Source organism: Pseudophryne corroboree, chromosome 12, assembly GCF_028390025.1.
Source record: "Pseudophryne corroboree isolate aPseCor3 chromosome 12, aPseCor3.hap2, whole genome shotgun sequence".
NCBI classification, from domain to species: domain Eukaryota; kingdom Metazoa; phylum Chordata; class Amphibia; order Anura; family Myobatrachidae; genus Pseudophryne; species Pseudophryne corroboree.
The window spans coordinates 84,059,235-84,203,413 of NC_086455.1; the positions used below are offsets into that span (position 1 = coordinate 84,059,235).

Consider the following 144,179-nt stretch of genomic DNA (forward strand, 5'->3'; position numbering starts at 1 on the left):
TCCCCAGAGGAAAGAGCCAGAAGGCTAAATTCTGGGCTCTGCTTGTATTGTAGTGGCAAGGGACATATTGCACGTAATTGCCCAAATAAGCAGGGAAACGCTCTGACCAAGTGAATTTTGAGGGGGTTCACTTGGGTCTGCAATTGATCTCCTCTAACAATTCCTTGTTAATTCCTGTAAAAATTTCCTGTGGTAGTCTCAGTTAGTTGGTGTTGGCCTTCGTTGACAACGGAGCTGCAGGAAATTTTATGGATCTTGTTCGGGCTCAGGCTTTGGGCATTCCGCAGATACCTTTGAATAAACGTATCACTATGCACGGTTTGGACGGTGGTCCACTTTCTAATGGGGTAATTACTCATCGCACTCCTCCAGTACAACTGACAGTGGGGGCCCTACATTCGGAGAAAATCGAGTTCTATCTTACCCATTGTCCAGCTGTTCCAGTCGTTTTAGGTCACCCCTGGCTTGCCTTTCATAATCCCACCAAAGATTGGCGGTCTGGGGAGATTTGCCGATGGGATTCCTTTTGTGTTAAGGAATGTATTTCCCGTCCAGTCCGGATCGCGGCTGTCACCCCAGTGCTTATTCCTTTGGTATATCAGGACTTTGCCGATGTTTTTTCTAAAGGTAATGCGGATATTCTGCCTCCTCATCGGTCCTATGACTGCGCCATTGACCTAGTTCCCGGTGCCTCTCTGCCCAAAGGGAGACTATATGCCCTGTCTGACCCGGAAACTACGGCAATGGATGATTATGTACAGGAGAGCCTGAAAAAGGGCTTTATTAGGCCCTCGAAATCCCCATTGAGTGCAGGATTCTTTTTTGTTGAGAAAAAAGATGGGTCGCTCAGACCATCTAGGGTATTCAATCATCCGCAAATTCGCTGCAATTTTTTACCTGAAAATTTTTTGCGCCAATCGGGCGAAAATTGCCGCGAAAATGCTCCGTTTTTCGACCTATTTAATTCCAAACAGGTTTCACGTGAAAATTCTTGCAGTGAAAAGTGCAGGTGAAAATGGGGAAATCAGCCTGTACCCCAAAAAATGCTAAACTAACATAGGAAAACAGAAGAGAAGATCACATTAGAGCATTTTTGGGGACTTAAATTGTGTGAAATGGCTGTTATATGCATTTTTTTAAAAATGCAAAAAAATTATAGAAAGCAAGTTTTTTTGATCAAAATAAATGCTCTCATTAAATTTGGGGTACATGAAAATTGGTATAAGTATATATTTGGGTCATTTTAGGGTACTTTAAAAAAAAAAGTGGAAACAGACCGATTACTCCCATCTGCAAGCCTAAAAACACCTGTCCCACTCATAAAGCACCCCAATATACCTGTCCCATACCTTGAACCCCAATTTCCATCACTTTGTACTTTTTCACCCCAAAAATGACGTCATTATTGGCCAATTAAAAATAATTAAAAACCTCAACGTGCCTAATTAGTCATTAAGGGGGGTGTCCCAGGAGTTCTGTACCATATCCAAACATTTTTACCTTAAAATAGTGACTTTTCCCAACTTTTCACCTGCTTCAGAGTAGGTGAAGTAAAATTAGTGAAAAAATGATCACCGATAAATTGTCCAGGAAAATTGAATAGGCTGTAATTGCGTTTCGCGGGAAAAGTCCGGTTTTTCGCGCGAAAACCGGACTTTTCACGCAAAAAGTCCGTTATCGCTGCTAATTGAATATACCCCCCTGTATTGATTATCGGGCGTTGAATAAGATTTCTGTAAAAAACACCTACCCCTTGCCACTGATTTCGGTACTGTTTGATCAGCTCCGTACTGCCGTCATTTTCTCCAAAATCGATCTTAGAGGGGCTTACAACCTCATCCGAATAAGATCTGGGGATGAGTGGAAGACGTCTTTCAGCACACAGTCGGGACATTATGAATACCTGGTAATGCCATTTGGTCTGTCTAATGCTCCTGCTGCATTTCAGGATCTCATTAACGATGTCCTTCGCGACTTTCTAGGAAAGTTCGTAGTCGTTTATTTAGACGACATTTTGATTTACTCAGAGTCCTCTGAACAACATATTATCCATGTGCGACTGGTCCTTCAGAGGTTACGGGAGAATCATTTGTACGCCAAACTGGAGAAATGTGATTTCCACATCACAGAAGTGTCCTTCTTGGGGTATATTATTTCTCCAAAGGGGTTTTACATGGAACCAAAGAAACTCCAGGCAATCCTAAATTGGACACAACCCACAAACTTAAAGGCAATCCAGCGCTTCTTAGGGTTTGCAAATTATTATAGGCGTTTTATTCATACCTTCTCGGATTTAGTTGCTCCTATTGTGGCGTTGACTAAAAAAGGAGCGGACCCTTCCAATTGGTCGCCTCAAGCCAAGTCTGCCTTTTTGGCCTTAAAACAGGCTTTTGTCTCAGCTCCAGTACTTAGACACCCTAACCCAGATCTCCCCTTTATTGTCGAGGTGGATGCCTCAGAAGTTGGAGTGGGAGCCATCCTTTCTCAGGAAGACCCGGAGTCTCTGGAATTACACCCATGTGCCTTCATGTCCAGAAAATTCTCCTCCGCAGAATCCAACTATGATGTTGGTAATCGAGAATTGCTGGCAGTTAAATGGGCCTTCGAGGAGTGGAGGCACTGGCTGGAAGGAGCAAGGCATACCATTACTGTGTTCACTGACTACAAGAACCTGCAGTATATTGAGTCAGCTAAACGGCTAAATGCTCGACAGGCACGTTGGGCGCTGTTTTTTACTCGATTCAGGTTTATCATCACCTTCAGGCCCGGTTCCAAGAATACGAAGGCTGATGCCCTGTCACGTTGTTTTCTTCCGGTTCACAATAACCACCCGGCTACAACCCCCATTATCTCATCATCCGTCATCCGGGCTGGCCTCACACAGGACTTATTTACACAGCTAGTCCAGCTTCAGCAGCAGGCTCCCAGTGTCACTCCTGCGGATCGTCTCTTCGTCCCTGAATTTCTGAGAGGCACTGTTCTAGCTGAATTTCATGATAATAAGGTTTCTGGTCATCCGGGTATTACTAAAACCTTGGAGTTAGTCTCTCGCTCAGTGTGGTGGCCTAATCTTTCTAAGGACGTAAGGGAATTTGTCCTTACTTGTCAGGTTTGTGCTCAGCACAAGATATCCCGATCGTTGCCGGTTGGGCAACTCATGCCTCTAGCCATCCCTCTCAGGCCATGGTCACATATTTCCATGGATTTTGTGGTCGACCTTCCTCTTTCAGCTGGATTCCGGGTCATTTGGGTGGTAGTAGACCGTTTTAGTAAGATGGCCCACTTCATTGCTCTTCCCCGATTACCTTCCGCTCAAGTTTTGGCAGTTTTGTTTCTCCACCATGCCTTCAGGCTTCATGGTTTACCCGTGGATATTGTCTCTGACCGGGGACCACAATTCATTGCCCGTTTCTGGAAACGTTTTTGTGCCTCATTAAATATGAAACTTTCTTTAACATCTGGATGCCATCCACAGTCTAACGGACAAACTGAACGGGTTAATCAGTCATTAAAACAGTATTTACGGCTGTATTCGGCCAAACTTCAGAATGATTGATCTGAATGTCTTCCTTTGGCTGAGTTTGCCTATAATAACTCTTGCCATTCTTCCACCAAGGAGTCTCCTTTCTTTTCGGTCCTGGGCTTTCATCCTAGAGCCAATTCCTTTTATCCTCATTTTCCAGTCTCTTCGTTGACCTTAACTTCCCGTCTCAGAATGATTTGGAAAAAGGTGCACCTTGCCCTTAAGAAGGCTGCCTTCCGAGAGAATTTTTTTTCGGATAGGTTCCGACGCCCGTGCACTTTTAAGGTGGGAGATAAGGTGTGGTTGTCAACCCGTAACATCAAGCTCCGACAACCCTCGGCTAGATTGGGACCCAAATTTATTGGACCATTTCTTATTGTTAAAAAAGTCAATCCTGTGGCTTTTCGGCTACGGTTGCCTAAATCACTCAAAATTGGCAACACTTTTCACTGCTCTCTTCTTAAGCAATATATTTTTTCCAGGAGATTCCCTCGGAAGACTTCCCAGGGTAGACATCCGGTGGATGTTCAGGGGCAACAGGAGTTCCTGGTGGAGAAGGTTTTAGATTCCAAAATTTCTCGGGGCCGGCTTTATTTTTTGGTTCACTGGAAAGACTATGGCCCGGAGGAAAGGTCTTGGGTCCTGGATAAGGATTTACATGCCCCTAAATTTAAGAGATTATTCTTTCAGGAATTTCCTCAGAAGCCCGGCTTTAGGGGTTCTTTAACCCCTCCTCAAGAGGGGTGTACTGTTAGGCGCGGCGGTCCGCGACGCCGCTCCGACTGTTGCCGAGCGACGGTCACGGCCGCCGCACCTTCCTCTTCACCCGCCCGGCGCCTAGCAACGCCAGGACGCCGTGCGTGCTGTAGCCGCCGGGTCCCTGGCAACGCTAGGACGCCGGGCGTCCACAGCCGCTGGGTCCATAGCAACAGGGACGCCTCTGGCGGCCCGCGTTCCCCGTTGCCAGATACTAATTTCTCCTGATGAGTTGCTCGTGCAGCAGGGCAGCTGCACGGCAACTATCAATTAGGGTCTGGGGGCTGGTCTTGCTGGCTATCCTGTCATTGGTCAGCAGGTCCTTTTTATTGGAATCAAACACATTGCTGCCTCGCCGGTGATAGCTTCCTGTATGCTGTTCCTGCCCTGCAGAGTTCATTGTCCAGCGTGCTGTTATCTGGTCGATCCTGCTCCCTGTGGTCCAGAGTCCTTGAGTTCAGAAGCCGGTCCTGCGAATCTTTCCAGTCCTCTACTCGAGTGTACCTGTTACAGTCATCTCGGGGTTCTCGCTCGTTGGGGTTCTCTCCCAGATTCGTGAGTAGCGGCTCCTGCCGCGTCTTGCGGCCTAGGTCGCTGAGTCCTTGTGTTTATTTTGTTATTGGTGTTTTGCGGAGGTTTCCGCTCTCGCTGTCCTCCCCGGTACACGACGGTGCCGTGTAGGGTGTGGACAGTGGAACCTTTGTTGTTATCCTGGCGGCTGTGTCGCACATACTTTATTTAAGTTCTGTAGCACCCCTAACTGGGTACTTCCTTCTCTAGTTAGAGGTTTCCCTTGTCATCACCCCGTCTCAGTCCACGCCTTGTCTCCAATTAAGACCGGGGGGCATCGGAGTTGGGCAGACATAATCCGCCCTTCAAACGCGGCTGCCGTGGGCCCAAGAAATCATAGTCACGCAGGCGTAGGCTGACAACGAGGGTGAGACAACGGAGTTAGGGATCCTTGGGGGTGCTGCCGAGCTCCATATCTATTGCAGCTTTGCGTTCCTGTACTTGGGGCTCATCCGCCTAGTTCCAGGAGTGCCAAGTACAGTGAACGTAACACTGGCAAGGTCAATTTGAAAAATCGGCATGGGGGAACGTCTTGAAACTTCAGCTTGTATCCCTGGGACACTATTTGCAACACCCAGGGATCCAAGCCAGACAGAATCCAACCTTGGCTGAACAGTTTGAGACGTGCCCCCACCCGAGCAGCCTCCCGCAAAGGAGCCCCAGCGTCATGCTGAAGATTTGGCAGAAGTAGGGGGGTAGACTTCTGCTCCTGGGAACCTGAAGCTGCTGTGGACTTCTTTCCCTTTCCCCTTCCCCTACCTGCAAAGAAGGGGGAACCTCTCGCTTTTTTGTATTTATTGGGCCAAAAGGACTGCATATGTGGGTTATATGTCTTTTTTGCCGGTGCAGGCACAGAGGGCAAAAATGTCGACTTTCCTGCGGTAGCCGCCGAGACTAACGCATCCAGTCCATCGCCAAATAAGGCCTCACCTTTATATGGGAGAGCCTCCATATTTCTTTTGGGATCTGCATCCGCGTTCCACTGCGAATCCACAACGCCCGCCGAGCCGATACTGTCATAGTAGCGGCTTGTGAACTCAAGAGTCCAATATCTTTCATCGCTTCTAGCATGTATGCGGCAGCGTCTTTGATATTCCCTAACTTAAGGAGTATCTCATCTTTATCAATCGTGGCAATTTCTGATGACACGCTTTCTGACCATTTTTCTATAGTGCGACTCACCCACGTGCAAGCAATTGTGGGCCTGAGCAACGTAACATTGGCAACATAAATGGATTTCAATGTATTTTCCATCTTTAGGTCTGCCGGCTCTTTTAGTGAAGCCGTGCCAGGTGCAGGGAGAATTACCTTCTTTGTCAACCTGGACAGTGCACTGTCTAACACAGGGGGTGACTCCCATTTTTTCCTGTCCTCCACCGGGAAAGGATAAGCTATCGGAATTCTCTTGGGAATACGAAATTTCTTTTAGGGATCCACCCACATCCCTTCAAAGAGTGTATTAAGCTCGTGGGAAGGAGGGAAAGTGACCTTAGATTTATTTTCTTTATAGAAATAAGCCTTCTCCTGAGGTACAGGAGGGGCTTCCGTGACTTTCAGAACTTCCCTTATATCACAATCATATATTGTATATTTTTTGCCAATTTATGATCTATTTCTCTGGAGTCACTATCGTCGACACAAGAATCAGTGTCTGTGTCGGTATCAGTATTCACAATATTCGCAAATGGTCTCTTATGTGACCCAGAGGGGTCGCCTGCGGATGGAAGAACAGAGCCCTGAAAAATCACATCCTCCACAGATTTCTCCAGAACTCAGCATGAGATTCAGACTTATCTAATCTCCTATTGATATGATGCATACTGTCACGTATTTCTTTCACCCATGCAGGCTCTTGGTGTGCCGGCAGCGCCACCACATTACACTTCTGTGTCCCTAAAATGGTTTCCTCCGGGAAGGAACTCCCTGCCTCTGACAAGTCTTACACACGTGTACAACACACACACAGACACACTGGGACTTATAGGGGACAGACCCACAGTAAAATCTGTCAGAGGGACACAGTTTAGGAGCAGCCAGTTCACAACCCCAGCGCCAGTATCTAATGCCTGTGAACACAGAATGCCCACTGACATGCAGCGCTTTTTACACAGTAAAACACACTTGTAAAGCACCAAATTCGCTTGTGCCCCCCCCCCCTGTTTTGCACCCTGATACTTTTAGTCAGAAGTGAAGGAGGACCAGCGATGTCTCTGCAGCCTGAGGAGAGAGAAAATGGTACTGAGCAGTGTGCTGGCTGCCTGAGGAAGAAGCTCCGCCCTTTTTACCTCAGAAACTTTTCATAATATTTATACTGGCGGGGGTAGGGCTGTGCCTGGGCGTCGTATGCCCCCTTTTTGCCAGTTTATAGAGGTGTTTTTGCTGCCCAGGGCGCCCCCCCCCCCCCGCGCCCTGCACCCTGCAGTGCCTGTGTGTGTGGGCAGCAATGGCGCGCTGCGCTCCCGCCAGCCGCGCTGTACCTCAGCTATCACTTTTCTTGATAGAAGATCTGTCTTTTTCTACTCACCTGTCTTCTGACTTCTGGCTCTGTGAGGGGGGTGACGGCGTGCTGTGGGAGTGAGCATCTAGACACTAGAGATGAGCGCCTGAAATTTTTCGGGTTTTGTGTTTTGGTTTTGGGTTCGGTTCCGCGGCCGTGTTTTGGGTTCGAACGCGTTTTGGCAAAACCTCACCGAATTTTTTTTGTCGGATTCGGGTGTGTTTTGGATTCGGGTGTTTTTTTCAAAAAACACTAAAAAACAGCTTAAATCATAGAATTTGGGGGTCATTTTGATCCCAAAGTATTATTAACCTCAAAAACCATAATTTACACTCATTTTCAGTCTATTCTGAATACCTCACACCTCACAATATTATTTTTAGTCCTAAAATTTGCACCGAGGTCGCTGTGTGAGTAAGATAAGCGACCCTAGTGGCCGACACAAACACCGGGCCCATCTAGGAGTGGCACTGCAGTGTCACGCAGGATGTCCCTTCCAAAAAACCCTCCCCAAACAGCACATGACGCAAAGAAAAAAAGAGGCGCAATGAGGTAGCTGTGTGAGTAAGATTAGCGACCCTAGTGGCCGACACAAACACCGGGCCCATCTAGGAGTGGCACTGCAGTGTCACGCAGGATGTCCCTTCCAAAAAACCCTCCCCAAACAGCACATGACGCAAAGAAAAAAAGAGGCGCAATGAGGTAGCTGACTGTGTGAGTAAGATTAGCGACCCTAGTGGCCGACACAAACACCGGGCCCATCTAGGAGTGGCACTGCAGTGTCACGCAGGATGTCCCTTCCAAAAAACCCTCCCCAATCAGCACATGATGCAAAGAAAAAGAAAAGAAAAAAGAGGTGCAAGATGGAATTGTCCTTGGGCCCTCCCACCCACCCTTATGTTGTATAAACAAAACAGGACATGCACACTTTAACCAACCCATCATTTCAGTGACAGGGTCTGCCACACGACTGTGACTGATATGACGGGTTGGTTTGGACCCCCCCCAAAAAAGAAGCAATTAATCTCTCCTTGCACAAACTGGCTCTACAGAGGCAAGATGTCCACCTCATCTTCACCCTCCGATATATCACCGTGTACATCCCCCTCCTCACAGATTATCAATTCGTCCCCACTGGAATCCACCATCTCAGCTCCCTGTGTACTTTGTGGAGGCAATTGCTGCTGGTCAATGTCTCCGCGGAGGAATTGATTATAATTCATTTTAATGAACATCATCTTCTCCACATTTTCTGGATGTAACCTCGTACGCCGATTGCTGACAAGGTGAGCGGCGGCACTAAACACTCTTTCGGAGTACACACTTGTGGGAGGGCAACTTAGGTAGAATAAAGCCAGTTTGTGCAAGGGCCTCCAAATTGCCTCTTTTTCCTGCCAGTATAAGTACGGACTGTGTGACGTGCCTACTTGGATGCGGTCACTCATATAATCCTCCACCATTCTATCAATGTTGAGAGAATCATATGCAGTGACAGTAGACGACATGTCCGTAATCGTTGTCAGGTCCTTCAGTCCGGACCAGATGTCAGCATCAGCAGTCGCTCCAGACTGCCCTGCATCACCGCCAGCGGGTGGGCTCGGAATTCTGAGCCTTTTCCTCGCACCCCCAGTTGCGGGAGAATGTGAAGGAGGAGATGTTGACAGGTCGCGTTCCGCTTGACTTGACAATTTTGTCACCAGCAGGTCTTTCAACCCCAGCAGACCTGTGTCTGCCGGAAAGAGAGATCCAAGGTAGGCTTTAAATCTAGGATCGAGCACGGTGGCCAAAATGTAGTGCTCTGATTTCAACAGATTGACCACCCGTGAATCCTTGTTAAGCGAATTAAGGGCTGCATCCACAAGTCCCACATGCCTAGCGGAATCGCTCCCTTTTAGCTCCTTCTTCAATGCCTCCAGCTTCTTCTGCAAAAGCCTGATGAGGGGAATGACCTGACTCAGGCTGGCAGTGTCTGAACTGACTTCACGTGTGGCAAGTTCAAAGGGCATCAGAACCTTGCACAACGTTGAAATCATTCTCCACTGCACTTGAGACAGGTGCATTCCACCTACTATATCGTGCTCAATTGTATAGGCTTGAATGGCCTTTTGCTGCTCCTCCAACCTCTGAAGCATATAGAGGGTTGAATTCCACCTCGTTACCACTTCTTGCTTCAGATGATGGCAGGGCAGGTTCAGTAGTTTTTGGTGGTGCTCCAGTCTTCTGTACGTGGTGCCTGTACGCCGAAAGTGTCCCGCAATTTTTCTGGCCACCGACAGCATCTCTTGCACGCCCCTGTCGTTTTAAAAAAAATTCTGCACCACCAAATTCAAGGTATGTGCAAAACATGGGACGTGCTGGAATTTGCCCATATTTAATGCACACACAATATTGCTGGCGTTGTCCGATGCCACAAATCCACAGGAGAGTCCAATTGGGGTAAGCCATTCCGCGATGATCTTCCTCAGTTGCCGTAAGAGGTTTTCAGCTGTGTGCGTATTCTGGAAAGCGGTGATACAAAGCGTAGCCTGCCTAGGAAAGAGTTGGCGTTTGCGAGATGCTGCTACTGGTGCCGCCGCTGCTGTTCTTGCGGCGGGAGTCCATACATCTACCCAGTGGGCTGTCACAGTCATATAGTCCTGACCCTGCCCTGCTCCACTTGTCCACATGTCCGTGGTTAAGTGGACATTGGGTACAACTGCATTTTTTAGGAGACTGGTGAGTCTTTTTCTGACGTCCGTGTACATTCTCGGTATCGCCTGCCTAGAGAAGTGGAACCTAGATGGTATTTGGTAACGGGGGCACACTGCCTCAATAAATTGTCTAGTTCCCTGTGAACTAACGGCGGATACCGGACGCACGTCTAACACCAACATAGTTGTCAAGGACTCAGTTATCCGCTTTGCAGTAGGATGACTGCTGTGATATTTCATCTTCCTCGCAAAGGACTGTTGAACAGTCAATTGCTTACTGGAAGTAGTACAAGTGGGCTTACGACTTCCCCTCTGGGATGACCATCGACTCCCAGCGGCAACAACAGCAGCGCCAGCAGCAGTAGGCGTTACACGCAAGGATGCATCGGAGGAATCCCAGGCAGGAGAGGACTCGTCAGAATTGCCAGTGACATGGCCTGCAGGACTATTGGCATTCCTGGGGAAGGAGGAAATTGACACTGAGGGAGTTGGTGGGGTGGTTTGCGTGAGCTTGGTTACAAGAGGAAGGGATTTACTGGTCAGTGGACTGCTTCCGCTGTCACCCAAAGTTTTTGAACTTGTCACTGACTTATTATGAATGCGCTGCAGGTGACGTATAAGGGAGGATGTTCCGAGGTGGTTAACGTCCTTACCCCTACTTATTACAGCTTGACAAAGGGAACACACGGCTTGACACCTGTTGTCCGCATTTCTGGTGAAATACCTCCACACCGAAGAGCTGATTTTTTGGGTATTTTCACCTGGCATGTCAACGGCCATATTCCTCCCACGGACAACAGGTGTCTCCCCGGGTGCCTGACTTAAACAAACCACCTCACCATCAGAATCCTCCTGGTCAATTTCCTCCCCAGCGCCAGCAACACCCATATCCTCCTCATCCTGGTGTACTTCAACACTGACATCTTCAATCTGACTATCAGGAACTGGACTGCGGGTGCTCCTTCCAGCACTTGCAGGGGGCATGCAAATGGTGGAAGGCGCATGCTCTTCACGTCCAGTGTTGGGAAGGTCAGGCATCGCAACCGACACAATTGGACTCTCCTTGTGGATTTGGGATTTCGAAGAATGCACAGTTCTTTGCTGTGCTGCTTTTGCCAGCTTGAGTCTTTTCATTTTTCTAGCGAGAGGCTGAGTGCTTCCATCCTCATGTGAAGCTGAACCACTAGCCATGAACATAGGCCAGGGCCTCAGCCGTTCCTTGCCACTCCGTGTGGTAAATGGCATATTGGCAAGTTTACGCTTCTCCGACGACAATTTTATTTTAGGTTTTGGAGTCCTTTTTTTACTGATATTTGGTGTTTTGGATTTGACATGCTCTGTACTATGACATTGGGCATCGGCCTTGGCAGACGACGTTGCTGGCATTTCATCGTCTCGGCCATGACTAGTGGCAGCAGCTTCAGCACGAGGTGGAAGTGGATCTTGATCTTTCCCTAATTTTGGAACCTCAACATTTTTGTTCTCCATATTTTAATAGGCACAACTAAAAGGCACCTCAGGTAAACAATGGAGATGGATGGATTGGATACTAGTATACAATTATGGACGGGCTGCCGAGTGCCGACACAGAGGTAGCCACAGCCGTGAACTACCGCACTGTACTGTGTCTGCTGCTAATATATAGACTGGTTGATAAAGAGATAGTATACTCGTAACTAGTATGTATGTATAAAGAAAGAAAAAAAAACCACGGTTAGGTGGTATATACAATTATGGACGGGCTGCCGAGTGCCGACACAGAGGTAGCCACAGCCGTGAACTACCGCACTGTACTGTGTCTGCTGCTAATATATAGACTGGTTGATAAAGAGATAGTATACTCGTAACTAGTATGTATGTATAAAGAAAGAAAAAAAAACCACGGTTAGGTGGTATATACAATTATGGACGGGCTGCCGAGTGCCGACACAGAGGTAGCCACAGCCGTGAACTACCGCACTGTACTGTGTCTGTTGCTAATATAGACTGGTTGATAAAGAGATAGTATACTCGTAACTAGTATGTATGTATAAAGAAAGAAAAAAAAACCACGGTTAGGTGGTATATACAATTATGGACGGGCTGCCGAGTGCCGACACAGAGGTAGCCACAGCCGTGAACTACCGCACTGTACTGTGTCTGCTGCTAATATATAGACTGGTTGATAAAGAGATAGTATACTCGTAACTAGTATGTATGTATAAAGAAAGAAAAAAAAACCACGGTTAGGTGGTATATACAATTATGGACGGGCTGCCGAGTGCCGACACAGAGGTAGCCACAGCCGTGAACTACCGCACTGTACTGTGTCTGCTGCTAATATAGACTGGTTGATAAAGAGATAGTATACTCGTAACTAGTATGTATGTATAAAGAAAGAAAAAAAAACCACGGTTAGGTGGTATATACAATTATGGACGGGCTGCCGAGTGCCGACACAGAGGTAGCCACAGCCGTGAACTACCGCACTGTACTGTGTCTGCTGCTAATATATAGACTGGTTGATAAAGAGATAGTATACTCGTAACTAGTATGTATGTATAAAGAAAGAAAAAAAAACCACGGTTAGGTGGTATATACAATTATGGACGGGCTGCCGAGTGCCGACACAGAGGTAGCCACAGCCGTGAACTACCGCACTGTACTGTGTCTGCTGCTAATATATAGACTGGTTGATAAAGAGATAGTATACTCGTAACTAGTATGTATGTATAAAGAAAGAAAAAAAAACCACGGTTAGGTGGTATATACAATTATGGACGGGCTGCCGAGTGCCGACACAGAGGTAGCCACAGCCGTGAACTACCGCACTGTACTGTGTCTGCTGCTAATATATAGACTGGTTGATAAAGAGATAGTATACTCGTAACTAGTATGTATGTATAAAGAAAGAAAAAAAAACCACGGTTAGGTGGTATATACAATTATGGACGGGCTGCCGAGTGCCGACACAGAGGTAGCCACAGCCGTGAACTACCGCACTGTACTGTGTCTGCTGCTAATATATAGACTGGTTGATAAAGAGATAGTATACTCGTAACTAGTATGTATGTATAAAGAAAGAAAAAAAAACCACGGTTAGGTGGTATATACAATTATGGACGGGCTGCCGAGTGCCGACACAGAGGTAGCCACAGCCGTGAACTACCGCACTGTACTGTGTCTGCTGCTAATATATAGACTGGTTGATAAAGAGATAGTATACTCGTAACTAGTATGTATGTATAAAGAAAGAAAAAAAAACCACGGTTAGGTGGTATATACAATTATGGACGGGCTGCCGAGTGCCGACACAGAGGTAGCCACAGCCGTGAACTACCGCACTGTACTGTGTCTGCTGCTAATATATAGACTGGTTGATAAAGAGATAGTATACTCGTAACTAGTATGTATGTATAAAGAAAGAAAAAAAAACCACGGTTAGGTGGTATATACAATTATGGACGGGCTGCCGAGTGCCGACACAGAGGTAGCCACAGCCGTGAACTACCGCACTGTACTGTGTCTGCTGCTAATATATAGACTGGTTGATAAAGAGATAGTATACTCGTAACTAGTATGTATGTATAAAGAAAGAAAAAAAAACCACGGTTAGGTGGTATATACAATTATGGACGGGCTGCCGAGTGCCGACACAGAGGTAGCCACAGCCGTGAACTACCGCACTGTACTGTGTCTGCTGCTAATATATAGACTGGTTGATAAAGAGATAGTATACTCGTAACTAGTATGTATGTATAAAGAAAGAAAAAAAAACCACGGTTAGGTGGTATATACAATTATGGACGGGCTGCCGAGTGCCGACACAGAGGTAGCCACAGCCGTGAACTACCGCACTGTACTGTGTCTGCTGCTAATATATAGACTGGTTGATAAAGAGATAGTATACTCGTAACTAGTATGTATGTATAAAGAAAGAAAAAAAAACCACGGTTAGGTGGTATATACAATTATGGACGGGCTGCCGAGTGCCGACACAGAGGTAGCCACAGCCGTGAACTACCGCACTGTACTGTGTCTGCTGCTAATATATAGACTGGTTGATAAAGAGATAGTATACTCGTAACTAGTATGTATGTATAAAGAAAGAAAAAAAAACCACGGTTAGGTGGTATATACAATTATGGACGGGCTGCCGAGTGCCGACACAGAGGTAGCCACAGCCGTGAACTACCGCACTGTACTGTGTCTGCTGCTAATATAGACTGGTTGATAAAGAGATAGTATACTCGTAACTAGTATGTATGTATAAAGAAAGAAAAAAAAACCACGGTTAGGTGGTATATACAATTATGGACGGGCTGCCGAGTGCCGACACAGAGGTAGCCACAGCCGTGAACTACCGCACTGTACTGTGTCTGCTGCTAATATAGACTGGTTGATAAAGAGATAGTATACTACTAATATTATATATACTGGTGGTCAGGTCACTGGTCACTAGTCACACTGGCAGTGGCACTCCTGCAGCAAAAGTGTGCACTGTTTAATTTTAATATAATATTATGTACTCCTGGCTCCTGCTATAACCTATAACTGGCACTGCAGTAGTGCTCCCCAGTCTTCCCCCACAATTATAAGCTGTGTGAGCTGAGCAGTCAGACAGATATATAATATATATAGATGATGCAGCACACTGGCCTGAGCCTGAGCAGTGCACACAGATATGGTATGTGACTGACTGAGTCACTGTGTGTATCGCTTTTTTCAGGCAGAGAACGGATATATTAAATAAACTGCACTGTGTGTCTGGTGGTCACTCACTATATAATATATTATGTACTCCTGGCTCCTGCTATAACCTATAACTGGCACTGCAGTAGTGCTCCCCAGTCTCCCCCACAATTATAAGCTGTGTGAGCTGAGCAGTCAGACAGATATATATAATATTATATATAGATAATAGATGATGCAGCACACTGGCCTGAGCCTGAGCAGTGCACACAGATATGGTATGTGACTGAGTCACTGTGTGCTGTGTATCGCTTTTTTCAGGCAGAGAACGGATTATAAATAAAACTGGTGGTCACTATCAGCAAAACTCTGCACTGTACTGAGTACTCCTAATGCTCCCCAAAATTAGTAAATCAAGTGTCTCTCTAATCTATTCTAAACGGAGAGGACGCCAGCCACGTCCTCTCCCTATCAATCTCAATGCACGTGTGAAAATGGCGGCGACGCGCGGCTCCTTATATAGAATCCGAGTCTCGCGATAGAATCCGAGCCTCGCGAGAATCCGACAGCGTCATGATGACGTTCGGGCGCGCTCGGGTTAACCGAGCAAGGCGGGAAGATCCGAGTCGCTCGGACCCGTGAAAAAAAACATGAAGTTCTGGCGGGTTCGGATTCAGAGAAACCGAACCCGCTCATCTCTACTAGACACGGCTAGCGTTCAGTACCCTTCAGGAGCTAATGGTGTCCTGTCAGCCAGAAGCAGAGCCATGAAACTCTTTAGGAAGTTCGTTCATACTTCTGTCCCCTCAGTCCCACGAAACAGGGAGACTGTTGCCAGCAGTTCTCCCTGAAAATAAAAAACCTAACATAAGTCTTTTCAGAGAAACTCAGTAGAGCTCCTCAGAATGCATCCAGTCTGCCTGGGCACATTTCTAAAACTGAAATCTGGGGGAGGGGCATAGAGGGAGGAGCCAGTTCACACCCATTGAAAAGTCTTAAGAGTGCCAATGGCTCCTGCGGAACCGTCTATACCCCATGGTCATGAAGTGGACCCCAGCATCCTCTAGGACGTATGAGAAATGTTTTTGCAGAGCTCGGCTGCACATGCGATCGCACACTTGCAAAGCGAAATTACACTCCCCCATAGGCGGCGACTATACATTTGCACGGCTGCAAAAAGTAGCTAGCGAGCGATCAATTCAGAATGAGGGCCTATGGCTACGATCATCTTCCCTGACATGCAGGGAGACGCCCAGCACAGGGCTAGTCCGCCCCGCATGTCAGTCCGGCACCCCCCGCACAAATACAAAAGCATCGCACAGCGGCGATTCTTTTGTATTTGTGGAGTAACTCCCGGCCAGCGCAGCTCCTGCGTCTGGTCGGGAGTTGATTGTCGCTGCCACTGGCCGCAGCGGCTGCGTGAGACGTCACGCAGCCGCCGCAGCCCGCCCCCCCAACGGTCCGGCCATGCCGTGCAACCCCCTCCCGCCCAGCGACCGCCTCTGTCCCAGAGGCAATCGCTAGGCAACGACGGCTGCCACGCGCCAGCGCACTGCGGCGCCGGCGCATGCGCAGTTCCGGCTCGATCGATGTGCTGCGACAACCCGCAGCGAGCGGTCGGGTCGGAATGACCCCCTATGTGTGCTGTAGTACAAAAATATCTTCCTGCACATACTATTTTGCCTTGAGATATGGACTAGACGGGAGCGCGCATCACATCACAAGGGACAATACACACTTTGCTATTTGAACTAGGGGGGTCATTACGAGTTGATCGCTAGATAAAAATGTTCGCAGCGCAGCGGTTAAGTGAAAAAGCGGCACTTCTGCGCATGTGTATGCAGCGCAATGCGCATGCATGACGTACTTTCACAACAGCCGATGTATTTTTACACAAGATCAAACAAAGCTTTTCAGTCGCAATGGCCGCCAGAGAGTGATTGACATGAAGTGGGCGTTTCTGGGTGTCAACTGACCATTTTCAGGGAGTGTTCGGAAAAATGCAGGCGTGCCAGGAAAAATGCAGACGTGGCTGGGCGAACGCAGGGCGTGTTTGTGATGTCAAAACAGGAACTGAACAGTCTGAAGTCATCGCAAGCGCTGAGTAGGTCTGGGGCTACTCTAAAACTGCACAATTTTTTTTTTGTAGCCGCTCTGCGATCCTTTCGTTCGCACTTCTGCTAAGCTAAAATACACTCCTAGAGGGCAGCGGCTTAGCGTTTGCACGACTGCTAAAAACTGCTAGCGAGCGAACAACTCGGAATGATCCCCTAGATGCGATGCTATTTGAACTAAAAAGATGAAATAGCATGCGATAATCGTACCGTGTGTGGGCTCCATAATTCTCTTCAACAGAAACCTTTTCATTTATAACAAAAACACTGCAGTTTTGTAGTTATTTATTTATTTACTTATTTATTTAAATGCAGAATTCAAAAGAGAATTTAAGTATAAATCCCTCATCCCGCCAATTGATAAATCTGGTGGAATTTTTCTGGTTTATCCAATCATTTTATGAGATACATTAATTTAATTTTTAACCAAATATAATCCAAATACCTTGAGCATACTGATATTTCCACACAGATCCATATACATAGGGCCTTATTCAGCTTGGATTGCATCCGTGATGCAATTGTATTTTCCAATTTTCAGAGCCAGTGTGCACGCGCTTGGCCTGTTCTGCATGTACGAGGGATGGGAAATGCAATTGCAACGTATTGATGCGAATGCCTGCAATGTATTGATGCGAATGCCTCTGCCTCATTAACAGACAGAAGCGTTTGCGGGGTAGTCGGCAGCGGCGATGCGGCATTGTGGGGGGCGAAATCGGGGGCAGGTCCAAGTCATTTTCAGGATGTCACGCGGCCACTGTGACTGGTAAGATGGCGGTAGTCTGACTGCATTTGCAGCCAGGCTGCGAAGGCTGGGGGCTACCCTTATTTTAACGGTTCTGTGGCAGCAATTAGCATGCTGGCCGGTCTTGCCCTGTGCTTGGCGGCTCCCAGGAGTGCTAGCAGTTCCAGTTTTGCTAAATTAGCAAAACTGCAACTGAAGCTGTATAAGATGGCCTAATACAGCTCGGATCGCTATTCAGAGAATTCGCAAATTGAGCGATTATCGAACGACTGCGCATGCATTCATATTGCACACTCCTATCCCTGCCTGTGACCCCTTCCTCTCCTGTAGCCTATCTCTGTATTCCTCCTGTCATAGAGAATAGCACACACCGGCACTGGAGCTCAGCAAGGAGTGTGTATGTGTATGAATGAGAGGTTTATTCATATTATCTGTTTTATTTGTGGGTCACTACAATGCTCTATGTATTATATGGTGGTCACTGCATTGCTCTTTGTATTATATGGCAGTCACTATGTTGTTCTCTGTATTATATAAAAACACTGCATTGCTTTCTTTTATATAATAGTCACTGTGTTGCTCTCTGTATTATATGTCAGTCATTGCATTGTCTCTGCATTATATGGTGGCCATTGCGTTGCTCTCTATATTATATGGTGGTCACTGCAATGCTCTATGCATTATATGGTGGCCACTGTGATGCCTTTTGCATTATATGGCAGGCACTGTGATGCTCTCTGCATTATATGGCTGTCACTGCTTTGCTTTTGGTATTATATATGCAATGCTCATTGCATAATATGGCAGGCACTACAATGCTTCCTGTGATATATGATGGTTACTGCATTGCTATCTGTTTTATATGTTGGTCACTGCGTTGCTCTATGATTATATTGTGGGCAATGTGACAATCCCTGCATTATATAGCGGTCACTGCGATGCCCTCTGTTTAATATGGTGGGTATTGAATGTTCTGTGCCACACTCCTTCAATTGGCTGGCCACACTTCTTCAGCTTTGTGCCAAATCTCTTCATTGGGCTCCTCTGGGAAAAAATAAAGTACCATACAAAGAAATCCAAATAGTGCACAGTTAAAAAAGGGAATGCAGCTGAGATTGCACAAAAGACCCTATTCAGTACAGATTGCAAATTCTACTAAAAAGCAGAATTTGCAATACGTTCTTCCGCATGCTGGGGGCTGCCAATTGCAGGGCAAGGTCGCCCAGCATGCTACCCGCCGCCCACCAACTGCGACTATGCTCTAATTGCAATTGCATCGCAATTAATGTGTAGTTACAGAAACTAGGGAAGCCTCCTGTCGGCGCAGCCATTTTTTTTCAATCGGAGCAGCAGCATGTGATGACACGTAGCCGCCCCGAAAATGCCGCTGGCACGCCCACTTTTTCCTGCACCACCCTTGCAACTATTCGAGAATGCCAACCACCCCATGAACACCTCTGCCTCTTAATCGGGCAGAGGTGTTCGCAGTTAATGCAAGCCGACCGCATTAACTGCGCACGAACGCACAGGATGGGACTTGGAAGTGCGCGCTGAAATTGCAGTCGCATCACGTTTGCGATGCGACTTGAATAAGACCCAATAAGAATATTCATCTAACACTCAAACAAATAAAGTAGTACAAATGTGTGCAATACTCCAGTGCTCACCCTATTTAAACAAAGTAATTTTAACACCAAATTCGTGGATATAAATAACACAAGGTGCACTTCCAAACATCAAATAGGTTTTAAGAGGATAATCACCCTTAAAATTGTCCTATAGGTATGGACAGTCCCATATGGATAATACAAGAATTAATTCCAAATGGTAGATGGTTCCACAATCACATCTGTTTTAAGAATATAATCTCCTTCTCCTTGTGTTCTGAAACCATATGCACCCTCCTCTCAAGTGTATTTACAACATGGGTGGGGAAGATACAAGAGAACAGTAGAGAATAGTAGTTTAGAGACCTTTGTTATTAAAACTTTTTCAATTGTCAAAGTGCACTTACAATATAGAGACTATTTAAAAACATGAAATGACTCCTCTATGTCAAACAGGAATATACTGTATGTAGTAGGTCATCATTTAATGACCCCAACCGATGGTATCCAGAAGAACAGCCAGATTCCAGTTCCGGATTCTGTACAAGCTGCACAGAATGCCCACCAATGTCCGAGGTTCAGGATTCATACCTATAGGACAATTTTAAGGGTGATTACCCCCTCTGGGAGAGCTGGGGGCTGTCCAGCAGCTCCCGGAGCACTGAGCAAGCCCCCAACATGACAGAAATCACCTTTCAGCATTACCCACAAGACTTTGCCCCCTTACCACTGTCACACCGCATAATTTAATCCACGCACATTTGTCCCAACCTCAACTCTACACAAGTTGGGAGGTATGTGTGTGTATGATTATATCAGGGACATAGGCGTGCACGGCACATTTTATTAGGGGGTGCACGATTGGAGGGGCGTGTCTAGAATCGCCTGTTGGGAGTGACTAACACCGCCTATTGGGAGATGGAGGCAGAGAGAGGAGCGGAGATGGAGAGAGAGGGTGGCAGAGAGAGAGAAGCAGAGATGGAGAGAGAGAGAGAGACAGAGAGGGGGAGATGGAGAGGCGGTGGACAGAGAGAGAGAGAGGGGCTAGACAGAGAGAGAGGGGGTAGACAGCAAGAGACAGGGGGAGACGGAGCGAAGGAGAGAAAAAGTGGTGAAGAAGAAGGAAGAAAGGTGCAGGGGAACAGAGAAAGAGAGACAGAGGGAGAGAGAGAGGGGCGGAGACAGAGAGAGAGAGAGAGTGGTGGAGATAGAGAGAGGGGAAGACAGAGAGAGAGGGGCAGAGATGGAGAGAGAGACAGAGGGGGGAGACAGAGAGAACGGGATAGAAGAGAAATTATATTAGGGAATAGAAGAGTGGGGGGGGGGAGGGAGATATGGGGAGAGAGAGAGGGTGGTGAAGCGATAGGAAGAGAGGTGCAATGCAACAGAGAGAGAGACACACAGGAGATGGAGGGAGAGAGAGAGCAGTGGAGAGGGAGAGAGAGGGGGCAAAGAGAGAGAATCAGAGATGGAGAGAGAATCACAGAGAGGGGGAGATGGAGAGAGAGAGGGGGGACAGAGAGAGAGAGAGGGGGGTAGACAGAGAGAGAGAGAGAGAGAGAGAGAGGGGTAGAGAGAGAGAGAGAGAGAGAGGGAGAGAGGTGGAAACAGAGGAAAGAAGAGAGAGAGTGGTGAAGAGGAAAGAAGAAAGGTGCAGGGGAACAGAGAGAGACAGAGGGAGAGAGAGGGGCGGAGACAGAGAGTGAGAGGGGTGGAGATGGAGAGAGAGGGAAAGAGATGGAGAGAGACAGAGGGGGGAAACAGAGAGAGAGACACACACACACACACACACACACACACACACACACACACGAGATGGAGAGAGAGAGAGAGCAGTGGAGAAGGAGAAAGAGGGGGCAGAGACAGAGAGAGATACACAGAGAGGGGGAGATGGAGAGAGAGGGGAGACAGAGGGGAGGAGAGATAGTGTGGTGAAGAGGAAGGAAGAAAGAAAGGTGCAGGGGAACAGAGAGAGACACAGAGGGAGGGAGGGGTGTAGATGGAGAGAGCAGGGAAGACAGAGAGAGAGAGGGGCAGAGATGAAGAGACAGACAGACAGAGGGGGAGACAGAGAGAGAGGCATAGAAGAGAAATTATATTAGGGAATAGGAGAGAGGGAGATAGAGAGAGGTGCAGAGGAAGGAAGAGTGGTGCAGGGGAACAGAGAGAGAGACATGAGATGGAGAGAGAGGGGCGTAGAGGGAGATACAGATTGAGGCCAGAGATGGAGAGACACACACACACAGAGGAGACAGAGAAAGAGGGACAGAGACAGAGAGGAGAGAAGGGAGGAGACGGTGAGAGGGGGGCAGAGAAAGAGAGACAGGGAAGTGGGAGATGGAGGGGGGATAGAGGGGGGGGGGGGTGTAGAGAGAGATAGAGGAGCGCCGAGGGAGAAATAGTGCACAAGAGAGAGAGAGAGAGGGCAGAGGAAGGGGGGGGGGGGGAGAGTCGGAACTGAGGGGGAGATAGAAAGACAGAGAGAGAGAGAGGGGGCAGATGGAGAGACAAAGAGATGCTGAGCAGCACTTGAACAAATCTAGGATTGTGTTTCTCCTACCTGGACAATCAAGTGCTGCTGCACATCGTGATGGTCAGCGCCTTTGCTTCCCCCAATGGACGTTTTGGAGCTGGGGACATCAGGGCACGTGGAGAAGTATGAAAGGGGAGGAGCTGAGCGATCAACCCCTTCTCCCCCCTCCAGCCAGGGAGTCCCACACAGGCAGCATTATGGAGTACGGAAGGAGGAGCTGAGAGAGTGGCCTCTCCTCCCCCTCCGGCCGGCTAGTCCCACACAGGCAGCATTATTGATTCTGGGGGGAGGAGCTGAGCGTGTGGTTCCTCCTCCCCCTCCTGGCCGGGACCCGAACATTGCAGCGGCTGTGTTGCTGAAGACTCTGGGGCACTGGCAGCGGCCAGCGCTGGCATAACATCAGTCAGTGTGACTCTGTAATGCCTGCGCTGTGATTTTAACAGTGACTTATTTTATTTATATGATGCCGTTGTCTGAGCAAGGCACATCATACACCAAATTAAAGCTCTCCGTAGATTTGCAGAGTTATATTGGCGTTGTAATTGGTTGCTTCATTTCGGAGTTACTTGGCAAAACGTCCTCCTGCAATTTACAATGCATCATCATTGTGCTCTTCGAAAAATGTGACAGTTGGTGACCTCTCCTTGTGCACCTACTGGGTAACCTAGAACATGTGACCTGCTGGGTGGTCTGGAAACTGTGACAGTTATTTGCAGCCGGCAAGCAGGGATGTTTCGACTCCTAAGGGCCAGTGAAAAAGGGTAAAATGTTCCACCCAGTAAACCTTTGCCCTGTTGAAACAGAGCACATCAGCTACTTAGCATTATTATCCTTTCTTACAGTGCCACAATACCTAACAAAGTACATAAGCAAGCGAGCAAGACAAGAAAACAGTGACTTTTACAGCACAGAACATTGCAGGAAAAGTACATGGTTTAAAGACATTGCTGCAACTGCAGTCATACTCATAACACTCAAGCAGAAACCAAGGGTTAGAGCTGTTGTAGGGAGTATGGAGTAGATGATAGTAGCCTATAAGTAAGGGAAGAAAAGAGGTATGAGGGGAAAAGCCTTTGCTTGTGAGAGCTTACAGTCTAAAGGGGATGTGTGTAGGGAACTCCTGGCCAGGTGGAGGTGTGCTGTGTGTGTACCGCGTACGTCCTGTGTATTCGGGAAAGGAGGGGAGAGTGAGGCGTGAGCGCTTGAGTGACGGTTACCCCAGCAACGGCCGGTCTTGCATTCCAAAGGCCACGCCCACCCCTCCAGTCCCCCCAGCTCCAGGCCAGGACGCTCCTGCCGGAGTTTGCTGCAGAAGTCACATTGCTGCTCCGCTTACACTGCAGGGGGGGAGCTGAGGGGAACACAGTACTGCGTGGCCGATGCTGGAAACCTGAGCACACGGGAGGGGGGGGACTTTTTTTTTTTTTAACCAGAAGGGGGAAAATGTCTTCCCCTTCCTCCAACGGGACCGCCGGCCATGCCATAGAGATCAAGCAGGAGGATGTCCTGGAAGCGGCTCCGTTCTCTATGGAGCATGCACAGCAGCAGCCCGGGACAGAGCAGGGGGTGAAGAGCGAACTTGTGAGCGGCGGCCAGTACACGCTGGCGTTCTCCCCGGAGCACGTCGCCTGTGTGTGTGAGGCTCTGCAGCAAGGTGGGGACCTGGACAGGCTAGCCCGGTTCCTGTGGTCGCTGCCCCAGAGCGACCTGCTACGTGGCAGCGAGAGTATCCTGAAAGCCCGGGCGCTGGTGGCTTTCCATCAGGGCCGCTACCAGGAGCTCTTCTCTGTGCTGGAGAGCCACAACTTCCAGCCGTCCAACCATGCCGCGCTGCAGGACCTCTGGTACCGGGCTCGGTATAACGAGGCGGAGAAGGCCCGCGGGAGGGCGCTGGGGGCTGTGGACAAGTACCGGCTGCGGAGGAAGTTCCCGCTGCCCCGGACCATCTGGGACGGCGAGGAGACGGTGTACTGCTTCAAGGAGAAGTCCCGGAACGCGCTGAAGGAGCTGTACAAGCACAACCGGTACCCGTCCCCGGCCGCCAAGCGCAACTTGGCCAAGATCACCGGGCTCTCCCTTACCCAGGTCAGCAACTGGTTCAAGAACCGGCGGCAGCGCGACAGGAACCCGTCTGAGGCGCAATCCAAGAGGTGAGTTTGGAACTCAACAACCCCCCTACGGTGCCCGCTGCAATATGGCGCTGCTAAGTTTCTCCTGCAACTTACTTTCTGCTGCCCCCTTGCTAAATACTTTCTGCTGCTTTGCTCCACTTGCAATGTACCTTGTGCTAGTGTGCCCCCTCCACTGCAACTTATTTTCTGCTGCTGTGCCCCCTCCACTGCAACTTATTTTCTGCTGCTGTGCCCCCTCCACTGCAACTTATTTTCTGCTGCTGTGCCCCCTCCACTGCAACTTATTTTCTGCTGCTGTGCCCCCTCCACTGCAACTTATTTTCTGCTGCTGTGCCCCCTCCACTGCAACTTATTTTCTGCTGCTGTGCCCCCCTCCCTGCAACTTGCTTTCTGCTGTTGTGCTCCGCTCCCTACAATGCTTTCTGCAGCTGTGCCCCCCCTGCCCTGCAACCTTGTGCTGCTGTGCCCCCCTCCCCTGCAACCTTGTGCTGCTGTGCCCCCCTCCCCTGCAACCTTGTGCTGCTGTGCCCCCCTCCCCTGCAACCTTGTGCTGCTGTGCCCCCCTCCCCTGCAACCTTGTGCTGCTGTGCCCTCCCCATCCCCTGCAACTTACTTGACCACCTCCCACGCAACCCACTTTATGCAGCCACTTCTGCGACTTTCCCTGTTGCTGCTCCCTCTGAATTTCTTTCTCTGCTGCCTGTCCACCTGCAACTTTTTTTTGCCACCTCCTGCAACTTTGTCCACCACCCTTCAACTAACTTTCTGCTGCTGTCTGTTGGAAGGGGCTCATTCTGCTAGTAGTGACAGAGTAAATGATTGACTAAAATGTAATGCTGCTGAGAGCATGGCAGATCGGGCAGTGCAGTGTTTTGAAACCTGATTCTAAACTCATTCAGCTCAGGTTTCATGGAAAACCTAGATAGGAGTCGGTGCCAGTGCACTGTAGTCGCCTTGTTCATTTGCATTTTGCGTAAAAAAAAAAAAAAGCCATAGCTTGCAGTCATGTAGGTGATTTCAGTATCATTATGCATTCAAAATAGAGATTTGTTTTCACTTTGGCCTATTAGGTATGGATGACCATTATATTTTTCTTCTCTAAGAGCACACATTATCCATAAAGCGTTGCAATAGCCTTCTGCCGCGATGGCGAGAGAAGGCTGGCTGATGTGCTAGTTGAGGTGAATCAGCCAGAGGGCTGAGATTTGCCGGGTGCCCCTATGACTTCAAAGGCATGAAATAGAGTGCTACAACAGATGTGAGTCTGTTCCCCCTAGCTTCCACTCTTCCTGGGCCCGTTTTTTTTTTTAGTTGCTCAAAGAGGAAAATGCCTAAAGTCTTCAAACTGCCTCTTAAAGTTTTCACTTCTCCGATCCTTTATAATTTTGGTTAAGCACACAATGGAAACATCAAGGTTCATATTTTGTGTTACAAATATCCAAGGTAGTCTACTTGCTTATTCCTGATCGTTTTATATTTATTTGACCCTTATTTTCTAAATTGTGGAATACTATCTTTGAGAATTTTGCTCCTTATAGCTGCAACCACACTGCTGTCTGTCATATCTTGCCAATCAGCATTTCTCCATCTGCCTTTGAAATATGTAAGCAACCGACTTTGTTTAGGTGCAAGGTTCAGGTTTGCAATGTTACCTGGGACTTCCAAGGTTTTGCAGGGGTTAGTTTATTGTCTTCAGGTAAGCGGCTGCAATCTCTTATCTCTACAGGTTTGTGACTGGTTTGGCCTGTCAGGTGGAGCTGACTTGTTCTTCCAACCAAAGGCTCAGCCCTTCCCTGTTCATTATTTGTGTCTTGTTACGCCTCTCGTTTGCAGAACCTACAGAACCTAACAAGTGTACTTGCCCTGAGGTGTTTTCTTTTTCTTTTTTCTTTCTCCCTCCTGAAAGGCACATTTTAATGAAATGTTTCCTGTTAAAATGTATTGGCCAAACATTTGCAGATTGAGACATGCTCCTATTTGTATTTTTCAAAGAATACATTTATACCCCTTTCACACCGCACAAATAACCCGGTATATTGTCGGGTCGACGCGGGACACTGTGCGGTGTGAAAGGGGTCACTGCTGAACTCCCAGGTCGCCTGACCTGGTAATTCAACCCGATAATAAAGAAGGGTTATTCCTGGGTTTAATACCGGTTAAGGTGTAGTGTGAATGGGTTGCCGGGTTGATGGGACCTGTTCACAGCAGAGGCGGTGAGGAGATGATCTCAGCTCCCAGCGCCGCCTCCGCACCTGCCCCCGATTGCCAGCTCCGCCCACCTTGGCAACCCGAACCGGCATATTGCCGGGTCAGGAAGCTAATGTGTAAGGGTCCAATGCCGAGTACCACCTGGGAAGGACCCGTTTCCAATTCCCGGTTGGCACCCGGCATTGCGCTCTGAAAGCAGTATTATACAGACAGTATGGTGTAGTAAAAGAAATCCATTCAGAAATACCTTTAATAGTGTCAAACACTTATACAGGCAGTTATTTTCTAATAATGTTATTTGTAGAGCACTTTTCTCCAGTAGGACTCCAAGGGGAGAGCTGTACTAAGCCTTGGAGAGATGTAAAGTACCAGCCAATCAGATCCTAGCTGCCATGTTACAGGCTGTGTTTGAAAAATGACAGGACCTGGTTGGTTGTAGTTTCTATCTCTCCATGTTATCACTCTCCATTACTTCGTGCCACCCAAGTGAATTACAGGTAACATGAACATACAGAGCTTTAGATTTTCATAAAATACAGAAACAATGAATATAACATAAAGGTGTGGCAGACATTTTGGGCTATCAGTTGTAAAGATTTTATTTAATTCTCCCCATGAATGATCCAGGTAAAGCAGCTGTTTTAGGTACACTACAAGGGCTGTATGCCGTTAAAGGCTGTAGGGAGTATATGATGGAAGGAACAGCACATGAGGGAGGAGGGCCCTGCTTGTGAGCTCTTACATGGAAAGAAGATCTGAATGGGAAAAATTATTAACAGGATACCCACTGCAAAAATACTTCAAAGGATTGTTCATAGAAGAGAAATATGCAATGGGACATTACAGAGGGAAGAAAAAGTACAGAAGGTTGCATTGGGCGGAGATACTGGGTACATGGGCAGTACGGATGGTGTAATTACTGCCTCATAGCACTGAAGTCATGGGTTCAATTCCCACCATGGCCCTAACTGTGTGGAGTTTGCATATTTTCCTCGTACTTGCGTGGGTTTCCTCCAGGTACTCCGATTTCTTCCCACAATCCAAAAATATACTGGTAGGTTAACTGGCTCCCAATTTAAATTAACCCTGGCGTAATTGTGTGTGCGTGTGGTAGGCAATATAGACTGTAAGATCCACTAGGGCTGGGATTGATGTGAATGTACAAATATTCTCTGTAAAGTGCTGTGTAATATGTGTGCGCTATATAAATAACCGGTAATAATAATAATAAGTGGGTTTGGGAAGAAGGGCAGGGGAAGGCTTGTTTTAAATAGTATGGACACATAGTAACATAGTAATTGAGGTTGAAAAGAGGCAAAATGCTCATCGCGTTCAACCCGTTTATTGAATTAAGTTGAGTTGATTTTAATGTACCTGCAGAACAATGTTTTATGACTAGTTAACAACTACAATCACTTTACACCCGGATTAACAACTTCAATATATTAAATGTTCTAGCCTTGGATATCCTTTTCAATCAGAAATTCATCCAATCCCCTTTTAAATGCATTTATAGTGTCCACCATTACCACATTCCCTGGCAAGGAATTCCAAATCCTTATTGCCCTAACAGTGAAGAACCCTTTCCTCCGTTGCGTGCAGAATTTTCTCTCCTCCAGCTCATTTTCCCAGTTATTATTTTCAACAAAACTGACGGTCACTCTGCTTCAATGTCTTTCCATGTATAAAATACGCAGATTATTTTTTCCCTACAGGTATGAAATAATGTAGGAAGTGACTACAAAAAAAGTTAGGCAACAGCATTAATATCTTTAAGGCATTTTGGCTATCTGTTTCCTGGGACGTATACTGTCATATTTTACAGTTATTCCAGAATGGCCTAATATGAATATGGTTCTGGCCTGTCCAGATAGTAAGACCATGTATGTAAATACGTTTTCATCTACATCAGTGTATATGTCATAGATCAAACCTCTACTGCTTGTAAAATATTCATGGCATTTAAATGTGCTGTTATTCCACCCTTTTAGAAACGACAACCTCACATACTGAGAACAGTTTCCAGTTGACAGCAGATATGTTTTAGAGGAAGAAATTATAATTTTACTTGCATACTTTCTAAAACAAAATAGTCCTTTTATGTGCTGCTCCTTTAAAGCTTGCAGATGTGGGGGGAGGGCTGCTTGATGGATGGGCAAACGCAGACAGGTAACATTCCTTGGGTCATCTAAGCCACTGCTTCCTGGTTCACTGTTCACCTCCCCCACTGCATTAAGCATCTTCTCCCCCCCCCACACACACAAACACACATTCACACCTTGGGGACATTCCAGCCCCTCCATAAATTGTAAGCCTGTCAGGTCAGGAAGTGTCCAATTAAGGCAGAACTTTTTTTTTTTCTTTTTTTTTTTCTTGCTTCTGCTTTAGTGATCAGGTAATAATTACACCATAAAACAGGGTTTATTTACTGTGCTGGCAGATGAAGTAAGTGATGTCTGTCTTAGTGAATGGTATGTTCAGTTTTTATGTTTTGGATACACTTAAACACTGGGGTCAATTCAATATGCAGACAGTTGAATAGCGCCGGGAATTAGCTACCGTCGTTATTCAATACAGCGCCATGTGACACTTAATTGTCGGGATTTCCTCTCGCACCCCCAGGGGGTGCGAGCAGAAATCCGGAAAAGGGCTGGCGCACGGCCGGCACAAGGCTGATTCTGTCGGGAATCAGCATCGCGCGGGGCAGTTAAGTCGGAGAATGCCCGTTCTCCCAGTTAAGTCCGGGAGAATGAACATTCGCCAACTTAACATGAGCAGAAATGAATAGCGACGGGAGCTAATTCCCGGTGCTATTCAACTGTCTGCAAATTAAATTGACCCCATGGGGATGATTTAGTAAAACTTTCAAAAAGGAAAAAGTGTGGTGTTGCCTAGAGCAGCTAATCAGATCTTAAGGGGGGAATTCAGTTGTTTAAACTAATGGGCGTCTGTCTGAGCTAATCCGTTGTGGCCCTGATCAGACGCCCAATAGCCACTGCAGTCACATTTCAGCTCTCACTCCTTGGAGTTGGAGAGCTAAAATGTGCGAGAAGTCTGCTGTTTGGGCGCCCATACAGCACTTTTCAATTTACTCGCATTAGTTTAGTCATGTTTAGCTATTTTACGTGGCTAAATCTTGACTGATTGGGCGCATTAATCAAAGTGTGAGCAAAACAATTGCATTTCAGCAATGGGCACCCATTAATTATTGCACCTTAAAAAAAACAATTTAATTCTGCCCTAAATATTTAACAAGGTAAATGTTAGCTTTTGATTGGTTGCTACTTTGCCTTTTTTGTAAGTGTATTAAATCTATAGGGCAGTACGGATGGTGTAATGGTTGGCGTTACTGCAGTGATTTTCAACCTTTTTTTTTTTTTTACTTGCGGCACATCGAACTATATTATAAAATTGCCTAGGCACACCATCCGTTCCCCAACGAAAAAAACAAAAAACACATATTGGCCCTCACAGTAAAAAAACAACACACATACATTGGCCCACACAGAAAAAACAATCACATTGCTCCCCACAAATCCTATTGCTCCCCACATGAATTATTCACATTATTCCCCCCATAAATCCTTATTCTCCCCACATAAATCCTATTGTTCCCCACAGGAGAAATAAAATAACAACTATTAGCCCCTACCGGTCAGCTGTCCTCCTCCCTGTCTCTCAGTGGCGGGGGTTGTTCATAGTGGAGTGCTGCGAATACTGAGCAGCGGGTGGTTGGGCAGGTGTGGATGTGGGTGGATAAGGAAAGCTGTGTATGCAGGCAGGAACTGGAAGATGTGTATGCAGGTGGGCTGGCTGGGTGGTGAGACGCGGCGTCCGTGACCTATGATATCACACCGCCGCGTCTTCAAGGCATAGGTCACGGTCGGAGCACGACTGATCCTCTAAGGAGAGTTCGGGCCAACAGTTCACTCTGAAGGTGCAGGAAGCTGCTCTGGCTCCGCGGCACACCTTGCAACTGGTCGCGGCACTCTAGTCTGCCACGGCACACTGGTTGAAAAAGCCTGCGTTACTGCCTCACAGCACTGACTGTGCTTGCGTGGTCTTCCTTCGGATACTCCAGTTTCCTTGCACAATCCAAAAATATACTGGCTCCCAATAAAAATGTAACTCTAGTGCGTACATATGCTTAGGGCAGACTAGATGGGCCATGTGGTTCTTATCTGCCATCCAAATTGATGTTTCTATTTTACCCTTTTATTTGTCCTTTTAAAACATAAGCACAACTGGTTTCCATTTGCAAATGCCACCTCTTGATTGTCTCACATTTGTCAATGGTCCCTTTTGTCATAGGTCTGTGTCTTCCTGCCAGTTCACACAAGCTGGAGTGTCCATTAGCCTCACCACAATAGGTCACATTGAACCATTTGTTTATGCTTTCAGACATGTTATCTTAGACTCGTCACGTTGTTTCCATTTCGATTTCATTTAACTGATTTCTGTTTTATCTGTATTCCTTTGAATATCCAGTGAGTCGGATGGAAATCATAGCACTGAAGATGAATCGAGTAAAGGTCAAGACGATTTGTCTCCTCATCTCTCCAACTCCTCCGATGGTGTGTCCAACATAAATCTTCCTGTTCACGCTGATGCAGTGTATATGCAGCACATTGGAAATAAAATCTCATTAGGTTCCTCTGGAGTGCTTCTGAATGGAAGTTTGGTGTCTTCCAACGCTTCATCCGTCTTTTTAAACGGGGGCTCATTTATCCAGGGAGCCAACGGAGTGCTTCTAAATGGCTTAAATGTAGCAAATTCACAAACTTTGACTTTGAATTCTCAAAAACTGTCCTCCACCATTGTAAGCAATGGTGCCCATAATTCAGACATTTTGGTGTCCTCCTCCGAGGAAATAAAGGTTCTTCAAGCTGGTATGACGGATACCTCCCCAACATACACTACAAATATACAGTCGTCTTTCCCAGGCTTAATACCTGCCACGGAGATCAAGAGTGAAGCTGTCCAGCCTGTCACTTCCCAAGATGGCGGCACAGTTGTTACATTCACTACTCCCATACAAATCAACCCGTATGGCATTGTCCAGATACCGAATTCAGGAACAAATGCTCAACTAATTAATGGAAGTATTGGATTCTCCACACTCCAGTTGCCCTCCGTTGCCGTGTCACAAGGTAAATGCAGTCTTTAAAAAAGAATGTGTATATACAAATATGTATTTAGAATCCATAAATGTCCATTAATCTTTAATATGGACACTTTTTTGTCACTCGTCTGACATCTTGCAACCCTAGCGTTCTGGTGGCGTTTAGTTTAAAGCAGACTGATCATCTGCATTTTTCTGTATAATTGCTCGTGTGATTACTGTAGAAGCGGCCAGATTATTGGTACGAGCGATTATTGGTACGAGCATGCTCCTTGAACGTTGCAGATTGGCCGTATAAATTGACTTTTATGGTTTACTAGGTGCTTCATCGCGCCCTACGGGCGCTCTTCACACCGTCGAAAGGGGCTACGCCCCCTTAACCCCTGCACGCCTTGCTGCGGTTCAATATTTGTATGAGTGGATAGAGGGGATAGAGAGACGCGGGCCGGTAGGGAGGGGATAGATAGAAGGGGGGCGGTAGGGAGGGGATAGAGAGACGCAGGGAGGGGATAGAGAGACGCAGGGCGGTAGGGAGGGGATATATAGACACGCGGGGCGGTAGGGAGGCGATAGAAAGACGTGGGGCGGTATGGAGGGGATAGAGAGACGCGGGTCGGCAGGGAGTGGATACAGAGACCCGGGGCGGTAGGGAGGGGATAGAGAGACCCGGGGCGGTAGGGAGGGGATAGAGAGACCCGGGGCGGTAGGGAGGGGATAGAGAGACCCGGGGCGGTAGGGAGGGGATAGAGAGACCCGGGGCGGTAGGGAGGGGATAGAGAGACCCGGGGCGGTAGGGAGGGGATAGAGAGACCCGGGGCGGTAGGGAGGGGATAGAGAGACCCGGGGCGGTAGGGAGGGGATAGAGAGACCCGGGGCGGTAGGGAGGGGATAGAGAGACCCGGGGCGGTAGGGAGGGGATAGAGAGACCCGGGGCGGTAGGGAGGGGATAGAGAGACCCGGGGCGGTAGGGAGGGGATAGAGAGACCCGGGGCGGTAGGGAGGGGATAGAGAGACCCGGGGCGGTAGGGAGGGGATAGAGAGACCCGGGGCGGTAGGGAGGGGATAGAGAGACCCGGGGCGGTAGGGAGGGGATAGAGAGACCCGGGGCGGTAGGGAGGGGATAGAGAGACCCGGGGCGGTAGGGAGGGGATAGAGAGACCCGGGGCGGTAGGGAGGGGATAGAGAGACCCGGGGCGGTAGGGAGGGGATAGAGAGACCCGGGGCGGTAGGGAGGGGATAGAGAGACCCGGGGCGGTAGGGAGGGGATAGAGAGACCCGGGGCGGTAGGGAGGGGATAGAGAGACCCGGGGCGGTAGGGAGGGGATAGAGAGACCCGGGGCGGTAGGGAGGGGATAGAGAGACCCGGGGCGGTAGGGAGGGGATAGAGAGACCCGGGGCGGTAGGGAGGGGATAGAGAGACCCGGGGCGGTAGGGAGGGGATAGAGAGACCCGGGGCGGCAGGGAGGGGATAGAGAGACCCGGGGCGGCTGGGAGGGGATAGAGAGACCCGGGGCGGCTGGGAGGGGATAGAGAGACCCGGGGCGGCTGGGAGGGGATACAGAGAGGCGGGGCGGCAGGGAGGGGATACAGAGAGGCGGGGCGGCAGGGAGGGGATACAGAGAGGCGGGGCGGTAGGAGGGGATACAGAGACACGGGACGGTAGGGAGGTGATACTGAGACGCGGGCGGTAGGGAGGGGATACAGAGGCATAGGGAGGAGGGGATAGAGAGAGGCGGGGCGGTAGGGAGGGGATAGAGAGAGGCGGGGCGGTAGGGAGGGGATAGAGAGACGCGGGGCGGTAGGGAGGGAATCTAGAGACGCGGGTCGGCAGGGAGGGTCCCCAGTGAGGAAGCTGATGAGAGGGGGGAAAGTAGTGGAGGGGGAGGGCACCAGAAGAGGAGACTTGTGTAAAGTGGCGAGCAGACATAGAAACAGTGGGTAGGATGGCCGGAGGGACTCACCGTTGGGGCTGTGGGCGGCTGCTGCAGGCTGGTAAACAGTACAGTGTCCAGAGGCGTCACTGGGTCAGCATTTCTGTTACACACATCTCTCCCCCCCCCCCCCCCTGCGGCCGAAAAGGGGGCGTGGCCTGCTGTGAAAGGGGCGTGGCCTCGTGGGTCTGTTCTCTCTCGCTCCGGGGATGTTTCCAGCTTGCCTGTAGATGCTGGCAGCCCCCGGAGACTGGAGAGTGTGTGCCGGCTGTGTGACAGGAGGAGAGTGCTGCAGGAGATGACGTCACTGCAGCACTCGCCTCCTGTCACAGCAGGAGAGCTGACAGCGGGATTTGTGCGGAGGATTCGGCGGGTCTGTGTACACGGCGCAGGGAGGGCTATGAGAGCCTTCTCCTGCACCACCCGTTCCTCCTAATGTGTATGCCGGGGGCGGCATCAGCCGTTGTTGTTGGGCCGGCGCCGCGGCCGGGGAATCAGAGCTGCTAATGGGTGGGGGGAGGGGAGAGAGAGAGATGGACAGGCAGCAGGAGCAGAGACTTGCTGACTCCGCCCACCGCTGTGACTCCACCCAGCGTTACGGGCACAGAGTCACAGATTTAGACAAATATATAGGAGATTTTTAAAAATCTGCAATGCTGTTTTGTTTAATAACTTAATTTTGCAAATAGGCTTTTTCTTTTTTATTTCTTCTTTGTTTAATCTGCACGATTTGTCACCTTTATCCTCTCAAGAAAGGTGCGTGTTACTATTGTCTAGTCTATTTTATGAAACCATTTATTCTTAAGGGGGGTACTCACGGAGCGATCGCTGCTTAAAATCTAAGCAATCTGACTAGATTGCTTAGATTTTAAGCACGATCGCTCCGTGTGTAGCCCCCTCAGCGATAGCGATGCGTAGCCCCGCGCATCGCTATCGCTGCTGCTAGATTGGCCTGCATGCAGGCCAATCTAGCGGGTCGCTCACTTCACCCGCTGGGTGAAGTGAGCGGCCCCCCCGTCTCCCCCCGCACGCTCAGCACAGATCGCGCTGTGCTGAGCGCCGGGAGAGATGTGTGCTGAGCGGTTCGCTCAGCACACATCTCTCTGCCATCGGCCAGTGAGTACTGGCCTTTACAGTCTAAACTATATCCATCCATGTTTATGAAGTCATTAAGAACAATGATAAAGCCTTGAGTATACTTTTGTGTTGCAGCTGTTGTGCTTGCAGCTATAAATACCACTGCTATACATGAGGCATAATTAAAAGGGCTTAGTATTGCCATTGCTTCAATATTTCCAGTGTGCTTGGTCTAGGTCTCATAAGTGAGGCTTCTAACTGGAAAAATCCAGCACATTGGTGACTCCATTTTCAGGCTGTTTCACAACCCATAGTAGTATAGGGAAACCATGATCATTTATTGAAGTCATCACCATGCCTAATAATATTTGCTACCAGTCATAGGGGGTTGGGTATATGAAACCTCTGCCGGTATCCGTCATAGGAGTATGGACACATTGTATACTTTGGTAAATTGTTGCCAATGAGAGAGGAAGAGAAGGTAGAGTGATGAGTATGAGATAGCACGTGGGCACATGTAACAGTTGGAGCCTTCATCTTCTTCCTTTATTGTTTTTTATAGCTTGTAGCACTTGTGACAATTCCTGCTGATATGTTATTGCAGATGGTTGTCTTCCCCTTTGACTAAATCTATTGTTAGTAATTGTTACTGAAATTAAGGACAAGCAGCCCTTTTGGAAGTTGGAGGAGCCGTTCCGGAACCTGGAACTTCTCTGGCAATATAACTGCAGGAAAAAAGGTTAAACTTTGTCTCACTTGGTTGTGGTTACAAGTAAATGTCTGACAGTCATCTCATGGAACTTCTTCCTAGTTACTAATGTTGTCCAGCGCAAGCACTTCATGCAACCTGATGGGGTCTCTAATGCTGCTTTCACATCGCAAAACCTGCTTTTGAAATGGTATTTGAAACGGTTCTTAAAACGGGTCTGAGCAGTTAAACCCCTTTCACATCTCATGTTGTAACCAGTAAATTACCATTTCATTCCCGTTTTGGTACCTTTCACACTGAACCCGTTTCACCCATAGAAAACAGTGGTTGTCATTATAAATGGACTTTTCTGGCCCACACATTATTATTAATCACTAATTAATTCATTATTAATAATTTGGATAGTCGTACGATGGAACCCAGCAGCTTGAAGCATATCTATTTTTTATTAGATGGGATTAGGTACTTGGTTTGTCTTTTTTGGAGGCACAAGTATTATTTATATTTTTTTTTAAAATTATTATTATTTTTTTTAGATGGAATGGTTAAAAACACGGAAAAAAATGGCGTGGGGTCCCCCCTCCAAAGCATAACCAGCCTCGGGCTCTTCGAGCTGGTCCTGGTTCTAAAATTGCGGGGGAAAAATTGACAGGGGATCCCCCGTATTTTTAAAACCAGCACCGGGCTCTGCGCCTGGTGCTGGTGCAAAAAATACGGGGGACAAAACGAGTAGGGGTCCCCCGTATTTTTCACACCAGCATCGGGCTCCACTAGCTGGACAGATAATGCCACAGCCGGGGGTCACTTTTATGCCGTGCCCTGCGGCCGTGGCATTAAATATCCAACTAGTCACCCCTGGCCGGGGTACCCTGGGGGAGTGGGGACCCCTTCAATCAAGGGGTCCCCCCCCCCAGCCACCCAAGGGCCAGGGGTGAAGCCCGAGGCTGTCCCCCCCATCCAATGGGCTGCGGATGGGGGGGCTGATAGCCTTTGTTGTAAATGAAAAGATATTGTTTTTTCCAGTAGTACTACAAGTCCCAGCAAGCCTCCCCCGCAAGCTGGTACTTGGAGAACCACAAGTACCAGCATGCGGGAGAAAAACTGGCCCGCTGGTACCTGTAGTTCTAATGGAAAAAAAATACCCAAATAAAAACAGGACACACACACCGTCGACAGTAAAACTTTATTTCATACGTCGACACACACATACTTACCTATGTTCACACGCCGACATCGGTCCTCTTCTCCATGTAGAATCCACGGATACCTGAAAAGAAAAGTTCAATATACTCACCTCAGCCATGGTCCAGAGATAAATCCACGTACTTGGCAAAAAAAGAAAACGCAAATACCCGACCACTGGACTGAAAGGGGTCCCATGCTGACACATGGGACACCTTTCCACGAATGAGACCTGTCAGTGACAGCTGTCACAGAAAGGTCTCTAAGCCAATCAGGAAGCGCAACTTCGTTGCGCTCACCTGATTGGCTATGCGCTGTCTGTACTGTGACAGCGCATCGCAAAGCCGCTCCATTACTTTCAATGGTGGGAACTTAGCGGCTAGCGGTGAGGTCACCCGCCGGTCAGCGGCTGACCGGCGGGTGACCCCACCGCTAGCCGCAAACTTCCCACCATTGAAAGTAATGGAGCGGCTTTGCGATGCGCTGTCTGACAGCTCAGACAGTGCACAGCCAATCAGGTGAGCGCCACGGAAGTAGCGCTTCCTGATTGGCTGAAGGGACTTCAGTGACAGGAGTCACGTGATGTCCCGGCATTCGGGGAGAGGGGTCTCATATGTTAGCATGGGACCCCTTTCGGTCCGCAGGTCCGGGTGTTCGTTTTCTTTTTTTGCCAAGTCCGTGGATTTATCTCTGGACCATGGCTGAGGTGAGTATATTGAACTTTTATTTTCAGGTACCCCTGGATTCTACATGGAGAAGAGGACCGATGTCGGCGTGTGAACATAGGTAAGTATGTGTGTGTCGGCAGTGTGTAATAAAGTTTTACTGTCGACGGTGTCTGTGTCCTGTTTTTATTTGGGTATTTTTTTTCCATTAGAACTACAGGTACCAGCGGGCCAGTTTTTCTCCCGCATGCTGGTACTTGTGGTTCTCCAAGTACCAGCTTGCGGGGGAGGCTTGCTGGGACTTGTAGTACTACTGGAAAAAACAATATCTTTTCATTTACAACAAAGGCTATCAGCCCCCCCATCCGCAGCCCATTGGATGGGGGGGACAGCCTCGGGCTTCACCCCTGGCCCTTGGGTGGCTGGGGGGGGGGGACCCCTTGATTGAAGGGGTCCCCACTCCCCCAGGGTACCCCGGCCAGGGGTGACTAGTTGGATATTTAATGCCACGGCCGCAGGGCACGGCATAAAAGTGACCCCCGGCTGTGGCATTATCTGTCCAGGTAGTGGAGCCCGATGCTGGTGTGAAAAATACGGGGGACCCCTACTCGTTTTGTCCCCCGTATTTTTTGCACCAGCACCAGGCGCAGAGCCCGGTGCTGGTTTTAAAAATACGGGGGATCCCCTGTCAATTTTTTCCCCGCATTTTTAGAACCAGGACCAGCTCGAAGAGCCCGAGGCCGGTTATGCTTTGGAGGGGGGACCCCACGCCATTTTTTTCCGTGTTTTTCACATTTAAACGTTTATAAAGCCACTCTCTCATGTGTCTCCTGTGTTTTCCAAGCTGTTTCCTGGTTGTGGCTGGTGACATCACACATGGAGACAGCCTATCATCTTCTGGGGCTTGCAAATACCGTTTCAGACCCTTTCACACTGCACAGTGAAATGGGACTGAAACGGGTAGGACCCTGCTTTTTTACCGTTTCAAAATACCGGTATTTTGAAAACGGTAAATTGAAGGGGACCCTTTCACATCGCAGCTTGACCCGTTTAGGAAGCCAGTTAAAACGGCAAAATACCGGGTATAAGCTGCGGTGTGAAAGGGGTCTTAGCTGGTTTGCATGGGGGTAGTCGCACTTTGTAACAAGAACTGACAATTCACTGGCAGATCCTGTTACTTTGACCCAGTGATGAGACCAGTTTCCAATCTGGCCACACACTTATGGTAAATGCTAATATTTCACCTGGGTGACCTGTTATTGTAGTCATTATGTTCTCAAAATGTACAGGAGTCAGTGAAAATTAAATAATGTTATTTTGATTTCCTCCCCGGTCAGTATAGAGCACAATAATATGAATTTGGTTAGTTTTACACTTTAAAATGAATTATTTTTTTAATTATTTTTTTGGTTCAAATATCCCTTCAATTTTAACCTTTGGACATTTAGAAAAATGAAATAAAAATTTGGGGACATTAAAGAAGGGCAAAATAAGAGCTACTAAAAATGACAAAAATGTGAATTTGCGTGGAACCTACAGTAGATGGGCATAAGGCAGTGGTTTCCAAACTTTTTTTAAATCATGGCGCCCTAGGATATCAGAATTTTATTTCACGGCACCCCTAGGCCAAAAATTTCTTATTGAGAAATTTAGAAAGAAATATTACATTAAGTAGATCGCGTTTATATGTCATCCTTAGGGTCAGTTGTGTGGTGAGGGACAAGGTTTGCTCCTGTTTGGCCACATATTTTATGACTGGCAGCCACCAGCACTGGTTTTGCCTATTATATTGACCATGAGTAATTTGAATTGGTCCTGGACCACCAACCCAGGGCACCCCTGCAAGTGTCCCGAGGCACCCCAGGGAGCCACAGCACACAGTTTGGGAACCTCTGGCATAAGGAATAGCCTGTCCTTTTGTGTGACTGACACACACACACACACACACACACACACACACACACACACACACACACACACACACACACACACGGCACTGTCTTGCTATAGATTGTAAATTAAGTTAGAATAGCATTTAATTGCTGCCAAACTTAAAATTATTTTGTGATCACGTGACTGCACTTTTAAATACCCAGGTGGCCAATTTACATAGTAAACTTGTTAAACAACTGATAAAAATTAATCAGATCACTGTAATACGATTGGGAGCTTTCTTTTGTCTTAAGGTTTCTTATCTCTTTTCTGTTTGTTTAAATCGCTTTGTCTTGTGTGCTTGCCACTCCCTGCAGGGTTATAGTCATTTTAACCAAAAATACAAAACAATATTTATATCCTATTGGGGATCATGCCAGAGGCTCAATTTGTCTTTTTGTGATGATCCAATGCTTTAGATTGGAATACACAGACAAAGGGCCATGCAGTTTTACCAGTTTCCATAAGGTAATGGATAATAAAGTAGATTACTAGATGGAAATTGCATTGACCAGCAATACATTCATTAATGCTGCGTAATGATGCTCTTGTATATGATCCTTACAATGGGGTCTCCATATTTCAAGGTACATTAATCTCTATGTACTCCATCATACTAAATATATTACTTGAACTTGCTGAATTGGATGTTTCTAATTCATGCATCTATATCCTCAGCAGGGCTATGGAATCGGTGGTTGAGGTTCAAAGATGGTGCACAAATGGAGCTATTCAATTGTAGCTCCGGGAGCGATGGCTGTCGGCGTCTGCACTTCTACTTGCATCCCCCGGGGGTGACAAGCTGTAATGCGCAAAAAGTGACCTGTTAGGGCTGCTTTACTCGACTAAACCTGACCTCTATGAGCGCGATAACGAAACTCCATTGAATATTGCCCCCGCGATCTCCTATCACTTTAGACTGGATATCAGGCGCGATAATCAATTGTATACCGCTTAGTACAGGCATTCCCAACCACCGTCCTCAAGGCACACCAACAGTGCAGGTTTTAGTAATATCCAGGCTGCAGCACAGATGGTTAAATCAAAATAACTGAGCTACTAATTAAGTCACCTGTGCTGAAGCCTGGATATCACTAAAACCTGCACTGTTAGTGTGCCTTGAGGACCTTGGTTGGGAATGCCTGCCTTATAGGCCCTACACACTGGCCGATTTTCTGAAAGATATGAACGATCTCGTTCATAAATGAACGAGAACTCGTTCATATCTTTCAGTGTGGAGACTCCAGCGATGAACGATGCGCGTCCCCGCGCTCGTTCATCGCTGGTCTCCCGTCGGCTGTGCATGCAGGCCAATATGGACGATCTCGTCCATATTTGCCTGCACTTCAATGCTGCCGCGTGACGGGGGGAGTGAAGAAACTTCACTGCCCCCCGCCGCCGGGTCGCTCGTCGGCCGTATCCGCCGTCGGGCAGCTCGGCGGCGGATCGGCCAGTGAGTAGGGCCCCTTTAGTATGTCAAACCTTTCACTACGTTTTTTACATGCATTCTGTCTAGACTACATAGTTTCAGTCTAGCACTTAAATCAGTGTGGAGGGCATATTTTCACTTTGGAACTCACAATGTGATGTATCGCTACAGTAGCTGTTTTAGATGCGGGGAGGTAGAATGAACACTAGCTATAATTTCATTCTTGGGGTAATTAAATTTGAGCAATATATGATTTCACTAGGGTTCAAATATTAGATTGTCATGAGCTAGAGTGCAGGTAAACAATGAAAGCATTATAGGTTATTAATATCGCAGGGATTGCTGTGTGAGGTAACTGCTAAATACTGCAGAGTAGTGGGTGAGGGCTGCATGGGGTAATTATTGCGGTCTAGTCAAGGGTGATGGGGCCAGAATGGGGTAAATATAATGGGAGTCTGAGATCATTTTGTGGGGTCTGTATAAATATACGGAATCGAGCTTTAGAATAAAAACTTATTATAGAAATATCCGGTATTGTATTACCATATGTACAGGCGTCTGACACGCATTTCCTTGTTTCTCAAGCACGCCACTAGATCAGTCTTGCCCATCTCTAAGTATGAGCCTGATCATTATCTTGCAGAAAATAAAATCTACGCGGCAGGAAGAAAGCCAATACATTTTTGTTGATCAAGACCAAAAAAAGCGAAGACCAGCACAGCAGTGTTTGTTCTCAAAACAAAGTTTGTTCAAAACAGGGGAAATGCTAGCTTCATGATGTAATTGAAGGGGGAGATTCAATATATATATATTTCTCTGACGTCCTAGTGGATGCTGGGGACTCCGTAAGGACCATGGGGAATAGACGGGCTCCGCAGGAGACTGGGCACTCTATAAGAAAGATTTGGTACTATCTGGTGTGCACTGGCTCCTCCCTCTATGCCCCTCCTCCAGACCTCAGTTAGATTTCTGTGCCCGGCCGAGCTGGATGCACACTAGGGGCTCTCCTGAGATCCTAGAAAGAAAGTATATGTTAGGTTTTTTATTTTACAGTGAGACCTGCTGGCAACAGGCTCACTGCAGCGAGGGACTAAGGGGAGAAGAAGCGAACCTACCTGCTTGCAGCTAGCTTGGGCTTCTTAGGCTACTGGACACCATTAGCTCCAGAGGGATCGACCGCAGGACCCGTCCTTGGTGTTCGTTCCCGGAGCCGCGCCGCCGTCCCCCTTACAGAGCCAGAAGCAAGAAGATGGTCCGGAAAATCGGCGGCAGAAGACTTCAGTCTTCACCAAGGTAGCGCACAGCACTGCAGCTGTGCGCCATTGCTCCTCATACACACTTCACACTCCGGTCACTGAGGGTGCAGGGCGCTGAGGGGGGGCGCCCTGAGCAGCAATAAAATCACCTTGGCTGGCAAAATAACCACAATATATAGCCCCAGAGGCTATTTATGTGGTAATTACCCCTCCCAGAATACAGAAAAAAGCGGGAGAAAAGTCCGCTGAAAAAGGGGCGGAGCCATCTCCCTCAGCACCCTGGCGCCATTTCTCCCTCACAGTTCCGCTGGAAGGAAGCTCCCCGACTCTCCCCTGCAGTCTACACTACAGAAAAGGGTAAAAAAAAGAGAGGGGGGGCACTAAATTTAGGCGCAGTAAATATTATAGCAGCTATAGGGGACATAATTCAGTTAGTCCCTGCATTATATAGCGCTCTGGTGTGTGCTGACATACTCTCTCTCTGTCTCCCCAAAGGGCTTTTGTGGGGTCCTGTCTCCTTTAAGAGCATTCCATGTGTGTGTGCGGTGTGTCGGTACGGCTGTGTCGACATGTTTGATGAGGAGGCTTATGTGGAGGCGGAGCAGATGCCTATAAATGTGATGTCACCCCCTGCGGGGCAGACACCTGAGTGGATGGACTTATGGAAGGAATTACGTGCAAGTGTCGACTCCTTACATAAAAAATTTGATGACATGCCAAATGCGGGACAGCCGGCTTCTCAGCTCGTGCCTGCCCAGACAATTCAAAAGCCATCAGGGGCTCTGAAACGCCCACTACCTCAGATGGCAGACACAGATGTCGACACGGATACTGATACCAGTGTCGACGACGATGAGTCAAATTTAATGTCCACTAGGGCCATTCGTTGCATGATTGAGGCAATGAAAGAGGTTTTAGCCTTATAAGGGTGAGGAGTTATTCGGGGATGGTCTCTCAGACCTTGTTTCCACAGCAACAGCTGGGAAGTCAGCATTTTTGCCCCATGTCCCCTCACAGCCTAAGAAAGCGCCGTATTATCAGGTACAGTCCTTTCGACCCCAGAAAAACAGGCGGGGAAAAGGCGGGTCCTTTCTGTCTAGAGGCAGAGGAAGGGGAAAAAAGCTGCAACACACAGCAGGTTCCCAGGAACAAAAGTCCTCTCCCGCTTCTTCCAAATCCGCCGCATGACGGTGGGGCTCCACAGGCGGAGCCAGGTACGGTGGGGGGCTGCCTCAAAAATTTCAGCGATCAGTGGCTTCGCTCACGGGTGGATCCTTCAAGTAGTATCTCAGGGGTACAAGCTGGAATTCGAGGCACCTACCCCCCGCCGTTTCCTCAAATCGGCCTTACCGGCAACTCCCTCGGGCAGGGAGGCTGTACTAGAGGCAATTCACAAGCTGTATTCCCAGCAGGTGATAGTCAAGGTACCCCTACTTCAACAAGGACGGGGTTACTATTCCACACTGTTTGTGGTACCGAAACCGGATGGTTCGGTGAGACCCATTTTAAATTTGAAATCCTTGAACACATACATAAAAAGATTCAAGTTCAAGATGGAATCGCTCAGGGCGGTTATTGCAAGCCTGGACGAGGGGGATTACATGGTATCCCTGGACATCAAGGATGCTTACCTGCATGTCCCAATTTACCTTCCTCACCAGGAGTACCTCAGATTTGTGGTACAGGATTGCCATTACCAATTCCAGACACTACCGTTTGGACTGTCCACGGCACCGAGGGTGTTTACCAAGGTAATGGCAGAAATGATGATACTCCTTCGAAAAAAGGGAGTTTTAATTATCCCGTACTTGGACGATCTCCTAATAAAGGCGAGGTCCAGGGAGCAGTTACTGGTCGGAGTAGCACTCTCGGGAAGTGCTACAACAGCATGGCTGGATTCTAAACATTCCAAAGTCACAACTGGTTCCTTCCACACGCTTACTGTTCCTGGGGATGATTCTGGACACAGAACAGAAAAAAGTGTTTCTCCCGCAGGAGAAAGCCAAGGAGCTGTCATCTCTAGTCAGAGACCTCCTAAAACCAAAACGGGTATCGGTGCATCACTGCACACGAGTCCTGGGAAAAATGGTGGCTTCATACGAAGCAATTCCATTCGGCAGGTTCCATGCAAGGACCTTCCAGTGGGACCTCTTGGACAAGTGGTCAGGATCGCATCTTCAGATGCATCAACTGATAACCCTGTCTCCAAGGACCAGGGTGTCTCTGGTGTGGTGGCTGCAGAGTGCTCATCTTCTAGAGGGCCGCAGATTCGGCATACAGGACTGGGTCCTGGTGACCACGGATGCCAGCCTTCGAGGCTGGGGCGCAGTCGCACAGGGAAGAAATTTCCAGGGACTTTGGTCAAGTCAGGAGTCGTCCCTACACATAAATATTCTGGAGCTGAGGGCCATTTACAATGCCCTAAGTCAGGCAAGGCCCCTGCTTCAAAACCAGCTGGTTCTGATCCAATCAGACAACATCACGGCAGTCGCCCATGTAAACCGACAGGGCGGCACAAGAAGCAGGATGGCGATGGCAGAAGCCACAAGGATTCTCCGATGGGCGGAAAATCACGTACTAGCACTGTCAGCAGTGTTCATTCCGGGAGTGGACAACTGGGAAGCAGACTTCCTCAGCAGACACGACCTACACCCGGGAGAGTGGGGACTTCATCCAGAAGTCTTCCTACTGTTGGTAAACCGTTGGGAAAGGCCACAGGTGGACATGATGGCGTCCCGCCTCAACAAAAAGCTAAAGAGATATTGCGCCAGGTCAAGGGACCCTCAGGCGATAGCTGTGGACGCTCTAGTGACACCGTGGGTGTACCAGTCGGTTTATGTGTTCCCTCCTCTGCCTCTCATACCAAAGGTACTGAGAATAATAAGAAGGCGAGGAGTAAGAACGATACTGGTGGTTCCGGATTGGCCAAGAAGAGCTTGGTACCCGGAACTTCAAGAAATGTTATCAGAGGACCCATGGCCTCTACCGCTCAGACAGGATCTGCTACAGCAGGGGCCCTGTCTGTTCCAAGACTTACTGCGGCTGCGTTTGACGGCATGGCGGTTGAATTCCGGATCCTAAAGGAAAAGGGCATTCCGGAGGAAGTCATTCCTACGCTGATAAAAGCCAGGAAAGAAGTAACCGCAAACCATTATCACCGCATTTGGCGAAAATATGTTGCGTGGTGTGAGGCCAGGAAGGCCCCTACAGAGGAATTTCAGCTGGGTCGTTTTCTGCACTTCCTACAGTCGGGAGTGACTATGGGCCTAAAATTGGGTTCCATTAAGGTCCAGATTTCGGCTCTGTCGATTTTCTTCCAGAAAGAACTGGCTTCACTGCCTGAAGTTCAGACTTTTGTAAAGGGAGTGCTTCATATTCAGCCCCCTTTTGTGCCTCCTGTGGCACCTTGGGATCTCAATGTGGTGTTGAGTTTCCTAAAATCACATTGGTTTGAACCACTTAAAACTGTGGATCTGAAATATCTCACGTGGAAAGTGGTCATGTTATTGGCCTTGGCTTCGGCCAGGCGTGTGTCAGAATTGGCGGCTTTGTCATGTAAAAGCCCTTATCTGATTTTCCATATGGATAGGGCAGAATTGAGGACTCGTCCCCAGTTTCTCCCTAAGGTGGTATCAGCTTTTCACTTGAACCAACCTATTGTGGTGCCTGCAGCTACTAGGGACTTGGAGGATTCCAAGTTACTGGACGTAGTCAGGGCCTTGAAAATGTATGTTTCCAGGACGGCTGGAGTCAGGAAAACCGACTCGCTTTTTATCCTGTATGCACCCAACAAAATAGGTGCTCCTGCTTCTAAGCTGGATTTGTAGCACAATTCAGCTGGCGCATTCTGCGGCTGGATTGCCGCATCATAAATCAGTGAAAGCCCATTCCACGAGGAAGGTGGGCTCATCTTGGGCGGCTGCCCGAGGGGTCTCGGCTTTACAACTTTGCCGAGCTGCAACTTGGTCAGGGGCAAACACGTTTGCTAAATTCTACAAATTTGATACCCTGGCTGAGGAGGACCTTGAGTTCTCTCATTCGGTGCTGCAGAGTCATCCGCACTCTCCCGCCCGTTTGGGAGCTTTGGTATAATCCCCATGGTCCTTACGGAGTCCCCAGCATCCACTAGGTCGTCAGAGAAAATAAGAATTTACTCACCGGTAATTCTATTTCTCGTAGTCTGTAGTGGATGCTGGGCGCCCATCCCAAGTGCGGATTGTCTGCAATACTTGTATATAGTTATTGCCTAACTAAAGGGTTATTGTTGAGCCATCTGTTGAGAGGCTCAGTTATATTTCATACTGTTAACTGGGTATAATATCACGAGTTATACGGTGTGATTGGTGTGGCTGGTATGAGTCTTACCCGGGATTCAAAATCCTTCCTTATTGTGTCAGCTCTTCCGGGCACAGTATCCTAACTGAGGTCTGGAGGAGGGGCATAGAGGGAGGAGCCAGTGCACACCAGATAGTACCAAATCTTTCTTATAGAGTGCCCAGTCTCCTGCGGAGCCCGTCTATTCCCCATGGTCCTTACGGAGTCCCCAGCATCCACTACGGACTACGAGAAATAGAATTACCGGTGAGTAAATTCTTATTTTTTTTCTCTGACGTCCTAGTGGATGCTGGGAACTCCGTAAGGACCATGGGGAATAGACGGCTCCGCAGGAGACTGGGCACATCTAAAGAAAGATTTAGGTCTATTTGGTGTGCACTGGCTCCTCCCCCTATGACCCTCCTCCAAGCCTCAGTTAGATTTCTGTGCCCGGCCGAGCTGGATGCACACTAGGGGCTCTCCTGAGCTCCTAGAAAGAAAGTATAGTTTAGGTTTTTTATTTTACAGTGAGACCTGCTGGCAACAGGCTCACTGCAGCGAGGGACTAAGGGGAGAAGAAGCGAACCTACCTAAGTGGTGGTAGCTTGGGCTTCTTAGGCTACTGGACACCATTAGCTCCAGAGGGATCGCACACAGGACCAGACCTCGTCGTCCGTTCCCGGAGCCGCGCCGCCGTCCTCCTTACAGAGCCAGAAGCAAGAAGGTTCGGAAAATCGGCGGCTGAAGACTTCTGTCTTCTCCAAGGTAGCGCACAGCACTGCAGCTGTGCGCCATTGCTCCGCATGCACACCACACACTTCGGTCACTGATGGGTGCAGGGCGCTGGGGGGGGGCGCCCTGAGCAGCAATATTAACACCTTGGCTGGCAAAACTGACACCATATATAGCCCCAGAGGCTATATAGGTGTAAATTACCCCTGCCAGAATAACACAAAAAGCGGGAGAAAGCCAGCCGAAAAAGGGGCGGAGCCATCTCCCTCAGCACACTGGCGCCATTTTCCCTCACAGCTCCGCTGGAAGGATCGCTCCCTGGGCTCCCCTGCAGTCCTGCACTACAGAAAGGGTAAAAAAGAGGGGGGGGCACAAATTTAGGCGCAGTATAATATATATATATGCAGCTATAAGGGAAAACACTCTTTATAGGTGATATCCCGGTGGTATATAGCGCTCTGGTGTGTGCTGGCATACTCTCCCTCTGTCTCCCCAAAGGGCTTTGTGATGGCAGACACAGATGTCGACACGGATACCGACTCCAGTGTCGACGACGATGAGACTAGTGTACCCTCCAATAGGTCCACCCGTTACATGATTGAGGCAATGAAAAATGTATTACACATTTCTGATAGTACCCCAGGTACCACAAAAAAGGGTATTATGTTCGGTGAGAAAAAACTACCAGTAGTTTTTCCTGCATCTGAGGAATTAAATGAGGTGTGTGAGGAAGCCTGGACTTCCCCCGATAAGAAATTGATAATTTCTAAACGGTTATTGGCAGCGTACCCTTTCCCGCCAGAGGATAGGTCACGTTGGGAAACGTCCCCTAGGGTAGATAAAGCGCTTACACGTTTATCAAAACAGGTGGCACTACCGTCTCCGGATACGGCCGCCCTAAAGGATCCTGCTGATAGAAAGCAGGAGGCTACCCTAAAAGCTATATATACACACACGGGCATTATATTGCGACCAGCGATTGCATCAGCATGGATGTGCAGTGCTGCTGCTGCGTGGTCAGATTCCCTGTCGGATAATATTGATACCCTGGATAGGGACATTATTTTGCTGACAGTAGAGCATATAAAGGACGCTGTCTTATACATGCGTGATGCACAGAGGGATATTTGCCGGCTGGCATCAAAAATAAGCGCAATGTCCATTGCCGCCAGAAGGGGGTTATGGACTCGGCAGTGGTCAGGTGATGCCGATTCAAAAAGGCACATGGAAGTTTTGCCTTATAAGGGGGTGGAACTGTTTGGGGATGGTCTTTCAGACCTCGTTTCCACAGCTACGGCTGGGAAATCGACATTTTTGCCACAGACTACCCCACAGCAAAAGAAGGCACCGTATTATCAAGTACAGTCCTTTCGGCCCCATAAACACAAGAGGGCTCGAGGCGCATCCTTTCTGCCGAGAGGCAAAGGTAGAGGGAAAAAGCTGCAGCATACAGCCAGTTCCCAAGAGCAAAAGTCCTCCCCCGCATCCGGTAAGTCCACAGCATGACGCTGGGGCTTCACAGGCGGATCCGGGTACGGTGGGGGCCCGTCTCAGAAATTTCAGCACACAGTGGGCTCTCTCACAGGTGGATCCCTGGGCCCTTCAAGTAGTATCTCAGGGGTACAGGCTGGAATTCGAGATGTCCCCCCCCCCCCGCCGTTTTCTAAAATCTGCCTTACCAGCAACTCCCTCTGCCAGGGAGGCAGTGTTGGTGGCTATCCAAAAACTGTATTCACAGAAAGTGATTGTCAAGGTACCCCTCCTTCAGCAAGGGAAGGGTTACTATTCCACAGTGTTTGTGGTACCGAAACCGGACGGTTCGGTGAGACCCATCTTAAATTTAAAATCCTTGAACACTTATATCAAAAGGTTCAAGTTCAAGATGGAATCGCTCAGGGCGGTTATTGCGAGCCTGGATGAGGGGGATTACATGGTCTCCCTGGACATCAAGGATGCGTACCTGCATGTCCCCATTTACCCTCCTCACCAGGAGTACCTCAGATTTGTGGTACAGGACTGTCACTATCAGTTCCAGACGCTGCCGTTTGGGTTATCCACGGCACCGAGGGTCTTTACCAAGGTAATGGCCGAAATGATGATACTCCTTCGCAAGAAGGGAGTTTTAATTATCCCGTACTTGGACGATCTCCTGATAAAGGCGAGGTCCAAGGAACAGTTGGTAGTGGGGGTAGTACTTTCTCGGGAAGTGCTACAACAGCACGGCTGGATTCTCAATATTCCAAAGTCACAGCTGGTCCCGACGACACGTCTTCTGTTCCTGGGAATGATTCTGGACACAGACCAGAAAAAAGTGTTTCTTCCAGTGGAAAAAGCCGAGGAGTTGTCATCTCTAGTCAGAGACCTCCTAAAACCGGGACAGGTGTCGGCACATCAATGCACACGAGTCCTGGGAAAAATGGTAGCTTTGTACGAAGCAATTCCATTCGGAAGGTTCCACGCAAGGACTTTCCAGTGGGACCTGTTGAACAAATGGTCCGGGTCCCATCTCCAGATGCAACAGCGGATAACCCTGTCGGCAAGGACCAGGGTGTCGCTGCTGTGGTGGCTGCAGAGGGCTCATCTACTAGAGGGCCGCAGATTCGGAATACAGGACTGGGTCCTGGTGACCACGGATGCCAGCCTTCGGGGCTGGGGCGCAGTCACACAGGGAAGAAATTTCCAGGGACTGTGGTCAAATCAGGAGATTTCGCTTCACATAAATATTCTAGAGCTAAGGGCCATTTACAGTGCCCTAAGCCAAGCAAGGCCCCTGCTTCAGAACCAGCCAGTACTGATCCAATCAGACAACATCACGGCGGTCGCCCATGTAAACAGACAGGGCGGCACAAGATGCAGGAGGGCAATGGCAGAAGCCACAAGGATTCTCCGATGGGCGGAAAATCATGTGTTAGCACTGACAGCAGTGTTCATTCCGGGAGTGGACAACTGGGAAGCAGACTTCCTCAGCAGGCACGACCTACACCCGGGAGAATGGGGACTTCATCCAGAAGTCTTCCAAATGCTGGTAAACCGGTGGGAAAGACCACAGGTGGACATGATGGCGTCCTGCCTCAATAAAAAGCTAAAAAGATATTGCGCCAGGTCAAGGGACCCTCAGGCGATCGCGGTGGACGCTCTAGTAACACCGTGGGTGTACCAGTCGGTTTGTGTTTCCTCCTCTGCCTCTCATTCCCAAGGTACTGAGAATAATACGAAGGCGAGGAGTGAAAACTATACTCGTGGTTCCGGATTGGCCAAGAAGAGCTTGGTACCCGGAACTTCAAGAGATGCTTTCAGAGGACCCTTGGCCTCTGCCGCTCAGACAAGACCTGCTGCAGCAGGGGCCCTGTCTGTTCCAAGACTTACCACGGCTGCGTTTGACGGCATGGCGGTTGAACACCGGATCCTGAAGGAAAAGTGTATTCCGGAGGAAGTCATCCCTACCCTGATCAAAGCCAGGAAGGATGTCACCGCAAAACATTATCACCGCATTTAGCGGAAATATGTTGCTGCTTGGTGTGAGGCCAGGAAGGCCCCAACGGAGGAATTTCAACTGGGTCGATTCCTGCATTTCCTGCAAGCAGGGGTGACGTTGGGCCTCAAATTGGGGTCCATTAAGGTCCAGATTTTGGCCCTGTCGATTTTCTTCCAGAAAGAACTGGCTTCACTGCCTGAAGTTCAGACTTTTGTCCAAGGAGTTCTGCGTTTTCAGCCTCCTTTTGTGCCCCCAGTGGCACCTTGGGATCTCAATGTGGTTTTGGAGTTCCTGAAATCACATTGGTTTGAACCACTTAAGACTGTGGATTTGAAATATCTCACGTGGAAAGTGGTCATGCTGTGTTGGCTCTGGCTTCGGCCAGGCGTGTGTCAGAATTGGCGGCTTTGTCCTATAAAAGCCCTTATCTGATTTTCCATATGGATAGGGCAGAGTTGAGGACTCGTCCTCAGTTTCTCCCGAAGGTGGTATCAGCGTTTCACTTGAACCAGCCTATTGTGGTGCCTGCGGCTACTAGGAACTTGGAGGATTCCAAGTTACTGGACGTAGTCAGGGCCCTGAAAATTTATGTTTCCAGGACGGCTGGAGTCAGGAAAACTGACTCGCTGTTTATCCTGTATGCACAAAACAAACTGGGTGCTCCTGCTTCTAAGCAGACTATCGCGCGCTGGATTTGTAGCACTATTCAGCTGGCGCATTCTGCGGTGGGACTACCGCAGCCTAAATCTGTAAAAGCCCATTCCACAAGGAAGGTGGGCTCATCTTGGGTGGCTGCCCGAGGGGTCTCGGCTTTGCAACTTTGCCGAGCTGCTACTTGGTCAGGGGCAAACACGTTTGCTAAATTCTACAAATTTGATACCCTGGCTGAGGAGGACCTGGAGTTCTCTCATTCGGTGTTGCAGAGTCATCCGCACTATCCCGCCCGTTTGGGAGCTTTGGTATAATCCCCATGGTCCTTACGGAGTCCCCAGCATCCACTAGGACGTCAGAGAAAATAAGAATTTACTCACCGGTAATTCTATTTCTCGTAGTCCGTAGTGGATGCTGGGCGCCCATCCCAAGTGCGGATTGTCTGCAATACTTGTAAATAGTTAGTTACACAAATCGGGTTGTTATTGCGAGCCATCTGTTCAGAGGCTCCGTTGTTATCATGCTGTTAACCGGGGTTCCTATCACGAGTTATACGGTGTGGCTGGTATGAGTCTTACCCGGGATTCAAAATCCTTCCTTATTGTGTCAGCTCTTCCGGGCACAGTGTCCTAACTGAGGCTTGGAGGAGGGTCATAGGGGGAGGAGCCAGGGCACACCAGATAGACCTAAATCTTTCTTTAGATGTGCCCAGTCTCCTGCGGAGCCGTCTATTCCCCATGGTCCTTACGGAGTCCCCAGCATCCACTACGGACTACGAGAAATAGAATTACCGGTGAGTAAATTCTTATTTTTTTGCCCGATCTACCGTCCCTTTAGACAGGGCGATATACAATTGTTTGTACTTTTCTCTGACGTCCTAGTGGATGCTGGGAACTCCGAAAGGACCATGGGGAATAGCGGGCTCCGAAGGTGGCTGGGCACTCTAGAAAGATTTATGACTACCTGGTGTGCACTGGCTCCTCCCACTATGACCCTCCTCCAAGCCTCAGTTAGATTTTGTGCCCGGCCGAGGTTGGATGCACACTAGGGGCTCTCCTGAGCCCTTAGACAGAAAGTATAGATTTAGGTTTTTTATTTTCAGTGAGACCTGCTGGCAACAGGCTCACTGCAGCGAGGGACTAAGGGGAGAAGAAGCGAACTCGCCTGCTTGCAGCCGGATTGGGCTTCTTAGGCTACTGGACACCATTAGCTCCAGAGGGATCGACCGCAGGCCCAGCCTTGATGTTCGGTCCCGGAGCCGTGCCGCCGTCCCCCTTACAGAGCCAGAAGCAAGAAGAGGTCCGGAAAATCGGCGGCATGAAGACTTCTGTCTTCACCAAGGTAGCGCACAGCACTGCAGCTGTGCGCCATTGCTCCTCATACACACTTCACACTCCGGTCACTGAGGGTGCAGGGCGCTGGGGGGGGGCGCCCTGAGCAGCAATAAAAACACCTTGGCTGGCAAAAATACCACAATATATAGCCCCAGAGGCTATATATGTGGTAAATACCCCTGCCAGATTCCACAAAAAAGCGGGAGAATAGGCCGCGGAAAAGGGGCGGAGCTATCTCCTTCAGCACACTGACGCCATTTTCTCCCTCACAGCTCCACTAGAAGGAAGCTCCCTGGCTCTCCCCTGCAGACTACACTACAGAAAAGGGTAAAAAAGAGAGGGGGGGCATTAAATTTAGGCGCAGTATATATTTATATAGAAAAAAGCAGCTATAGGGGACATAACTCAGTTAGTCCCTGCATTATATAGCGCTCTGGTGTGTGCTGGCATACTCTCACTCTGTCCCCCCAAAGGGCTTTTGTGGGTCCTGTCCTCTATTAGAGCATTCCCTGTGTGTGTGGGGTGTGTCGGTACGGCTGTGTCGACATGTTTGATGAGGATAATGATGTGGAGGCGGAGCAGATGCCTTTAGAAGGGATGTCTCCCCCTGGGGGGCAGACACCTGAGTGGATGAGCTTATGGAAAGAAATGAGTGCACGTATAGACTCCTTACATAAGAAATTTGACGACATGCCAACTGTGGGACAGCCGAGTTCTCAGCTCGTGCCTGTCCAGGTGTCTCAAAGGTCATCAGGGGCTCTAAAACGCCCGCTACCTCAGATGGCAAACGCAGATGTCGACACTGATACTGACACCAGTGTCGACGACGATGAGTCGAATCTAATGCCCATTAAGGCCATTCACTGCATGATTGAGGCAATGAAAGAGGTGTTAAACATTTCTGATTTACATCCAGGTACCACAAAAAAGGGTATTATGTTTGGGGAGAAAAAACTACCCGTAGTTTTTCCCCCGTCAGATGAATTAAATGAAGTGTGTGAAGAAGCGTGGGCTTCCCCTGATAAAAAATTGGTAATTCCTAAGAAGGTACTAATGGCGTTCCCTTTCCCGCCAGAGGGATAGGTTACGTTGGGAAACACCTCCTAGGGTGGATAAAGCGCTCACACGTTTGTCTAATAAGGTGGCACTACCGTCTCAGGATACGGCCGCCCTTAAGGAGCCTGCTGATAGAAAGCAGGAGGCGATCCTGAAGTCTGTATATACACACTCAGGCATTATACTTAGACCAGCTATTGCGTCAGCATGGATGTGCAGTGCTGCCGCTGCGTGGTCGGATAAACTGTCAGAAAATATTGACACATTAGACAGAGATACGATTCTGCTAACAATTGACCATATCAAAGACTCAGTCTTATATATGAGAGATGCACAGAGGGAAATCTGCCGGCTGGCATCTAAAGTAAGTGCATTGTCCATTTCTGCTAGGAGATGCTTATGGACTCGCCAGTGGACTGGTGATGCAGATTCCAAAAGGCACATGGAAGTTTTGCCTTATAAGGGGGAGGAATTATTTGGGGATGGTCTCTCCGACCTAGTTTCCACAGCAACGTCTGGGAAGTCAGCATTTTTACCCCATGTCCCATCACAGCCTAAGAAGGCGCCATTTTATCAGGTTCAGTCCTTTCGGACCCAGAAAAACAAGCGTGGAAAAGGAGGGTCTTTTCTGTCTAGAGGCAGAGGTAGGGGAAAAAGGCTGCAACAAACAGCAGGTTCCCAGGAGCAAAAGTCCTCCCCCGCTTCTTCTTCCAAGTCCGCCGCATGACGGTGGGGCTCCACAGGCGGAGCTAGGTACGGTGGGGGCTCGCCTCAAGAATTTCAGCGATCAGTGGGCTCGCTCACAGGTGGATCCCTGGATCCTTCAAATAGTATCTCAGGGGTACAAACTGGAATTCGAGGCGGCTCCACCCCACCGGTTCCTAAAATCTGCCTTGCCGATTGCTCCCTCAGACAGGGAGGCGGTGCTAGCGGCAATTCACAAGCTGTATTCCCAGCAGGTGATAATCAAGGTACCCCTTGCAAGCCATCTGTTCAGAGGCTCCGTTGTTATCATGCTGTTAACCGGGGTTCCTATCACGAGTTATACGGTGTGATTGGTGTGGCTGGTATGAGTCTTACCCGGGATTCAAAATCCTTCCTTATTATGTCAGCTCGTCCAGGCACAGTGTCCTAACTGAGGCTTGGAGGAGGGTCATAGTGGGAGGAGCCAGTGCACACCAGGTAGTCATAAATCTTTCTAGAGTGCCCAGCCTCCTTCGGAGCCCGCTATTCCCCATGGTCCTTTCGGAGTTCCCAGCATCCACTACGGACTACGAGAAATAGAATTACCGGTGAGTAAATTCTTATTTTTGCACATCGTGCCAATTTCCATCCTATCTCTAGGAGGGGTATGCAGGAGATATCTCGCTAGAAGAGAAGCCTCCTGCATGTAGCTGCGATCCCAGCACTACGATCCAATGATCGCGATGTTCCCCATAGAAGACCAGCTGAGTAAGCCTTAGCTTGTGCAGCTGGCCAACGGAAGCGGGCGTTGCGAGGCAAGAAAGTCCGCACGGTGACACGCAGACCCTGGGCTCTCCCCTCCTAGAAAACGGTGGAAGCCACACCCTCATTTCTTGTAACACTCCACTTCTCTCTCCACTTTATCATTCTCCAGGGTTAATATAATGTAAAAGTAAATTTAACAGACAAAAATAATTAACTTATAATAGTAAAGTTGATTCTGTTACTGAAAGAAAGATAGTTTGCTTATTCATTAAGATTTTGATATAGTATTATATCACCTACTTGGTGATTCACTGTTAAATGTGCACAGGTTACACAATTGCTTTACGTTTACCACATTTATTTAAATGTATCCTCAGGATGCCTCCATCTTGCAATAAAATTGTGAAAATCTTAGTTAATTCTAGAAGCTGAATTTAATTTTGGGTACACGCACATGTGTCATGAATGGTGATTCCGTTGCTGACTTTGAAAGTCGGCTGATTTTTATAAAGGATAATGTACACAAGATGGCACTTAACCTGTACTATCAAAATAGATTGAGTATCCCATATCCAAATATTCCGAAATATTAGTGAGACAGCGATAGTGAAACCTTTGTTTTCTGATGGCTCAATGTACACAAACGTTGTACACAAATGTTTAATACACAAAGTTATTAAAAATATATTAACCTTCAAGCTGTGTGTGTATATGAAACATAAATGCATTTTGTGCTTAGACTTGGGCACCATCACCATGATATCTCACCATGGTATGCAATTATTCCAAAATACGGAAAAATCAGATATCCAAAATACTTCTGGTCCCAAGCATTTTGGATAAGGGATACTCAACCTGTATTTTATATAGGATTTATTGTGGGCTGTTGGGTTAGTATGACTTGTTCACATGTGTGGTGGCAGTTGTATAATGAATAGCAGATCACTGTGAAGTGGTTATTCCATTACTTGTAGAATTGCCCTATATATCCTACAGTTGTACATTATGTATAGATCAATCAAGTTTTAGCAACCAGTGAAATAATTATTATAGAGCGGTATTTCCCAACCTCAGTCCCCAAGACACACTAACAGTCTAGACTTTAGTGAGCACAGATGGTTAAATCAAAATAAATGAGGTTCTGATTTGGGGGTCTATTTACGAACCCTTGGTTGAAGATAAAGTACCAGACTAACAGATCCTTACTGCCATGTTGCAGGCTGTTTGAAAAATGACAGAGCTGAATGGCTGGTACTCATTCTCCATCACCTTTATCTCCATCCACTTTATCTCCATCCAAGTCTTAGTAAATAACCCCTAAGTTAAGTATGGCTGTCCTTTAAAACCTGGACTGCTAGTGTGCCTTGAGGATCATGGTTGGGAACCATCTTTGTCCAATTGTCCCAATTCGGTCACAGTTTTTTAAAATTTATTTAATCTGTGTTCCAGATTGAAATAGGTCCCTCAGTCAGGGCTTAGGGAGAGGTGGTGGAACTAATTTCCCCACGCCACCTACCACTACCATTAGTTGGATCCAGGGCGAGTGCTAGGGTTTTCAGCACCTCCTCCTGCAAACTGTAAATTTGTACCCTACCCCCCATACTATATAAAGGGACAGTGCGCACCAAAGGCTAATTTTGCAGAAAAAGGGGTGTGACCTCACAAGCTATGTGATCACAATAGTATCCCCAATTCAAATTGCGCCACACAGTAGCACAATCTTAATCACATTAAGGGGCAGTACGTGCAGTATGCAGTGTATTCATGTTAAGACAAACTATAGTACCCCTTATACATATTATGCCACACAGTAGTGCCCCTTATACACAATGCCCACAGTAGTAGTGCCCCTTATACACAATGCCCACAGTAGTAGGTCCCCTTATACACAATGCCCACAGTAGTAGTGCCCCTTATACACAATGCCCACAGTAGTAGTGCCCCTTATACACAATGACCACAGTAGTAGTGCCCCTTATACACAATGCCCACAGTGGTAGTGCCCGTTATACACAATGCCCACAGTAGTAGTGCCCCTTATACACAATGCCCACAGTAGTAGTGCCCCTTATACACAATGCCCACAGTAGCAGTGCCCCTTATGCACTTAATGCCTACAGTAGCAGGGCCCCCTATGCACTTAATGCCCACAGTAGCAGGGCCCCTTATGCACTTAATGCCCACAGTAGTGTCACATCTCTGCCTCTGTCACTCCAGCAGCTCACCGTCTGTGTCTGTCCTGCAGCTCCATGCCCTGTCTCCCTCCAGCAGTTTCCCCACTTCTGTGTCTCTCAAGCCCCCTCATACCTTGTCTTCAGCATGCACAGAGCCTGCTCCCCTTTGTGGGTCGTCTTCACTTCAGCGGTGGTGACCGCATGATATCACATATGTCGTGCCGGAAAAGGATGCAGCTGGGACCTGAGGAGGAGGCGAACGCTGTCCGACAGACACAGTGTATGTGAGTACCAAGAGGTGTGGGCCGCAAGCGGAGGTAGACCATGAAGCTGCCAGATCCTGACGAAGAGGGAGGTGGTCTCGGCTAGTCGGTGATACTAGTGCCGCTCACATCATCTACTGACGTGTGTGGCAGGGCAGGCTGTTCTGATGGAATTACTGTGCAGGGCCGTGAGAGAGACGGAACTAGTTCCACCTACTATTACAGGTGACGGAACTCCGTTCCACCCTGCTCCCCCCAACTTTAACCACTGCACTCAGTGTAAATGAATGGCATATTTACATTGATTGCTGTTCTCGCATAGTAAATAGAGAATGTATTTTTTGTTTTTTTTCTTTGCCTTAATTTTACGGTGTGGTGACTTTTGATGCCTGAAATCTACAGAGATGTTACCACTAATGCACAGACTGTTCTAGTGGAGCGATAGCAGCTTCATATTCAGTGATGACAGAGTTGAATAAGTGATTGTGGGGTCTATGTGCTGAAGGTGCAATATACTACACTAGACGACCTGCAAATGATGATTTCTCATTAACGATTTCCCTTGAACTTTCCCGGCAGTACTGGGCAAACAATAGAGTACAATAAGATATATCTTAAGATCTGGGAGTGGCTACATCCAGGAGCATGCTGTCGTTGACAATAGCTTCAGATCTTCCCTGCAGCAGTGAAGATCAGAAGATCCGACCAGCAGGACCGCGCATCGTGATCATTCAGACACTGAACGATCTGTACTATTATGAACAATTTGTAGTTTTGGTCTGTCGGAAATGGCCAAATCCCTCATAATATTGTCTAGTGCAGGGGTGGCCAACCAGACAGAGACAAAAAATCTTGTTAGGTACATCAAAGAGCCAAAGGCGAGCATGCAAAAATGGGGTGTGGCCTTGTGCCCGCTAGGCCATGCCCTGGTATAAAATACATTGAAAAAGCCAGATCCACATAAATACATTTTTAAAGCCAGATCCAACATAAAATACATTGAAGAAGTCACTTCCGCATAAAGTAATTGAAAAAGCCAGAACCATATAAAATATAATGAAAGACGAGTCACATAGTACACTTCAGCTCTCCCATGTGTCACTTCAGCCAGCACCTTGCTGTGTCACTCCAGCCAGCTTCCCCACGTGTCACTCCTGCTAGCACCCTCCTATGTCACTTCATGCAGCTCTCCCATGTGTCACTCCTGCTAGCACCCTCATGTGTCACTTCAGAGCCCCTCTTCCCAACTCATGCCATTGTAGCAGCTCCTTATTACCCCTTTCACACCGCACAAATATCCCGGTATCGACCCGGCAATATGCAAGGTCAACACGTGTTGGTGTTCGGTGTAAATGGGCCATGGTCGAATTCCTGGGTCGCCTGACCCGACAATTCAACTCTGGTTATAAGCAGTGTTATTCCTGGGTTGAATACCGGGTCAGTGGCAGCGGGTTCCCGGGTCGATGGGTCCCGTTTACTGCATAGGGAGAGGCGGCACGGAGAGGAGCTCATCTCCCAACGCCGCCTCCACCCCCACTGCCGAGTCGGGAAGCCACCTGTTAGGGTCTAATGCCGGATCCCACCCGGGAAGGACCGTTTCTAATTCCCGGGTGGGATCCTGCATTGGCAATGTGAAAGGGGCTTAAGGATCCTCTGTTTGATGGTGGGTGTTTTATCTCTAGTTTCTGGCTTCCTCAGTCCACAGCCCTCGTAGTGCTTCTGTGTGTCTTTCTGGAGTGCAGTGGTTACTGGATCTGTTGTGGTAATGTGACTTCAAGTGTCGGGAGCGACATTTAAAGAAAGAAAGAGCCACATGCGGCTCAAGAGCCACAGGTTGGCCACCCCTGGTCTAGTGTATGGGCACCTTAAACCTTGGAGAGAGAGAAAGTACCAACCAATCAGCTCTTAACTGCCATGTTAAAGGCTGTGTTTGAAATATGGCAGGTGTTGATTGGTTGGTAGTTTCTCCAGGGTTTAGTACATCTTCCCCTTAGTTTTGAAGGGTAGAAAGAAATCAGATTATTACCTCTTACCTGCACTCCCGGTACCTCATTTTTCAATATGAAGTTATGCAGTGTAGAGTTTTAATACAGAACGCTGTCATGGAAGAAATAACACTCAACCCCTAGAGTAGACAATGCTGTTGCCATTGGTGTGAATACATAAATTATTACAATAATATAGCTTTGGGGCTATCAACTAATTAGTTCATGGGATTTATGTGTTTTGGCAGGGACTTCAGTGTGTCCCACAGTCTCTATTGTATGTTTGTTAAAGATGGCATATTAAGCAGTCACTGCAGTTGGCTAGTTTGTTTTTGTTCATTTACATTTATAATCTGTAATTAACAAGTAGTATTGCTTCCTGATGGTGTAACACATTTGTGATCTGTAGGAAGGAATAGTGCAGTTGTAACACTAGTGTTCATTCTAGCACAACCTGTGCAGTTTCTCTTTCCTGCGTGGGGTGTCACTCTATTCTCTGGTGCTTCTAGCTTACTCTGGTCTGTATTTCAGCAGACTAGAGTAAGCTAGAAGCACCAGAGCAGAGTGCGATACCCCAGGCAGAAAAAATTAACTGCACAGGTTGTGACAGGTGTGGGGTACTAGAATGAACAATATGGGGAATTTAATTGTATCACTATGGGGGCGCAAAATGGAGCAATTCAATTGATGCCACACTTTTTTTGCCCAGTAGCCGCAGGAATGACACTTCTCGCAGATTCAGAAGATGCGAGGAGAAATGTGGGCACTTTGGGTGTCTGAATGGAAGTTATGCCTAGCTTTTTGTACTCTCAAAAACAGCTGCCTATTCTAGATTGTGTTCCCCTTTGGGTTGAGAAATATTGGCCTTGGCCCTCACTGAATTTACCATTTCATAGTATGTCTTGTTCTTGGCATTTTAAAATTCCATAGTGTTAAGCGCTGTGACTGTTATTAAGGCCAGATTTGTTTTTGTACCCCAAGTGTACTAATAATTCACTACACCGAGCTCTGTAACTGCAAAGTCCTACATTTTGGAACCATTAGAATGGGTACTCTGCATATAGTTATAGTTTATACACACCTCTAATTTATTATAGATGTGGCGGCTGTCGAGCGCCTTCTCCGATGCAAGGACTGAATTTACAAGTTACTACTCTCACCAGCTTTTCCCATGGTGGCTCCATGCTGTTCTACTGGGGCTGTGCCAGTTCTGTAATCGGATTGTCAAATTAAGGGGGTGACCCAAGCCACAATAACCTCACCTCCCCCCCTCCCTGTACAGCTAATGTAAATCAATACATTATCAGTTTATTATTTTCAAAGGTGTGAAAGATGTGCAGTACATGGAAGTTTTTTAAATCTGATTTCTATGTGGTTCCACTTAATTCATTGTGCTGTGTTCATTGCCTGTTGTATGAAGTCTGGGCTACTGCAAGAGAGAGAAGTGGTCTCACTGTTAAGAGTATTAAACCAAGAACATGGCAGCATTGTGGAGAATCGCCAGAATGCAAACACACATTCTAGTTTCTCTTATGTTGGAGCATGTGAGGAAGATAGATGGTCTACATGATGTTTCAGGTAAGCGAATGTCATTTTTACGTATCTATATTTCTATCAAGTAAAATATTATATCTTAATTTGGTTTCTAATATGTAACCAGCCTGTATGGTTTTATTTATTTTTATTTCTCTGTGCCTATTGGCAACACTTTTTTTTGTTTAAGCAACAAATTATTTGTTTTCAAGGTTAGACCTCTTCATCCTGCTCCTTGCAGTAGCTCAGTCTACACGGCCTTGTGCTGCAGGCTTCTCCATTTGTAAGTATTCCATGTGGAATATCATATATGCTTAGAATCTCAAAGGCTCATTTCAATATGTCTTGTGTTTTTTTTTTTTCCATAGGTGGCCCTGACGATGGTGGGCAGTGTCAGGTGCTGCCCCCGGATTATGAACATTTCATGGATGTCCACCACGAAGGATCCTCTCCGCTGCAAGGTCTTCGTGAGACAAATTCCCCAAAGACTATTCTGCACAACTTTAAACCCGGGAAACTGAATTATACACCTTTTGAGGACAAGAAAGTAAAACTGAATTTTCACAAAGGTTGCTCATCTCGTGTCTATTCACATGATAGTGACGCAAGTTGCTCTATGTCTAGGTTACAGCAGACTTGTGTAGACCCATGTGTAGCTAAGGGTAGTGTGTATGGTCCATTTTCAACCTTTAGCACAAGATGTAATGGACATATTCAAAACCAGATGAACTTTGTTGAGGCATCAACAAATTGTTCAACAGAAGAACTATCTCTGCCTGAGGCAGATTCCTCTTCGGACTGTAATGACCATTCAATACTGGAACGGCCAAAACTGAAAATAAAAAAGAAATACAGACGGCGCTCTTCATTGGTGTCCATTTCTCCTCGCCGTATGAATTTCCCATCATCTCAATTGATGGAAAAAACTCCTGATGAGTACGAACAGAGAAAAACGGGTCGGTATGAGGGACCATTTTCACATGCCGATCAAAGGTTAATCGACATTTGTGAACTCCAGAAAGCGATGGCCACTGACTTGCGTGGTCTGCGCAGCGAGATGGCTAATATTGGTCTGATACTTGGAAAAATGCTGGAACTCCATGAGAAATCTGTGGCCTCAAAATCTGCAGGTCCCGAAAATATCACGGCAGAAAAAAAATGATTAAAAACATTGGTATTATAGTAGGGGCCATGCGACTGTTTTGTTTCCTGCATTGGATTGTATTTAATAAATAATATTGGTAAAATTGACTTGTTTGTTATCACACTACATCATCATAGTGGCAGAGGGCTTGCATTTAAGACATAGGTCAGATTTTTCTTTCTTTCCTTTCTTCCTTTCTTTTTCTTCAGTAGTTGATGTGAGCCTAGTATACAATAATACTATATGCTTGCTGTTTCTTTGTTTTTGTTTTTTTTCACCACTTGGCTATCAGTTATCACAATAAAATGTCTCCAGTGTTGACTTGTTTACATAGATCTCAAAGGGGGAAATTCAACTGTTTCTCTATCGTCCTAAGTGGATGCTGGGGTTCCTGAAAGGACCATGGGGAATAGCGGCTCCGCAGGAGACAGGGCACAAAAGTAAAGCTTTTACAGGTCAGGTGGTGTGTACTGGCTCCTCCCCCTATGACCCTCCTCCAGACTCCAGTTAGATTTTTGTGCCCGGCCGAGAAGGGTGCAATTCTAGGTGGCTCTCATAAAGAGCTGCTTAGAGAGTTTAGCTTAGATTTTTTATTTTACAGTGATTCCTGCTGGCAACAGGATCACTGCAACGAGGGACAGAGGGGAGAAGAAGTGAACTCACCTGCGTGCAGGATGGATTGGCTTCTTGGCTACTGGACATGAAGCTCCAGAGGGACGATCACAGGTACAGCCTGGATGGTCACCGGAGCCACGCCGCCGGCCCCCTCACAGATGCTGAAGCAAGAAGAGGTCCAGAATCGGCGGCTGAAGACTCCTGCAGTCTTCTTAAGGTAGCGCACAGCACTGCAGCTGTGCGCCATTTTCCTCTCAGCACACTTCACACGGCAGTCACTGAGGGTGCAGGGCGCTGGGGGGGGGGCGCCCTGGGAGGCAAATGAAAACCTTTAAAAAGGCTAAAAATACCTCACATATAGCCCCAGAGGCTATATGGAGATATTTACCCCTGCCTAAATGTACTAAATAGCGGGAGACGAGCCCGCCGAAAAAGGGGCGGGGCCTATCTCCTCAGCACACGGCGCCATTTTCTGTCACAGCTCCGCTGGTCAGGAAGGCTCCCAGGTCTCTCCCCTGCACTGCACTACAGAAACAGGGTATAACAGAGAGGGGGGGCAAAATAAATGGCAATATATATTAATATAAAAGCAGCTATAAGGGAGCACTTAATCATAAGGCTATCCCTGTCATATATAGCGCTTTTTGGTGTGTGCTGGCAGACTCTCCCTCTGTCTCCCCAAAGGGCTAGTGGGTCCTGTCTTCGTATAGAGCATTCCCTGTGTGTCTGGTGTGTGTCGACATGTATGAGGACGTTATTGGTGTGGAGGCGGAGCAATTGCCAAATATGATGTCACCTCCTAGGGGGTCGACACCAGAATGGATGCCTTTATTTGTGGAATTACGGGATAGCGTCAACTCGCTTAAGCAGTCGTTTGCCGACATGAGGCGGCCGGACACTCAATTAGTGCCTGTCCAGGCGCCTCAAACACCGTCAGGGGCTGTAAAACGCCCCTTGCCTCAGTCGGTCGACACAGACCCAGACACAGGCACTGATTCCGGTGGTGAAGGTGACGAATCAACCGTATTTTCCAGTAGGGCCACACGTTATATGATTTTGGCAATAAAGGAGATGTTACATTTAGCTGATACTACAGGTACCACTAAACAGGGTATTATGTGGGGTGTGAAAAAACTACCAGTAGTTTTTACCGAATCAGAAGAATTAAATGACGTGTGTGATGAAGCGTGGGGTGCCCCGATAAAAAACTGCTAATTTCAAAGAAGTTATTGGCTTTATACCCTTTCCCGCCAGAGGTTAGGGAGCGCTGGGAAACACCTCCTAGGGTGGACAAAGCGCTAACACGCTTATCAAAACAAGTGGCGTTACCCTCTCCTGAGACGGCCGCACTTAAAGATCCATCAGATAGGAGGATGGAAAATATCCAAAAAGGTATATACACACATGCAGGTGTTATACTACGACCAGCTATTGCGACTGCCTGGATGTGCAGTGCTGGGGTAGTTTGGTCAGAGTCCCTGATCGAAAATATTGATACCCTGGACAGGGACAATATTTTACTGTCGTTAGAACAAATAAAGGATGCATTTCTTTATATGCGTGATGCACAGAGAGATATCTGCACACTGGCATCACGGGTAAGTGCTATGTCCATTTCGGCCAGAAGAGCTTTATGGACACGACAGTGGACAGGCGATGCGTAGAGGAGTTATTTGGGGTCGGTCTATCGGATTTGGTGGCCACGGCTACGGCCGGGAAATCCACCTTTCTACCTCAAGTCACTCCCCAACAGAAAAAGGCACCGACCTTTCAACCGCAGCCCTTTCGTTCCTTTAAAAATAAGAGAGCAAAGGGCTATTCATATCTGCCACGAGGCAGAGGACGAGGGAAGAGACAGCAACAGGCAGCTCCTTCCCAGGAACAGAAGCCCTCCCCGGCTTCTACAAAAGCCTCAGCATGACGCTGGGGCTTCGCAAGCGGACTCGGGGGCGGTAGGCGGTCGTCTCAAGAATTACAGCGCGCAGTGGGCTCACTCGCAGGTAAATCCCTGGATCCTGCAGATAATATCTCAGGGGTACAGGTTGAAATTAGAGACAGAGCCACCTCGCCGTTTCCTGAAGTCTGCTTTACCAACGTCCCCCTCAGAAAGGGAGACGGTTTTGGAAGCCATTCACAAGCTGTATTCTCAGCAGGTGATAGTCAAGGTACCTCTTCTACAACAAGGGAAGGGGTATTATTCCACTCTTTTTGTGGTACCGAAGCCGGATGGCTCGGTAAGGCCTATTCTAAATCTGAAGTCCTTGAACCTGTACATAAAGAAGTTCAAGTTCAAGATGGAGTCACTCAGAGCAGTGATAGCGAACCTGGAAGAAGGGGACTTTATGGTATCCTTGGACATCAAGGATGCGTATCTCCACGTTCCAATTACCCCTCACACCAGGGGTACCTCAGGTTCGTTGTACAAAACTGTCACTATCAGTTTCAGACGCTGCCGTTTGGTTTGTCCACGGCACCTCGGGTCTTTACAAAGGTAATGGCCGAGATAATATTTCTTCTTCGAAGAAAAGGCGTATTAATTATCCCATACTTGGACGATCTCCTAATAAGGGCAAGGTCCAGAGAACAGCTAGAGATGGGTTTAGCACTATCTCAAGAGGTGCTAAAGCAGCACGGATGGATTCTGAATATTCCAAAATCCCAATTAATGCCGACAACTCGTCTGCTGTTCCTGGGGATGATTCTGGACACAGTTCAGAAAAAGGTTTTTCTTCCCGAAGTAAAAGCCAAGGAGTTATCTGACCTGGTCAGGAACCTCCTAAAACCAGGAAAGGTGTCTGTACATCAATGCACAAGAGTCCTGGGAAAAAATGGTAGCTTCTTACGAAGCAATCCCTTTCGGCAGATTCCATGCAAAGGGATCTGTTGGACAAATGGTCAGGGTCGCATCTTCAGATGCACCTGCGGATAACCCTGTCGCCGAGGACAAGGGTATCCCTTCTGTGGTGGTTGCAGGAGGCTCATCTATTGGAGGGCCGCAGATTCGGCATGCAGGATTGGATCCTGGTGACCACGGATGCCAGCCTGAGAGGCTGGGGAGCAGTCACACAGGGAAGAAATTTCCAGGGAGTGTGGTCGAGCCTGAAAAAGTCTCTTCACATAAGCATTCTGGAACTAAGAGCAATCTACAATGCTCTAAGCCAGGCGGAACCTCTGCTTCAAGGAAGACCGGTGTTGATCCAGTCGGACAACATCACGGCAGTCGCCCATGTAAACAGACAGGGCGGCACAAGAAGCAGGAGGGCAATGGCAGAAGCTGCCAGGATCCTTCGCTGGGCGGAGAATCACGTGATAGCACTGTCAGCAGTATTCATCCCGGGCGTGGACAACTGGGAAGCAGACTTCCTCAGCAGACACGACCTTCACCCGGGAGAGTGGGGACTTCATCCAGAAGTTTTCCACATGCTATTAAACCGTTGGGTAAAACCAATGGTGGACATGATGGCGTCTCGCCTCAACAAAACACTGGACAGGTATTGCGCCAGGTCAAGAGATCCGCAGGCAATAGCTGTGGACGCGCTGGTAACACCTTGGGTGTACCAGTCGGTATATGTGTTTCCTCCTCTGCCTCTCATACCAAAGGTATTGAGGATTATACGGCAAAGAGGAGTAAGACTAGTGGCTCCGGATTGGCCAAGAAGGACTTGGTACCCGGAACTTCAAGAGATGGTCACGGACGATCCGTGGCCTCTACTTCTGAGAAGGGACCTGCTTCAGCAGGGTCCTTGTCTTTTTCAAGACTTACCGCGGCTGCGTTTGACGGCATGGCGTTTGAATGCCAGATCCTAAAAGGAAAAGGCATTCCAGAAGAAGTCATTCCTACCTTGATAAAGGCAAGGAAGGAAGTCACCGCGAAGCATTATCGCCGTATTTGGCGAAAATATGTTGCGTGGTGCGAGCAGCGGAGTGCTCCGATGGAGGAATTTCAACTGGGTCGTTTTCCTACATTTCCTGCAATCAGGATCGTCTATGGGTCTCAAATTGGGATCTATTAAGGTTCAAATTTCGGCCCTATCAATATTCTTCCAAAAAGAATTGGCCTCAGTCCCTGAGGTCCAGATTTTTATCAAAGGAGTACTGCATATACAGCCTCCTGTGGTGCCTAAGGTGGCACCGTGGGATCTAAATGTAGTTTTAGATTTCCTCAAATCCAATTGGTTTGAACCACTAAAGAATGTGGATTTGAAATATCTCACATGGAAAGTGACTATGTTACTGGCCCTGGCTTCGGCCGGGAGAGTATCTGAACTGGCGGCTTTGTTTTATAAAAGCCCTTATTTAATTTTCCATTCGATATAGGGCAGAGCTGCGGACGCGTCCGCATTTTCTCCCTAAGGTGGTATCAGCGTTTCACCTGAACCAGCCTATTGTAGTGCCTGCGGCTACAGACGACTTGAAGGACTCCAAGTTGTTGGACGTTGTCAGAGCCTTAAAAATATACATTTAAAGGACGGCTGGAGTCAGAAAATCTGACTCGCTGTTTATACTGTATGCACCCAACAAGTTGGGTGCACCTGCTTCTAAGCAGTCGATTGCTCGTTGGATTTGTAACAAAATTCAACTTGTACATTCTGTGGCAGGCCTGCCACAGCCTAAATCTGTTAAGGCCCATTCCGCAAGGAAGGTGGGCTCATCTTGGGCGGCTGCCCGAGGGGTCTCGGCATTACAACTCTGCCGAGCAGCTACGTGGTCAGGGGAGAACACGTTTGTAAATTTTTACAAATTTGATACCCTGGCAAAGGAGGACCTGGAGTTCTCTCATTCGGTGCTGCAGAGTCATCCGCACTCTCCCGCCCGTTTGGGAGCTTTGGTATAATCCCCATGGTCCTTTCAGGAACCCCAGCATCCACTTAGGACGATAGAGAAAATAAGAATTTACTTACCGATAATTCTATTTCTCGGAGTCCGTAGTGGATGCTGGGCGCCCATCCCAAGTGCGGATTATCTGCAATACTTGTACATAGTTATTGTTAACTAATTCGGGTTATTGTTTAGGAAGCCATCTTTCAGAGGCTCCTCTGTTATCATACTGTTAACTGGGTTTAGATCACAAGTTGTACGGTGTGATTGGTGTGGCTGGTATGAGTCTTACCCGGGATTCAAAATCCTCCCTTATTGTGTACGCTCGTCCGGGCACAGTACCTAACTGGAGTCTGGAGGAGGGTCATAGGGGGAGGAGCCAGTACACACCACCTGACCTGTAAAAGCTTTACTTTTGTGCCCTGTCTCCTGCGGAGCCGCTATTCCCCATGGTCCTTTCAGGAACCCCAGCATCCACTACGGACTCCGAGAAATAGAATTATCGGTAAGTAAATTCTTATTTTCTCCATGCACCTGCCACTAGAGGACACCCAACGGAGCAATTAATTTTTTCCTCTGTTCGGGTGTGGTGAGCCGGTTTCAGACACATTTCAGCTTGCAACCCCCTGGGCTGGCGAGCTGAAGTGTGCGGAAAGTCACCGTTTAATGCTCACAAACGGCACGTTTTGTGTCGCGCCCAGCGCTTCAGTAAGGTTTGGCCGTTTTTCTCGGCTAAACTTGACCTGTCTGGGTGCGATCAGTGCAATAAAAACATACCATTGAATATTGCCCCCCGAACTCCCGTCACTTTACACGGGAGATCCAGCGCAATAAAGAATTGATTCCACTCAAAGAAGACTGGTCTCCAGAAAAAAGGAGGGGGCGCGATCCTAAAGAGCAGTGTTGGTTTCCATTTCATAATCCCCTTTATGAGAAGAGAGTATCTCCCATAAACTACTGTAGTGAGGGGTAGCGTTTAACCTCGAGGGGATTCCCTTGCTCACGGGGGCGGACTCGTTCTACTAAAGGTCAGAGTCTGGTAGGAACCTGGGTTCCTGCCTAGCTCTAGAAATACTCATTTACAACTATACATAATATAGATATATCTATGTAGATGTAGTTCTTTATTCAACAATAGTTCAATCTAGGATTACCGGTCATTATTGCTCTCCTCTAAGATTAAAACAGTTTTTACATATCACATTCCTGTTTGACCTTGTGTTTTCAGTGTCACGTACTGGGCCGGTAGTTTAGTGACTATGTCAAAATATATATTTACAACCAGTGTCTATCGCTTTTCTGCTCTTTGACTATGATCAGTGTAGTATCTGTTCTTCTCCGTTTAATATCTGATAGATACACACACACACACACACACACACACACACACACACACACACACACACACACACACACACACACACACCTCAAAAAAATAAAGGGAACACTAAAATAACACAGCCTAGATCTGAATGAATGAAATATTCTTATTAAATACTTTGTTCTTTACATAGTTGAATGTGCTTCCAACAAAATCACACACAAATTATCAATGGAAATCAAATTTATTAATCCATGGAGGTCTGGATTTGGAGTCGCACTCAAAATTAAAGTGGAAAAACACACTACAGACTGATCCAACTTTGATGTAATGTCCTTAAAACAAGTCAAAATGAGGCTCAGTAGCTCTTCCTTCTTTATTATGTGGTGCCATGAGACAATTATAGCCTCAATTAATTCTCTTATTGGATAGACGCCTCAGATGTACCAGTTATTTCAAACTGACCCACAAATGTTCTATGGGGTTCAGGTCTGGGCTGTTTCCTGGCCATCCCAGCACCTGTATGTCATTCTCTGTGAACCACTGTTTGCATATCCATGCAGTGTGGCAGGGAGCTGAATCCTGCTTGAAAAAAAAATGGGGCATTATCTGGAAAAAGATCCCTGATAGAAGGTAGAAGTTTTCGTTGTAGGATGGTGGTGATAATGTACTTTCATCTATTCAGTGTGCCATCTATGACATGAAGGCGGCCTACAGCTTCTGCTGTCATACATGCCCAGATCATAACACTTGTAGGATTTTTTGTTGTTGATTGAATGCAATCTGGATGTACCTCCTCCCCGATGCGACGTCTCACATATTTTCTCTCATCGCTACCAAAGATCGATATCTTAGTTTCGTCACTCCATATCACTTGTTTCCACTGACCTTCTGTCCATGCAGTGTGTTCTTTTGCCCACTATATTTGTTTTTGGCTTTTTGGGGGAATCCTACCTTTTAGGCCAACCTCCGTTAGTCTTCTCTGTACCGTTCTTGCACTGACAAAAACACCAGTTGACTCCGTTCACTACTAATGGCCGCAGATGACATCCATCTGTCCCGGATACAAATTAGTTTTATTCTCCTATCGTCAACAGCTGTTGTGCACTTTTTCCAGTTTTTTCCTCCTTTGTTCTGTATAGATTGTGTTTCCTGATAGCGTAAACAAAACTTTCGTACTCCTGATGTCACATTCCCACCAACTTCTCTCACAATTGCTGCATACGAAAGACAATTTTCACGTAACACCACAGTCCTGGATCTCTTCCTGGGTGACCAGACACCACTTTTCCTGGACGACATTGTTATATTTATTTTTTACACCGTCAGTAGCACTTAACAATACACACAAACATCCAACTGTAAGTGCACTTCAATAACCAACCTTATTATGCAAAATGAAACAGCCAAACTGACCTTTCCCACCTTTGAACATAACCTTGCACCTGCTCATAAACAATAGCTGATTGGTTCTCAGAATGACTATTCCAATTGGCTGGTAGTAGCTGATACTACAATCCGCTTCTTGAATCTCGCGCATCTGTGCTTCTTTGTCTGACTGAAAGTAGCATAACTTCCCTTGTAATGCAAGTATTTGACCTCTGTTTATTGTGTTGAATTCAGCATTACATTTCCTTTCATTTGATATATGAATCATTGCACTGGATGAAGTTCAACCGTTTTTATAAGCATTCAGAGAGAGATAAATAAAATTTTGAATGGAGTTGGAAGAAGGGTTTGCTCTGTCCACTCCTTGCATTCACCTGGTAATACAACTCCAGGACCAGTGTAGCTAGGTTATTAAATCCATCACATCTATAAGACGCGTGACATAGTCTTCGATTTGGGTTTCATTTAACGCTGTAATTGTTATGGCAAGATAGCAGCTGTGACACAATACATTAATGCCATAGTCAAGTTTGCACCGTCACCAGTTTGAGGAAAGTTACTTTAAAACATCAAGCTGTGCGCTGTACCTGGGAAAATTCGCTAAGGTGTATTCCAGTCTGTACTGTTTATCATGACCTTTATACCCACACAGATTCCTACCATTCAGGTATCTGACAGTGGGCGGGATGTACTAAAGCAAAAATGCGGTAAAACCCCCGAAAACGGGGGTTTTACCGCATTTTCATATTTACTAAGACCCTACCGCAGCATTTTCGGCGTCCAGGGTTTCGCCATCTCTGGATGGCGAAACCCTATAGAAGCCTATGGGCTTCTTTTCGCCGACCGCCGCAACCCGCCGACACCGTCGACCCCCGCCGCAGACGCCGACCCCCCTTCCCCCTGGCTTACCTTCCTCCAGGCTGCCCTGGACCCGGAAGGTAGTGTCCTCCTCCCCCTAGCAACGCAGCCGGACGTCCTTCCGGCTGCAGGGGGGAGGAGGAGGTGCCGGGGACAGCCTGCTGCTGCTTCCCGGCATCTAGCCAGTGTGGGGACCCCGGGGAGGTGACGGAGACCCCCCGCAGACCACCTAACAGGTATCGCGGGGGGCCTCCGTCACCGCATCGCGATGTTGATCGCATATGTTAGTACATATGCGATCAACATCGCTGCGGTAACCGGCGAGGGGCGGCGATGTATGTTAATACATCCCGCCCAGTGTTTCCATTTGACTAGGGTCAAGTCTGTTTTTCTCTGCCCAGCTGAATTTAGCTACACTGAAAAGGGCAGATTTGAGGCTCATCAGAACCTGATTAGACAGGAATTTGTATAGAAGATGATTCAAGGTATGTTACATCCCTTCTCTTCTAGTTATAGGTGTAAGGCGGGAGTTTTCCACTTAAGCACATGTCGGGCGGTATTCAAATGATTTATCACGCCAAATTTCCTTTCTAAAGTGATCCCCGTTAGCGCGCATATCGCGCCCATAGTAATCATGTTTAACTGCGTAACGGGTGGGTGCCCTTGCTACCGCAGGGGAAGCGAGCTGAAATGATAATATCACGCACGTCAGCAGAAACAGAAGGGGTGTGGAAGGAGGTGAAAAGAATTGAATACCACCAGTAGTGTTCTGAGCGTCCCCTTGCAACAGAGCTGCCCACTAACGGAAGCTCGGAGGCTGTAAAAAGCAGTTTATTTTTGCTCCCAGGAGCTGGTTTGCTAGTAAGGTTGAGGAGTATTGGGAAGGAAATTTAAAAAAACATAAAATTGAATCTTTGTATCATTTTTATTTCCTCCTATTGCCTTCCAGTTATTTAGAATATATACATATCGTATCTCTAAGTCATTATATATGTATATGTGTACCTACTATTCATACTGGTTGGGGAGAATGTTAACAAAACCTTCTGGCACCGCTCTTCCATGCCTTGATGGATTCCAGTCCTCTCCCCTATGTATGGATGGAAGACGGGGTTTTTCTATACAAAAATTTTTAAGCGTTAGTTGATCGGTGGGGTCCTCCTCATTTTTATCAGCTCTTGTGGGGGCAATAACAAGGGAATCCTTGACTGCTCCATGGTCTTATGTGTTAACTGATTTTCTACTCCTTCCCGGTTTACTCATGCGGTTTACCCAAACTGCGACTGTTTCGTTTATCAATTTTTGTCTAACCTCGCAGGTCTCGGTCTCCAGATCTGCTGATCCTTCTCGCGGGCGACACTGGTATGTTGCCTCTGCATTCCGGCTTGTTCTGGCACCTACATTTTGACAAGTTGGTTAATCAAGGTGTGGTGATGGAATGAGGGGAACTCTGATGGTTCAGCATGTTGGGTCTCATTTATGCGACATACCGGAGTACTTTCCAAGGACGGAAATAGTGCTTTCTGTGGTGGTTACTCGACCGAATATGTGGATGCATGCCGCCTTTAGTCCAGGCATTCCTATACTATTGAACAACATAGGGTGACGGGGGTGCATACTCTTGGTGGTTGATGGCACCTTTTTCTGTACGGTTTTATTAGCAGCAGGTCTGTGAATGTGCTTCTTTACTCTGCAGCCTATCTGTCTTTCAGGGCACGGTTTGGCTTCAGTCTTTGCGTAACCATGATGTCTCCACCTTTTATTTCAATAATTACCTGGCTGGTCTCGACACATCTGGCTCACTGGCTGGGCTGTTGGTGCGACCTCTGTATCCTCATTATTGGTGCGTATGTGCATCCAAGTTATCTTGGTGGGTCTCTGTATCGGTTGCATCTGGGTCATACAGCATCATCGGTTCCATGACATCCTTTTGTCACGCTCCAGAGTTCTCTCAGTTATGGCCATGAGTCTCGGCCTGACTGTGCAGTTTTCCGGAATGCTCAGCGCTCTCCCGCCCGTTTGGGAAGCTCTGGGACGTCCCCATGGTACTACAGTCCAGCGTGTCCTATGGATGATAGAGAAAACAGGATTTTGGTACTTACCGATAAATCCCTTTCTCTGAGTACATAGGGGACGCTGGATGCCCACCTGCCCTGCTCTCTCCCGGCGGTGTGATTATCTACCTGGTTGTGGTTCCTAGTGGCTGGGTGTCCTTAGGACCTGGTTGCAAGGTTTCCTTACGTTACTGTCATTTTGCCACCTTTTTTTGTACGGTTATATCTATATACAGATGGGTCCACGGTCATCTTGGCAAGTTTGCTGCGCCTAGGCACAACATGGTTTGTTAACATAAACCCTTCATCTATTGTTCTCCGCTACAATACAATACGGAGAACAATACAGTAGGGCAGTGGTTTCCAAACTTTTTTTGAATCACGACACCCTAGAGTATCAGAATTCTTTTCACGGCACCCCTAGGCCAAAAATTTCTTATTGAGAAATTTAGAAAGAAATATTAAATTAAGTAGATTGTATTTATATGTCATCCTTAGGCTCAATTGTGTGGTGAGGGACAAGATTTGCTTCTGTTTGTCCCCATATTTTATGACTGACAGCTACTAGCACTAGTTTTGCCTATTATATTGACCATAATTAATTTGAATTGGTCCTGGACCACCAATCCAAGGCACCCCTGCAAGTGTCCCGAGGCACCCCAGGGAGCCACGGCACACGGTTTGGGAACCACTGCAGTAGGGGATTAAGTCCGACTGCCCAGTCTCAGTTAATCCTATTAAAGGTCAAGATAAACATGGACCCATCTATATGTGTGTTTCTGAGTTTCCTATTTTACGGAGCTCTTTCTTTACGGCTGTCTTGCTTACCTCCGCCTCTGTTAGTCGTATTGCCATCTCTCCTCAGTCACAGGGGGTAATTCCAAGTTGATCGCAGCAGGATTTTTGATAGCAATTGAGCAAAACCATGTGCACTGCAGGGGAGGCAGATATAACATGTGCAGAGAGAGTCATATTTGGGTGGGGTGTGTTCAATCTGCAATCTAAATTGCAGTGTAAAAATAAAGCAGCCAGTATTTACCCTGCACAGAAATAAAATAACCCACCCAAATCTAACTCTCTCTGCACATGTTGTATCTGCCTCCCCTGCAGTGCACATGGTTTTGCCCAATTGCTATAAAAAATCCTGCTGCGATCAACTTGGAATTACCCCCACAGTTTCTTAACTGGTCTGTGGAGGGGTATAGAGGGGGAGGAGCCAGTCACACATTGAAAATGTTAGTGCCAGCTCACCTGATCACCCCATCGATACCCCATGGTACTACACTCCAGCGTCCCCTATGGACACAGAGAAAGGGATTTATCGGTAAGTACCAAAATCCTGTGTTTCTGTTCTGTCTGGATGTCTCGTGTTTGGGATTTGAGTGAAGTGGGTGACACAGGGCCGTAATTGTATATGCTTTTTAATGCTATTTCGTAAAATACAAAGAAACATTAAGTGCTCTCACTTTGTATTCTGTTATGTAGTGCTGAATAAAAAAATTAGGGCTAAAGTTTATTTAAACCTACCAACTTCCCTAAAGCTTTGGAGGCCTGACATATGGCAAATTGCAGTTAAGAGAGGAGACGTAATCTCCCATGTATTATGGGTGGCTGAACTCAAAGTTGAATTTAATTGAATTACAATCTGAGGCATAGCTTCTGTTTTTTTTTTTTTTTTCCTTTTGGAGTGATGTAGATACTTTAGTTATTGTTATTAATAAGTCTTATCGATAGGGCAACACGTGGTCCACAGTGCTGTACAGCATGGCGATATTGTGAAACTGTAGCAGGTCATGCTGGTATATGTAGTTCGAGGGGGGGGGGGCTTGGGGGGGTGGTTTATACTTCCCCAGCGGCTGCTATTGTCTGCAGCTGCGGGGGGATGGGGGATCCTGCCGTGCTGACAGATTGTTGTACTGACAACTATGATCTTCACTAAAGCTTGCGTACACACCTATATAATTGTCAGCCCGTTTTCCCGATATCGAGGGAACGCCCATTGATTGTACAGTATAGGTGTGTATGCAGTCCAGATGCAGGAGCGTTAGTCGATTTAAATGCCTTCTAAAGCTCCTTCAACGGCCGGGACCAAGAGGTCGCATCTTATGTGCTGCACATGTGACCTCCCCATCCCCATAGAGGAGCCATTACCCCCTGCTGCTGACCCCACCTCACGGGGTCACAGCTGGATACACACACAGCCCTGCTGATTGGGAGTGCTTACCCTATTAGCCACAGATCGAAGAAGTGTGTACCCAGTTTTACACTCATAAAGGCTTTTTTTTTCTTTTTATTAATGTTAGGAAACGACTTACTTTCAAGAATGCATTATGTCAACCTAGTAGCATTTGGAAATGCATATTTAATTCGACCATATCATCAAAAGTTTTGGGTTGTTTTTTTTGTATCGAAGCTTGCTTTCACATTCTAGAAGGGGGCTGTATCATTTTGCTGATACTGAAGAAATGCGAATGTAATTCCCAGCTGTTGTATATAAACTCATAGCGATCATATCATATGTACATTTAGTAGCTGATGCAGTGGAAAGACCTTTCCTGAGTAACCTGTGAATAGTGTCTCGCTGTCCTGTTTGGATGGTTCTCAGAAAAGATGGAATTCGGATATGTTCTACATGGGTTATAAATAGAAACAAAATAATGACATAAAAATACTGTTAAAATATTGCTGCATTGAAATTAACACTGTAATATTTAAGTGTACTTTGTTTTAGCGCCTTGTTCTGCTTCTGTATTTTTCGATTGCAAGCTCGCAGGGCTAATAGGGTTGCAGGTTCCAAATCCTCAGCCTTTTTGCAATTTAGGAAAAATTGTTTATAAATCTGTACAGGAACAAAATGGCTGCCAGATCAATAGCATAATAGTGTAAGTCTATAAAGAAGGCTACAAATCCTCTGTGAAAGCTGCCAGCTCCCCGGGTGACTGCACGAATCGTACGCCTATATTTGCCACATGTAATTTCGCATGGTGTTTGTGTAGATTGTGTTCTATTTTATTAATGCCATATTATCTATTTTGTTCTGTTTATTTCACACATCCATTCGTTTAACATTTACCGACCATCTCCCTTTATGGCTGCATTCTGGGTTATGAAGCATTTAATGGTTCACTACTTGCTGAAATGTTTTGTCAGTTACCCGAAAATCAGTAAGTCTTCTGAGTTTACTATCAAAGCCAGTGTCCTGTACCTATTCCTAGCAATACATACGAATTTTCAACATATAGTAATCGCGTAGCTTGCTTATAAGTGGAAAGTCAAACTAGTCGTAGTTTTCATTTCTGACTGAGTAAATCATAATTTAATCTGGCTGTTTGAGTAGCCCACAAGGAGTGCTTTGTACATGTCATGTGTAGTGGGAGTTACAGTACCCCACGGTATGCAGAGAGGGACAGCATACAGAAGTCTATGCTCTCCACTACCAGGAAAGCATATGGGAGTGAGGGGTGGTCTTCAGGTTGCCGGCGGCCGGCCTCCCGGCGACCACCATACCGACTCCGGAATCCCGACCGCCGGCATTCTGACATCTTTTTTCCCTCTTGGGGGTCCACGACCCCCTGGAGGGAGAATAGATAGCGTGGCGCGCCACCGTGCCCGCAACGTGGTGAGCGCAGCGAGCCCGCAAGGGGCTCATTTGCGCTCGCCCAGCTGTCTGTATGCTGGTGGTTGGGAGTCCGGCGCCGGTATGCTGGTCACTCGGACCCCGACCGCCAGCATACCATACTACACCCGGAGTGAGAGGTGGGGGCATCTGGCTCATGGAAAGGTAAAAACCATTTTTTATTTTTTATTTTTTTTTAGATATTTGATAAGGGACAATGAAGAGCTCTGTGACAATGGCATTTTAAATGTGATGAATCCCACTACTCATTGCAGGCTTAGCCGCGTTTATTAACTATGTATTCTTGAAGTACAGAGGATAGCTCTCCCGGTAAGAGCTGTTGTTTGCGACAGAAAGATGTTCGAGTTTAGGACTCTGTAGTCCTTCTGCATATGCATCCAGTGATGCATGCATCGTGGGCGTGCGGGCAGGGATCCGGTTGGGTTACTCAGCTGGGAAATGTGAAAAGTTCATAGGGTTCTATTAGACAATGCCATCCAAAGATGGCATTGCCCACTGCATCCATGCCCCGGAATGTATTGCATTTCGGAACTTGATGCACATGTGGTAAGCAGCCAAACCTCCCAAAAATTTATTTTTAGAGGTTTGACTGCAAAATACAGCGCGATTCATCTCATCCAATATAATGTGCTCTTCTACTGATCACAGAAAAGTGACTTGTAGAATAGAGATATAGGGGGTAATTCCAAGTTGATCGCAGCAGGATTTTTGATAGCAACTGGGCAAAACCATGTGCACTGCAGGGGAGGCAGATATAACATGTGCAGAGAGAGTTAGATTTGGGTGTGGTGTGTTCAATCTGCAATCTAATTTGCAGTGTAAAAATAAAGCAGCCAGTATTTACCCTGCACAGAAATAAAATAACCCACCCAAATCTAACTCTTTCTGCACGTTATATCTGCCTCCCCTGCAGTGCACATGGTTTTGCCCAGTTGCTATCAAAAATCCTGCTGCGATCAACTTGGAATTACCCCCATAGTACAGCAAGGAGGCATTATGCTCTACAGTAAGAAAGTTTTTCCTAATCAAAGTGGAAGTGATGACAGAGCGTGCAGATTATTTCTGTCCCTTTTGTAGTATGTTAAGAATACATGTATGCGCTGTCTAGCATTGCACGTGATTTTATTTGTATGTTTTTAATACTCTAATGAATCTTTCAAAGCTATACAAATTAGTATTAAAGCTTGGAGAGAGATAAAATTGAGTGATAGAGTACCAACCAGTCAGCTTCTGTTATTTTCCAAACAAAACCTGTAAAATGTAAAGTAGTAGCTGATTAGCTAGTACTTTATCTCTCAACTATTTTATATCTCTCCGAGCTTTGATAAATACTCCCCTTGAACATTTTAAAGCCTTATCTAGCATTATATTTTATCTTTATTACATGGAGCCTCTGTAGTAACCAAGTTATAGAGGATTCCCCATGAATGAGATTTAGTGAAGTATCCAGTACTCTGCTGGCCTGGCTTCATTTACCCTGCACAGCATGTTTACATGTGGTGTTTTGTATATTTACCCTGCACAGCATGTTTACATGTGGTGTTTTGTATATTTACCCTGCACAGCATGTTTACATGTGGTGTATTTGTATATTTACCCTGCACACCATGTTTACATGTGGTGTATTTGTATATTTACCCTGCAAACCATGTTTACATGTGGTGTATTTGTATATTTACCCTGCACACCATGTTTACATGTGGTGTATTTGTATATTGACCCTGCACACCATGTTTACATGTGGTGTATTTGTACATTTACCCTGCGCAGCATGTTTACATGTGGTGTATTTGTACATTTACCCTGCGCAGCATGTTTACATGTGGTGTATTTGTACATTTACCCTGCGCAGCATGTTTACATGATGTGTATTTGTACATTTACCCTGCGCAGCATGTTTACATGTGGTGTATTTGTATATTTACCCTGCGCACCATGTTTACATGTGGTGTATTTGTATATTTACCCTGCGCACCATGTTAACATGTGGTGTATTTGTATATTTACCCTGCGCACCATGTTTACATGTGGTGTATTTGTATATTTACCCTGCACAGCCTGTTTACATGTGGTGTATTTGTATATTTACCCTGCACAGCCTGTTTACATGTGGTGTATTTGTATATTTCAACTGATCATTCCCCCAATTTTCTATTTTCAGGAAACCTCTCGCTTGCTCCCTGTACTTCGGATGGAGGGACATTTACAAGTGACACCATCACAAGTGGAGATCAAGGGAAAGTCTTCCTCAGCTCTCTCCCGCCAAGCACAGTCGTTTACACCGTTCCGCATTCTATAAAACAAGATGGCCTTGAACGCAGCCTTGTCTTTTCTCCGTTAGTGCCTGTCAATCAAAGCACAGCACAAGTAAACATTAGCATGCCTTCTGACGATGCCATGCAGTCTGTCGCGGCCTCCTTAGTAAATGGAAGTCACGCGCACAATTTTTCGCTTGCTCCGCCTACTTTAATAACCGCTTCCGGCCAGCTTGCCTCTATTACAGGGAACCAGTCAGTTGCGCTCAACCAGCCTATATGCACGCTTGCCACCACAACCACCAGTGTCACTCCCACCAGTAACACAAACTTTGTGCCCCTTCAGAACTGTCACTACATTGCTGCCCAAGACCTATTGTCTATGTCGTCTGAACAGCAGAACCACATAGAAGCTGTGACTACAAGCAGTAATAGTAACACCAGCCGTCCTGCCTCGCACACCCTTCAGGATTTCAGCAGCCACCACAACTTGGTTCTGCAGCCTGTACCCGACACAAAAGATAATTACCTGTCCATTGAGCAGAATGCCACCATCAGTGGCAGAGTTATGTTGTTGGATGCAAAATCCAAGTACGTGATCAGTGGCATGATCAGCACAGGCTGCGAAGAACTTGAAACTGACAAAAAAGAGTTAGCCAAGCTTCAAAATGTTCAAATGGATGATGACATGCAAGACATGTAAAGGAAAACGTTGCTGGACGAGTTGGTTTCAGTGGCCGCTCTGGGTTTCGTCAGTTGTTTGTTTGAACTCGAATTTACACTTTTTTTTTTTTTTTTTTTTTTTTTAAATCTTTTCTCTCTGAGTAAATCGCACTGTTTTTAAGTTTTGTTTTTCTCTTTGAGTTTGTCGCCCCCTTTCCACATGAACATTTAACCCTTTTTGAAATGTGGGTATGTAAAGGGAACACCGTTTGAACATTGGTATGTTGTATGAAACATTGGGTCTAAGGAGGGGGGGGGGGAAGGAACGTTAATGGTACTCTATTGTAAATTCTGGGGCTATGCTGGAATTGTATATTCAATACACAAAATATATAGGAATGTTGGCAGTCTTTTGTACTTTTTTTTTTTATGGCTTACAATAGACAGATTGGAATGTTACATTTGTGTAGTAAGCTTCTGCTAAATAAGAATGTTAAAAAAAAAAAATAATAATAATAATTTCCAGCTCTGCTGTAAAGGTGAAAATGGATCAGTGGAATGTAGTATATGTAACTTAAGGTAGTGGTTTCCAAACTTGCTTGAAAGACGGCAACCCTGAAGTATCAGCATTTTTTTCATGGCACACCTTGGTCCAAAATTGATGATTGTGAAATTATGCAAGAATTATTCAATTAAGTAAATTGTACTTCAGTTATGTGGTGTTAGACGGAGGTTTCGATACTGTTTGTCCACACATTTTATGATAGGCAAAACCAGTGCTGTTGCTGCCAATCACACTGAGCATAAATAATTTGATTTGGTCTTGGACCCACCAGCCCGTGGCACCCAATTTGGAAACCACTGACTTATGGTATTATATGCAACCCTTTTTCTTTCTAGTAAGTACAGTGGATGTACACGCTCAAATTTCTAGCCTGAATGGCTGAAAATATGCAATTTTGATTAAAGTTTTATTTTTCAAAAACCTATATTTTAAGTATTGGAAAGTACTAGAATTCGAAAGAGTAAACCCTATTTTTTTGTAGTTTAAAATGTTGCAATTTTTCTTCTATCCAAATATAGCAATTTTAATAATTCCTATGTGCCTTTTGGCCTGTGGGCCATTTACTTGTAGCAAAGCACACTACTAAGAAGGAAGGTAGATCAGTCATATACAGTATGTGTGTCTTTGGTAAATGTCTTCTATGATCTTATCACAATCCATTTGTCCTGAGACTAAAGCTAGGTACACACTATGCAATTTATGTGGTCAAACAGACAAAAGGGACAATTTTTTGGCCATCGGAAGGTCCTGAGCTCTGCTCTACACATTAAGCAATTTTTTACTTTTTAAGTTTGCAGTTTTCTGTCACCCCACACTGAATTTGCATATGTCTGCCTACAAGGAGTATGAGGTAATCTGCATAAACCGTAGGAAATATGGGCAGATTATCTAGAATGCACACACACAGTGCATGGGACCTTTTGGCTAATATTTTCTGTCAAGACCGGTCGGACAATCGAAGGTGAGCATTTTTGGCCTAAACACTCATGCCTACACACTACATAATAAAATGGCCTGATCAACCGGTTATTGGCAAATCAGCCCAATGACTATGTAGTGTGTCCTAGTTTAAGGATACAGACAGAGTGATAGACAGGATCTGGTACGTAGGTCGGCACTCATTAGGTCGACCACTGTTGGTCGACATTCATTAGGTCGACATGAGGGTTTTTTTTTTAAACACAAAAAAAACAACAATTTGTACTTTTTCATACTTTACGATCCACGTGGACTACGATTGGAAATAGTAACCTGTGCCGAGCGCAGTGGTAGCAGAGCGAGGCACCTTGCCCGAAGTTCACTCGCCATGCGAGGGGATACGGTGCACTAATTGGGGTTCCTGGTTACTTTACGAAGAAAACACAAAAAATAACAAAAAAACTTTTGCCATGTCGACCTAGTCCATGTTGACCCTAATGACTGTGGCGACCTATCCACACCCGTGATAGACATGAATAGACTGCAGTTTACGCTTACGGAAAAGCAACCTGCTTTGAAAGGGAAAGATGACATTTATCCAGTATTCTCTGAATTTCTATAGTACAATACTGTTGAAATTTCTTCCCTGGAACTTACACTACATTTATATGAATTGTTTTGCACTATTTTAACTAAACTTTATTTAGACGTTTTCACTATTGCATGGAACCTTCATTAACAAATATATATAACTAGATGCAAAATGCTATTTTATACTTAAGGTCTTTTGCTTCTAATTAGTGAAAAAAACACTTGCAATTTTTAAAAAGATGTTTCTTTGTCATTGAAGAATCGTCAAACATTTCTTTTTTTTGTATGCCTTTTGTTTACTTAAGTTAACCTGTTTTGCATGTTTGAGTTATTTTGTTTTTCTTTTTGATTTTGATGGAGGGTTTGTAAACATTGTGGGGGGGATAATACAACTGAAGCAGGTACAGAAACACGGACTATGAAAAAAAATGTTCTCTAGTATAGGAACGGGGAATTGGTGATGTTTAGTTGTATTTTATGTATTATTTAACTTAAAATATGCATGTCTAATATCCGACCTTCTGTTCTAATTTCATGCTTTCTTGTGCATGTTTTATTTTTTATTTCTTTTATTTATATTTGTTCTGTGCCTTAGAATGATTCAAGTGAACAGAACATTTCTGCAATGTTTATGTAGTCTTGTTAATGATGCAGTTCTTGAAAATGGTACCAACCTCATGTCAAAAATCATTTCTGTGCAGTTACCCAACCAAAGAGGTATCGTGTGTGTTTTGTGTGTATATATTTTTTTTGTTTTGTTTTCATTGTACTGTAATAGGGATTTATGCCTGGACAAGTTTTATTGTATTCTGAAATGATGTGAACTTATTTTTCTAAACACTATACTGAATAAACTTTTATATTTATACATTTTGTTTCATTTCCGTTTGGGTCATTTTTGGTTTCTGCACGTGAGTGAGCCAGTGAACACTTATTTGAAATAACACAAATTGTTATTGGCATTGCTTGTGGTGTGGTTTGTCTCCAAATCTGATTGTAAGCAGTAATGAGCACTGTCCTTTTCTTGTCTGGTTTAAAATGTGTTTATAGATTTACCAACATGGTTTAAAAATTTTTTAATTGGGCAGAACACAGTGGAGAGTAATGACACAGTGGAGAGTAATGGTTAGTATTGCTGCCTCATCGTGTTGAAGTGAAGAGTTCAGTTTCATGAACAAGGTCTTCCTACGCTCCAAATTCATACTGGCAGGCTCACTGAGTATTAACCCGAATGTTTGTGTACATGTGGTAGGGAATCTCTAGGCCAAGATTTATCAAGCCTTGCAGAGTGATAAATAGCACGGTGATAAAGGGGTAAATGTATGAAGCAGTGATAAGAGTGGAGGAGTGAGCCAGTGCAGAAGATGCCCACGGCAACCAATCAGCATTGAAGTAACATTTATAATTTGCATACTATAACATACAGAGCAGCTGATTGGTTGCCAAAGGCAACTTCTCCAATCAGCTGCTCTGTATAATGTTACAGTATGCAAATGATAAATGTTACTTCAATGCTGATTGGTTGCCGTGGGCATCTTCTGCACTGGCTCACTCCTCTACTCTTATCACTGCTTCATACATTTACCCCATAGTACCAACCAACCAGCTGCTAACTGTCATTTCTCTAAGGTCCTAGAGGATGCTGGGGACTCCGTAAGGACCAGGAGACATGGGCACTTTAAGAGAGAATTTAGTTCCTGGTGTGCACTGGCTCCTCCCTCTATGCCCATCCTCCAGACCTCCGTTTGATACTGTGCCCAGAGGAGCTGGGTGCTTTTCAGTGAGCTCTCCTGAGTTTACTGAATGAAAGTATTTTGTTAGGTTTTTTATTTTCAGGGAGCTCTGCTGGCAACAGACTCCCTGCATCGAGGGACTGAGGGGAGAGAAGCAGCCCTACTCTCTGAAGCTAGGTCCTGCTTCTTAGGCTACTGGACACCATTAGCTCCAGAGGCATTGGTATGCAGGATCTCACCCTCGCCGTCCGTCGCAGAGCCGCGCCTCCGTCCCCCTCGCAGAGCCGGAAGACAGAAGCCGGGTGAGTATGAGAAGAAAAGAAGACATCACAGGCGGCAGAAGACTTCATGATCTTCACTAGAGGTAACGCACAGCACTGCAGCTGTGCGCCATTGCTCCACACACCTCACATACTCCGGTCACTGTAAGGGTGCAGGGGGGGCCGCCCTGGGCAGCATTTGGGACCTCATACTGGCAAAAAACACACACATACAGCTGGGCACTGTATATATGTATGAGCCCCCGCCAAAATTACTGTTTAAGCGGGACAGAAGCCCGCCGCCGAGGGGGCGGGGCTTCTCCCTCAGCACTCACCAGCGCCATTTTTTCTCCACAGCACCGCTGAGAGGAATCTCCCCTGCTGATACACGGTAGAAGAGGGTTGAAAAGAGAGAGGGGGCACATAATTAAGGCGCAAAAACTATAACATACAGCAGCTACCTGGTTAACATTAAGTTACTGTGTTATTCCTGGGATATTATAGCGCTGGGGTGTGTGCTGGCATACGCTCTCTCTGTCTCTCCAAAGGGCCTGGTGGGGGAACTGTCTTCAGAAAGGACATTCCCTGTGTGTGAGGTGTGTCGGTACGCTTGTGTCGACATGTCTGATGAGGAAGGCTATGTGGGAGAGGAGCGGGAGCAAATGAATGTGGTGTCTCCGCCGACAGCGCCGACACCTGATTGGATGGATATGTGGAAGGTTTTAAATGATGATATTAATTCCTTGCATAAAAGATTTGACAAGCCTGATGCATTGGGGCAGTCAGGGCTCAACCCATGCCTGACCCTGTGTCGCAGGGATCGTCAGGGTCTCATAAGCGCCCACTATCCCAAATTGTTGACACAGATACCGAAATGGATTCTGACTCCAGTGTCGATTACGATGATGCAAAGTTACAGCCAAAATTGGCTAAATCCCTTTGATATATGATTATAGCAATAAAGGATGTTTTGCACATCACAGAGGAAACCCCTGTCCCTGACACAAGGGTGTATATGTATAAGGGAAAGAAGCCTGAGGTAACTTTTCCCCCCTCACACGAACTGAATGAGTTATGTGAAAAACCTTGGGAATCTCCAGATAAAAAACTGCAGATTTCCAAACGGATTCTTATGGCGTATCCTTTCCCGCCAACGGATAGGTTACGATGGGAATCCTCCCCTAGGGTGGACAAAGTTTTAACACGCTTATCCAAAAAGGTAGCCCTGCCGTCCCAGGATACGGCTACCATCAAAGATGCTGCTGATCGCAAACAGGGGGTTACCCTGAAGTCCATTTATACACATTCGGGTACCTTACTAAGACCGGCAATTGCTTCGGCCTGGGTGTGTAGTGCTGTAGCGGCATGGACGGATACCTTATCTGAGGAATTGGATACCCTAGATAAGGATACTGTATTATTGACCCTGGGGCATATAAAAGACGCTGTCCTATATATGAGAGATGCTCAAAGAGACATTAGTCTACTGGGTTCTAGAATAAACGCTATGTCGATTTCTGCCAGAAGGGTCCTGTGGACTCGGCAATGGACAGGTGATGCCGACTCAAAAAGGCATATGGAGGTTTTACCTTACAGGGGTGAGGAATTGTTCGGGGACGGTCTCTCGGACCTGGTCTCCACAGCTACAGCTGGAAAGTCAAATTTTTTTGCCTTATGTTCCCTCACAGCTTAAGAGAGCATCGCATTATCAAATGCAGTCCTTTCGTTCGCAAAGAAACAAGAAAGTCCGAGGTGCGTCTTTTCTTGCCATAGGTAGGGGCAGAGGAAAGAAGCTGCACAACGCAGCTAGTTCCCAGGAACAGAAGTCCTCACCGGCCTCTACAAAATCCACTGCATGACGCTGGGGCTCCACTGGCGGAGCCGGGCCCTGTGGGGGCACGTCTTCAGAATTTCAGCCACATGTGGGTTCACTCCCAGGTGGATCCTTGGGCAATAGAAATTGCGTCTCAGGGTTACAAGCTGGAATTCGAAGAGGTGCCTCCTCGCCGGTATTTCAAATCGGCCCTACCATCTTCCCCCCAAGAGAGGGAAATAGTGTTAAACGCAATACAAAAATTGTATCTTCAGCAGGTGGTGGTCAAGGTTCCCCTCCTTCAACAGGGAAGGGGTTATTATTCGACCATGTTTGTAGTCCCGAAACCGGACGGTTCGGTCAGACCCATATTGAATTTAAAATCTCTGAACCTATACTTGAAAAGGTTCAAGTTCAAGATGGAATCGCTAAGAGCGGTCATCGCAAGCCTGGAAGGGGGGGATTTTATGGTGTCACTGGATATAAAGGATGCGTACCTTCATGTCCCCATTTATCCACCTCATCAGGCGTACCTAAGATTTGCGGTACAGGATTGTCATTACCAATTTCAGACGTTGCCGTTTGGTCTCTCAACGGCCCCGAGGATTTTCACCAAGGTAATGGCGGAAATGAAGCTGCTCCTGCGGAAGCAAGGTGTCACAATTATCTCGTACTTGGACGATCTCCTCACAAAAGCGAGATCAAGAGAGCAGTTGCTGAACAGCTTATCTCTTAAACTGAAAGTGTTACAGCAACACGGCTGGATTCTCAATATTCCAAAGTTGCAGTTGGTTCCTACGACTCGTCTGCCCTTCTTGGGCATGATTCCGGACACGGACCAGAAGAGGGTTTATCTCCCGATAGAGAAGGCCCAGGAACTCATGACTCTGGTCAAGAACCTATTGAAACCAAAACAGGTGTCAGTGCATCATTGCACTCGAGTCCTGGGAATGATGGTGGCGTCATAAGAGGCCATTCCCTTCGGCAGGTTCCATGCGAGGACTTTCCAATGGGACCTACTGGACAAGTGGTCCGGGTCACATCTTCAGATGCATCGGTTGATCACCCTGTCCCCCAGGGCCAGGGTGTCACTACTGTGGTGGCTGCAGAGTGCTCACCTTCTCGAGGGCCGCAGATTCGGCATTCAGGACTGGATCCTGGTGACCACGGACGCAAGCCTCCGAGGTTGGGGAGCAGTCACACAGGAAAGAAATTTCCAGGGTCTTTGGTCAAGTCAAGAGACTTGTCTTCACATCAACATCCTGGAGCTAAGGGCCATATACAACGCCCTACGTCAAGCGGAGACCTTACTTCGCGACCGACCAGTTCTGATCCAGTCAGACAACATCACCGCAGTGGCTCATGTAAACCGCCAAGGCGGCACAAGGAGCAGAGTGGCAATGGCGGAAGCCACCAGAATTCTTCGCTGGGCGGAGATTCATGTAAGCACACTGTCAGCAGTGTTCATTCCGGGAGTGGACAACTGGGAAGCAGACTTCCTCAGCAGACACGACCTACACCTGGGAGAGTGGGGACTTCATCCAGAAGTCTACGCACAGATTGTGAGTCGGTGGGAACTGCCACAGATAGACATGATGGCGTCCCGCCTCAACAAAAAGCTACAGAGGTATTGCGCCAGGTCAAGAGACCCTCGGGCAGTAGCTTTAGATGCCCTAGTGACACCGTGGGTGTTCCAGTTAGTCTATGTATTTCCTCCTCTTCCTCATACCAAAGGTGTTGAGGATAGTAAGAAGAAAAGGAGTGAGAACAATCCTCATTGTTCCAGATTGGCCAAGACGGACCTGGTATCCAGATCTGCAGGAACTGCTCACAGAAGATCCGTGGCCTCTTCTTCTAAGACAGGATCTGTTGCAACAGGGACCCTGTCTGTTCCAAGACTTACCGCGGCTGCGTTTGACAGCATGGCGGTTGAACGCCGGATCCTAGCAGAAAATGGCATTCCGGTTGAGGTTATCCCTATGCTGATAAAGGCTAGGAGGAAGTAACAGCAAAACATTATCACCGTATATGGCAAAAATATGTTTCTTGGTGTGAGACCAAGAATGCTCCTACGGAAGAATTCCATCTGGGTCGTTTCCTTCACTTCCTACAAACTGGAGTGAATTTGGGCCTTAAATTAGGCTCCATTAAGGTCCAGATTTCGGCCCTATCCATTTTCTTTCAAAAAGAATTGGCTTCTCTCCCAGATGTTCAGACTTTTGTAAAGGGAGTGCTGCATATTCAGCCTCCTTTTGTGCCTCCGGTGGCACCTTGGGATCTTAACGTGGTGTTAAGTTTCCTAAAGTCACACTGGTTTGAACCACTTAAAACGGTGGAGTTGAAATATCTCACGTGGAAGGTGGTCATGTTATTAGCCTTGGCTTCGGCTAGGCGAGTGTCTGAATTAGCGGCTTTGTCACATAAAAGCCCCTATTTGGTTTTCCATATGGATAGAGCAGAATTGCGGACCAGTTTGCAATTTCTGCCAAAAGTGGTTTCATCTTTTCATATGAACCAACCCATTGTGGTGCCTGTGGCTACACGTGACTTGGAGGATTCCGAGTTACTTGATGTGGTCAGGGCTTTGAAAATTTACGTAGCTAGAACGGCTAGAGTTAGGAAAACTGAAGCGCTGTTTGTCCTGTATGCATCCAACAAGATTGGTGCCCCTGCTTCAAAGCAAACTATTGCTCGCTGGATTTGTAACACGATTCAGCAAGCGCATTCTACGGCTGGTTTGCCGTTACCAAAATCGGTCAAGGCCCATTCCACTAAGAAGGTGGGCTCTTCTTGGGCGGCTGCCCGGGAAGTCTCGGCACTACAGCTGTGTCGAGCTGTCGGGTTCAAACACTTTTGCAAAATTCTACAAGTTTGATACCCTGGCTGAGGAGGAGCTCATGTTTGCTCAATCGGTGCTGCAGAGTCATCCGCACTCTCCCGCCCGTTTGGGAGCTTTGGTATAATCCCCATGGTCCTTACGGAGTCCCCAGCATCCTCTACGGACTACGAGAAATATATTTACCGGGAACAGGCTTGATAAGTGGGGGCCCTAGAGTGTTAACTCCACAGGGGCAGGGACTGATGTGAATGGCTAAATATTCTGGGTGAGATGCATCAAACCTTGGTGGGAGATACAGTATCAACCAATTAGCTTCTAACTGACATTTTGTGGGCTGTATTTGAAAAATGACAAAAGCTGGTTGGTACTTTATTTCCAATGTTTGATCCATCTCCCCCATACTGTATGTGAGTATTATGAAGAACTGTAAGTACTGCACAGTTTAATTTTATTATTTTGGGAGTTTTCATTTATTTTCTATTAGTGCATAAAGTCCAATGAGTGTTATGGGCCTGTTTATGAGATATAAGCAATGGTGATATTTACAGAGTTATGCGATTTATCATCCGACTGCACATGTATCACATTCATATGTGCCAAAGTACATTTGCAGCGTTGCTCACAGTAAAGCTTTATTCAGTCATTGGGAGAGTTTGGGTGGGGTAACAGTAAGTGGCGGTACAAACGCTGGTGTTTCTGCTTACAACTGGGATCCTGTATGCATTAAACATGCCAATGTCTCAATTCCCAGGGCTATTCCGCATGACCGTAAAGTTACTTGGGGGAATTTGATCAAAGGACCTGGACACACCCCTACATGTTTGTATGCAGTTGCTTTGATTTGCGATGCTGCCAATGGGCATCTCAGTACCTTCCAGGTGGCTGCAGCATTATATATATATATATATATATATATATATATATATATATACGCATACAAACACATGCATGCAGTGGGACAAAAAAGTATTTGTACAGCCACCGATTGTGCAAGTTGACCCACTTAAAAAGAGATGAGAGGTCTGTAATTTCCATCATAGGTACACTTCAACTGTGAGAGTTAGAATCTGAAGAAAAAAAAACCCAACATTGTATGATTTTTAAACAATTTACTTGTATATTCTTGTAGAGAATGAATATTTGGACACCTACCAAGCAGCAAGATTTCTGGCTCTCACAGACCTGTTGCTACTTCTTTAAGAAGCTCTTCTATCCTCCACTCGTTACCTGTATTAATGGCACCTGTTTGAACTGGTTATCTGTCTAAAAGACACCTGTCCACACCCGCAAACAGTCAGATTGCTACCTCTCCACCATAGCCAAGACCAGAGAGCTGTCTAAGGACACAAGGGACAAAATTGTAGAGCTGCACAAGGCTGGGATGAGCTACTCGAGAATAGGCAAGCATCTTGGTGAGAAGAGATCAATTGTTGGCGCAAGTATTAATAAATGGAAGAAATACAAGATCACTGACAATCTCCCTTGACCTGGGGCTCCATGCAAGATCTCACCTCGTGTTGTATCAATGATCTTGAGAATGGTGAGGAATTAGCCCAGAACTACACAGGGGTACCTGGTCAATGACCTCAAGAGAGCTGGGACCACAGTCACAAAGGTTACCATTAGTAACACACAACGTCTTAATGGATTGAAATCCTGTAGCGCCCAAAAGGTCCCCCTGCTTAAGCCAGCATATGTCCAGGCCCGTCTAAAGTTTGCCAGTGACCATCTGGATGATCCAGAGGAGGATTGGGAGAATGTAATGTGGTCAGATGAGAGCAAAATTGAACTTTTTGGTATAAACTTCACTCGCCGTGTTTGGAGGGAGAAGAATGATGAATGGCATCCCAAGAACACCATACCCACTGTGAAGCATGGGGGTAGAAACATCATGCTTTGGGGCTGCTTTTCTGCAAAGGGGACTGAACGACTGATCCGTATTAAGGAGAAGATGAATGGGGCCATGTATCGTGAGATTTTGGGCAAAAACCTCCTTCCCTCAGTAAGAGCATTGAAGATGGAACATGGCTGGGTCTTCCAGCATGACAATGATCCCAAACACACCGCCCGGGCAACTAAGGAGTGGCTCCGTAAGAAGCATTTCAAGGTCCTGGAGTGGCCTAGCCAGTCTCCAGACCTCAACCCAATAGAAAATCTGTGGAGGGAGTTGAAAGTCCGTGTTGCCCGGCGACAGCCCCAAAATAACATGACAGATCTAGAGAAGATCTGCATGGAAGCGTGGGCCAAAATACCTGCTACAGTGTGTGTGCAAACCTGGTCAAGAACTACAGGAAACGTTTGACCTCTGTAATTGCCAACTGAGGTTATATTACAAAGTATTGGGTTAAACTTTTTGATTGTCCAAATATTTATTTTCTGCAAGAATATACAATTAAATTGTTTAAAAATCATACAATGTGATTTCCCGTTTTTCTCTCTCCAGATTCTGTCTTAATAGCTGAAGTGTACCTATGATGGAATTTACAGACCTCTCATCTTTTTAAGTGGGTCAAATTGCACAATTGGTGGCTGTCCAAATACTTTTTTGCCCTACTGTGTGTGTGTGTGTATATATATATATATATATATATATATATACACACATGCACATACACTGCTCAAAAAAATAAAGGGAACACTTAAACAACACAATGTGACTCCAAGTTAATCACACTTCTGTGAAATCAAACTGTCCACTTAGGACGCAACACTGATTGACAATCAATTTCACATGCTGTTGTGCAAATGGAATAGACAACAGGTGAAAATTATAGGCAATTAGCAAGACACCCCCAATAAAGGAGTTGTTCTGCAGGTGGTGACCACAGACCACTTCTCAGCTCCTATGCTTTCTGGCTGATGTTTTGGTCACTTTTGAAAGCTGGCGGTGCTTTCACTCTAGTGGTAGCATGAGACGGAGTCTACAACCCACACAAGTGGCTCAGGTAGTGCAGCTCATCCAGGATGGCACATCAATGCGAGCTGCGGCAAGAAGGTTTGCTGTGTCTGTCAGCGTAGTGTCCAGAGCATGGAGACGCTACCAGGAGACAGGCCAGTACATCAGGAGACGTGGAGGAGGCCGTAAGAGGGCAACAACCCAGCAGCAGGACCGCTACCTCCGCCTTTGTGCAAGGAGGAACAGGCGGAGCACTGCCAGAGCCCTGCAAAATGACCTCCAGCAAGCCACAAATGTGCATGTGTCTACTCAAACGATCAGAAACAGACTCCATGAGGGTGGTATGAGGGCCCGACGTCCATAGGTGGGGGTTGTGCTTACAGCACAACACCGTGCAGGACGTTTGGCATTTGCCAGAGAACACCAAGATTGGCAAATTCGCCACTGGCGCCCTGTGCTCTTCACAGATGAAAGCAGGTTCTCACTGAGCACATGTGACAGACGTGACAGAGTCTGGAGACACCAAGGAGAACGTTCTGCTGCCTGCAACATCCTCCAGCATGACCGGTTTGGCAGTGGGTCAGTAATGGTGTGGGGTGGCATTTCTTTGGGGGGCCGCACAGCCCTCCATGTGCTCGCCAGAGGTAGCCTGACTGCCATTAGGTACCGAGATGAGTTCCTCAGACCACTTGTGAGACCATATGCTGGTGCGGTTGGCCATGGGTTCCTCCTAATGGAAGACAATGTTAGACCTCATGTGGCTGGAGTGTGTCAGCAGTTCCTGCAAGACGATGGCATTGATGCTATGGATTGGCCCGCCCGTTCCCCAGACCTGAATCCAATTGAGCACATCACGTCTCGCTCCATCCACCAACGCCACGTTGCACCACAGACTGTCCAGGAGTTGGCGGATGCTTTAGTCCAGGTCTGGGAGGAGATCCCTCAGGATACCATCCGCCACCTCATCAGGAGCATGCCCAGGCGTTGTAGGGAGGTCATACAGGCACGTGGAGGCCACACACACTACTGAGCCTCATTTTGACTTGTCTTAAGGACATTACATCAAAGTTGGATCAGCCTGTAGTGTGTTTTTCCACTTTAATTTTAAGTGCGACTCCAAATCCAGACCTCCATGGGTTAGCAAATTTGATTTCCATTGATAATTTTTGTGTGATTTTGTTGTCAGCACATTCAACTATGTAAAGAACAAAGTATTTAATAAGAATATTTCATTCATTCAGATCTAGGATGTGTTGTTTTAGTGTTCCCTTTATTTTTTTGAGCAGTGTATATGTATATATGTATGTATGTATGTGTATATGTATGTATGTGTGTATGTATGTGTATGTATATATATATATATATATACATATACACATACATACATACATACATACATATATATATATATATATACATATATATATATATATATATATACATACATATATATATATATATATATATATATATATATATATATACACACATACACATATACATATATATATATGTGTGTGTGTGTAGCACAAAATTGCTATCTCACTGATATATATCTAGGAATATCTTCAGGCGCAATAATACATAAAAAAAAATGTGAGTAAAACTTTGGTGAGTATGCTGATCACTTCTAGTTATAAGCCATGCAGCTCCCACACAGTAGTCTGGATTAAGTCTACTAGATACAAATAAGCAATAATTCTAAAAAGGGAGCGCAAATTTCATACATTTATTATAATAATAAAAAGCACAATGGATCCAACATGTATCAAAACATTAAAGCAATAACAATCTCAATACCGGATTTAGACCATCCAAAACATTAATAATGTCCAGTTCCCAGTGTTAAAAAAAAATAAATCACTGAATCAAGGACTTTTATATGTAGTCACACCGTATAGATTAGCTTTGTTCCCACTTTTTTATATATATTATATGCATCATTGGAATGTTATACTTCCGATAGGATTGCTGCTGTTCGTGTTAAAAACACAGTTCAATCATTGAGCACCGTAATGGGAAATAAACGTCTATAACAGTTCTGACAGCAAGACTCAGGTGGGTATATTTTAGAGATGAGCGGGTTCGGTTTCTCTGAATCCGAACCCGCCAGAACTTCATGTTTTTTTTCACGGGTCCGAGCGACTCGGATCTTCCCGCCTTGCTCGGTTAACCCGAGCGCGCCCGAACGTCATCATGACGCTGTCGGATTCTCGCGAGGCTCGGATTCTATATAAGGAGCCGCGCGTCGCCGCCATTTTCACACGTGCATTGAGATTGATAGGGAGAGGACGTGGCTGGCGTCCTCTCCGTTTAGAATTAGAATAGATTAGAGAGACACTTGATTTACTAATTTTGGGGAGCATTAGGAGTACTCAGTAGTGTACAGTGCAGAGTTTTGCTGATAGTGACCAGTGACCACCACTTTTATTTATAATCCGTTCTCTGCCTGAAAAAAGCGATACACAGCACACAGTGACTCAGTCACATACCATATCTGTGTGCACTGCTCAGGCTCAGGCCAGTGTGCTGCATCATCTATTATCTATATATAATATTATATATATCTGTCTGACTGCTCAGCTCACACAGCTTATAATTGTGGGGGAGACTGGGGAGCACTACTGCAGTGCCAGTTATAGGTTATAGCAGGAGCCAGGAGTACATAATATAATCCGTTCTCTGCCTGAAAAAAGCGATACACAGCACACAGTGACTCAGTCACATACCATATCTGTGTGCACTGCTCAGGCTCAGGCCAGTGTGCTGCATCATCTATTATCTATATATAATATTATATATATCTGTCTGACTGCTCAGCTCACACAGCTTATAATTGTGGGGGAGACTGGGGAGCACTACTGCAGTGCCAGTTATAGGTTATAGCAGGAGCCAGGAGTACATAATATATTATATAGTGAGTGACCACCAGACACACAGTGCAGTTTATTTAATATATCCGTTCTCTGCCTGAAAAAAGCGATACACACAGTGACTCAGTCAGTCACATACCATATCTGTGTGCACTGCTCAGGCTCAGGCCAGTGTGCTGCATCATCTATATATATTATATATCTGTCTGACTGCTCAGCTCACACAGCTTATAATTGTGGGGGAGACTGGGGAGCACTACTGCAGTGCCAGTTATAGGTTATAGCAGGAGCCAGGAGTACATAATATTATATTAAAATTAAACAGTGCACACTTTTGCTGCAGGAGTGCCACTGCCAGTGTGACTAGTGACCAGTGACCTGACCACCAGTATATAATATTAGTAGTATACTATCTCTTTATCAACCAGTCTATATTAGCAGCAGACACAGTACAGTGCGGTAGTTCACGGCTGTGGCTACCTCTGTGTCGGCACTCGGCAGCCCGTCCATAATTGTATATACCAGTGACCTAACCGTGGTTTTTTTTTCTTTCTTTATACATACATACTAGTTACGAGTATACTATCTCTTTATCAACCAGTCTATATATTAGCAGCAGACACAGTACAGTGCGGTAGTTCACGGCTGTGGCTACCTCTGTGTCGGCACTCGGCAGCCCGTCCATAATTGTATATACCACCTAACCGTGGTTTTTTTTTCTTTCTTTATACATACATACTAGTTACGAGTATACTATCTCTTTATCAACCAGTCTATATATTAGCAGCAGACACAGTACAGTGCGGTAGTTCACGGCTGTGGCTACCTCTGTGTCGGCACTCGGCAGCCCGTCCATAATTGTATATACCACCTAACCGTGGTTTTTTTTTCTTTCTTTATACATACATACTAGTTACGAGTATACTATCTCTTTATCAACCAGTCTATATATTAGCAGCAGACACAGTACAGTGCGGTAGTTCACGGCTGTGGCTACCTCTGTGTCGGCACTCGGCAGCCCGTCCATAATTGTATACTAGTATCCAATCCATCCATCTCCATTGTTTACCTGAGGTGCCTTTTAGTTGTGCCTATTAAAATATGGAGAACAAAAATGTTGAGGTTCCAAAATTAGGGAAAGATCAAGATCCACTTCCACCTCGTGCTGAAGCTGCTGCCACTAGTCATGGCCGAGACGATGAAATGCCAGCAACGTCGTCTGCCAAGGCCGATGCCCAATGGCATAGTACAGAGCATGTCAAAACCAAAACACCAAATATCAGTAAAAAAAGGACTCCAAAACCTAAAATAAAATTGTCGGAGGAGAAGCGTAAACTTGCCAATATGCCATTTACCACACGGAGTGGCAAGGAACGGCTGAGGCCCTGGCCTATGTTCATGGCTAGTGGTTCAGCTTCACATGAGGATGGAAGCACTCAGCCTCTCGCTAGAAAACTGAAAAGACTCAAGCTGGCAAAAGCACCGCAAAGAACTGTGCGTTCTTTGAAATCCCAAATCCACAAGGAGAGTCCAATTGTGTCGGTTGCGATGCCTGACCTTCCCAACACTGGACGTGAAGAGCATGCGCCTTCCACCATTTGCACGCCCCCTGCAAGTGCTGGAAGGAGCACCCGCAGTCCAGTTCCTGATAGTCAGATTGAAGATGTCAGTGTTGAAGTACACCAGGATGAGGAGGATATGGGTGTTGCTGGCGCTGGGGAGGAAATTGACCAGGAGGATTCTGATGGTGAGGTGGTTTGTTTAAGTCAGGCACCCGGGGAGACACCTGTTGTCCGTGGGAGGAATATGGCCGTTGACATGCCAGGTGAAAATACCAAAAAAATCAGCTCTTCGGTGTGGAGGTATTTCACCAGAAATGCGGACAACAGGTGTCAAGCCGTGTGTTCCCTTTGTCAAGCTGTAATAAGTAGGGGTAAGGACGTTAACCACCTCGGAACATCCTCCCTTATACGTCACCTGCAGCGCATTCATAATAAGTCAGTGACAAGTTCAAAAACTTTGGGTGACAGCGGAAGCAGTCCACTGACCAGTAAATCCCTTCCTCTTGTAACCAAGCTCACGCAAACCACCCCACCAACTCCCTCAGTGTCAATTTCCTCCTTCCCCAGGAATGCCAATAGTCCTGCAGGCCATGTCACTGGCAATTCTGACGAGTCCTCTCCTGCCTGGGATTCCTCCGATGCATCCTTGCGTGTAACGCCTACTGCTGCTGGCGCTGCTGTTGTTGCCGCTGGGAGTCGATGGTCATCCCAGAGGGGAAGTCGTAAGCCCACTTGTACTACTTCCAGTAAGCAATTGACTGTTCAACAGTCCTTTGCGAGGAAGATGAAATATCACAGCAGTCATCCTACTGCAAAGCGGATAACTGAGTCCTTGACAACTATGTTGGTGTTAGACGTGCGTCCGGTATCCGCCGTTAGTTCACAGGGAACTAGACAATTTATTGAGGCAGTGTGCCCCCGTTACCAAATACCATCTAGGTTCCACTTCTCTAGGCAGGCGATACCGAGAATGTACACGGTCGTCAGAAAAAGACTCACCAGTGTCCTAAAAAATGCAGTTGTACCCAATGTCCACTTAACCACGGACATGTGGACAAGTGGAGCAGGGTCAGGACTATATGACTGTGACAGCCCACTGGGTAGATGTATGGACTCCCGCCGCAAGAACAGCAGCGGCGGCACCAGTAGCAGCATCTCGCAAACGCCAACTCTTTCCTAGGCAGGCTACGCTTTGTATCACCGCTTTCCAGAATACGCACACAGCTGAAAACCTCTTACGGCAACTGAGGAAGATCATCGCGGAATGGCTTACCCCAATTGGACTCTCCTGTGGATTTGTGGCATCGGACAACGCCAGCAATATTGTGTGTGCATTAAATATGGGCAAATTCCAGCACGTCCCATGTTTTGCACATACCTTGAATTTGGTGGTGCAGAATTTTTTAAAAAACGACAGGGGCGTGCAAGAGATGCTGTCGGTGGCCCGAAAAATTGCGGGACACTTTCGGCGTACAGGCACCACGTACAGAAGACTGGAGCACCACCAAAAACTACTGAACCTGCCCTGCCATCATCTGAAGCAAGAAGTGGTAACGAGGTGGAATTCAACCCTCTATATGCTTCAGAGGTTGGAGGAGCAGCAAAAGGCCATTCAAGCCTATACAATTGAGCACGATATAGGAGGTGGAATGCACCTGTCTCAAGTGCAGTGGAGAATGATTTCAACGTTGTGCAAGGTTCTGATGCCCTTTGAACTTGCCACACGTGAAGTCAGTTCAGACACTGCCAGCCTGAGTCAGGTCATTCCCCTCATCAGGCTTTTGCAGAAGAAGCTGGAGGCATTGAAGAAGGAGCTAAAAGGGAGCGATTCCGCTAGGCATGTGGGACTTGTGGATGCAGCCCTTAATTCGCTTAACAAGGATTCACGGGTGGTCAATCTGTTGAAATCAGAGCACTACATTTTGGCCACCGTGCTCGATCCTAGATTTAAAGCCTACCTTGGATCTCTCTTTCCGGCAGACACAGGTCTGCTGGGGTTGAAAGACCTGCTGGTGACAAAATTGTCAAGTCAAGCGGAACGCGACCTGTCAACATCTCCTCCTTCACATTCTCCCGCAACTGGGGGTGCGAGGAAAAGGCTCAGAATTCCGAGCCCACCCGCTGGCGGTGATGCAGGGCAGTCTGGAGCGACTGCTGATGCTGACATCTGGTCCGGACTGAAGGACCTGACAACGATTACGGACATGTCGTCTACTGTCACTGCATATGATTCTCTCAACATTGATAGAATGGTGGAGGATTATATGAGTGACCGCATCCAAGTAGGCACGTCACACAGTCCGTACTTATACTGGCAGGAAAAAGAGGCAATTTGGAGGCCCTTGCACAAACTGGCTTTATTCTACCTAAGTTGCCCTCCCACAAGTGTGTACTCCGAAAGAGTGTTTAGTGCCGCCGCTCACCTTGTCAGCAATCGGCGTACGAGGTTACATCCAGAAAATGTGGAGAAGATGATGTTCATTAAAATGAATTATAATCAATTCCTCCGCGGAGACATTGACCAGCAGCAATTGCCTCCACAAAGTACACAGGGAGCTGAGATGGTGGATTCCAGTGGGGACGAATTGATAATCTGTGAGGAGGGGGATGTACACGGTGATATATCGGAGGGTGAAGATGAGGTGGACATCTTGCCTCTGTAGAGCCAGTTTGTGCAAGGAGAGATTAATTGCTTCTTTTTTTGGGGGGGTCCAAACCAACCCGTCATATCAGTCACAGTCGTGTGGCAGACCCTGTCACTGAAATGATGGGTTGGTTAAAGTGTGCATGTCCTGTTTTGTTTATACAACATAAGGGTGGGTGGGAGGGCCCAAGGACAATTCCATCTTGCACCTCTTTTTTCTTTTCTTTTTCTTTGCATCATGTGCTGATTGGGGAGGGTTTTTTGGAAGGGACATCCTGCGTGACACTGCAGTGCCACTCCTAGATGGGCCCGGTGTTTGTGTCGGCCACTAGGGTCGCTAATCTTACTCACACAGTCAGCTACCTCATTGCGCCTCTTTTTTTCTTTGCGTCATGTGCTGTTTGGGGAGGGTTTTTTGGAAGGGACATCCTGCGTGACACTGCAGTGCCACTCCTAGATGGGCCCGGTGTTTGTGTCGGCCACTAGGGTCGCTAATCTTACTCACACAGTCAGCTACCTCATTGCGCCTCTTTTTTTCTTTGCGTCATGTGCTGTTTGGGGAGGGTTTTTTGGAAGGGACATCCTGCGTGACACTGCAGTGCCACTCCTAGATGGGCCCGGTGTTTGTGTCGGCCACTAGGGTCGCTAATCTTACTCACACAGTCAGCTACCTCATTGCGCCTCTTTTTTTCTTTGCGTCATGTGCTGTTTGGGGAGGGTTTTTTGGAAGGGACATCCTGCGTGACACTGCAGTGCCACTCCTAGATGGGCCCGGTGTTTGTGTCGGCCACTAGGGTCGCTAATCTTACTCACACAGCTACCTCATTGCGCCTCTTTTTTTCTTTGCGTCATGTGCTGTTTGGGGAGGGTTTTTTGGAAGGGCCATCCTGCGTGACACTGCAGTGCCACTCCTAGATGGGCCCGGTGTTTGTGTCGGCCACTAGGGTCGCTAATCTTACTCACACAGCTACCTCATTGCGCCTCTTTTTTTCTTTGCGTCATGTGCTGTTTGGGGAGGGTTTTTTGGAAGGGACATCCTGCGTGACACTGCAGTGCCACTCCTAGATGGGCCCGGTGTTTGTGTCGGCCACTAGGGTCGCTAATCTTACTCACACAGTCAGCTACCTCATTGCGCCTCTTTTTTTCTTTGCGTCATGTGCTGTTTGGGGAGAGTTTTTTGGAAGGGCCATCCTGCGTGACACTGCAGTGCCACTCCTAGATGGGCCCGGTGTTTGTGTCGGCCACTAGGGTCGCTAATCTTACTCACACAGCTACCTCATTGCGCCTCTTTTTTTCTTTGCGTCATGTGCTGTTTGGGGAGGGTTTTTTGGAAGGGCCATCCTGCGTGACACTGCAGTGCCACTCCTAGATGGGCCCGGTGTTTATGTCGGCCACTAGGGTCGCTAATCTTACTCACACAGCTACCTCATTGCGCCTCTTTTTTTCTTTGCGTCATGTGCTGTTTGGGGAGGGTTTTTTGGAAGGGACATCCTGCGTGACACTGCAGTGCCACTCCTAGATGGGCCCGGTGTTTGTGTCGGCCACTAGGGTCGCTTATCTTACTCACACAGCGACCTCGGTGCAAATTTTAGGACTAAAAATAATATTGTGAGGTATTCAGAATAGACTGAAAATGAGTGTAAATTATGGTTTTTGAGGTTAATAATACTTTGGGATCAAAATGACCCCCAAATTCTATGATTTAAGCTGTTTTTTAGTGTTTTTGGAAAAAAACACCCGAATCCAAAACACACCCGAATCCGACAAAAAAAATTCGGTGAGGTTTTGCCAAAACGCGTTCGAACCCAAAACACGGCCGCGGAACCGAACCCAAAACCAAAACACAAAACCCGAAAAATTTCAGGCGCTCATCTCTAGTATATTTCCCTATGATTAGTTCTCGATTCTCACCCTTTTTTGCAAAATATAGATGAGCGCTATGCTCCACCTCCGATGTAACTCACGCCGTAAATCATATGTAACACAGTTCAATTCTCAAGTGCTGTAATACATTGTAGCCGTCTGCTCTATCCAGCAGTCCTAGTTGCGAGACCAAGGTAAATGATGAGCAGTGTATGCCTTTATTACCTTTGAGTCTCCGGCTGCTTGCGGCTTCGGCACCTGTGATGTATGTTGTACGGCAAGGAGGGAGCTTTCTCCGGTGTAAGAACGGCAGGACTAGATAAATGGTGGTCTTGGTCCAGTAAATAATAGATCAACCTTAACTCGTTTCTCCATTTTCAAGGTTTTAATGGTTTCATCAGAAGGGTTTTTTTAGATAAATACATGGCTCACAGTTCATGTATTTATCTAAACAGTCCTCCAATCAGAGTAGTTTTAATTATACTATACAGGTGTGACCACATAGACTACATTAGTTTAAAAGCAATGAATTCCTTATAGTGATCAGTATCCACAATACAAGTCTACAATATCAGTTTAATAACATACATGCATATAAAGAAACATGTTATCATAAAAATACTTTCATATATAACACAATAATATAATTTTTTCTGCTGCGGGGTCCACTGGGCTCCACAGAGAATGACATTGGGGTGTAGAGTAGGATCTTGATCCGAGGCACCAACAGGCTCAAAGCTTTGACCTCCTTCCCAGAATGCATAGTGCCGCCTCCTCTATAACCCCGCCTCAGTGCACAGGAACTCAGTTTTGTAGTTGGTGCCATGCAGTAAGCAGGCATGCAACAGGGGGACTGCTCCAGCAGCCCTGAGAATAAGCTTTTTAAAGTAAAATTAAGACTTCAAGGGCTGCAGCAGAGGCACTGTAAGTGTTAGATGTCAGTCAGACATCTCCTGCTGCAGCTCCATCACCTCTCCCAGAGGCGCTGTACACTCCCGCGCCCTGGTTGCCGGATACCTACAGCGGAGGCTCCGGTTTTCTTCCTGTTAGTCTCACACACATGACCGCTGTTCTCCTGGATCGCGTGGCCGGACTCAGGGAGGAGGTAAGTGGGTCCCCTCATCTGTAAATCGCGATCACGTACGGCTGGTGGGAGGCGAGCTGCGCGCGCTGGCGTGGATACTGTGGTAGTACAGGGACCTCACCAGGGCAAGGGCACAGGCCGGTTTTCTCTCATACACCGTTTATATAAGCCCACAGTACCTGGTGGTGAAGTCCAGCAGGGGGATAAGACTGTCACCTGTAACCCCTCCCCCAGCCCCAGGGCACCATTCAGAGTAAATGTTACCGCCCTGGAGCTGCATATCTCTCTCTCCCTATCAGCGTTTGGGCGTCATTAGGACAAGCTGAGCTGATCCTGGGACTGTTTGGGCAAATCCTCCTCTGTAAAGCCGCCTGCATGTCAGCGCTGTGCATTTTACAGGACACTTAAGTATTCTACATGTCTGCTGACAGTGTTAGTTACGAAAGCGTGCATTTAGCCAGGGCTATATAGTACAAGTACCCTGTGATATACATCCAGTCTTTACTGTGCATTGATATATCTATTCAGTGTATAGCTATACATAGTACTAATCTGTATTGCTAAATTGTGACTGTGTGTGTGCATATAGCTGCTGTGTGACCTCCATTTCGTGTATCTCACTCATATTGCTATCCCTATATTCTGTAACCTGAGGTGGCTAAGTGCGTCGGGTTTATCATTTAATATAGGTAGTTCACAGGATATACTCAGTGTGTATTTTTCTCTGTGATTTTTAGTCACCATATATCTCTTAAATTCCCTGTTTGTGCTGATACACTGTTCTTGTCAGGTATTGTGCTGCTGATATTGTACTGTGTTGCCTTCTTTTGAGCTTTCGGTTATGTCAGCTACAAAGGTCAATGGTGCTGGGGCTGATCCCACATTGCGTGGTGGTGATGCTGCAGACACATTTGAGGAAATCATAGCAGCTGAGGGTTCAGGTTCTGGGGGATCCTTACCCCCAAGTGGGACTGTAGCAACGGGGGTTCAAAATGACCCACCTTGGGCTACCTTCTCCGCGCTATGGAATACGCTGGTAACTAGACTAACACCCACTATGGGACCTCCTGTGCCGGTACAACCACTTATGGTCCCCGCGGTTAACCGGCCATGGGCAGATCTACTGTCCGCTCAGTTACAGCAATTGAACCAATCACTGATTACTCAGAAGTCTAACCCTCACCCGCCTAAGACCAAGGGGTCCTCTAAGCGGGCCATTACTTCCTCACAATCCACCAACGTCCCAGACTCCTCGTCTGATGAAGATGGCGTTTACTCTGACCACACAGATTCTGATCCTGACGCTTCTGATGGGGAATCTGTTTCACAGGTGGATGTTCCTGACTTGTTGGAGGCTAACAGGACCATTCTTCAAATTACTGATCATCTGGAGCCTGATGCTGCCCCTAAGAAACCGGACAGGTTTAAACATCAGAAAGTGGTTAAACAAGTTTTCTCTAACGTCCTAGTGGATGCTGGGGACTCCGTAAGGACCATGGGGAATAGACGGGCTCCGCAGTAGACAGGGCACTCTAAGAAAGAATTAGGACTACTGGTGTGCACTGGCTCCTCCCTCTATGTCCCTCCTCCAGACCTCAGTTAGAATCTGTGCCCGGACAGAGCTGGTGCACTTTAGTGAGCTCTCCTGAGCTTGCTAATAAGAAAGTATTTTGTTAGGTTTTTTTATTTTCAGAGAGCTCTGCTGGCAACAGACTCTCTGCTACGTGGGACTGAGGGGAGAGAAGCAGACCTACTAACTGCGGATAGGTCATGCTTCTTAGGCTACTGGACACCATTAGCTCCAGAGGGATCGAACACAGGAACGCACCCTTGGTCGTCCGATCCCGGAGCCGCGCCGCCGTCCCCCTCGCAGAGACAGAAGACAGAAGCCGGCGAGAGAAGCAAGAAGACTTCAAAATCGGCGGCAGAAGACTCCTGTCTTCATATGAGGTAGCGCACAGCACTGCAGCTGTGCGCCATTGCTCCCACATTAAACCCACACACTCCGGTCACTGTAGGGTGCAGGGCGCAGGGGAGGGGCGCCCTGGGCAGCAATTGAGTACCTCTTGGCATAATAGAGCATATATACAGTTGGGCACTGTATATATGCATGAGCCCCCGCCATTATTTTACACAAAATCGCGGGACAGAAGCCCGCCGCTGAGCTTCTTCCTCAGCACTCACCAGCGACATTTTCTCTCCACAGCTCCGCTGAGAGGAAGCTCCCCAGGCTCTCCCCTGCAGAATCACGGTAGAAAGAGGGTAAAAAGAGAGGGGGGGCACATAAATTTATTAGTGGTAAACACTAAGTTACTGTGTAATTCCTTGGTTATATAGCGCTGGGGTGTGTGCTGGCATACTCTCTCTCTGTCTCTCCAAAAGGCCTTGTGGGGGTTCTGTCCTCAAATAGAGCATCCCCTGTGTGTGTGGTGTGTCGGTACGCTTGTGTCGACATGTTTGACGAGGAAGGCTATGTGGAAGCAGAGCAGGTGCAGATGAATGTGGTGTCTCCGCCGACGGCGCCGACACCTGATTGGATGGATATGTGGAAGGTGTTAAATGATAATGTAAACTCCTTGCATAAAAGGTTGGATAAAGCTGAAGCCTTGGGACAGTCAGGGTCTCAACCCATGCCTGATCCTACAGCGCAGAGGCCGTCAGGGTCTCAGAAGCGCCCACTATCCCAGATTGTTGACACAGATATCGACACGGATTCTGACTCCAGTGTCGATGGCGATGATGCAAAGTTGCAGCCTAAAATGGCTAAAGCCATCCGCTACATGATTATAGCAATGAAGGATGTATTGCACATTTCAGAGGAAAACCCTGTCCCTGACAAGAGGGTTTATATGTTTGGGGAAAAAAGGCAAGAAGTGACTTTTCCCCCTTCACATGAGTTAAATGAGCTATGTGAAAAAGCTTGGGATTCTCCTGATAGGAAAGTGCAGATTTCCAAACGGTTACTTATGGCGTATCCTTTCCCGCCAACGGACAGGTTACGCTGGGAATCCTCCCCTAGGGTAGACAAAGCTTTGACATGCTTATCTAAGAAGGTGGCCCTGCCGTCACAGGATACGGCCACCCTAAAAGATCCTGCAGATAGGAAGCAGGAAGGTTCCTGAAGTCCGTTTATACACATTCAGGTACCCTACTGAGGCCGGCAATTGCGTCGGCCTGGATGTGTAGTGCTGTAGCAGCATGGATAGATACTCTGTCTGAGGAACTTGATACCTTGGACAAGGATACTATATTACTGACCCTGGGGCATATAAAAGACGCTGTCCTATATATGAGGGATGCCCAGAGAGACATTTGCTTACTGGGCTCTAGAATAAATGCAATGTCAATTTCTGCCAGAAGGGTCCTGTGGACTCGGCAATGGACAGGTGATGCCGACTCAAAAAAGCACATGGAGGTTTTACCTTATAAGGGTGAGGAATTGTTTGGGGACGGTCTCTCGGACCTAGTTTCCACAGCTACGGCTGGGAAGTCAAATTTTTTGCCATATATGCCCTCACAACCTAAGAAAGCACCGTATTACCAAATGCAGTCCTTTCGATCGCAAAGAGGCAAGAAAGTCCGAGGTGCATCTTTTCTTGGCAGTGGTAGAGGAAAGAGGCTGCACAATACAGCTGGTTCCCAGGAACAGAAGTCCTCCCCGGCTTCAACTAAGTCCACCGCATGACGCTGGGGCTCCACAGGTGGAGCCAGGAGCGGTGGGGGCGCGTCTCCGAAATTTCAGCCACCAGTGGGTTCGCTCACAGGTGGATCCCTGGGCTATACAGATTGTGTCTCAGGGATACAAGCTGGAATTCGAAGTGATGCCCCCTCACCGTTACCTCAAATCGGCCCTGCCAGCTTCCCACATAGAAAGGGAAGTAGTGTTAGCGGCAATTCACAAATTATATCTCCAGCAGGTGGTGGTGCAGGTTCCCCTCCCTCAACAGGGAAGGGGTTACTATTCCACAATGTTTGTGGTTCCGATACTCAGGGGCGGATCCAGAAGAAAATGAAAGGGGGGGCACCATAATATGGGAACAGTAATAGTTATATTTACATGCACCTAAGGCACGCGTGCTCCCAGATAAGGAGTGTGGTTCTCCTTTTGAAAAAAAATAAAAAAGAAGTGTCAGTGATCGCGCTGAGCCCAAAGAAAAGTGGGTCCCACGGACCCCTCACTTTTAAAAATTGTGGTCCTATCTGTCCTTTTCTGGGTCCCATCGGAATTAAGGTTCATATTAATCTTATTAATTATTCAAATATAAAAACAGACTTGATTTGGACACTACAAAAGTATTGCGAGGGGGAGGATGGGGTGACAATGCTGCTGGGATGTGTAGCCAACAGGACACTCTGCCCCAGAGCTGTAACTAGACATTTCAGTGCCCTTTGGCAGAAAGTATATTGGTGCTCCCCCTGCCATATTTCAAACCAAGGACAGTGCGCGCCGAAGGTGCTCACCAAAAATGTAGGGGTCTGGCTTCATGGGGAAAGAGCATGGCCACATAACAGTACCAATTCACATTACACCACACAGGTAGAGCACGTTATATACACATTGCACCAGGTAGAGCACGTTACACACATTGCGCCAGTTAGAACACCCTATACACACTGCGCCAGGTAGAACACGTTACACACACTGCGCCAGGTAGAACACGTTACACACACTGCACCAGGTAGAACACATTATACAGACAGAGCCAGGTAGAACACGTTATACATATTGCGCCAGTTACAACACGTTATACACACTGCACCAGGTAGAGCACGTTCTACACACTGCACCAGGTAAAGTACGTTCTACACAATGCGCCAGGTAGAGCACTTTCTACACAATGCGCCAGGTAGAGCACGTACACACACTGCGCCAGGTAGAGCACGTTACACACACTGCGCCAGGTAGAGCACGTTACACACACTGCGCCAGGTAGAGCACGTTACACACACTGCGCCAGGTAGAGCACGTTACACACACTGCGCCAGGTAGAGCACGTTACACACACTGCGCCAGGTAGAGCATGTTATACAGATTGCGTCAGCTAGAACACGTTATATAGATTGCGCCAGGTAGAACACGTTATATAGATTGCGCCAGGTAGAACACGTTATACACACTGTACCAGGTAGAACACGTTACACACATTGCACCAGTTAGTGTTCTATACACATTGCGCCAGGTAGAGCATGTTATACACGTTTTATATGGTACTAGGGAGTAGCGACAGAGGTAGCAGGGAGAAGGGACAGAGGTAGCAGGGACAGAGATAGGCACCAGGGAATAGGGACAGAGAGAGCAAGGAGTAGGGACAGAGGCACCAGGGGGTAGGGACAGAGAGAGGCACCAGGGGGTAGGGACGGAGGCAGCAGGGGGAAGGGACGGAGGCAGCAGGGGGAAGGGACAGAGGCAGCAGGGGGAAGGGACAGAGGCAGCAGGGGGAAGGGACGGAGGCAGCAGGGGGTAGGGACGGAGGCAGCAGGGGGTAGAGACGGAGGCAGCAGGGGGTAGGGACGGAGGCACCAGGGGGGGGTAGGGACAGAGGCACCAGGGGGGGGGTAGGGACAGAGGCACCAGGGGGGGGTAGGGACAGAGGCACCAGGGGGGGGTAGGGACAGAGGCACCAGGGGGGGGTAGGGACAGAGGCACCAGAGGGGGGTAGGGACAGAGGCACCAGAGTGGGGTAGGGACAGAGGCACCAGAGTGGGGTAGGGACAGAGGCACCAGAGTGGGGTAGGGACAGAGGCACCAGAGTGGGGTAGGGACAGAGGCACCAGAGTGGGGTAGGGACAGAGGCACCAGAGTGGGGTAGGGACAGAGGCACCAGAGTGGGGTAGGGACAGAGGCACCAGAGGGGGGTAGGGACAGAGGCACCAGAGGGGGGTAGGGACAGAGGCACCAGAGGGGGGTAGGGACAGAGGCACCAGAGTGGGGTAGGGACAGAGGCACCAGAGGGGGGTAGGGACAGAGGCACCAGAGGGGGGAAGGGACAGAGAGGCAGGAGAGTGTGCAGCCAGAAACCCCACCAAATAACTCCCTCCAGGGACCAGGCCCCCACTGCTTACCATGGACACTGTGAGCAGCCAGCAGCGCTGTCAGGCCGGGGGTTATAGTTCGCCAGGATGGAGTCTCAGGATGCGGCCAGGGGGGAGCGGAAAATGCTGAGGGGGCCGCCGCATGGTCGAGGAGGGAGAAGAGGGGAATCAGCGGGGAGTGCGGCGGCATCCAGCTGGGGGACCAGGGACCAAACTGGTACAGCAGCGGAGACGGAGTTCATCGTGGGGGGAGAGCATGCGGAGCAGAGGAGGAGGAGGGGAGGGCGGGAGATCACACTCTTCATGGTCTCCGCCTCTTCCAAGTTCCTCCCTCCGTTCCGTCCCTCCCACCGGACTGATTGACAGGACAGGACAGCGCTGCGGCTCACAGCGCGTCCTGAGTGAGTCGGGACCCAGCATTTTTTTTTTTTGTGTCCCCATATCAATTCCTGGGTAACGACAGGGGGGGCACGGGCCCGAGTGCCCCCCCCCTAGATCCGCCACTGCCGATACTGGACGGTTCGGTCAGACCCATATTGAATTTAAAATCCCTGAACATTTACCTGAAAAGGTTCAAGTTCAAGATGGAATCGCTCAGGGCGGTCATTGCGAGCCTGGAAGAGGGGGATTTTATGGTGTCTCTGGACATAAAGGATGCTTACCTGCATGTCCCCATTTATCCACCTCATCAGGAGTACCTCAGATTTGTGGTACAGGACTGTCATTACCAATTCCAGACGTTGCCGTTTGGTCTGTCCACGGCACCGAGAATATTTACCAAGGTAATGGCGGAAATGATGGTGCTTCTGCGAAAGCAAGGAGTTACAATTATCCCATACTTGGACGATCTCCTCATAAAGGCGAGGTCCAGAGAGCAGTTGCTGATCAGCGTAGCACACTCTTGGGAGGTGTTACAACAGCACGGCTGGATTCTGAATATTCCAAAGTCGCAGCTGATTCCTACGACGAGACTGCCCTTCCTGGGCATGATTCTGGACACAGACCAGAAGAAGGTGTTTCTCCCGGAGGAGAAGGCCCAGGAGCTCGTGACTCTGGTCAGAGACCTCTTAAAACCAAAACGGGTGTCGGTACATCAATGCACGCGAGTCCTGGGAAAGATGGTGGCGTCATACGAAGCCATTCCCTTCGGCAGGTTCCATGCGAGGACCTTTCAGTGGGATCTGTTGGACAAGTGGTCCGGATCGCATCTTCAGATGCATCGGCTGATCACCCTATCCCCCAGGGCCAGGGTGTCTCTTCTGTGGTGGCTGCAGAGTGCTCACTTTCTCGAGGGCTGCAGGTTCGGCATACAGGACTGGGTCCTGGTGACCACGGATGCAAGCCTCCGAGGGTGGGGGGCAGTCACTCAGGGAAGAAACTTCCAGGGGCTGTGGTGAAGTCAGGAGACTTGTTTGCACATCAATATCCTGGAACTAAGGGCCATATACAACGCCCTGAGTCAAGCGGAGCCTCTGCTTCGCAACCAACCGGAGCTGATTCAGTCAGACAACATCACCGCAGTGGCTCATGTAAACCGCCAGGGCGGCACAAGAAGCAGGGTGGCGATGGCAGAAGCCACCAGAATTCTTCGCTGGGCGGAGAATCACGTGCAAGCACTGTCAGCAGTGTTCATTCCGGGAGTGGACAACTGGGAAGCAGACTTCCTCAGCAGGCACGACCTCCACCCGGGAGAGTGGGGACTTCATCAAGAAGTCTTCACGCAGATTACAAATCGATGGGAACTGCCACAGGTGGACATGATGGCATCCCGCCTCAACAAAAAGCTACAGAGGTATTGCGCCAGGTCAAGAGACCCTCAGGCGATAGCTGTGGACGCCCTAGTGACACCGTGGGTGTTCCAGTCGGTTTATGTGTTTCCTCCTCTTCCTCTCATACCCAAGGTGCTGAGAATCGTAAGAAAAAGAGGAGTGAGAACAATACTCATTGTTCCGGATTGGCCAAGAAGGACTTGGTATCCGGAACTGTAAGAAATGCTCACAGAGGACCCATGGCCTCTGCCTCTCAGACAGGATCTGTTGCAACAGGGGCCCTGTCTGTTCCAAGACTTACCGCGGCTGCGTTTGACGGCATGGCGGTTGAACGCCGGATCCTAGCGGAGAAAGGCATTCCGGATGAAGTTATTCCTACGCTGATAAAGGCTAGGAAGGACGTAACAGCAAAACATTATCACCGTATATGGCGAAAATATGTTGCTTGGTGTGAGGCCAGGAAGGCCCCTACAGAGGAATTCCAGCTGGGCCGTTTCCTTCACTTCCTACAGTCGGGAGTGACTATGGGCTTAAAATTAGGGTCCATCAAGGTCCAGATTTCGGCCCTATCCATTTTCTTTCAAAAGGAACTGGCTTCTCTTCCTGAAGTTCAGACGTTTGTAAAGGGAGTGCTGCATATTCAGCCCCCTTTTGTGGCACCTTGGGATCTTAACGTGGTGTTGAGTTTCCTGAAATCTCACTGGTTTGAGCCACTTAAGACCGTGGAGTTAAAATATCTCACGTGGAAAGTGGTCATGCTATTGGCCTTAGCTTCGGCTAGGCGGGTGTCAGAATTGGCGGCTTTGTCATGTAAAAGCTCCTATCTGGTTTTCCATATGGACAGGGCAGAATTACGGACTCGTCCGCAATTTCTGCCGAAGATGGTGTCATCTTTTAATTTGAACCAACCTATTGTGGTGCCTGCGGCTACTTGTGACTTGGAGGATTCCAAGTTACTAGATGTAGTCAGGGCTTTGAAGATTTATGTAGCCAGAACGGCTGGAGTCAGGAAAACTGACTCGCTGTTTATCCTGTATGCATCCAACAAGCTGGGTGCTCCTGCTTCAAAGCAAACTATTGCTCGCTGGATCTGTAACACGATTCAGCAGGCTCATTCTGCGGCTGGATTGCCGCCTCCAAAATCAGTAAAGCCCATTCCACAAGGAAGGTGGGCTCTTCTTGGACGGCTGCCCGAGGGGTCTCGGCATTACAGCTTTGCCGAGCAGCTACTTGGTCGGGTTCAAACACTTTTGCAAAGTTCTACAAGTTTGATACCCTGGCTGAGGAGGACCTTGTGTTTGCTCATTCGGTGCTGCAGAGTCATCCGCACTCTCCCGCCCGTTTGGGAGCTTTGGTATAATCCCCATGGTCCTTACGGAGTCCCCAGCATCCACTAGGACGTTAGAGAAAATAAGATTTTACTCACCGGTAAAGCTATTTCTCGTAGTCCGTAGTGGATGCTGGGCGCCCGTCCCAAGTGCGGACTTCTTCTGCAATACTTGTATATAGTTATTGCTTAAATAAGGGTTATGTTATGTTTGCATCAGGTTGTCTGATGCTCTGTTGTTGTTCATACTGTTAACTGGGTAAGTGTATCACGAGTTATACGGTGTGATTGGTGTGGCTGGTATGAGTCTTACCCTGGATTCCAAAATCCTTTCCTTGTACTGTCAGCTCTTCCGGGCACAGTTTCCTTAACTGAGGTTTGGAGGAGGGACATAGAGGGAGGAGCCAGTGCACACCAGTAGTCCTAATTCTTTCTTAGAGTGCCCTGTCTCCTGCGGAGCCCGTCTATTCCCCATGGTCCTTACGGAGTCCCCAGCATCCACTACGGACTACGAGAAATAGATTTACCGGTGAGTAAAATCTTATTTTACCTCATTCTGACCATTTAGTTGACATACGTCAGGAACCCTGGAAAACTCCAGGAAAGAAATTCACGCCTCACAGGAAGATGCTGGCTCGCTACCCTCTCGCTGCGGAGCTAAGTACAAATTGGGAAACAACTCCGCCAGTGGATTCACAGGTGACCCGGCTGGTGGTATCCTCAGCTCTGCCGGTAACTACAGTCACGTCTTTGAAAGAACCGACGGATGTGTGTATGGAGGGTTGTTTAAAGGCGATTTACACCCTAACTGGTGCTGCGCATAGGCCCACCATTGCAGCGACATGGGCTGCAGAAGCTGTTGAAGCGTGGGCTCAGGGGCTGGAGGCGGAGTTGCTTTCCAACGCTTCTGATCATACTAGACGATATCTGTCTTATATTGTCACAGCATCTCATTACACTAAGGAGGCGGCTTCTGATGCCGGTATTCTGGTGGCCAAGGCTTCTACTATGTCCATTTTGGCTCGCCGGATTCTCTGGTTACGGTCCTGGTCTGTGGATCTGGACTCTAAGAAAACCCTGGAGGTACTCCCTTTTAAGGGAGACATTCTTTTCGGAGAAGACCTCAACAAGATAGTGGCTGACTTAGCGTCTGCTAAAACAGCATGTCTACCGAGTACTGCTCCTCCGGTGCCGAAGGCCAAGAGTACTCCTCCATTTTGCTCCTTTCATCCTTCAGGGAAAGCAAAAGGTCAGGCGTACCCGAAACAGGTTCGCACGTCTAAGCCCAAACCCAAACAGGCCTGGGCTGCCCGTCAGTCTGCTTGCAAAACTGACAAGCCTGCCGCATGATGGGTCGGGCCTCCCTCTGGGGGATCCCAGGGTGGGGGGCCGACTTCTAGGGTATACCCAGGAATGGTTGAAGACCACTTCCGATGCCTGGGTATGGGAAGTCGTCACTCGAGGTTATGCTGTCTCCTTCAAGAATAAAAAAAAAACTTCATTAGGTGGTATAGTCCCTCCTGGACACAGGAGTGGTAGTACAGGTGTCTCTGGCTCAGTGAGGCAAGGGGTACTATTCACCGCTGTTCCGAAACCGAATGGGTCCTCCCGGCCCATTCTCAACCTCAAGTCCTTGAACAAATTTGTGAGGGTCTCCAAGTTTCATATGGAAACTCTTCGCTCTATTGTTCTGGCCTTGGAACCTGGGTATTATATGGTCTCCCTGGACATACAGGATGCTTACCTGTATATTCCCATTGCAGTGTCGCATCAGCAGTACCTGAGGTTTGCTGTGGGCAACCTCCATTACCAATTTCGTCCGTTACCTTTTGGTTTGACCATGGCTCCGCGAGTCTTCACCAAGGTCATGGTGGTAATGACGGCTGTACTCTGCTGTCAAGGGGTCAGGATCCTACCGTACCTGGACGACTTGTTGATCCTGGCAAATTCCCCAGAAACTCTCCTACGCCATCTGGATCTAACTATCCAGTTTCTGCAAGCCCACGGGTGGCTCATCAACTGGAAGAAATCTTCCCAGGTCCCTGCTCAGAGCATGGTGCACCTGGGGGCATTGTTGGATACTCACAACCAGCGGTTGTTCTTGTCTCAGGAGAAGGTCCTGAAGCTTCAGGACAGGATTCGATGCTTCCTATCTCGTCCGCACTTGTCGATACATGCAAGTGGTAGGTCTCATGGTGTCGGCTTTCGACATGGTGGAGTACGCTCAATTCCATTCCTGCCCTCTGCAGAAGCTGATTCTTGCCAAGTGGGACGGCCTGCCTCACCGGATCAGGGCTCAAATGATCTCCTTGTCTCCAGAGGTCCATCTGTCACTGAGCTGGTGGCTTCAGGACCAACGTTTGAGCAAAGATCGTCCCTTCTGGATCTCCAACTGGGTCCTTCTGAAGACGGATGCCAGTCTGAGAGGTTGGGGTGCGGTGTTGGAGCAACACTCCCTTCAGGGTCGGTGGACCAAGGAGGAGTCTCTCTTTCCGATAAACATTCTGGAATTGCGGTCGGTGTTCAACTCATTGAACTTGGCCCAGCATTTAATACAGAACAGACCTGTTCAAGTACAGTCGGACAACACCACCATGGTGGCGTACATCAATCATCAAGGCAGCACTCGAAGCCGCGTGGCTATGAGGGAAATATCACGGATTCTTTAGTGGGCGGAACGCCATCTGCCAGCCATATCGGCAGTGTTCATTGCGGGGGTCCTAAACTGGGAAGCGGACTTACACGCCGGAGAGTGGAGCCTCCATCCAGAAGTGTTTCAACTCCTCGTGGACAAGTGGGGCCTTCCAGATGTGGACCTGATGACATCTCGACACAATCACAAGGTTCCGGTCTTCGGAGCAAGAACAAGGGATCCTCAAGCAGCATTCGTGAACGCACTGGCAATTCCATGGAACTTTCGGCTGCCATACGTGTTCCCTCCGGTGTCACTCCTGCCCAGAGTAATAAGGAAGTTCTAGCAAGAAGGAGGAATCCTACTTCTAATTGCTCCAGCGTGGCCCAGACGGCATTGGTTCTCAGACCTTCAGGGTCTCTCGATGGAGCGTCCCCTTCTACTTCCGCAGCGCCCAGATCTCCTCGTTCAGGGCCCCTGCGTATATCAGGATTTAGCCCGATTGGCTTTGACGGCGTGGCTCTTGAAGCTTCCGTCATGAGGGCCAAAGGATTTTCTGAGGTGGTCGTTCAAACCATGTTGAAGGCCCGGAAACCGGCTTCCACTCGGATTTACCAAAGGGTCTGGAATTCTTGCTTTGCTTGGTGCGCATCTAACAATCATGGCGCTTACAAGTTTAATACGGCCAAACTTTTGGCCTTTCTACAAAAGGGCCTGGACTTGGGCCTTCGTCTGGCCTCCATCAAGGTTCATATTTCTGCCTTGTCGGTTTGGTTCCAGAGAAAAATTGCAACTTTACCTGATGTTCATTTATTTACTCAGGGTGTGTTGCGGATTCAACCTCCTTACGGGACGCCTGTGACTCCTTGGGACTTGTCAGTGGTTCTGGAGGCATTGCAAGGGTCTCCGTTTGAGCCTCTTGAATCGGCAGACCTTATGTGGCTTTTCCTTAAGGTGTTGTTTCTGCTGGCTATTGCCTCTGCCAAAAGGGTGTCAGATTTTGGTGCCTTGTCCTGTAAGTCCCATATCTGATTTTTCACTGTGACCAGGCGGTTCTTAGAACACGTTCCGGGTTCTTACCTGAGGTGGTGTCTTCTTTCCACTTTAATCAGGAGATTGTGGTTCCGTCCTGTAGTAGTCAAATTGCTTTCTAACAAATATTTAAAATGCCCGCTCTAATATATACTGTGGACGCCTGCGCATCTTATTACCATGTGCTATGAATGTGCGCTATACATCACAAAACACTGCATCCAATAAGAGAAAACAATACACCCACACATTATCTGAGTTCCAAAGCTCATTGATGTATATATTTGTTATTAAAAGGATATGTATTCAATATATCACAATGTACAGTATATATATATATATATAGTTACATGGTTACAATTTATACAGTAAGCAGTTATTACAAACTAATTCATTACAGACACGGCCAGTAATACATCACCATTTCCCTCAATGCACTTTATAATCGTTACAGTTCCTCCATCTTTAGCTGTGTCTCAACTCCAGCTAACAGAAGCAAAATATTACCAACACTCCATCTCGCTCAGGACCCAGGGGAAAACAGAGACTTCTGTGTGTCTGATCAGCAATACACTGAGTCTCTTGGGGGCGTGCACAGATCTCTTGTGTCTAGGGGAGGGAACTTTCTCATTCATGATGAGTCATTGGTCAGTTCATATGCAAGCCTTGAAGAAATCAAAAGGGCTGGCCTGAGTTTCCTGTCTATCACATGCTTTGAATGGAATCCTTTTGTTCTCATCAGAATTATGGCTTTATATTTCAACATTCAATCATAACTACTCAAAGCAATGTGCTAAAACTTAATAACAGGCATCAAATTAATCTACACATTAATCTGATTACTGTGACACCAAACACGACATGTCCATCTTGCTCTGCTCCAATAATACACATACATGACGTTACTCCATTATATAATTAGAAACTTTATGATGTCTGGCGCTTGATATGTTCAAATTATGTGCTGTATGAAATATGTGTCGAATCTATCTCTGTGGCATGTCTGTGTAAATGCGTATGTTACCATATATTGCTGTGCTCACTGCGCGTATTTGTAAGTATAGCGACTCATAATGTGTGGAGTCTGTATGTTCTCTCTGTGTAATATTTTTGACTTCGACAGGCCTTGCCTCTCCTGAACTGTCTTCCAAAGAGCGGTCTTTGGATGTGGTACGGTCTCTCCGTATCTATGTGAAGAGGACAGCTCCTATCAGGAAGTCTGATTCTCTCTTTGTACTGTTTGGTTTTCACAAACATGGCTGGCCTGCTCACAAGCAGACTTTGGCCAGATGGATTAGAATGGTGATTGCACATGCTTATGTGAAGGCTGGTGGACCAGTTCCTGCTTTTATAAAGGCCCATTCTACTCGGTCTGTCAGACCTTGGGCGGCCCACCGTGGTGCGACCCTTGAACAATTGTGCAAGGCGGCTACGTGGTCCTCAGTGAACATGTTCATAAGGTTCTATGCCTTCGATACTTCCGCCTCCCAGGATGCTTGCTTTGGACGCCGGGTTCTTGTGCCCGCTACAGTGCGTCCCCTCCCATAAGGAACTGCTTTAGGACATCCCCAATGTCATTCCCTGTGGAGCCCAGTATACTCCACAGCAGAAAACGAGATTTATGGTAAGAACTTACCATTGTTAAATCTCTTTCTGCGAGGTACACTGGGCTCCACAGGGCGCCCACCCTGATGCACTTAGCTTCTTTGGGTTGGTATGGCATTAGCCGCTGACACCCTCTCCTGTCGTGAGAATATGGTGTATGTGGCTACTAACAGTTGTCGTCTCTTTTGCCTGCTACTGCATTGGACTGGTTAGCAAAAACGGAGTTACTGTGCATGGAGGCGGGGTTATAGAGGAGGCGGCGCTATGCATTCTGGGAAGAAGGTCAAAGCTTTGAGCCTGTTGGTGCCTCGGATCAAGATCCTACTCTACACCCCAATGTCATTCCCTGTGGAGCCCAGTGTACCTCGCAGAAAGAGATTTAACAACGGTAAGTTCTTTCCCATAAATCTCGTTATTTTATGGCATCGCGTGTCAAATTATTCTCCCAAGACATGTCCAACTATAATTATATCAGTTAACTCCATTGAGCACTATGTGGTTCTCATGGCTCAATTGTTAAGGCTCCAGACCAGCAGAAACCAGACCACAGTTCTCAAGTTCAAATCCCACTCTGGTCCACCAAATATTTATTTGATTTATTAGTTATAATTTCTATTATGTATAATTCTTCATATATTATAGTTTAAAATTCTTCTCTTACAATTTATTGTAAGCATGCTATTTTCTCTTACGTCCTAGAGGATGCTGGGGTTCCATTTAGTACCATGGGGTATAGACGGGTCCCTTGGGAGCCATGGGCACTTTAAGAGTTTAATAGTGTGGGCTGGCTCCTCCCTCTATGCCTCTCCTACCAGAGTCAGTTTAGAAAATGTGCCCGGAGGAGCCAATCACAGCTAGGAGAGCTCCTAGGAGTTTTTCTAGTTTTGTTGTTTTTCTAAGAGTGTTAGGTACAGGGAGGCTGCTGGCAACAACCTCCCTGCTTCGTGGGACTTAGGGGGGAGTAGGAACCAACTCTAGAAGTTAATGGTTCTCTATCTTCGCTAACAGGACACTGAGCTCCTGAGGGTGCTGATCACAAGCACACAAGGCGACCGCTCACTTCCGCAGCACGGCCGCCACCCCCTAACAGAGCCAGAAGATAGAAGAGTGGTGAGTATGACGCCGGCGGCCCGGGAAGTTCCAGATCCCAAAAAGGGTTCTCATTGCTTTTCCTTTCCCTGAGGAGGACAGGAAAAAGTGGGAAACCCCGCCTGTAGTAGACGCTTCTGTATCTAGGTTGTCTAAAAAGGTACTTTTACCTGTCCCTGGGTCCACCGCTTTAAAAGAGCCGACAGAACGCAAGATTGAGACTACACTCAAATCACTATACACAGCTACTGGCGTAGCTTTAAGACCCACTATTGCTTGTGCATGGCTTTCTAAAGCCATAGTAAAGTGGTCAGGCACTTTACTAGAGGAATTAGATACTATGGATAGAAGTGACATTGAATTGTTTTTACGTCACATACAGGATTCTGCAGGTTTCATGGTGGAGGCCAAGAAGGACCTTGGCCATCTTAATGCGAGGGCTTCTTCCATGGCTATACAATACAAAATAGGAGATATACAACCCTGGGCGCTCTTAGATTGGTATATGTAAAATACGTTCCTTCTCTTTGTTATGAGATGCCTTCGTATTATTCTTTTTACTTCGCTCTGTACTTCATTCCACTCAAGGTGATGCGGTATAGAACCAGAGTTTGGGATATGAAGAAAGAGAGAAAAAAATATATATAGTGTAATACAGTCTTTATGCGAATTTCTGTATATACGAAACGGGGTTCAATAGATGGAGCGTACCACACTCACTATGGACATGAGGGAGGTCAAACTCATAAAGGTATCTTTAACCAGAAGAAGGTAAGCGTACCCTACTCACACGGTCACTGGAGTTTGGGAAGCACATCAAGGTATCTTTTACGTTTGTCCCCTTGTGTTTCCTCCAAATGTCCCAGTACCAATGTTGGATTATGGTCAAATCTTAATTAGCCACTGTATAACAACAGTGCCAGACGTACCCGACTTACTAGAAATCGGAAAGGAAAAAACACATCAAGGTATCTTTACAATTTCTTTGGATTATATTCACAATCAGCGTACCCCAACTCACAGTGTTGCTTTCTGTTATAAACACATCATGGTATCTTTTCCCTTGGAGCCTTCATCCAAAAGGTTGTTTAACAGTTTCCCAAGGAAAATGTCCACCAGTCAAATAAAATGACAAAGTTTTATTGTACAAACATGGGTCCCACAGTCTGGGAGGATCCAACGGTTTAAAATACAAGATGCAATCCGAGACAGTTCCACAAGTGAAAAAGATTGCAGAAAAATTACACCACAGATAAAATGAATTAAAAGAAAAATAAAATGCTAATAAAAAATACCACACGAACCCCAGCTGATCACTGGAATGGTTGAAAAGCAATGCCAATGGTGGAAAAAAGGGTTGCCTTCTTACCAGAGTCAGCGAAGATGTGTTGGGGTGGTGTGGAGGAAAAAAACTGGCTGTTCACACTCCTTCTGTCGTCAGAAGGAGTGTGAACAGCCAGTTTTTTTCCTCCACACCACCCCAACACATCTTCGCTGACTCTGGTAAGAAGGCAACCCTTTTTTCCACCATTGGCATTGCTTTCCAACCATTCCAGTGATCAGCTGGGGTTCGTGTGGTATTTTTTATTAGCATTTTATTTTTCTTTTAATTCATTTTATCTGTGGTGTAATTTTTCTGCAATCTTTTTCACTTGTGGAACTGTCTCGGATTGCATCTTGTATTTTAAACCGTTGGATCCTCCCAGACTGTGGGACCCATGTTTGTACAATAAAACTTTGTCATTTTATTTGACTGGTGGACATTTTCCTTGGGAAACTGTTAAACAACCTTTTGGATGAAGGCTCCAAGGGAAAAGATACCATGATGTGTTTATAACAGAAAGCAACACTGTGAGTTGGGGTACGCTGATTGTGAATATAATCCAAAGAAATTGTAAAGATACCTTGATGTGTTTTTTCCTTTCCGATTTCTAGTAAGTCGGGTACGTCTGGCACTGTTGTTATACAGTGGCTAATTAAGATTTGACCATAATCCAACATTGGTACTGGGACATTTGGAGGAAACACAAGGGGACAAACGTAAAAGATACCTTGATGTGCTTCCCAAACTCCAGTGACCGTGTGAGTAGGGTACGCTTACCTTCTTCTGGTTAAAGATACCTTTATGAGTTTGACCTCCCTCATGTCCATAGTGAGTGTGGTACGCTCCATCTATTGAACCCCGTTTCGTATATACAGAAATTCGCATAAAGACTGTATTACACTATATATATTTTTTTCTCTCTTTCTTCATATCCCAAACTCTGGTTCTATACCGCATCACCTTGAGTGGAATGAAGTACAGAGCGAAGTAAAAAGAATAATACGAAGGCATCTCATAACAAAGAGAAGGAACGTATTTTACATATACCAATCTAAGAGCGCCCAGGGTTGTATATCTCCTATTTTGTATTGTATATTGTATTTTCTAGGTGTTTTGGTGACACCTTTGGGAGGTAAATACCTAGGGCTGCCTCACTTCAGCGCCAGTGCAAAAAATCTTCCATTCTTTCTTCTTCTTCCATGGCTGTTTCGGCACGCAGGGGACTCTGGCTGCGCTAATGGTCTGCAGATGCAGAATCCAAGAAAAGTGTGGAGAAGCTACCTGTCACAGGTCAGGCTCTGTTTGGGGAAGCATTAGATGCGTGGATCTCCACTGCAACTGCGGGTAAGTCAACCTTTCTTCCCTCAGCAACACCGCCGACTAGGAAATCTTATCCTACGTCTACAATGCAGTCCTTTCGGACCGCGAAAAAGTTAAAAAGTCCAAATCCCCTTCCACTTTCTTTAGAGGAGGTTGGGGGAAATCCAGAAAACCTGCACCAACAGGTTCCCGGGAACAGAAACCTGGTTCTGCTTCCTCAAAATCCTTAGCATGACGGTGGACCTCCCAGCCTGGAGATCAGGTGGGAGCAAGACTAAGAAATTTCAGTCATATCTGGGTGTCATCATGCCTGGACCCCTGGGTACAAGATATTGTTGCCCAGGGGTACAGACTGGAGTTTCAGGAACTCCTACCTCACAGATTCTTCAAATCAGGCTTACTAGCTTCGCTGACAGAAAGTGCTATCCTACAGGAAGCCATTCAAAAATTGCTAAAGACAAATGTCATTGTTCCAGTTCCACCTCACCCACCAAACAAGGGTTATTACTCAAACCTGTTTGTGGTACCGAAACCGTATGGTTTGGAGGAGGGGGAATTTCTAGTATCCCTAGATATCAAGGATGCGTACCATCACATCCCGATCTGGCTGCCACACCAGGCTTATCTAAGATTTGCACTGCTGGACTGTCACTATCAGTTCCAGGAACTGCCATTTGGCCTCTCCATGGAACCGAGAGTGTTCACCAAGGTCATGTCAGAGATGATGCTAATCCTCTGCAAGCAGGGAGTGAACATAATTCCATATCTGGACGATCTGCTGATAAAGGCATCTTCCAGGGAGAAGCTGTTACAGAGCATTGTTCTCTCAACTCGACTTATCCAGGATCACGGGTGGATCCTGAACCTTCCAAAGTCACATTTGGAACCGACAAGGAGACTGTGCTTCCTGGATATGATCCTCGACACGGAAGTACAGAGGGTGTTTCTACCGGTGGAGAAAGCGTTGGTGATCCAGTCAATGGTCCGGGATTTCCTGAAGCCTGCACGGGTATCGGTTCATCAGTGCATTCGCCTTCTGGGGAAGATGGTTGCTTCCTACGAGGCTCTACAGTACGGAAGATTTCATGCTCGATCCTTCCTACTAGATCTCCTGGACAAATGGTCGGGATCTCATCTTCACATGCACCAGCGGATACGCCTGTCGCCGAAAGCCAGAATTTCACTCCTCTGGTGACTGCAAACTTCTCACCTTCTCGAGGGCCGAAGGTTCGGGATTCAGAATTGGATCCTTCTAACCACGGATGCAAGTCTCATAGGTTGGGGAGCAGTCACCCAAGGAGAAAACTTCCAAGGAAAGTGGTCAAGTCTGGAATCCATCCTTCCGATAAACATTCTGGAACTAAGGGCCGTGTACATCGGCCTTCCACAAGCGGCACATCTTCTACAAGATCAGGCCATTTACATTCACTCCGACAATGTAACAATGGTGTCCTACATAAACTGACAGGGCGGAACGAAGAGCAGAGCCGCAATGTCAGAGGAAACAAGAATTCTCCTCTGTGCAGAAAAGTACGCGGTGGCGCTGTCAGCGATCTTCATTCCGGGAGTGGACAACTGGGAAGCGGACTTCCTCAGCAGACACGATCTCCAACCAGGAGAATGGGCCTCCACCCGGAGGTGTTCGAGGAGGTAACAAGTCGTTGGGGTGTACCTCAAATAGACATGATGGCCTCCCACCTCAACAAGAAGCTTCGGAGGTACTGTTCCAGGTTGAGAGACCCACATGCAGTGGCGGTGGATGCCCTAGTATCTCCGTGGGTATTCCAGTCAGTGTATGTGTTCCCTCCACTTCCACTCATCCCAAGGATTCTCAAACTAATAAAAAGAACAGGCGATTCTCATTGCTCCGGACTGGCCAAGAAGGGCTTGGTATGCGGATCTTATGGAATTACTGCTGGAGGATCCGAGGCCTCTTCCTCTTTGCGAGGACCTTCTGCAACAGGGGCCGTTCGCTTATCAAGACTTACCGCAGCTACGTTTGACAGCATGGAGGTTGAACGCCTGATTTTAACTCGGAAGGTCATTCTGAGAAAGCTCATTCCTACCCTGATTCAGGCAAGGAAGGGAGTAATGTCTAAACATTACCATCGGATTTGGAAAAAGTATGTGTCTTGGTGTGAATCCAAGAAGTTTTCTACGGTGGTTTCAACTGGGACGGTATCTCCTCTTTCTGCAAGCAGGTGTGGATGTGGGCCTACGCTTGGGCTCCATAAAAGTCCAGATTTTGTCCCTGTCCATTTTCTTCTAGAAACAATTGGCTGCTCTCCCTGAGGTTCAAACTTTCTTGAAAGGGGTTCTGCACATCCAACCACCTTTTGTGCCTCCTACGGCACCGTGTGATCTTAATTTGGTGCTGCAGTTCCTGAAATCGGATTGGTTCGAACCTCTAGAGGAGGATCAGATCAAGTTTCTTACTTGGAAGGCTGTCACACTGTTGGCATTGGCATCTGCTAGGCGTGTGTCAGAATTGGGGGCATTGTCCTACAAGAGCCCCTACTTGATTTTCCATGAAGCTAGGGCTGCGCTCAGAATGCGTCAGCAATTTCTTCCAAAGGTTGTGTTGTCTTTTCATATCAATCAACCTATTGTGGTGCCAGTGGCTACTGACTACTCAGTCACATCAAAGTCCTTGGATGTTGTGAGGGCTGTGAAGATTTATGTGAAGAGAACTTCTCGTCACAGGAAGTCGGACTCTCTGTTTGTCCTTTATGCTCCCAACAAGGTTGGATGTCCTGCTTCTAAGCAGACGATTTCTCACTGGATTAGGTTCACTATCCAGCATGCTTATTCTACGGCAGGCTTGCCATGTCCAAATTCTGTTAAGGCCCACTCTACCCGTAAAGTGGTTTCTTCCTGGGCGGCTGCCTGGGGTGTCTCGGCTTTGCAGCTTTGCCGGGCAGCTACTTGGTCAGGGTCGAACAGGTTTACTAAGTTCTACAAGTTCGATACCTTGGCCTCTGAGGATCTTCGGTTTGGTCAGTCTGTTCTGCAGGAGCCTCTGTGCTCTATCTCCCGTACTGGGAGCTTTGGTACATCCCCATGGTACTAAATGGGACCCCAGTATCCTCTAGGACAGGCATGTCCAAACTGCGGCCCTCCAGTTGTTGTGAAACTACACATCCCAGCATGCCTTGACACAGCTTTAGCATTCTCTGACAGCAAAACTGTGTCAAGGCATGCTGGGATATGTAGTTTCACAACAGCTGGAGGCCTGCAGTTTGGACATGCCTGCTCTAGGACGTAAGAGAAAATAGGGTTTTAATTACCTACCGGTAAATCCTTTTCTCGTAGTCCGTAGAGGATACTGGGCGCCCGCCCGGCGCTTCGTTTTCCTGCATTGTTACTTAGTTAAGTACTGCATTGTTACTTGGTTAAGTACTGCCTGTACTGTTCAGCCGTTGCTGAATCGTTTCAAGTTGGTTAGCTTGGCTTTCCTTTTGTTATGTGTGAGCTGGTGTGAATCTCACCACTATCTGTGTATTTCATTCTCACGAAGTATGTCCGTCTCCTCGGGCACAGTTTCTAGACTGAGTCTGGTAGGAGGGGCATAGAGGGAGGAGCCAGCCCACACTATTAAACTCTTAAAGTGCCCATGGCTCCCAAGGGACCCGTCTATTCCCCATCGTACTAAATGGAACCCCAGCATCCTCTACAGACTACGAGAACAGGATTTACCGGTAGGTAATTAAAATCCTATTTCTCAAGACCTCTATCAACAACACATATTACTATAGATCTATTTCATAAGTATACTACCCGGCCACATTAAGCTCAGTGCCACACTTATGTCCAAATGGTTAGCGCTCCAGACTGCCAAATCCCACAGCACAGGTTCAAATCTCCCCACAAATGGCCACACAACACCCTCACCATTATGAAGCCAAGACAGTATTCCAAAGTAACCTATATATTATCCATTTCTATATTATCGTTAAGTCCTAATGGAAAAAGAGATCCCATTGAAAAAATCCAAAATGCCTCTCTCTTGCATAATCTGCTGAACCTGTCCCCACGTCTCTCTGTAATGGGGACATGCTCAACACCCTGCAGAGATAGACCCTCAATATTTCTTTAATGCTTAGATCGAATATGAGCTGAAAGACTGTGGGAGCGGACTCCCTTGAGGATGTTACGTCTGTGCTCCGGAAATCTTATATTAAGCTTGCGAGTTGTACGGCCTACATACTGTTCTCCACGTACACATGTTAGCACATAAATAACGTAGGTGGTATCACAATTGATATGACTACAAATCTCAAATCTAGTTCCATATGTAGTAGACTGAAAATATGTACTTTTATCCATCATATATTTACAAGTGATACAGCTTGCACGGCCACATCTACAGCAGCCATTTTTAATTGGATATTGATTAAGCCATGTACACCGAGTTTCCTTATTTAAATTAAGACCCCTGTAGTGGCTTGGTAATTACTTGTGGTTCTTTAGATAACATTGGTGCTAGAACTTTATCAGCTTTCAAGATGTTAACATTATTCTTAATAATCCTTTTTTTTCTTTTGAACTTGGATTAAATGTAGTTATAAATCTGAGGTCCTTGTTTGCCTCAGCATCGTCTAGTTTTATTGTCTTACTTGGATTTAGAAAGGTTTCTCTATCAGCTTCTCTCGCCTGTTTCAATGCATCGTTTAAAATGTTCACTGGATAAGTCTGTTCTAAAAGAGATGTAGTCAGTCTGGTTTTTGCTAGTCCGGATCCTTAACAATTGAGCCATGAGAACCACATGGTGTTCAATGGAGTTAACTGATATAATTATAGTTGCACATGTCTTGGGAGATTATTTTGACACGCGATGCCATAAAATAAAACGTTATTATTGTGTTATATATGAAAGTATTTTTATGATAACATGTTTCTTTATATGCATGTATGTTATTAAACTGATATTGTAGACTTGTATTGTGGATACTGATCACTATGTTATAAAGAATGAATTGCTTTTAAACTAATGTAGTCTATGTGGTCACACCTGAATTACACACCTGTATAGTATAATTAAAACACTACTCTGGAGGAGAGTTTAGATAAATACATGGATTGTGAGCCACATAGGAAAAACCCTTCTGATGAAACTGTTAAGACCTTGAAAATGGAGAAACGAGTTTAGGTTGATCTATTATTTACTGGACAAAGACCACCATTTATCCAGTCCTGCCGTTCTTACACCGGAGAAAGCGCCCTCCCTCCTTGCCGTACAACATACATCACAGGTGCTGGAGCCGCAAGCAGCCGGAGACTCAAGGGTAATAAAGGCATACACTGCTTATCATTTACCTTGGTCTCGCAACTAGGACTGCTGGATAGAGCAGACGGCTACAATGTATACAGCACTTGAGAATTGAACTGTTACATATTGAACAAAAATATTGAATAAAATACCGTGCGCCAAAATGGCTGCCCTCTGGTCTCAAAATGGAAAAGAAGTGTCGCCTGTCACTTCAAACTAGATACAGTCATAGGAAAATCACCATTTGAGTCCGTGAGCGCTCATGAAAGAAAAGGAAAAAAGAACATACATAGTGTATACCATTTTCTCATTTAGCATTTCACTATTAGGAAAATATCAAATCTCCCGTACCAGAATGATTGGTCTACCTGAAAGGTAGACAAACACACTTTTTATAAGGCTGAGGTCTGGCCCATCAGAAATCCTCCTTATCGAATCTCCTCATCAGCGTGGTGCACCCGAAAAGAGAAATCAAACTCCAATAGTGCAACACCGTTTTATTAAAACATTAAAACACATAAACCTCGAAGTTATAGATGGTCTCTCACCAATTGAAATGGTCCACCTTACGGCGGACAAAACAGCAAGGTTAAGATGATAAACACAGGCGTCCCTGGAACCCGCAGTCCAAATCCAATGGTGAAGTCCCAAATATTCTCCAAGGATAATCCTCCCGCTGGGAGGGACGCCTGTGTTTATCATCTTAACCTTGCTGTTTTGTCTGTCGGATCCTGTCGGGATTCTGCCGGTCCGGATCCCAGTGTTGGTATTACGACCGCCGGGATCTCATCTGGCGGGATCTCGTACTGATCCCAGTGAAGGTCCTGCAAGAGAGGGGATGTGGCTGTAGTACGTTTGGTGAGGAAGATGAGACGGGCAGCAGCATTGAGGATAGACTGGAGTGGAGAGAGGCATATTTGAGGGAGGCCAGATAGGAGGAGATTGCAGTAGTCCAATCGGGAGATGACCAGTGAGTGGATGAGGGTCTTAGTAGCATCCTGGGTGAGAATATGATTTACAGTGTGAGTTACATCGGAGGTGGAGCATAGCTCTGATCTATATATTACAAAAAAGAGTGAGAATCGAGCACTAATCATAGGGAAAATGTGAGCGCACCGTTCAAATATCCACCTGAATCTTGCTGTCAGAACTATTATAAAAAGATGTTTTTTTCCTTTTCGGTGCTCAAATATTGAACTGTGTTTTTAACACGAACAGCAGCAATCCTATCGGAAGTATAACATTCCAATGATGCATATAATATATAAAAAAGTGGGAACAAAGCTAATCTATACGGTGTGACTACATATAAAAGTCCTTGATTCAGTGATTTTTTTAACACTGGGAACTGGACATTAATAATGTTTTGGCTGCAGCATTAGCTGTGTGTGTGGTCGCAGCTGCAAATGCATTACCATCTTTTCTCTTACGTCCTAGTACATACTGGGGACTTGTACTTTAGTACCATGGGGTATAGAACGGGTCCACTGGAGCCTGGCACTTTAAAAACCTTTAGTGTGTATATGTGTGTGCTATCTCCTCCCCTCTATGCCCCTCCTACCAGACTCAGTTTAGAAAAATGTGCCCAAGGAGCCGGGTGCATTTCTCTGGCGCTGCGGAGAGTTTCCTTTGTTTTCATTTTAGTTTATTTTTTTCAGGTAGCCCTGGTTGGCAACCAGGCTACCTGCATCGTGGGGCTTAGAGGGGGGACTGAACCAACCTCGTGAGGGTTAATGGTTCGTAATCCCAGCTGACAGGACACTGAGCTCCTGAGGTACTGATCACACATCGTTAGTATATGTGCCACGGCAGCAGCTAGCCGCCACTCTCTAACAGATGCAGAAATACAAGGTGCCGTGAGTGTTACACCGGGGTCACGGGTTAGTGGGTCCCCGGTGTAGTTTTGCCGGCAAGTCACGCAGCGGTTACAGGCCCAGAGCTTCGGTGCCCGCCGCAGACAAACTGGCTAAGGGCTGATGCCCCCCAGTGCTCACTGTCACAAAAAGGCTTTGTGTGTACTGTATGTATTTTATGATGTTATGTCTAACATAGCCAGTATAAACTATTGATCAGGGACCGCGCGCCATTACAGGGGCGGGGCTTCCCAAAGCGGGACCTGAGACGAGAAGGCGCCATTTCCTGCTGCTACGGATCAAGACTGCATGCACGCTGCTCCTCCAGAAACCCACCCTGCTACAGAACTCTGTGCTGGTACCAGGGAGTCATAGAAAGGGTGAGCATGCCAGTGGTAGCACCGCTGCACTACTGTCAGGTCATACACTTAGTTACACATTGGGGGTCATTCCGAGTTGATCGCACGTAGCACCAATTTGCTGCTCATGCGATCAACTAAACGCCGCCAATGGGGGAGTGTATTTTAGCATAGTAGGGCTGCCATCGCTTGTGCAGCCCTGCTATGCTAAAAAAGTTTTGTGTAAAACAAGGCTAGCCCTGCAGTTACTTACCCTGTGCAATGGATCCAGCGATGAAGATCCCAGAATTGACATCAGACATCCACCCTCCAAACACCTGGAGACGTCTGCGTTCGCTGCTCCACGCCTGGAAAACAATTAGTTGACGCCCCAGAACGCCTTTCTCCTGTCAGTCTTCTTGCGATCGCCGCTGCAACCGCTTTCTTCGTACGCGGCATCGCTGCCCGGCGATGTGCCTGTGCAATGCAGCCGCCGTGCATGTGCAGTTCCGACCCGTTCGCACCGCTGTTATGAACCACAGCGTGCGAATGGGTCGGAATGACCCCTATTGTACGGTGGTGTTTCTGTGTGCTGGTGTCCGCTCCTCTGTGTCACTTGAGGGGCTCTCTAGGGTCTGTGTGGAGGTGTTGGTCAGTGGGCTGCGCTGTTTGTACAGTTATGTAAGATGTCTGTGGACATGGCAATGTGTGCTGCTTGTAACAACCCCAGCGGGGTCAATCAGGTGTGAACAATGGGGGTCATTCCGTCCCGATCGCTTGCAGCGATCGGGTCGGATCTGCGCATGCTGGACGGCCGAAGGCCATTGTTTCCTAGCGATCGCCTCTGCCTTATTGACAGGCAGAGGCGGTCGCTGGGCGGGAGGGGGCTGGACGGTGACGGTAAGCCGCCATTTAGGGGGAGCGGTCTGTCCAACGCAGGCATGGCCGGACTGTTGGGGGCGGGCCGTGGTTGCTGCGTGACATCACATGCAGCCGCTGCGACCCGGGCAGCGAAGAGGTTCTCCCGGCCACCCGCTGGAGCTGCGCTGGCCGGGAGTTACTCCTCAAATGCAAAAGCATCACTGCTGTGCGATGCTTTTGCAATTTTGCGGGGATAGAGGGGGCGGCACTGACATGCGGGGCGACTAGCCCTGTGCTGGGCGTTCCCCCGCATGTCCAAGTGCCTGGTCGTAGCTGTGCTAAATTTAGCACAGCTACGATCAACCCGGAATGACCCCCATTGTTCCTTGTCTCCACAAGGTCACAGTTCACAGGCACCTGACTGGCTAGATAGTTTTAAAAGCATGATTCAGAATGTTAATTCAGAATTAGCTGCAGCTAGAAAAGAGACAGGTGTTAAAACACTCTATTGATTGTGTGGCAGATACCAGGAAGGCTTCTCAGCCCCCTCTAGTGGTTTCACATAAACGCTCACTGCCACGGTGCTCCAGTCTGATTCTGATCAGCCTGATATAGATGATAATATGGATGAGGACAGCTCTTTGTCCCCAGGGGGGTGGAGACCCTCATCTTTGCTGTGAGAGAGGCTCTTCACATACCGGAGCAGGAGTCAGAGCCAGATGAGGAGTTGTATTTTAATGTTAGACCAAAGACCTCAGCAACTTTGCCTGTGTCTAAAGAGTTAATCTCTGGCCAAGGAAGCATGGTTAAACCCTGATAAAAATGTAAAATTCCTCAGAGGTTTTTAACTACTTTTCCCCTCCCAGCTGAGGACAGAAAGGTATGGGAAAAAACCCCGTCAGTCGATACATCTGTATATAGACTGACTAAGAAATTGGTACTGCCGGTGTCAGGGGCTAAGTCCCGTAAACCTGCAAATGCTGTCTCCCTGCACCAGACCACCGGATCCCCTGCCGCTAACCTTCCGCGTGACGGTTGGCCCCAGCAGCAAGGCAACTTTCAGGTAGGTGCTCGCCTTCAACACTTCGCCCACATGTGGGCAGAATCCTGCAGGGATTCTTGGGTGAGGGACCTCATTTCCCAGGGATACCGGCTGGAATTTCAAACACTCCCTCCTCACAGATTTTTCAAGTCGGGCTTACCAACTTTACCCGCAGCAGAAGTTACCTTACGAGAGGCTATTCAGAAACTCTTGCAGACGGGGGTGGTGGTTCCAGTACCTCCTCCGTTATGCAACAGGAGATTTTACTCCAGTCTTTTTGTCATTCCCAAACCAGACGGTTCGGTGCGCCCCATCTTGAACCTGAAGTCTCTAAACTCATATCTGCAGGTGTTCAAATTCAAGATGGAATCCCTGCGGGCGGTGGTGACCGCTCGAGAGGAGGGGGAATTCCTGGTGTCTCTGGATGTCAAGGATGCTTACCTACACATTCCCATGTGGTCCCCTCATCAGGCTTACCTCAGGTTCGCCATATTGGACAACCATTTCCGGTTTCAGGCCTTACCCATTGGATTATCCACGCTCTGAGGGTCTTCACCAAAGTCATGGTGGAGATGAAGCTTCAACTGCGCATGATGGGTGTAAACATAGTCCCCTACTTAGACGATCTCCTCATAAAGGCTGTGTTCAAGGAGCGTCTGCTGCATAGCATCGATCTGACGACTCGCCTACTTACGGATCATGGGTGGAGCCTACATTTTCAGAAATCTCACCTCGAACCGACCCAATGTCTTCAGTTCCTGGGAATGATGCTGGATACAGTGACTCAAAAGGTATTTCTCCCGATGGACAAGGCCTTGACTATCCAGGCTGTGGTTCGCTCGCTGATCAGTTCTCGCAAGGTATCTATACATCTTTGCATTCGATTACTGGGCAAGATGGTGGCTGCTTATGAGGCAATCCAATAGGGCAGATTCCATGCCTGTCCATTTCAGCTGGATCTTATGGACAAATGGTCAGGGTCATATGCATCAGGAAGTGACCTTGATTTCTGTATTATGGTGGGTACAGGTTCCTCACCTGGTGGAGGGCAGGAGTTTCAATATACACTCATGGACTCTACTGACAACAGATGACAGCCTCCGGGGTTGGGGGGCTGTGGCCCAAGGGGCCCAGTTTCAGGGGATATGGTCGAGACAGGAGTCTGTTCTGCGATAAACATCCTGTAACTCAGGGCAATTTACAATGCTCTTCTGCAGGCGTCTCATCTGCTGAAGTATCAGGCGATCCAGGTTCAGTCGGACAATGCCATGGCTGTGGCATACATAAACCGACAAAGGGGAACAAGAAGCAGAGCGGCGATGCAAGAGGTGTCAATAATCCTACTCTGGGCAGAGGCCAATGCAAGGGCCATCTCAGCCATATTCATTCCAGGAGTGGACAACTGGGAAGCAGACTTCCTCAGCAGGCACGACCTCCATCTGGGGGAATGGGGCCTAAATACCCAGGTGTTTCAACAGCTAATTCACTGGTGGGGCTGTTCACAGATAGATATGATGGCTTCTTGACTCAACAAGAAGCTATGCCGTTACTGTTCCAGAACGAGGGATCCGCAAGCTGTTGCAGTGGACACACTGACGATGCTGTGGAGGTACCAGTTTGTGTACCTGTTCCCTCCTCTACCGCTAATCCCAAGGGTTCTAAAAAGACTAAGAAGGGAAAGCGTTCAGTCCATTCTAATTGCCCCGGATTGGCCGCGACGGGTGTGGTACTCGGATCACCTAACCATGGCTCTGGAGGATCCCTGGCCTTTACCGCTCCGAGAAGATCAACTTCAACAAGGTCCATTCGTCTATCCAGACTTACAGTGGCTACGTCTGACGGCTTGGAAGTTGAGAGGGAAATTCTAGCTAGGAAAGGTCTTCCCTCCAGGGTAATTTCCACCATGGTCCAGGCCAGGAAGAAAGTACAGACTTTCTTGAAGGGAGTCCTTCATTTTCAACTGCCCTTTGTACCTCCCACGGCACTGTGGAATCTCAATGTGGTTCTGTCCTTTCTCCAAACGGACTGGTTTGAACCCTTACATAGGGTGGAGTTAAAATTTCTCATCTGGAAGACGGTGATGTTATTGACATTGGCGTCTGCCAGACGGGTGTCTGAATTGGGGTCCTTATCCTGTAAGAGCCCTTATTTGATATTTCATGAAGACAGAGCGGAACTTAGGACCCATCCTCAGACTATTGCATCCATCTCTGCATAAGATTGTTGGGGAAGATGGTCGCCTCATACGAGGCGATCCAATATGGGAGGTTCCATGCCAAAACATTTCAATTGGATCTCCTGAGCAAGTGGTCCGGATCACATCTACAAATGCACCGGATGATACGGCTGTCACCTCAGGCCAGGATTTCCATCCTGTTGTTGCTGCAGTCCTCCAATCTCTTGGAAGGCCGGAGTTTCGGGATTCAGGATTGCGAGTCTGAGAGGATGGGGAGCTGTCACCCAAAGGGCGGAGTTCTAGGGCAGGTGGTCAGCCCACGAAGCCCTCCTTCCGATCAACATTATGGAACTTTGGGAGATCTACAATGCTCTGCTACAGACCTCTCCTCTGCTCAAGGATCACGCGATCCAAGTACAGTCGGACAACGCCACACCAGTGGCGTACATCAATCGGCAAGGAGTGACAAAAAGCAGAGCCTGCATGCGAGAGGGTCAAAGATACTCCTCTGGGCAGAAAGAAATGCAAGAGCAATGTCAGCAATCTTCATTCCGGGAGTGGACAACTGGGTAGCGGACATCCTGAGTCGTCATGATCTCCACCCGGGGGAGTGGGGCCTCCACCATCAGGTGTTTCAGCAGATCATCAACCGGTGGTGATGCCCACAAATAGACATGATGGCTTCTCTACTCATCAAAAAGCTTCACTGGTATTGCTCACGAACCAGGGACACTCAGGTGAGGGCAGTAGATGCACTGACGTCGCCTTGGCCTTACTGGCTGGTCTACCTGTTTCCTCCGATTCCGTTGCTCCCAAGGGTGCTCAAGCGGATCAGAAATTAAGGAGTCCAGGCAATTCTGATTGCCCCAGATTGGCCTCGGAGGGCGTAGTACGCAGATCTTCTGGACATGTCCGTCGAAGACCCTTGGCCTCTACCACTCAGAAGAGATCTTCTTCAACAAGGACTGTTCATCTATCCGGACTTACGGTGACTTCGTTTGACGGCATGGAGGTTGAGCAGAACACCCTAGCTCACAAGGGCCTTTCCAAAAAGGTTATTGCTACCATGGTTCAGGCCAAGAAATCTGTGACGTCAAAACACTATCATCATATCTGAGAAGAATGTCTCCTGGTGCGAGGAACGCACGTATCTGCCTGCAGAGTTCCAATTGGGACGTTTCTTATGTTTCCTGCAGGCTGATGTGGATAAGGGCTTACGTTTGAGTTCTGTTAAGGTCCAGATTTCAGCTCTCTCCATTTTCTTCCAGAAGAAATTGGCACTTTTGCCAGAAGTTCAGACTTTCTTGCAAGAAGTACTCCACATACAACTACCTTTTGTGCCACCTACGGCACCCTGGGGTTTGGATGTGGTGTTGGAATTTCTACAGTCATCCTGGTTTGAACCTCTGATGACGGTAGAAGACAAGTACCTCACGTGGAAGATGGTGATGTTACTGGCCCTGGCTTCTGCTAGACGTGTCTCAGAATTGGGGGCTTTATCGTGTAAAAGTCCATACTTGGGGGTATATTTACTAAGGTCCCGATTTTGACCGAGATGGTGTTTTTTCTTCAAAGTGTCATCTCGGGAATTTACTAAACTCAAATCACGGCAGTGATGAGGGCATTCGTATTTTTTTGGAACTCAAAGAAAAAAATTACGAATGAATACACCATCGGTCAAATACGCCTGTAATTTGGTAGAACTCGGTAATTTACTAAAAAGTGTAATTCACAAACACTGCCGGCAATAGCCAAACACTGCTGTGAAAAAATACAAATCGTAAAAAAGTGCTAAAATAAAACAGACCTGCTTTTTTTTACCGTGTTCTGATAGGCATGCACGGATCCATGAGATCCGTGCATGTTTATCAGTGGGAAGGGGTGGGAAAGTGTTAAATTTGTTGGGAAAAAATGCGTAGGGTCCCCCCTCCTAAGCAAAACCAGCCTCGGGCTCTTTGAGCCGGTTCTGGTTGAAAAAATATGGGGAAAAATTACAGGGGTTCCCCCATATTTAAGCAACCAGCACCGGGCTCTGCGCCTGGTCCTGGTTCCAAAAATACGGGCGACAAAAAGCGTAGGGGTCCCCCGTATTTCTGAAACCAGCACCGGGCTCCACTAGCCAGATACATAATGCCACAGCCGGGGGACACTTTTAAATTGGTCCCTGCGGCCCTGGCATTACATACCCAACTAGTCACCCCTGGCTGGGGTACCCTGGAGGAGTGGGGACCCCTTCAATCAAGTGGTCCCCCCCTCCAGCCACCCAAGGGCCAGGGGTGAAGCCCGAGGCTGTCCCCCCCATCCAAGGGCGGCGGATGGGGGGCTGATAGCCTTTTTGTCAAAATTTGAATATTGTTTTTAGTAGCAGTACTACAAGTCCCAGCAAGCCTCCCCCACAAGCTGGTACTTGGAGAACCACAAGTACCAGCATGCGGAGGAAAACCGGGCCCGCTGGTACCTGTAGTACTACTACTAAAAAAATACCCCAATAAAAACAGGAGACACACACCTTGAAAGTAAAAGTTTATTACATACATCCACACCTCCAAACAGACATACTTACCTATGTTCACACGAGGGTCGGTCCTCTTCTCCATGTAGAATCCATGGGGTACCTGTTGGAAAAATTATAGTCACATAATCCAGTGTAGATCGGTCCTCTTCTGTTCTATTTGTAATCCACGTACTTTGCAAAATAAAAAAACGGACACCCGACCACGCACTGAAAGGGGCCCCATGTTTTCACATGGGACCCCTTTCCCCGACTGCCAGGAACCCCCCCTGACTTCTGTCTAAGAGGGTTCCTTCAGCCAATCAGGGAGCGCCACGTCATGGCACCCTCCTGATTGGCTGTGTGCTCCTGTAGTGTCTGTCAGGCAGCACACGGCAGTGATACAATGTAGCGCCTATGCGCTCCATTGTAACCAATGGTGGGAACTTTGAGGTCAGCGGTGAGGTTACTTTCGGTCAACCGCTGACCACAAAGTTCCCACCATTGGTTACAATGGAGCGCATAGGCGCTACATTGTATCACTGCCGTGTGCTGCCTGACAGACACTACAGGAGCACAAGCCAATAAGGAGGGTGCCACGACGTGGCGCTCCCTGATTGGCTGAAGGAACCCTCTTAAACAGAAGTTAGGGGGGGGTTCCTGGCAGTCGGGGAAAGGGGTCCCATGTGAAAACATGGGGCCCCTTTCAGTGCGTGGTCGGGTGTCCGTTTTTTTATTTTGCAAAGTACGTGGATTACAAATAGAACAGAAGAGGACCGATCTACACTGGATTATGTGAGTATAATTTTTCCAACAGGTACCCCATGGATTCTACATGGAGAAGAGGACCGACCCTTGTGTGAACATAGGTAAGTATGTATGTTTGGTGGTGTGGATGTATGTAATAAACTTTTACTTTCAAGGTGTGTGTCTCCTGTTTTTATTGGGGTATTTTTTTAGTAGTAGTACTACAGGTACCAGCGGGCCCGGTTTTCCTCCACATGCTGGTACTTGTGGTTCTCCAAGTACCAGCTTGTGGGGGAGGCTTGCTGGGACTTGTAGTACTGCTACTAAAAACAATATTCAAATTTTGTCAAAAAGGCTATCAGCCCCCCATCCGCCGCCCTTGGATGGGGGGGACAGCCTCGGGCTTCACCCCTGGCCCTTGGGTGGCTGGAGGGGGGGACCCCTTGATTTAAGGGGTTCCCACTCCTCCAGGGTACCCCGGCCAGGGGTGACAAGTTGGGTATGTAATGCCAGGGCCGCAGGGACCAATATAAAAGTGTCCCCCGGCTATGGCATTATGTATCTGGCTAGTGGAGCCCGGTGCTGGTTTCAGAAATACGGGGGACCCCTACACTTTTTGTCCCCCGTATTTTTGGAACCAGGACCAGGCGCAGAGCCCGGTGCTGGTTGCTTAAATATGGGGGAACCCCTGTAATTTTCCCCCATATTTTTTCAACCAGGACCGGCTCAAAGAGCCCGAGGCTGGTTTTGCTTAGGAGGGGGGACCCCACGCATTTTTTTTTAAATTTTTTAACAATGTTTTTTTTTTTACGAAAGGTGCACAATGAAGCCCAGCACGGATCTCACAGATCCGGCCGAGATTCATTGTGTTAAAGGCGGCAGTGTTTTACAATTCACTCCCGTAAAACACTGCCATAAAATACGAATGACATCGACATCGGTAAATACGAAAATGCAGAATACGACAGCTTAGTAAATTAGTCGTAATAAATTCAAAAAGTTGCAAATTTACACTTTCAATGTCATTCGTGTTTGAACTTTAACCTCATTCGGAAAAATACGAATTTTAGTAAATATACCGCTTGGTCTTTTACGAGGACAGAGTGGAGCTCAGGACTAGGCAGCAGTTCCTGCCGAAGGTTGTCTCTGCATTTCACCTGAATCAACCTATTGTGGTTCCGTCAAGTTTTGACGATTCTGCTCCTCCGGAGGCATTGGATGTTGTGCGAGCCTTGAAGATTTATGTTAAGTGGACGGCTCGGATCAGAAAGACGGATTCCTTGTTTGTGCTCTATGATGCACAGAAAAAGGGTTGTCCTGCTTTAAAGCAGTCCATTGCTCGGTGGCTAAGGCTTACTATCCAACAAGCTTATGTGTTGGCAGCCTTACCTGTTCCTAAGTCTCTTTGAAACCATCTTTATTGTTAGGAGGTAATGCACAGTAATGCAGCATCTTCCAGTGGTGTCTATCACAGCGATCAGATGAATGGTCTTACACCATCGGGAAGGCCAAAAATAATTACTGATTTGTACAGTGAAGTACATAACCAATACATCTGATCACCTGCCCCAACATTTTCTTGTTTAGTGCTTGGAGAAGTGGATGCTCAGGTAAGAAGTCTTGTCAGAAACTGGTCAAGTTGCTGTGTTCTCAGTGGATTTTCTATAAAGTCTCACATAATCTGCAACTGTTGAATGTCTCATTGTTTTTTAACTTGGTAAAATGCATTATTAGTGACAATCTGTTTAACATCCATCAGGAATCGCTCCCTTCATACAGTTTTCTGCATTTCACCTAAAACACACTTTGATTTTGCATTATTTAGGTCTTAAATGGTGAGAAGGAGAGTGTCTTTATCACTTGTACAGGCTTGGCCAACCTGTGACTCTCCAGCTAAAACTGTGGCGGGGTTTTCTGGGATGTGTAGTTTCACAACAGCTGGAGAGCCACAGGTTGGTCAGGCCTGCTATAGTCCATAAGAATGTTATATCTTCTCTACTTTAGTAAAAATAGACCTGGAAATGCACTATTTCTTATAAATTGAACATAGAAGTACCAAAATGCTTCCCAATGAAAGTATAATTCTATCACCTTTGCAGATGTGATGTCACCCCAACCCCCTTTGCACGAAGTGTCCCATAAAGACGACTTCTCACTATGAATTTTATTTCAATGATTTGATGTCACATTTTTGCATGCTGGCATGGAATTATATAAGTGTCTCACACGGGTGGTTGATGCAGTAGAAACTGTGGAACAGTAAATACACTGTGGCTGTTATTAAAGATTCCCTATTCAAAGCTGGCTGAAGATCTAACTAAATGGTGGAATGTAAGCAAGTTTAGTAACAATACTAACCAAGGCATGGTACGATTCTGTGAAATATGTAGTTCTAAAGCCTGGTGATAATATGGCTCTTTAATAGGTAGGATGCATGTAAAGTTGCCAGCTAAGTTTCAGAAACCAAATATTGAATAATATAAAATATATTTTTTTCTCTTTGTAAAAATTGGAAAAGAAAGGGAACTGTGTGCACACAGAGAGCAGAACAGTTTCATAGCTTTCTCATCGTCCATATCACCAAGCCTCGTCGTGAGAGAGCTGTGAGTATGGAGCTGTGGGAGCAGTTCCTCTGGCACATTGGTGCAGTTTCTTCTCAGTTCATTTGTTGGTACATTTTCATACGTTTTTACCTTGTACATATTTTCCAGATTTTATAAAAAGAAATTTCATGGAATCCTCTCAATGCTTTGAATAGAAAACTAATTTGGAGGTATTCTGCCAATTAGTCGGCTACGGATAACTCCTGGTACTGAAACTTTAATTATGGTCACATTGTACTTTTACATTTTCTAGACGTTTTCTGGGTTGGCAAATGTACAGCCTACACTGGGTGATATATCACATGGTACAGACATTTCTTTTGCTTTTAGCTTTTTTTTCTTCCTTTCTTAATTGGGAATTTAATGACACATTTTTTAAGTTAACTTCATCATCTATTAAAGTTTGTATTTCAGCGCCGGGTGTCCCGTTCTTCTGGCAGAGCAATTTTGGTGTTTCATCTCAAGAAGACTTCATGGACAAGAAGACTACTGTGCAACATGGCTTTTCCAGATTTATTCTTTGTTCTTTTAAGTTGATGATTTTATTTTTCCTGAATTTTCAAGCAACAACATGATATAAAAATATGTAAAATTGTTAGTTACTGTATAAATAAGTTTGTTTTGGAATACAGGTTATGGTAATTCCTTTTCATTGCCATCTTCTATATAAAATTCACTGGTCTATTTGTCGGAAACCAATGTGCGGATCCTGACCAGGTTTTAGTGGGGTTGGGGTCCCAGATGGACCTCATGGCCAGGATGTACCGGGCAGAACTTTTTCCAGAGGAGCCAGTTCTGAGCCTTCCACTGGATGGATTTGGATGAAAACTTCGCAGGGGGTGCCATTTGGTCTGGGATGCCTAACTGAGTGGTTGGGGTCCTTCACAGTGATCACAGTGGGTCCAAGAAGATATTCTAAAGGGTTGAGGTCCTGGTCAGATTTCTTGTTGGTGTATGCCAGACAGAACTTTGTCACAGGGAGCCTGTTCTGGGCCTTCCACCGGATGGACTTGGATTAATACTTTACTGAACTGTAATAACTGACACATATAACCATAATTTAATGATCTGAAATAACCATAAATCAATTAATTAAAATAACTGACAGAAATGGAGGTGGGAAGATAAATAAGCTGTGTACCCAAAAGCCATGGAGTAGCAAAACAGATATCAAAAGGAAAACGTGAAACCCAGCTTGCAATGTAAAAGTCATTCTAAAACTAAACAGAAATTAAAGCTGGAGATTAGGGCTACTGGCGGAACGCCAGAAATGACGCTGGGCAGCCACTTTATGAGTGTGTTGGAAGAACTGCTAATTATTTTGAAAATGTTATCAGTTACGTCCAACTCATTGATAACTTAATAACTTGAAGATTTAAACAAGGGCAATGCCAAGTACTTCAGGTAGTTTTAGCATAACATCCACTATTTCGAATGGCAATTATAGAACACCTGTCAAATGTCATCAAAAACAAATACACTATATGAATTTTTTTTTTCCCATGTGTTAAAAGGTGTGCACATGTACATCAGCGGTCTTTCACACAATGGTCAGTGAATAAATCTTAATACACACAGCTAACAGGTGTGAGCGGTAGGAATTTAAATTTTACTAGTGTCACGACTGTAGTAGAGATGAGCGCCTGAAATTTTTCGGGTTTTGTGTTTTGGTTTTGGGTTCGGTTCCGCGGCCGTGTTTTGGGTTCGAACGCGTTTTGGCAAAACCTCACCGAATTTTTTTTGTCGGATTCGGGTGTGTTTTGGATTCGGGTGTTTTTTTCAAAAAACACTAAAAAACAGCTTAAATCATAGAATTTGGGGGTCATTTTGATCCCAAAGTATTATTAACCTCAAAAACCATAATTTACACTCATTTTCAGTCTATTCTGAATACCTCACACCTCACAATATTATTTTTAGTCCTAAAATTTGCACCGAGGTCGCTGTGTGAGTAAGATAAGCGACCCTAGTGGCCGACACAAACACCGGGCCCATCTAGGAGTGGCACTGCAGTGTCACGCAGGATGTCCCTTCCAAAAAACCCTCCCCAAACAGCACATGACGCAAAGAAAAAAAGAGGCGCAATGAGGTAGCTGTGTGAGTAAGATTAGCGACCCTAGTGGCCGACACAAACACCGGGCCCATCTAGGAGTGGCCACTGCAGTGTCACGCAGGATGGCCCTTCCAAAAAACCCTCCCCAAACAGCACATGACGCAAAGAAAAAAAGAGGCGCAATGAGGTAGCTGTGTGAGTAAGATTAGCGACCCTAGTGGCCGACACAAACACCGGGCCCATCTAGGAGTGGCACTGCAGTGTCACGCAGGATGTCCCTTCCAAAAAACCCTCCCCAAACAGCACATGACGCAAAGAAAAAAAGAGGCGCAATGAGGTAGCTGTGTGAGTAAGATTAGCGACCCTAGTGGCCGACACAAACACCGGGCCCATCTAGGAGTGGCACTGCAGTGTCACGCAGGATGTCCCTTCCAAAAAACCCTCCCCAAACAGCACATGACGCAAAGAAAAAAAGAGGCGCAATGAGGTAGCTGACTGTGTGAGTAAGATTAGCGACCCTAGTGGCCGACACAAACACCGGGCCCATCTAGGAGTGGCACTGCAGTGTCACGCAGGATGTCCCTTCCAAAAAACCCTCCCCAATCAGCACATGATGCAAAGAAAAAGAAAAGAAAAAAGAGGTGCAAGATGGAATTGTCCTTGGGCCCTCCCACCCACCCTTATGTTGTATAAACAAAACAGGACATGCACACTTTAACCAACCCATCATTTCAGTGACAGGGTCTGCCACACGACTGTGACTGATATGACGGGTTGGTTTGGACCCCCCCCAAAAAAGAAGCAATTAATCTCTCCTTGCACAAACTGGCTCTACAGAGGCAAGATGTCCACCTCATCTTCACCCTCCGATATATCACCGTGTACATCCCCCTCCTCACAGATTATCAATTCGTCCCCACTGGAATCCACCATCTCAGCTCCCTGTGTACTTTGTGGAGGCAATTGCTGCTGGTCAATGTCTCCGCGGAGGAATTGATTATAATTCATTTTAATGAACATCATCTTCTCCACATTTTCTGGATGTAACCTCGTACGCCGATTGCTGACAAGGTGAGCGGCGGCACTAAACACTCTTTCGGAGTACACACTTGTGGGAGGGCAACTTAGGTAGAATAAAGCCAGTTTGTGCAAGGGCCTCCAAATTGCCTCTTTTTCCTGCCAGTATAAGTACGGACTGTGTGACGTGCCTACTTGGATGCGGTCACTCATATAATCCTCCACCATTCTATCAATGTTGAGAGAATCATATGCAGTGACAGTAGACGACATGTCCGTAATCGTTGTCAGGTCCTTCAGTCCGGACCAGATGTCAGCATCAGCAGTCGCTCCAGACTGCCCTGCATCACCGCCAGCGGGTGGGCTCGGAATTCTGAGCCTTTTCCTCGCACCCCCAGTTGCGGGAGAATGTGAAGGAGGAGATGTTGACAGGTCGCGTTCCGCTTGACTTGACAATTTTGTCACCAGCAGGTCTTTCAACCCCAGCAGACTTGTGTCTGCCGGAAAGAGAGATCCAAGGTAGGCTTTAAATCTAGGATCGAGCACGGTGGCCAAAATGTAGTGCTCTGATTTCAACAGATTGACCACCCGTGAATCCTTGTTAAGCGAATTAAGGGCTGCATCCACAAGTCCCACATGCCTAGCGGAATCGCTCCCTTTTAGCTCCTTCTTCAATGCCTCCAGCTTCTTCTGCAAAAGCCTGATGAGGGGAATGACCTGACTCAGGCTGGCAGTGTCTGAACTGACTTCACGTGTGGCAAGTTCAAAGGGCATCAGAACCTTGCACAACGTTGAAATCATTCTCCACTGCACTTGAGACAGGTGCATTCCACCTCCTATATCGTGCTCAATTGTATAGGCTTGAATGGCCTTTTGCTGCTCCTCCAACCTCTGAAGCATATAGAGGGTTGAATTCCACCTCGTTACCACTTCTTGCTTCAGATGATGGCAGGGCTGGTTCAGTAGTTTTTGGTGGTGCTCCAGTCTTCTGTACGTGGTGCCTGTACGCCGAAAGTGTCCCGCAATTCTTCTGGCCACCGACAGCATCTCTTGCACGCCCCTGTCGTTTTTTAAAAAATTCTGCACCACCAAATTCAAGGTATGTGCAAAACATGGGACGTGCTGGAATTTGCCCATATTTAATGCACACACAATATTGCTGGCGTTGTCCGATGCCACAAATCCACAGGAGAGTCCAATTGGGGTAAGCCATTCCGCGATGATCTTCCTCAGTTGCCGTAAGAGGTTTTCAGCTGTGTGCGTATTCTGGAAAGCGGTGATACAAAGCGTAGCCTGCCTAGGAAAGAGTTGGCGTTTGCGAGATGCTGCTACTGGTGCCGCCGCTGCTGTTCTTGCGGCGGGAGTCCATACATCTACCCAGTGGGCTGTCACAGTCATATAGTCCTGACCCTGCCCTGCTCCACTTGTCCACATGTCCGTGGTTAAGTGGACATTGGGTACAACTGCATTTTTTAGGACACTGGTGAGTCTTTTTCTGACGTCCGTGTACATTCTCGGTATCGCCTGCCTAGAGAAGTGGAACCTAGATGGTATTTGGTAACGGGGGCACACTGCCTCAATAAATTGTCTAGTTCCCTGTGAACTAACGGCGGATACCGGACGCACGTCTAACACCAACATAGTTGTCAAGGCCTCAGTTATCCGCTTTGCAGTAGGATGACTGCTGTGATATTTCATCTTCCTCGCAAAGGACTGTTGAACAGTCAATTGCTTACTGGAAGTAGTACAAGTGGGCTTACGACTTCCCCTCTGGGATGACCATCGACTCCCAGCGGCAACAACAGCAGCGCCAGCAGCAGTAGGCGTTACACGCAAGGATGCATCGGAGGAATCCCAGGCAGGAGAGGACTCGTCAGAATTGCCAGTGACATGGCCTGCAGGACTATTGGCATTCCTGGGGAAGGAGGAAATTGACACTGAGGGAGTTGGTGGGGTGGTTTGCGTGAGCTTGGTTACAAGAGGAAGGGATTTACTGGTCAGTGGACTGCTTCCGCTGTCACCCAAAGTTTTTGAACTTGTCACTGACTTACTATGAATGCGCTGCAGGTGACGTATAAGGGAGGATGTTCCGAGGTGGTTAACGTCCTTACCCCTACTTATTACAGCTTGACAAAGGGAACACACGGCTTGACACCTGTTGTCCGCATTTCTGGTGAAATACCTCCACACCGAAGAGCTGATTTTTTTGGTATTTTCACCTGGCATGTCAACGGCCATATTCCTCCCACGGACAACAGGTGTCTCCCCGGGTGCCTGACTTAAACAAACCACCTCACCATCAGAATCCTCCTGGTCAATTTCCTCCCCAGCGCCAGCAACACCCATATCCTCCTCATCCTGGTGTACTTCAACACTGACATCTTCAATCTGACTATCAGGAACTGGACTGCGGGTGCTCCTTCCAGCACTTGCAGGGGGCGTGCAAATGGTGGAAGGCGCATGCTCTTCACGTCCAGTGTTGGGAAGGTCAGGCATCGCAACCGACACAATTGGACTCTCCTTGTGGATTTGGGATTTCGAAGAATGCACAGTTCTTTGCTGTGCTGCTTTTGCCAGCTTGAGTCTTTTCATTTTTCTAGCGAGAGGCTGAGTGCTTCCATCCTCATGTGAAGCTGAACCACTAGCCATGAACATAGGCCAGGGCCTCAGCCGTTCCTTGCCACTCCGTGTGGTAAATGGCATATTGGCAAGTTTACGCTTCTCCGACGACAATTTTATTTTAGGTTTTGGAGTCCTTTTTTTTCTGATATTTGGTGTTTTGGATTTGACATGCTCTGTACTATGACATTGGGCATCGGCCTTGGCAGACGACGTTGCTGGCATTTCATCGTCTCGGCCATGACTAGTGGCAGCAGCTTCAGCACGAGGTGGAAGTGGATCTTGATCTTTCCCTAATTTTGGAACCTCAACATTTTTGTTCTCCATATTTTAATAGGCACAACTAAAAGGCACCTCAGGTAAACAATGGAGATGGATACTAGTATACAATTATGGACTGCCTGCCGACTGCAGACACAGAGGTAGCCACAGCCGTGAACTACCGTACTGTACTGTGTCTGCAGCTAATATAGACTGGTTGATAAAGAGAAGATGTCTATGTAACTATGTATGTATAAAGAAGACTGAAAAAAATCCACGGTTAGGTGGTATACAATTATGGACGGACTGCCTGCCGAGTGCAGACACAGAGGTAGCCACAGCCGTGAACTACCGTACTGTACTGTGTCTGCAGCTAATATAGACTGGTTGATAAAGAGAAGATGTCTATGTAACTATGTATGTATAAAGAAGAATGAAAAAAAACCACGGTTAGGTGGTATACAATTATGGACGGACTGCCTGCCGAGTGCAGACACAGAGGTAGCCACAGCCGTGAACTACCGTACTGTACTGTGTCTGCAGCTAATATAGACTGGTTGATAAAGAGAAGATGTCTATGTAACTATGTATGTATAAAGAAGAATGAAAAAAATCCACGGTTAGGTGGTATTACAATTATGGACGGACTGCCTGCCGAGTGCAGAGACACAGAGGTAGCCACAGCCGTGAACTACCGTACTGTGTCTGCTGCGACTGGATGATAAATGATATAAAAAATATATATATATCACTACTGCAGCCGGACAGGTATATATTATATATTATATAATGACGGACCTGCTGGACACTGTCTGTCAGCAGAATGAGTTTTATTTTTATAGAATAAAAAAAACAACAACACACAAGTGAAGTCACACGACGAGTGTTTAACTTTTTCAGGCAATCACAATATAAGTATACTACTAACTATACTGGTGGTCAGTGTGGTCAGGTCACTGGTCAGTCACACTGGCAGTGGCACTCCTGCAGCAAAAGTGTGCACTGTTTAATTTTAATATAATATGTACTCCTGGCTCCTGCTATAACCTATAACTGGCACTGCAGTAGTGCTCCCCAGTCTCCCCCACAATTATAAGCTGTGTGAGCTGAGCAGTCAGACAGATATATAATATATATAGATGATGCAGCACACTGGCCTGAGCCTGAGCAGTGCACACAGATATGGTATGTGACTGACTGAGTCACTGTGTGTATCGCTTTTTTCAGGCAGAGAACGGATATATTAAATAAACTGCACTGTGTGTCTGGTGGTCACTCACTATATAATATATTATGTACTCCTGGCTCCTGCTATAACCTATAACTGGCACTGCAGTAGTGCTCCCCAGTCTCCCCCACAATTATAAGCTGTGTGAGCTGAGCAGTCAGACAGATATATAATATATATAGATGATGCAGCACACTGGCCTGAGCCTGAGCAGTGCACACAGATATGGTATGTGACTGACTGAGTCACTGTGTGTATCGCTTTTTTCAGGCAGAGAACGGATATATTAAATAAACTGCACTGTGTGTCTGGTGGTCACTCACTATATAATATATTATGTACTCCTGGCTCCTGCTATAACCTATAACTGGCACTGCAGTAGTGCTCCCCAGTCTCCCCCACAATTATAAGCTGTGTGAGCTGAGCAGTCAGACAGATATATAATATATATAGATGATGCAGCACACTGGCCTGAGCCTGAGCAGTGCACACAGATATGGTATGTGACTGACTGAGTCACTGTGTGTATCGCTTTTTTCAGGCAGAGAACGGATATATTAAATAAACTGCACTGTGTGTCTGGTGGTCACTCACTATATAATATATTATGTACTCCTGGCTCCTGCTATAACCTATAACTGGCACTGCAGTAGTGCTCCCCAGTCTCCCCCACAATTATAAGCTGTGTGAGCTGAGCAGTCAGACAGATATATATAATATTATATATAGATAATAGATGATGCAGCATACTGGCCTGAGCCTGAGCAGTGCACACAGATA

General features: G+C 47.2%; 1 protein-coding gene across 3 annotated transcripts; it reads left to right on the forward strand.

The window, feature by feature from the left end:
* The first annotated feature begins 22,967 nt into the window (after nt 1-22,967).
* On the forward strand, nt 22,968-82,016 carry SIX4 (SIX homeobox 4). 3 transcript variants are annotated; one of them, XR_010190470.1, is made up of 4 exons: nt 23,056-23,856; nt 30,535-31,196; nt 60,528-60,598; nt 60,684-60,768. XR_010190470.1 is itself a non-coding variant. In XM_063947717.1 (3 exons), the coding sequence occupies exons 1-3, from the start codon at nt 23,150-23,152 to the stop codon at nt 79,107-79,109; spliced, it is 2,166 nt and encodes a 721-aa protein (XP_063803787.1). In that variant the 5' UTR covers nt 22,968-23,149; the 3' UTR covers nt 79,110-82,016. The 3 variants fall into 3 exon arrangements, 2 of the variants coding, with proteins under 2 accessions (XP_063803787.1, XP_063803786.1); XM_063947717.1 differs by lacking the exons at nt 60,528-60,598; nt 60,684-60,768 and adding an exon at nt 78,313-82,016 and having other exon boundaries at nt 22,968-23,856; XM_063947716.1 differs by lacking the exon at nt 60,528-60,598 and having other exon boundaries at nt 60,684-61,566.
* Nucleotides 82,017-144,179: the final 62,163 nt, after the last annotated feature.

Bases quoted from the DNA above. Each gene is read 5' to 3' on its own strand.
- SIX4 (XM_063947717.1), top strand. From the start codon at position 23,150: ATGTCTTCCCCTTCCTCCAACGGGACCGCCGGCCATGCCATAGAGATC. The intron at 23,857-30,534 runs GTGAGTTTGGAA...TTGAATATCCAG, and splicing joins TCTGAGGCGCAATCCAAGAG to TGAGTCGGATGGAAATCATA. The intron at 31,197-78,312 runs GTAAATGCAGTC...TTCTATTTTCAG, and splicing joins CTCCGTTGCCGTGTCACAAG to GAAACCTCTCGCTTGCTCCC.